Source organism: Pongo abelii, chromosome 15 (genome assembly GCF_028885655.2).
Source record: "Pongo abelii isolate AG06213 chromosome 15, NHGRI_mPonAbe1-v2.0_pri, whole genome shotgun sequence".
Lineage (NCBI taxonomy): Eukaryota > Metazoa > Chordata > Mammalia > Primates > Hominidae > Pongo > Pongo abelii.
The window spans coordinates 96433710-96577888 of NC_072000.2; the positions used below are offsets into that span (position 1 = coordinate 96433710).

At 41.6% G+C, this 144179-nt stretch overlaps 3 protein-coding genes, 1 long non-coding RNA gene and 1 pseudogene across 13 annotated transcripts; 3 read left to right on the top strand and 2 right to left on the bottom strand.

The window, feature by feature from the left end:
• Positions 1–3475: 3475 nt before the first annotated feature.
• On the bottom strand, positions 3476–49036 carry ATXN3 (ataxin 3). Of its 8 annotated transcripts, XR_010137011.1 has the most exons (13): positions 48927–49002; positions 47672–47789; positions 39119–39283; positions 38537–38581; positions 36183–36268; positions 35690–35756; positions 31190–31277; positions 25569–25701; positions 24745–24911; positions 23433–23529; positions 21885–21938; positions 13618–13769; positions 7046–7168 (listed from the first exon to the last, which is right to left on the bottom strand). XR_010137011.1 is itself a non-coding variant. In XM_063715707.1 (12 exons), exons 2-12 carry the CDS (start codon positions 47765–47767, stop codon positions 7065–7067), a joined length of 1200 nt encoding a protein of 399 aa, XP_063571777.1. In that variant the 5' UTR covers positions 47768–47789; positions 48927–49001; the 3' UTR covers positions 3476–7064. The 8 variants fall into 8 exon arrangements, 6 of the variants coding, with proteins under 6 accessions (XP_063571777.1, XP_024087123.3, XP_063571778.1 ...); XM_063715707.1 differs by lacking the exon at positions 21885–21938 and having other exon boundaries at positions 3476–7168; positions 48927–49001; XR_010137012.1 differs by lacking the exon at positions 47672–47789 and having other exon boundaries at positions 48927–49022.
• On the top strand, positions 7071–47649 carry LOC103892405 (uncharacterized). Its single transcript, XR_656618.4, has 4 exons — positions 7071–7230; positions 15095–15231; positions 22689–22817; positions 47544–47649. It is a non-coding gene; the product is annotated as an uncharacterized LOC103892405 (long non-coding RNA).
• A 5799-nt stretch (positions 49037–54835) lies between the features above and the next one.
• Positions 54836–60502, bottom strand: NDUFB1 (NADH:ubiquinone oxidoreductase subunit B1). Its single transcript, NM_001133122.1, is given in 3 exon segments — positions 54836–54942; positions 56211–56355; positions 60413–60502. Coding segments are annotated over 2 exon segments (177 nt in total). The 5' UTR covers positions 56351–56355; positions 60413–60502; the 3' UTR covers positions 54836–54905.
• Positions 60503–60742: 240 nt separating this feature from the next.
• On the top strand, positions 60743–101293 carry CPSF2 (cleavage and polyadenylation specific factor 2). Of its 3 annotated transcripts, XM_024231686.3 has the most exons (17): positions 60782–60905; positions 63078–63153; positions 64904–64962; positions 69704–69886; positions 72763–72922; positions 73002–73107; positions 74435–74564; positions 77293–77408; positions 81215–81402; positions 82060–82350; positions 93474–93574; positions 94239–94439; positions 95596–95748; positions 96901–97126; positions 98226–98525; positions 100341–100475; positions 100882–101293. In XM_024231686.3, the coding sequence occupies exons 4-17, from the start codon at positions 69738–69740 to the stop codon at positions 100972–100974; spliced, it is 2349 nt and encodes a 782-aa protein (XP_024087454.1). In that variant the 5' UTR covers positions 60782–60905; positions 63078–63153; positions 64904–64962; positions 69704–69737; the 3' UTR covers positions 100975–101293. The 3 variants fall into 3 exon arrangements, with proteins under 3 accessions (XP_054386400.1, XP_024087453.1, XP_024087454.1); XM_054530425.2 differs by lacking the exon at positions 63078–63153 and having other exon boundaries at positions 60743–61128; XM_024231685.3 differs by lacking the exon at positions 63078–63153 and having other exon boundaries at positions 60746–60905.
• Positions 77536–78206, top strand: LOC134760096 (protein GVQW1-like; annotated as a pseudogene).
• Positions 101294–144179: the final 42886 nt, after the last annotated feature.

Consider the following 144179-nt stretch of genomic DNA (forward strand, 5'->3'; position numbering starts at 1 on the left):
GTGAAACCGCGTCTCTACTAAAAATACAAAAATTAGCTGGGTGTGGTGGCGTACGCCTGTAGTCCCAGCTACTTAGGAGGCTGAGGCAGGAGAATTGCTTGAACCCGGGAGGTGGAGGTTGCAGTGAGCTGAGATCATGCCACTGCACTCCAGCCTGGTGACACGGCGAGACTGTCTTAAAAAAAAAAAAAAAAAAAGGCAGGGGCGGGGTGGGGGGCGCGGCAACCAGCAGCCCTCAGGGCTGCTCTGCCTATGGGGTAGCCATTCTTTTATTCCTCTACTTTCTTAATGAACTAGCTTTCAATTTATGGACTTGCCCTGAATTCATTCTTGCACAAGATCCAAGAACCCTCTCTTGGGGTCTGGATCAGGCCCCCTGTCCTGTAATGTTACTATGTTTCAAAATTTGTGCCCAATTCTAATTAAAGCTAAAATGAATAGACAACCTTCAAAAAATTTGAGGACAATATATTCCTCATCAGTCTAGGTGGATTTCAATCATTACATTTGGATTCTGGTGTCCAGAGTTGGATAAAATGAGGAAAAGCAGCACTTAGAAATTGCTACCGATGTGCTTTGTTTGGCCCTCAGTATTAAAAATCAATTGAGCAAACATTTATTTGACTTTTTTAAGGTGGCATTCTGTCTCTATTTTTTTTAATAGAGATGGGGTCTCTTTATGTTGCCCAGGCAGGTCTCAAACTCCTGGGGTCAAGTGATCCTTCCACCTCGGCCTCTCAAAGTGCTAGGATTAAAGGCGTGAGCCACTGGCACTGGGCCAGTTGAGTAAACATTTAAAAAATATATATCAAATAAAAATTTGGAATTCTTAGCTTCTCTTGGAAAAGACTGAGGATCCAGTAATAATGGACTTTTGGCAGGCAGTAAGCTGGAATAGAGTATCAATGGACTGTGCTGGCCTGCGTTATTCATATTCATCACTGCAGCTGGTTAAGAACAATCCATCCAACAGTGCTTCTCAAGCTTCACTCCATACTTTAGTGTCCTGGGGATCTTGTAAAAAGTGCAAGTTCTGATTCAGTAGGTCCGAGTGTGGCCTGAAACTCTGCATTTCTGAAAAACTCACAGGTGATACAGATGCTGCTGGTCCTCCATCCATACTTTTTTCCTGCTTTGTCGCCCAGGCTAGAATTCAGTGGCGAGATCATACCTCACTGCAGCCTCGAACTCCTGGGCTCAAGCAATCCTCCTGCTTCTGCCTCCTGGGTAGCTGGAATTGCAGATGCAAGCCACCAAGCCCAGCTCTAATCATACTTTGAATAGCTATGAATTAACAATAAATACAAATTCAAAAGGAAATAGAAAAGCAAACATTATCTTTATTTAATAATCTTTGATATTTAAAATACAACTCATTGAACAACCACACTAACAACAGAATCCTCAGCGTTCAACAGTGCTTTGGAAGCCCGGCTTTTCTAATGACCAGACAGGAAGGCCTGTGTGTGTAATAACAGCAAATGAACTTAACGAGGGAGCACACACAGAAGGGCTGCAGGGCTGGGTCCTGAGCAAGCAGCACTGCCACAGTGCACTTGTATCATGGCCAAACAACAATGCTTTTTGTTTCAGATATTTTCTGTACTTGAATTTCAAATATTTATACAGAACAGTAATTTTTAAAAAGTTATTCCTAATAGCCCAGTGTTGTAAAAATTAGATAATCACATTTAAAATGTATGTTTTCCTCTTTCAAAAAAAAAAAAGCATTAAAAAAAGTCAGAAAACATTCCTTGAACTATGCAAGAGACAACTGAGAGCTTCCTAAATGCATCAGGAATATCCATTTATATTTTACTAATGTTTCTCATTGCTTTGTCTATGAATCCACAGGCTTAAAATGTTTTTTGATATGCTATTAAACATGCCAATTATGACAAATTTATAAGTTACATTATTAGCACTAATTCTTAAAATGCCAGACCACTTGGAAAAAGTAAAAATAGCAAAGATTTTCTTCAAATTAAAAAACAAAATCAAAATTCTAGAATTTACCAACAATGTCAATAATCTTCATTCATGAAAGCAAATTAGAACAAAAATATTTTTATTATGTTTAAGACTAAAAAAATACAAAGCCAGCTCATTTTTTAAAGCAAAAAGATGCTGGTTATAAAGGGTCCAGAAATAAAAGAAAGTTTTTATTTTGAATATGAAAAATAAAAAGTTATTTACATTGCTGATATGATTAGTTGATCCAATCTGGTATTTCTTAATTAGGGTCACATATATCATATATCCATACTTGTTAAGGACTTGATACAACAAACAATTCACTTTGAAAACAGTGGCCCGAGGCCGGGCATGGTGGCCTGCACCTGTAATCCCAGCACTTTGGGAGGCCGAGGCAGGCAGATCACCTGAGGTGAGGAGTTTGAGACCAGCCTGACTAACATGGTAAAAGCCCGTCTCTACTAAAAAAAACAAATATTCGCCGGGTGTAGTGGCAGGTGCCTGTAATACCCAGTACTTGGGAGGCTGAGGCAGGAGAATCGCTTGAACCTGGGAGGTGGAGGTTGCAGTGAGCCAACATTGTGCCATTGCACTCCAGCCTGGGCAGCAGAGCTAGACTCCGTCTCAGAAAAAAAAAAAAAAAAAAGAAAGAAAAAGAAAATAGCAGCCCAAGGCCTCTTCGTTTCCGGATTAAAAAAAAAAAACAGAGTTTCACTCTTGTTGCCCAGGCTAGAGTGCAATGGCACGATCTCAGCTCACTGCAACCTCCACCTCCTGGGTTTAAACAATTCTCCTGCCTCAGCCTCCCAAGTCACTGGGATTACAGCTGCCCACCACCACACCTGGCTAATTTTTGTGTTTTTAGTAGAGATGGGGTTTCACCATGTTGGCCAGGCTGGTCTTGAACTCCTGACCTCAGGTGATCCACCTGCCTCAGCCTCCCAAAGTGTTGGGATTACAGGCATGAGCCACTGCCCCCAGCTGGGATAAAGTTTTTAATAGGAAGTTATATATATATATATTCATATATATATATACTCATATATATATATATATTTTTTTTTTCAGAGACAGAGTCTCACTCTGTTGCGCAGGCTGGAATGCAGTGGTGAGCCCTTGGCACTCTGCAACCTCTGCCTCCTAGGCTCATGAGATTCTTAGCCTCCTGAGTAGCTGGGATTACAAGTGTGCGCCACCACGCCTGGCTAATTTTTTTATTTTTAGTAGAGACGAAGTTTCACCATGTTGCCCAGACTGGTCTTGAACTCCTGGCCTGAAGTGATTCGCCCGCCTCAGCCTCCCGAACTGCTCGGATTACAGGCGTGAGCCACTGCGCCCAGCTGGGAGGTCATCAATATTAATTACTGAATCCTCCTAAGAATTTAAAACATCGATTTATTTTTCTACTTAAGATTTTAAAATTATCATATTTTGATTATGCACTGAATCTATTTTTTATCTGTACAGGTCCAATGGGCCGGTTTTAAGAATTTAGTAGCTCTTGGCACGAGCATGATTTTTTTTTTTTTTGAGACAGAGTCTCACTCTGTTGCCCAGGCTGGAGTGCAGTGGCACCATCTCGGTTCACTGCATCCTCTGCTGCCAGGGTTCACGCGATTCTCCTGCCTCAGACTCCCAGGTAGCTGGGATTACAGGCACCTGCCACCGCGCCCAGCTAATTTTTGTAGTTTTTAGTACAGACGGGGTTTCACCATCTTGGCCAAGCTGGTCTTGAACTCCTGACCTCGTGATCCACCCGCTTCGGCCTCCCAAAATGCTGGGATTACAGGTGTGAGCTACCACGCCCAGCCAGCACTAGCATGATTTCAAAAATAGTATCAAAAATTCAGGCATTCAAAATGTGATTTAGGCTCTGACTGAAATAAAATTTATTTTATTCAACTTAATATTAAACAATATGGACTACTGGTAGTTTTGTCTGCAATGATACTCAACTGGTTTTGAGTTTTTTTCCTTATTTACTTTGGCATCATGAATAAAGCCTTAAGAAAAATCAAGTTTTAAGGACAAAAAAAAAAAAGCACCACCTTAAATAAAATATTCGGTGAATTTTAAATTATTTGGCCAAGATCTTAGTATAGAGTTTACCTGCAGCAGCCTTTTCAAACATTTATATTACTGAAATATTTATATGATTACCATAAAAAACATAGATTGATGGTTTTAGATCAGAGATTAACTATTCTGAATTTTAAAAACATAAATTACTCATTAAATCCGTGACATCTGAAAATATGAAAGTGGTATTTCCAAGGCTTATTTAAACTTCTACTAGCATCACCACTGTACATACTTGATCCCAGTAATACAAATTATACATTAGAAAAATGATACCAATAGTTTAAATATTAAACATTAAGATGTTCCCAATTAGTAAAACAAAATGGAAATCTTTAATACACTTCTTAGCAGGACAGTTCTTGTGAATTTAGTTGTTCCTGACTTTCTTGCAGGTGGTTTACAGTAAATGGCAGTACCTGATGTACTATAGCTTTGCATAACTTTTAACTTTTTTGATACTATGGTTACTTGCACTGGCATCTTTTCATACTGGCCAATCAATTAAGAAATGGAATCTAAACATTCAATTAAATTTAAGCCAACCCCACCAAGATGGCAGTTCACTAGTGATTCTGGATCTGCCTGCTAAATTTAACAATTTCACAACAAACTACACAAACACATTCAAACGCATCCAGTGTGTGCTCAGCTCTGCTTTAAAAACTCTCTAGCTGGCCAGGCGCAGTGGCTCATGCCTGTAATCCCAGCAATTTGGGAGGCCAAGGCAGGCAGATCACCTGAGGTCAGGAGTTCGAGACCAGCCTGGCCAAACATGATGAAACCGTGTCTCTACCAAAAATACAAAAATCTGCTGGGTGTGGTGGTGGGCGCCTGTAATCCCAGCTACTCTGGAGGCTGAGGCAGGAGAATTGCTTGAACCCGGGAGGTGGAAGTTGTAGTGAGCCGAGATCATGCCACTGCCCTCCAGCCTGGGAGACACAGCAAGACTCCGTCTCAAAAAAAACAAAAACAAAAACAACAAAAAAAACTCTCTAGCAACTAAAAGTCAAACATGCCATATTTTCTTAAGTGCTTTAACTAGGGTATATATGAACTTTATAAACTCTAAAGTTAAAACTTTAAAATGCATATTGGTTTTCTCATTTTTATATTAGGTAGCTCATCAATTCAAGTGTATGAAAAGTTTAATGTAACTTTTCAATGGAAAAAGGTAATGAACAAATATCCATGGAAAATATGACTAACACACTGGTAATAATTAACATAAATGTTCAGTCTTAAAATATTTAGCTTTTTAAATCTTGAGGGAGTAGTACTAAACTCCAACATCCCTTGCAGTTTTAAAGTTTTATAATTTTTCTGAAACATTTTTAACTATTAAAAGAAAACTTTAGATTTTAAAATAAAGCTATCCTTTTGTGTAAGGGAAACTTCAGAAAACTGATTGGCACAAAATAATGACTTAAAAAATCTGTTATATCCAAGAAAAAGCTATTTTATAATCATAAATAAAAGATATTTTTTCTTCTCTTTTCAGTTAGTTAGCAATAAATCCTAGATCAAAAACTTTCCCTGATAAAATGTGTGCAGCCACACACCAGGAGGGCAATATACCATATTTTAATTTTCGAAGTTGTCAGCTGAAATTTCTTGGATTTTAGCTTATGAACAATTCAACATTCACAAGAGCTTCAAAAGGAGATGGAGAATGAGGGATAGGGAACACTGAAACTAAAACATCAATTTCAGAGACATGGTTTTCACCAAAATGATACTATCCTATTGACCCAGCAAGAAACTCTCTCTACATCTCAATTAAAGAGAATATTTATCAAAACTATGGACTTTCTTATTTACAGACCCACTAAGTACTGTGACTTCTATTGTTCTTAAGCTATCTAAACATGATGCAAGTGTCAAATCACAGTATAAATTTAAACATATTTTCATTAGTAAATTATTTTCATGTTCCACATCACCATCTTTGACAAGCTATACCTACTAAAAGATGTGAAGCAGACACCTATATTCCATGACTCAACTGTAAAGAGAACAGAAAGCTCCAGTCATAGGAGAAAAAATAAAATAAAACTGCTATTGAAATTGAAGACCAAATTTCACGTATCATACATTCATGGTGGGTACGTATGTTTAGTCTTCTACCAGAAGGAGATTTGCCTGCATACTATGCTTCTCCTAGTTTTCTCAATTGGAGAAGAAAGGAAAAAATAAGGCGCAGGAAGAAGGGGTTGCAACAAAGCTGTAAGGTTTTGATGTAAGTGAAAAGACATTCATAAAGCATCTGGGAAAGCACATGCTCACACATTTAAAAAAATGCTCATTTATTCTCAAGTACTTGTGCAGGGCTGATTTCAGAGTTTAGGAATGCACCAGTCATGAAATAATGATCCCATCGTAGGGCTTAAAACGCTAAACCTCAGAAAAGATTACCATCTTTCAAAAGAATTGTGGGAAAATAATGAAAACCAGGTAGCAGAAAAGTTGTGATCAGAGAAAACAACGCAAGAAAACACTGGAGCACACGGTATACAGTTAAGGGAGAACCGTTCATCCTTCTAGAACCATTACTATTATCAACACAGACTAGAGATACTTTCCTGAAAGGTTAATTTGGTTAATAAGAAATGAAAGCCACTATTACATGATGTGAGCCAGATTACCCACAAGAGAAAAAGAAAACAAACTATATTGAAAAAGCCTGAGGCGAGAGCTAATTAGCTGGTCTGCAAAAAGATCCAAGAAAAATGCCCTAACTTTAGACATGTTACATATTGCACACTCAAAAAAGAAAAAGAAACATTTAGAAAACTATTTTAAATGTCTTTAATTGCTGAATGCCTCTTTGGCTAATATTTGGAAGATCATTATTTAGTCCTACAACTGACGCATTGTTCCACTTTCCCATCATTTTGTTTGCAAACCACTAAAAGTCTTATTTCCTCATCTCTTTGACACATTACCAAAGTGGACCCTATGCTGTAATCACACAGGATAATGTTGGAAAGTATGAATATCTAAATTATTTTTTAAAGGTATTTTTTTTTTCCTTCTGTTTTCAAATCATTTCTGACAGTTTCTAAAGACATGGTCACAGCTGCCTGAAGCATGTCTTCTTCACTCATAGCATCACCTGTTGGGAAACAAAACCACATTTCTTAAAAATTTCCAGAAAATTCTCAAAGTCATCAAAAGGTAAGCTCTCAGAAAATGTATTTCTATTTGAACACGAGTTTCTTTTTTTGATTTAATACATATAAAGCAGAATTTACTTTTATAGTTCTATATATTTTGACAAATACACCGTCAAGATACACAACCATTCCATTGCCCCAGAAAATTCCCCCATGCTGCCCCTTTGTGGTCAATCCCCAATTCCTAATCCCAGATAGCCACCAGTATATTCTCTGTCCTACAGTTTTATCTTTTCCTGCATGTCATATAAAAGACATCAGTAGGTATGTAGCCTTTTGAATATGGCTTTTTTCACTTAGCATAATGCATTTGAGATTTGTTGTGTATATCAACAATTCATGTATTTACAAAAACCCAACTTTCTATTTTGAAAGAACTGTCAATTCAAAGGAAGTTGCAAAGATATTTCACAGAGGTTTCGTGTACTCTTTTGCCCAATTTCACCCAATAGTTACATCTCATGTAACTAAAGATCAAACTAAAACCTAGATATTGACATTGGCACAATGTTATATGTAGTTCTACATGGCATTTTATCACACATGTGTATTCATGTAACCACCACCACTACAATCAAGACATAGAAGTGTTATAATACCACAAAGATCTCCCTCCTATTGATTTATATTCCCACCCACCTCTCTTTTACCCACTTTCTCTAACTAGTGGCAACCACTAATATGTTCTCTATCTCTATACAGCTGTCATTTTTAGAATGTTGGACAAATGGAATCATACAGTGTAAGACCCTTTGAGGTTTTTTTGTACTCAGCATAATGCCCCTGAGATCCAGCCACGGTGCTGCCTGTGCCAACAGTTGGTTTCTTTTTAATCCTGACAGTAGAGTATTACATGCTATGGATATACTACAGTTTGTTTCACTGTAGGACATTTTGGTTGTTTCCAGTTTTTGATTATGACAAGTAAAGCCGCTATAAACATTCATGTACATGTTTTTGTGAGAATATAAATTTCTATTTTTGGCTGGGCACAGTGGCTCAAGCCTGTAATACTAGCACTTAGGGAGGCCGAAGCAGGCAGACTGCTAGACTGCTTGAGCCCAGGAGTTCAAGACCAGCCTGGGTAATTGCGTCAGTGGAACAATGCGTCAGTTGTAGGACTAAATAATGATCTTTCAGGCTTGGCGCAGTGGCTCACGCCTGTAATCCCAGCATTTTGGGAGGCTGAGGCGGGCGGATCACGAGGTCAGGAGATGGAGACCATCCTGACTAACACGGTGAAACCCCATCTCTACTAAAAATACAAAAAATTAGCCGGGCGTGGTGGCACACGCCTATAGTCCCAGCTGCTCGGGAGGCTGAGGCAGGAGAATGGCGTGAACCTGGGAGGCAGAGGTTGCAGTGAGCCGAGATCACGCCACTGTACTCCAGCCTGGGTGACAGAGCGAGACTCTGCCTAAAAAAGAAAAATAATAATAATAATAATGATCTTGCAAATATTAGCCAAAGAGGCATTCAGCAATTAAAGACTTTTAAAATAGTTTTCTAAATGTTTTTTTTCTTTCTTGACTGTGCAGCATTGCCCAGGCTGGTCTTGAACTCCTGGGCTCAAGCAATCTGCCTGCCTCGGCCTCCCTAAGTGCTAGTATTACAGCACTTACGAAGTGTAATACTAAAAAAAATAAAAATAAAAAAATTTCTGTTTTTCTGGGATAAATGCCCAGGAGTATAGATGTTATGTCATATGGTCAGGGTATGTTCAGTTTTTAAACAAATAGTGAAATTATTTTTCAAAGTGCCTGCATCAGTACAAAAGAAATATAGAAAGGTTACCTCCCTTTATATCCTTTGACCCTCCTTCATTTGTAACATAATTGCCTTAAATATTTCCAATATATATACTGAAAACCAAATCAGTGCTATAATTCTTGCTTCAACCATCATACAACTTAGAAAATTCAAAAGAAGGGGAAAGTCTATTGTGTTTACCTATATTTTACTTTTTATTGTTCTTTCTTCCTTCCTTATGTTCCAAAATTACTTCTTTTATCATTTCTTTTCTGTTTAGAGAAATTCCTTTAGCCATTCTTTTAGGGTAGGTCTGCTGAAGACAAATTGTTAATTTTCCCTTCACTCCTGAAAGATATTTCACTGGATATGTAACTCTGGGTTTAGAGTTTTTTCTTTTCTTTTTTTTTTTTTTGAGACAAGGTCTCGCTCTGTCACCCAGGCTGGAGTACAGTGGCATGAGCTTGGCTCACTGCAACCTCCAATTCTCTTGCCTCAGCCTCCTGAGTAGCTGGGACTATAGGCGCCCACCAACAAGCCCGGATACTTTTTTTTTTTTTGAGATGGAGTCTCGCTCAACTGCCCAGGCTGGAGTGCAGTGGCACGACCTTGGCTCACTGCAACCTTCGCCTCCCAGGTTCAAGTGATTCCCCTGCCTCAGCCTCCCAAGTAGCTAGGATTACAGGTGGGTGCCACCACACCCGGCTAATTTTTGTATTTTTAGTAGAGACAGGGTTTCCCCATGTTGGCCAGGCTGGTCTCAAACTCCTGACTTCAGGTGATCCGCCTGCCTCAGCCTCCAAAAGTGCTGGAATTACAGGTGTGTGCCACCATGCCCAGCCTAGAGTTTTTTTCTTTCAGCACTAGAAAAAATGTTGTATGTATCCCTTCCTTCTGGCCTTTATGATCTCTGATGGGAAATCTGCTGTCATTCAAATTGCTGTAGGTAAGGTCATTTCTTGCTAATTTCGAGATCTTCATTTTTTGTCTGCAGTGTTCAGAAATCTGACTGTGATGTGTCTCTGTGTGAACTTCTTTGAGTTTATCATATTTGAGCTTCATTCAGCTTTTTCAATCCGTAGGTTTCTGACTTTTGTCAAATTTGGGAAATCATCAGCCATGACTTCTTCCTCCAATTTTTTTCGGCCCCACCCTTTCTCATCTCCTTCTGGGAATCCTGACACAAATTTAGATGGAGTCTTGCTCTGTTGCCCAGGCTGCAGTATACTAGTGCGATCTTGGATCACTGCAACCTCCATCTCCCAGGTTCCAGTGATTCTCCTGCCTCAGCCTCCCCAGTAGCTGGGATTACAGGCGTGCGCCACCACGCCCGGCTAATTTTTGTATTTTTAGTAGAGACAGGGTTTCACCATGTTGGCCAGGCTGGTCTTGAACTCCTGACCTTAAATGTTTGGCCCACCTCGGCCTCCCAAAGTGCTGGGATTACAGGTGTGAGCCACCATGCCCAGCTTAGTGATTTTCAATTAAATCTTGAAAATTTGGGGTATTATGTTATTAGAATGTGAATCTTATTTACATCTTCCAATTTAGCAAGCTTCCTCTGACACAGCACTGGCAGCAGGGAAAAGGGAGTGCCACCTCGCTACAACCAGAGGGGAGTGAAAGTCCAGGTTTCTTCAAGGCCTGTGATGACAAGGAGTGGTGGTCATGGGGATTACTGCTGAACACACATGGGAGTTCTAGCCCCCTGGTCCTCCACTGACATCTCTCTGACTGGGAGGGAGAGGAGTGCCTTGTTACTGATCTCCATGTGGCCTCCATGGACATTATGGAGGTGTCCTTGTTACTGCTGGGTGTCAGCAACAGTCTGGATTCTCTACTAGGCCTCTTCTCCAACATCACCCATATAGGAGCCAGAGAGATGCCTGCGTATTATTGGGTGGAAGTTCAGCCTCCCTGTGACCACTGACACCATGGGAAAGGAGTGTTATCACCTCCTGGAGGGAATGAAAACCCCAGCTCCCCAGTCAGCCTTCTCTGACACCACCTTGGCTGGGAAAGGGGAGAAGTGTACCTTATGACTTCCAGGTTGGGGTAGATATCTTGGCTCCCACTTGGCCTTTGCTGACAGGGGTGAATGGGACCAGTTTATTCTGTTTTGTCTGACTGGAGTCAAGTGCTTATTATCTAAAAGTTTTTGTCTTGCTAGGCTGCCTCTTTTGGCTAGAGAGAGCAGGCTTTTCATGGGGTTTTCTCTTGGTCTGAGCCCATAGCTTCTCCAGCACCAAGTCCAGGATAAATGAGGCAAAAAGAAAATCCAGGCCACTCCTCACCACGCTGCTCCTCTGGTTCCAAGGTCCCTAGCCAGTCTGTCTTCTCTCTGCCTTTGAGATTCAGCTTAATGTTTTTTTTTTTTCTTTTTGAGACAGAGTTTTGCTCTTGTTGCCCAGGCTGGAGTGCAACGGTGTGATCTCAGCTCACTGCAACCTCTGCTTCCCAGGATCAAGCAATTCTCCTGCCTCAGCCTCCCAAGTAGCTGGGATTACAGGCATGAGCCACCATGCCCAACTAATTTTGTATTTTTAATAGAGACAGGGTTTCTCTACGTTTGTCAGGCTGGTCTTGAACTCCCAACCTCATGTGATCCACCCACCTCAGCCTCCCAAAGTGCTGGGATTACACGTGTGAGCCACCGCGCCCGGCCCAGCTCATGTTTCATACAAATGTTGAGGTGTTTTGGCTGTACTTAAACAGGAGGAATAGAAAAAAGTACCAGTTCATCCCTTTTATTATTCAATTGTTTGGATATACCACAGTTTGTCTATTCATTAACTAAATGAAGGTCTACATTTAGGCAGTTTGTAATTTTGGGCAATGATGAATAAAGATGCTATAATCTTTTTTTTTTTTTTGAGATGGAGTTTCAGTCTTGTCACCCAGGCTGGAGTTCAATGGCACAATCTCGGGTCACTGCAACCTCCGCCGCCCGGATTCAAGTGATTCTCCTGCCTCAGCCTCCTGGGATTACAGGTGCCCACCACCACGCCCAGCAAATTTTTGCATTTTTAGTAGAGATGGGGTTTCACCATGTTGGCCAGGCTGGTCTTGAACTCCTAACCTCAGGTGATCCACTGGCCTCAGCCTCCCAAAGTGCCGGAATAACAGGCATAAGCCACTGTGTCCAGCCCTTTTTTTTTTTTTTTTGAGACAGAGTCTTGCTCTGTCACTCAGGCTGGAGTAGAGTGACACAATCTTGGCTCACTGCAATCTCTGCCTCCCGGGTTCACGTGATTCTCCTGCCTCAGCCTCCTGAATAGCTGGGACTACAGGTGCCCGCCATCACGCCTGGCTAATTTTTGTATTTTAAGTAGAGACGGGGTTTTGCCATGTTGGCCAGGCTGGTCTCGAACTCTTGACCTCAGGTGATCCGCCAACCTCAGCCTCCCAAAGTGCTGGGATTACAGGCATGGGCTACCATGCCTGGCCAGCTATAAGCATTTGATATAAGTTTTTATGTGAACCTAAGTTTTCTTTTCTCTTGGTTATATATACATGATTGGGACTGCTGGATCACATGGCTAAGTATAAATTTATCAAAAAATGCCGAACTGTTTTCCAAAGCTGTACACTTTTACATTCCCATTAACAGTATATGAGTCTCAGCTCTTAGATCCTTGCCAACACTTTGTATTGTTGGTTTTATTTCTTCATTAAGCCATACCTACAGGGGTGCCGTGGTATCTCATTGTGGTTTTATTGTGCATTTCCCTGTGATTAGTGATGCTGAGTCTTTTCATGTGCTTATTTGTCATCCCTATGTCTTATTTGGTGAAATATCTTTTCAAATCCTTCACCTTTTTATTGAGTTGTTTTCTTATTCAGTTTTAAGAGTTCTTTATATATTTTGCTTATAATTTCTTTGTCAGATACAGTTACTTTTTCTCTCAACTTCTACTACTAATTGGCCAAAGTTTAAGACATATTTAAACCGAGACCTGGAAAGTAACTCTGCACTTCCCATTGTTATTGATTATACTCAAGTATTTTTCATTTTCCAGGTGGTAAAATGTATTTATTTTTCACCTACTAATATTCATGATTTCAGGCTGGGTGTGGTGGCTCACACCTGTAATCCCAGCACTTTGGGAGGCCAAGGCGGGCGGATCACGAGGTCAGGAGATCGAGACCATCCTGGCTAACACGGTGAAACCCTGTCTCTACTAAAAATACAAAAAATTAGCCAGGTGAGGTGGCGGGCACCTGTAGTCCCAGCTACTCAGGAGGTTGAGGCAGGAGAATGGCATGAACCCGGGAAGCGGAGCTTGCAGTGAGCCAAGATCGCGCCACTGCACTCCAGTCTGGGCGACAGAGCAAGACTCCATCTCAAAAAAAAAAAAAATTCATGATTTCTAAGGAATTTTTGGAGACTGTACAAATTACTGTGAAGTTTAAATTATTATGTTAAAGTATTCATTAAATGTTCTAGCAATCCTCTCCTGCCTTGGTTTCCCAAAGTGCGGGGATTACAGGTGTGAGCCACCACATTACAAATTTACTTAAGAGTCTTAATATGATTAAAGAGGGGATGAAGAATAATGTAAAGCAAAAATCACATGGAGCCCGTATGTCAGATAAAGTGTGAAGGTAGCGAACATGATGAATGGTGAGCAGTCCTTACCTAGATCACTCCCAAGTGCTCCTGAACTGGTGGTTGGCCTTTCACATGGATGTGAACTCTGTCCTGATAGGTCCCCCTGCTGCTGCTGCTGCTGCTGCTGTTGCGGCTGCTGTTGCTGCTTTTGCGGCTGCTGTTGCTGCTTTTGCTGCTGTCTGAAACATTCAAAAGTGAATGTATATTTAAAAAACAAAACTTAAAAGAATAAATACACCATGAGAAAAACTATTCATGTGGAAAATACATTGTTCCACAAATCAAAGTAGTCACTGGTATTAAAAGAATGCAAGAGCAGTTAGTCTGATATAGATTACTTTAAAATATAGAAGTGCTGATCTTAGGAAACCTAGACATAAAATTTAAATTTATCAGACAAATTAAGAGGTAGGTATTTTCATCACAAAATAACCTATCATGGCTGGGTGTGGTGGCTCACACCTGTAATCCCAGCACTTTGGGAGGCCGAGGCGGGTGGATGGCTTGAGGTCAGGAGTTTGACACCAGTCTGGCCAACACGGTGAAACCCCATCTCTACTAAAAATACAAAAATTAGCCAGGCGTGGTGGCAGGCACCTGTAGTCCCAGCTACTTTGGGAGGTTGAGGCAGGAGAATCACTTGAACCAGGGAGGTAGAGGTTGCAGTGAGCCAAGATCACGCCACTGCACTCCAGCCTGGGCGACAGAGCAAGACTGTCTCAAAAAAACAACAAACAAACAAAAAAACCTATCATACAAAAAGATTCACTGGTAGCTATTCTTATGCAAATGAGTGTTGGTTTATAGACCCTTAATATTGTTGAAAGTCACCAAAATAAGTACCTTTGATCAGATAAAGCATTTCAAACTACCATGTGAGTTAACATAATGTTTCCATGGCTGGCTCATTCTTTTCATTCAGGTCTGAGCTTAAAATTTATCTCCCCAGAGATGCCTTTCCTGACCATCCCACCAAAAGTAGCCACCTGACATTCCCATTATTTCATCACTTCATTTTAATTCTCAGCATAAACTTATCATCATCTGGTGTTCTCTTTATTTCCCTCTTTATGGCGTGTAAGCTAATGAGAGTGCAAATCTTATCTTGTTCATCTATTTCCCCAGTGCTGATAACTGTGCTGTTACATAGTAAGCATTCACTGAACACTTGATAAATGAAATAAATGAAAACTACTATTTAACACACATTATCAGATTTTAAATAATATCGATTGCATTAAGCGCCTCTGTAATTTTTTCAAAAGGAGAAACAATGTAATACAAATCCCCATTTTAAAATGTTTAAACATGATGGTTATGATGTAAATATGTAGGAATATATTCTTGAACTTAGAAAATATACACTGAACTGAGACATAATGGAAAATCATATCTGCATATTATTCCCAAATGGTTCAGAAAGGCCAATAATTGGGGAATCTGGGTGAAGGATATAAGGAGCTCTGTGTACTATTTCTGCTTTTCTGTAAATCTGAAATTACAGGTAGGCATCCTAAATCTGAGAATCGGAAATCCAAATGCTCCAAAATCAGAAACTTTTTGAGCACCAACATGATACTCAAAAGAGGTGCTCAGTGGAACACTTCAGATTTAAGATTTTGGATTTGGAATGCTTAACTGGTAAGTATAGTACAAATATTCACAAATCCTAAAAAACCCCAAATCTAAAACACTTCTAGTCTTAAGCATTTTGGATAAGGGATACTCAATCTATATTTCATATACGCAAATACAAACACAGAAATCCAAAAACCAAAACTTACAAACAGCTGACAATCTCAGTGAGAAGCCATAGGTTAAAAAAAAAAAAAAAAAAATTGCTTCTCAGTCTTTTGGCTCAGATCAAGTGTTTTTTTAAAAAAAAAGGTATATACGAATTTGAAAAGGAACTAGGATTTTTAAACTACCAGCAACAATTATTAATAGAATGGCACGTTTTTTATAGAGTTCCTCTTAATTTTGTGTTTTAAAACCGTGAACAATAAAGAAAGTTCAACTAATGAGAACTGCAATTTCTCCCTGTTGGTCTCTGAGCCAGAATACTGACCTGTGTGTAGGTGTAAGACCTTAGTGTGCATGGCTAATGATGCACATAAGGGCAGTATCCTCCCATTAGCAAATCCTGATGCTGCAACATAGCACAAGAGAGACGGACTGAGTTATGGAGAATTCCTGGCACATCCGCTATCACTCCATGCCCTCTTCCCCTCCACTCAAGAAGGTATGTGAGAATGCAAGGGAGTGACAGGTGAGATAGCAATTTTAGAGGAATAGCCTTTATTCTACTTTTAGTTTATGAAAAATGAGAAGTAAATCAATTGTCCACCTTGAAACAATGTAGACACCTTCCAGCTGTGAAGACACTGAGGTGGAACATGTTCAAGTGGCACTCAGCATCTACTCCCACTGTGCCATCAATATTATAGAGGTTACAAAGCTAAAAGCTACATGTCTTAGATTATTTTACAAGTAGGATTCTGGTTACAAATTAAGTGCTTACATGAGCTTTAAAAGGCAGAAATGGGTCAGGCACAGTGGCTTGTGCCTGTAATCCCAGCACTTTGGGAGGCCAAGGCAGGCGGATCACCTGAGGTCAGGAGTTCAAGACCAGCCTGGCCAACATGGCGAAACTATCTCTACTAAAAATACAAAAATTCTCTGGGCACGGTGGCTCATGCCTGTAATCCCAGCACTTTGGGAGGCCAAGGCAGGTGGATCATGAGGTCAGGAGTTCGAGACCAGCCTGGCCAACATGGTGAAACCCCATCTCTATTAAAAATACAAAAAAATTAGCCGGGTGTGTTGGCGCGCACCTATAATGCCAGCTACTTAGGAGGCTGAGGCAGAATTGCTTGAACCCGGGAGGCGGAGGTTGTAGTGAGCCCAGATCATGCCACTACACTCCAGCCTGGGCGACAGAGTGAGACTCTGTCTCAAAAAACAAAAACAAAAACAAAAACAAAAATTAGCCAGGTGTGGTGCTGCACAACTGTAGTCCCAGCTACTCAGGAGGCTGAAGCAGGAGAATTGCTTGAAACTGGGAGGCAGAGGTTGCAATGAGCCAAGATTGCACCACTGCACTCCAGTCTGGGCAACAGAGTGAGACTCCATTTCAAAAAAGAAAAAGGGCAGAAATGGGCCAGGCATGGTGGCCCACGCCTGTAATCACAACACTTTTGGAGGCTGAGGTGGGCGGATCACCTGAGGTCAGGAGTTCGAGACCAGCCTGGCCAACATGGCAAAACCCCACCTCTACTAAAAATAAGAAAATTGGCTGGGTGCAGTGGCGGGTGCCTGTAATCCCAGCTACTCGGGAGGCTGAGGCAGGAGAATTGTTTGAAGCTGGGAGGCGAAGGCTGCAGTGAGCCAAGATCACACTACTGCACTCCAGCCTGGGCGACAGACAAGACTCCGTCTCAAAAAATAAAATAAAATAAAATAAAATAAAATAGGCAGAAATGAGGCCTAGCCATCTCCCTCCACTTTGGTTGTTCTCTGGTGGCAAGCAAAGGCATTTGGGAGATGCTTCACTGCTGTTGCAATGGGGGCCAGACGTCATGTTCCCATGTCTAGGCAATTGTGGTGGCAGCTTTCTAAGCCCAGGATCATTGCTATAGCAGTATGTTCTTAAATTTAATATCCTCATTACCCATTGTCCCAGTTGGGGCAGTGGTTACAGCTCTTCCTGCAAGTTGGTTTGTGGTGCTCTGGAGGCCTGGCTAAGAGCTGTACCTTCATCCTTTCTTAAGATTATGTAAACCCCTAATTTCTGTATTAAGTAGTTTTCTCTTTAAAACATCCCCAGTAGTTTCTGTTTCTCAACACTGTTTGATATATTATAGCATATCACTGAAGTGGTGGCTCAAGTATTAGGCAATCAAACACTCATAGCAATCCATGTCCATGAAGATATCTGTGTCTCTCCTTGTTACAAAACATTTGTAACTATGTTTTTGTAACAGAAAGAATCCGCATCCATTTCAAAGCCACAACTAGAGAAGACATTAGTAACTGCCAACATGTATGTATGGAATACTTTACAGTTTATAAAATAGTTTCACACACATCGCTCTCGCTCTTATCGCCTAGGCTGTAGTGCAATGGCACAACCTCGGCTCACTGCAACCTCTGCCTCCCAGGTTCAAGTGATTCTCCTGCTTTAGCCTGCTGAATAGCTAGGATTACAGGCGCCCACCACCACACTCGGCTAATTTTTTGTATTTTTAGTAGAGAAGAGGTTTTGCCATGTTGGCCAGGCTACTCTCGAACTCCCGACCTCAGATGATTCGCCTGCCTTGGCCTCCAAAAGTGCTGGGATTACAAGTGTGAGCCACAGTGCCCAGCTGAAACTAGTTTTTTTAATGCATGAAAACTATGATTACTTTATGCATTTATGCAATTACTTTATGATTTTCTTTATGCATAAATACTATGATTACTATATTCAGTATGAAGCTTCAAATACTCAAAAAGGGAAAAGAAAAACTAGAAAATCGTATGAATAACAAATCAGCACCAGGGTCAATTTGGGAAGGGTAAGAGGGAAGAAAGAGTTAGCTTGATAACCTTAGAGCCAAGCTCCCAAAGACAGAACCTAGAGAGACAACAAACTACCTAGGCTAAGTAATCAGGAATTTTAGTGAAAGGCAAATATTAGCTTCTCAGCTCCTACTAATGAGCTCTGTAAGGTTTTGAATGCAAGCCATTGTTAAAAATGGACATCAAGAAGTTAGTTCTTAACTCTTCTCAGCAATATGTGACTATGTAAGATATTCTCAAGCTCTTTCCAAATTCTCACCAGTATTTGCAAAGTCAAGCCAAGAGGCTGAAGCTGGTAACCATCACTGCACATTTTCCTCCTCAATCAATCCTCCTCCAATTAGGAAGGAGGTATATCGATATTCGAACATTTTTAAAAGGGTACAAGGTTGCCTGACCCTGTTTACTAAAAAGCACTAGTTATTGCTGACATTGTGCTTGTTATAACTTACTTAGTCGTTATTGGACATTACTGAATTATCTTTACTACTATAAAAAGTTCAGGCCGGGTGCAGTGGCTCATGCCTGTAACCCCAGCATGCTGGGAGACCCAGGCTGGTGGATTGCCTGAGGTCAGGAGTTCGAGACCAGTCTGGCCAACATGGTGAAACCCCATCTCTACTAAAAATACAAAAAAAATTAGCCCGATGTGGTGGCATGCGCCTGTAATCCCAGCTACTTGGGAGGCTGAGGCAGGGGAATTGCTTGAACCAGGGAGGTGGAGGTTGCAGTGAGCCGAGATCGTGCCACTGCACTCTAGCCTGGGTGACAAAAGTGAGACCCCGTCTCAAAAAAGGAAAAAAAAAAAAAGCTCAATTTGTTGGAAGTCTCATATTTTTAATCCAGTTTTTAAAAAATTTTAAGTAAAAGAGCGGTTTATTTTTATGCTTTAAATACACTTTCCTTTTCTTAGATATACCTGTCAATTTTGTATTATAGTTTCTCTATGATGTACATCTTTAGACCATTTTATTTTGGCAAAAAAAACTCTGATGGCTGGGCGCAGTGGCACATGCCTGTAATCCCAGAACTTTGGGAGGCCGAGGTAGGCAGATTGCCTGAGCTCAGGAGTTCGAAACCAGCCTGGGCAACATGGTGAAATCCCATGTCTACAAAAAAACACAAAAATTAGCCGGGCGTGGTGGCACTTGCCTGTAATCCCAGCTACTTGGGAGACTGACGCAGAAGAATAGCTTCAACTCAGGAGGCGGAGGTTGCAGTGAGCCGAGATCACGCCACTACACTCCAGCCTGGGTGACAGAGTGAGATTTCGTCTCAAAAAAAAAAAAAAAAAAAAAAGTCTGAAATAAACATGGTGAAAGTATCACATGGGAATTATTCTGGAAAGCAATTTAGAAATCTGTACCAAGGCCTTAAAAATGTTCATATCCTTTAATCCAATAATCTGACATCCTCAGAAAAAAATAGAAGAAATGATAAGACATTTGAGGCATGGAGGCAATATAAGAATTGTTCATTGCAATATTAATTATAATAGAATTCAAAAGGCTCACATATAAATTATGCCACATCCATTCATTTTATGAAATATCATGCAGCCTGTTACAAAGACTATTTACTGTCATAGGAAATGAGTACAATACTTACAAGGCAAGTGTGTATATGTCACAGAAAGAGAATGTGCCAAAATACTAACATCAGTTACTGAAGGAGGTGAGAGTATGCTTTCTTTTTTTTTTGAGACAGAACCTCGCTCTGTCGCCCAGACTGGAGTGCAGTGGCGTGATCTCTGCTCACTGCAAGCTCCGCCTCCCGGGTTCACACCATTCTCCTGCCTCAGCCTCCAGAGTAGCTGGGACTACAGGTGCCTGCCACCACACTCAGCTAATTTTTTTTGTATTTTTTAGTAGAGATGGGGTTTCACTGTATTAGCCAAGATGGTCTCCATCTCCTGACTTCGTAATCTGCCTGCCTTAGCCTCCCAAAGTCCTGGGATTGCAGGCATGAGCCACTGCGCCCGGCCTTTTTTTTTTTCTTTTTGAGACAGTCTCACTCTGTCACCCAGGATAGAGTGCAGTGGCACAATCTCGGCTCACTGCAACCTCCACCTCTGGGTTCAAATGATTCTCCTGCCTCAGCCTCCAAAGTAGCTGCGATTACAGGTCTGCACCACCATGCCCAACTAATTTTTTTGTATTTTTAGTAGAGACAGGCTTTCGCCATGTTGGCCAAGCTGGTCTTGAACTCATGGCCTCAAGTGATCTGCCTGCCTCAGCCTCCCAAAGTGCTGGGATTACACACATGAGCCACTATGCCTGCTTTAATTTCGATTTTTTTTTTTTTTTTTTTTGAGGCGGAGTTTCACTCTGTCACCCAGGCTGGAGTGCAGTGGGGTGATCTCAGCTCACTGCAACCTCTACCTCCTGGGTTCAAGAGATTCTCCTGTCTCAGCCTCCTGAGTAGCTGGGATTACAGGTGCCCATCATCATGCCCGGCTAATTTTTGTATTTTTAGTGGAAACAGGGTTTCGCCATGTTGGCCAGGCTGGTCTTGTACTCCTGACCCTCCTGATCTCAGGTGATCCACCCACCTCAGCCTTCCAAAGTGCAGGGATTAGAGGCGTGAGCCACCATGCCTGGCCAATTTTGATATTTCTTAAAATAAAATTTTTAGAATGTTAGTTTTTCTAATTAAGTAGATTTAAGTTATTTTTTATTATTTATTTATTTATTTGAGAAGGAGTTTCACTCTTTTTGCCCAGGCTAGAATGCAATGGCATGATCTCAGCTCACCGCAACCTCTGCCTCCTGGGTTCAAGCGATTCTCCTGCCTCAGCCTCTCAAGTAGCTGGGATTACAGGCATGTGCCACCACGCCTGGCTAATTTTTTGTATTTTTAGTAGAGATGGGGTTTCTCTATGTTGGTCAGGCTGGTCTTGAACTCCTGACCTCAGGTGATCCGCCCACCTCAGCCTCCCAAAGTGCTGGGATTACAGGTGTAAGCCACTGCGCCTGGCCTTAGATTTAAGTTATTTTTTACGTTAACTAGATAATTGATGATATAGAATTACAATTAATTATTATTATGATTATTATTTTATGACGATAGCATTTAACTATGTTAAAAATAAAGCTCATATATTTTAGAGACATATTAAAATGGTTATAGAATAATATGATGATTGAGATTTATTACAAAATAATCCAAACTTGCAGGTGGGACAGTGGAAAGAATGGGAGATGGGAGTATTATAAAACGAGACTGGGCCGGGCGCAGTGGCTCATGCCTGTAATCCCAGCACTTTGGGAGGCCGAGGCAGGTGGATCACTTGAGGTCAGGAGTTTAAGACCAGCCTGGGCAACATGGTGAAACCCTGTGTCTACTAAAAATACAAGAATTAGCCTGGCATGGTGGTGTGCACCTGTAATCCCAGCTACTTGGGAGGCTGAAGTGGGAGAATCGCTTGAACCCAGGAGGCAGAGGTTGCAGTGAGCAGAAATTGTGCCACTGCACTCCAGCCTGGGCAACAGAGCAAGACTCCATCTCAAAAAAAAAAAAAAAAAAAAAAGCAAGATTGGCCGTTTGCTAGTATTTGTTGAATCTGGGTGATAAACAGGAGTATCCTAGTTTTTCTACTTTTGTATAAATTTGGAGATTATAATAAAAAAGTTAATTTTGAAACTTAAAGGAAAAAGCACTAAGAAGCACTACTTTGAAATTTAACATATAATTAGCCATTAATCTATGCTGAATAAAGACTAGAAATATCTCACATTAAGAGGATGTCAGCTGATCAGAATTTTCCTTCATCTACTTCTGAGTTGTGACTTAAAAACAAAACAGAAAAAAAGGTAAATATTTTCTTCATTATACCATCAAATGTAAAATGAGCCAATATTTTTAGGTGCTGCTAATATACTGTCAGTTATGATTGTAAGATGCTTCTCAATTTCAGAGACATTGAAATGTGAAACTATGTGCATCTCAGAATGGATGAAATACAGCAAATAGTAAGTCAGATTCAGCTATGAGTCTGTTTTCTGACCTAGGATCAATGGGTCTGATTATTTATTTTGTAATCTTTAACATGAAGTTTTCTTTTTCTTTTTTTTTGAGATGAAGTCTCGCTCTTGTCCCCCAGGCTGGAGTGCAATGGCGCAATCTCAGCTCACTGCAACTTCTGCCTCCCAGATTCAAGCGATTCTCCTGTCTCAGCCTCCCAAGTAGCTGGGACTACAGGCACCCACCACCATGCCCGGCTAATTTTTGTATTTTTAGTAGAGATGAGGTTTCACCATGTTGGTCAGGCTGGTCTTGAACTCCTGACCTCAGGTGATCCACCCACCTTGGCCTCCCAAAATGGTGGGATTACAGACGTAAGCCACCGTGCCCAGCCTTTTATTTTTCTTTAAAAAAAAAAGTGAGGGACAAAAGTCTGAATGATAGTTACTTGAAAAGAATGTATTTTCATATGGTGGAATTCCTATTTAGCAAGCACTTACAAGGCTGGGAACAAGGTAAGGTTTTAGGAGTTGATCCAGATTTATGGTTTGCATCTATTCCCCTGATGCTAACAGGCCTACAGGACTGCCTGAAGCGGCCATGAGCAGCTACATGAACTACCACGTCTATTTGGGAATGTGCTCCCATACCTCCAAAGCTGTTTTTCTAACTGATTCGTAGAGGAATTTTGCAGGGTTAATCAGGTAAGCAAGAAGCACATCCAAAGGATCAACAGGCATTCTTCTTGCCTTGTCCTAATTTCATTTTTCTTTTAATAAGTGAAATTTTATAAGGTTTCCTTCACTCAGTTTCAAAAATGTATCCAGTATTGGGGCAAGGTTTTTTTGTTTCATGTTATTTGCTGTAAATTTTTATTTTTATTTATATATACATACATATATTTTTGGAGACAGAGTCTCACTCTGTCACCCAGTCTGGAGGGCAGTGGTGCGATCTCGGCTCACTGCAACCTCCACGTCCCGGGTTCAAGCAATTCTCCTGGCTCAGCCTCCCAAGCAGCTGGGACTACAGGCGCACGCTGCCATGCTCAGCTAATTCTTTTGTATTTTTAGTAGAGACAGGGTTTCACTGTGTTGCCCGGGCTGGTCTCGAACTCCTGACCTCAGGCAATCTGCCCGCCTTGGCCTCCCGAAGTGCTAGCATCACAGGTGTAAGCCACGTGCCCATTCTATTTGCTGTAAATTTTTAAAAAATACATTCAAATATTCATAGGATTCAGGCAGTAACCATTTACAAATAGACAAAATAGCCAAAGCAAATATTAAACATGCTACTTTAATTTGTACCAACTACTTTACTTTTCAAAGTAGGCTTCTCGTCTCTTCCGAAGCTCTTCTGAAGTAAGATTTGTACCTGATGTCTGTGGAATATCTTGAGATATATTTCTGGAACTACCTGAAAACAAAACACAACAGAACAAAAACCAATCACTGTATTTACCAATTAAAGCAACAATATGTTTGTTTATACTCATTTGAGTAAGCCTTTAAAGCGTTTTTTCTTTAAGAATATTCTACTCTTCTGGCTGGGCGCGGTGGCTCACACATGTAATCCCAGCACTTTGGGAGGCCAAGGCAGGCGGATCACCTGAGGTCAGGAGTTCAAGACCATCCTGGCCAAAAGGGTAAAACCCATCTCTACTAAAAGTACAAAAAATTAGCTGGGCGTGGTGGCAGGCGCCTGTAGTCCCAGCTACTCAGGAGGCTGAGGCAGGAGAATCACTTGAACCTGGGAGGCAGTGGTTGCAGTGAGCCAAGATCATTCATTGCACTCCAGGCTGGGCGACAGTGAGACTCTGACTCAAAAAAAAAAGAGAAAGAAATCTAAAGCTGATTTCTGTCCCTGCTAATCCAGTGGGACTCTATTAATCAAAAATGGGATTGCACACCATATGGAGCACTCAGAGGCGTGCCTAGGGGCAAGAAAAGTTCAGGATAAAAACAATCTTCCCATTAATGGAGTTTCAATTTTATTTAGATATCTAAGGAAATCAACTGATAAATAATTTCATTAGAAAGCAGAAGCAAATACATATGAGTTAGAGAAAAATAAAACAAAAAACCCACTTCAAACTTTTAATTAAGCTACTTTGAGCTATGTCTTAACATTTTTCTTTGCCTAGATTGTCTAGGGGATATGTTTTTGCTTTTCTCTATTGATAATTTATATCACTAAAAAACTGGGCCCACCAAAGTGGGCTTATGGTTTAAGTTGCATAGCCAATAAATGTTGGGTTTTTGTAAAATCAGTTTATATTCCCTGTCCAGGCCCTTCCATAGTGTCTAATGGCACACATTTATGAAACAGCTGATTTGGATAAGGGTCAACTGATACCCACAAAGATTAACACCACAATTTACTATTGTGTTAGTACAGTGTTGAAACCAAATAAAATAACCAGGAGTAAAAATATAACTACTCCTAATAAAATATAGGTTGTAAAAAGTGATTTCCATTATAAGAAATCTAAAGGGAAAGCCCACTATATAGCTATTGCTTCTGCAGTAATTGTCAAAACACCTCTAAGAGTACATTAACTTCCAGGAAACCTAAGAATAATTGGAATCAATTCTTCAGCAACGAATACAACACATATCAGAATGTCTTTACCTTGCATACTTAGCTGAATAGCCCTGCGGAGATCTGCTTCCTCATCTTCCATGTCAATTTCTTGGCGACTTAGTGCCAGAGCCCTCTGCAAATCCTCCTCGTCTTCGTCTAACATTCCTGAGCCATCATTTGCTTCTAACACTCGTTCCAGGTCTGTTTTATGGACTCTAAAGAACAAAAGCACTGGTAATAACTGCAACCAATCTTCTATTTTAGACATAACATAAAGGCATTTGTAATGTAAAGGCTTTACGTAAGTCAAAACTTAAAACGTTTTCTGGCAAATAAGCTCTAGTAATATAATGATTGTGTTGTAATTTGAATCCAACTAAGTTTTCTTTTTCCGTTTCTTTTTTTTTTTTTTTGAGACAGGGTCTGACTCTCTTGCCCAGGCTGGAGTGCGGTGGTGTGATTATGGCTCACTGTAGTCTCCACCTCCCCAGTTTCAGGTGATCCTTCTTCCTCTGCCTCCCAAGTAGCTGGGACTATAGGCATGCACCACCACATCTGGCTAATTTTTGTACTATTTGTACAGATGAGGTTTTGCCATGTTGCCCAGGCTGGTCTCGAACTCCTGGGTTGAAGCAATCAGCCTGCCTCAGCCTTCCGAAGTGCTAGGAATATACCATACCAGCTAACTAAGTTAATATATTTAAGTTTTTCAAAGAATTGATTCAAGTTTAAACTAATAAACTTCACTAAAATATAAGGTCCAAAATAGAGTCGCCAACAACACAAGGACCACATATTCAATCTAAGCATGAAAATTTAATTCTCGTAATGAAATACTATCATATATTCCATACTGCAGGCCTCATTTTTACCTTTGCTCTTTTAGTTGTGCTAATTCTTCTCCAATAAGTTTTGGTCGGTGCATCTGTTGGACCCTAATCATCTGCAGGAGTTGGTCAGCTTCGCAATCTGGCAGATCACCCTTAACAACAAATATAGAATAACCTAAAAAAAAAGGCAAAAATCAACCTAAACAGCTAGTAAAGAGATTCAAAATTGATGTAAAACGCTAGTAGATAAAAAGGCAGCACAGAACACTGGAAAAAAAATACAAGCTGAAGATTCAGAAAGACTTTAGTCCAAATAATGATTCTTATACTTACTAGTAAAGTCATCTAGGGTAAGTTACTTAAAGTCTCTGGGCCTCACTTTCTCCATTGTAAGACTGGAAGAGCCGTCTCATTGAGTGACTGTGAGAAGTAAATATGTCTGTAAAGGGCCCTACTAATATAGTACTTGACTGAGCAGGCTACTCACTTACTGTGGTCAGAGACAGAGTAAAGGAGTGGGTAAGAGCAACTGATTTAGAATCAGACTGCCTGCATCTGATCCCAGTTCTCCCACTTCCTAGCTGCATTTGTCTTGGTTTCTGCTGTTAAACATATGATACTAGTACCTTCCTGTGATGGTTAATATTATCAACTTGATTGGATTGAAGGCTGCAAATTACTGTTTCTGGGTGTGTCTGTGAGGGTGTTGCCAAAGGAGATTAACATTTAAGCCAGTGAACTGGGAGAGGCAGACCCACCCTCAAACTAGGTGGTCACCATCTAATCAGCTGCCAGCTCGGCTAGAATAAAGCAGGCAGAAATAAGAGTGTGGAAGTACTAGACTTGCTGAGCCTTCATCTTTCTCCCATGCTGGATGCTTCCTGCCCTCAAACATCAGACTCCAAGTTCTTCATCTTTTGGACTCTTGAACTTACACCAGTGGTTTGCCAGGGGCTCTTGGGCCTTTTGCCACAGACTGAAGGCTGCACTGTCAGCTTCCCTACTTTTGAGGTTTTGGGACTTGGACTGGCTTCCTGGTTCCTCAGCCTGCAGACAGCCTATTGTGGGACTCCACCTTGTGATCATACGAGTCAATACTCCTTAATACATTACTCTTCATATATACATCTATCTTATTAGTTCTGTCCCTCTAGAGAACCCTAATACACTTACTCATAGGGCTGCTGTGAGGACACAGATAATGTGTGCAATAACTAGTAACATGGCTAAAACCAATCATCTGTAGAAAGAGCTACCCCCACCCTGACCCACACATGTACACCCCTTGTAACTAAAAATAGGGTCTGGGAAGCCAAATACTTAAAAGCTATTTAAGGTGTCAAACGTGTGGTTTGCATCCCAAAAGAATTACATTAGTCTAGTGTGACTGTGTATAAATGTGATTCCAGAAATCCAGGGTTTTCCCAAGCTAGATGCTACACACAAAAACCAAGGATGGGCTATACCTAAAACAATCTAATTGATTTAAGTTTTTCTATCATTAATTTTTTTTTTTTTTTTTTTTTTAATTTGAGATGGAGTCTCACTCTGTCATCCAGGCTGGAGTGCAGTGGTGCAATCTTAGCTCACTGCAACCTCTGCCTCCCAGGAGGTTCAAGCGATTCTCCTGCCTCAGCCTCCTGAGTAGCTGGGATTACAGGCATCTGCCACCAAGCCTGGTTAATGTTTGTATTTTTAGAAGAGGCAGGGTTTCACCATGTTGGCTGGGCTGGTCTCGAACTCCGGACCTCAGGTGATCTGCCCACCTCCGCCTCCCAAAGTGCTGAGATTACAGGTGTGAGCCACCGCGCCTAGCACATTTTTCTTAAACTTTGGTGTTTGTTATTGGATATCCTTTGTTGGCATTAACACATAATGTGACAAAGATTATAAGAACTATTAATGGAAAACCTCAAAATAGTACACTGAACATTTTTTATGAGGACAACTGTATTCAGAGTTTAGACGGTTTAATGTGTTTTCTGCCAGCAAAATTGTTTCTGTATTGTACAATAAATATGCCAGCTCACCATGGTATTCTATGAAGAGTGTCTGAAGAATGGATACTCTGCTCTGTTCAGGGGCCACAGTAAAGATATTCAAGACTTCAGATATTATTTTTTTTTTTTTTAATTTTTTTTTGAGAGTCTCGTTCTGTCACCTCGGCTGGAGTGCAGTGGTGTGATCTTGGCTCACTGTAACCTCTGCCTCCTGGGTTCAAGTGATTCTGCTATCTCAGCCTCCCAAGTAGCTGGGACTACAGGTGCACAACAGCACGGCCAATTAATTTTTGTATTTTTTGGTAGAGACAGGGTTTCACCATGTTGGCCAGGCTGGTCTCAAACTCCTGACCTCAAGTGATCTGCCCCCTCATCCTCCCAAAGTGCTGGGATTGCAGGCATGAGCCACCACGCCTGGCCTAAGACTTCAGATTTTATTCTAAGTGTGCTGGGAAGCCACTGAAGGACAAAGAGTGAGGGTGGGACATAACAGGCCTTACACTGGTTAAGAAGCACTCTGAGCTGCTCTATCAGTATAATATATAGGAACCAGAGTACAAGAAGAGTCACCCTTATGGAAATGGAAAACCTGATGGATAGCACGGATAGAGAGAAAAAAAACAAGTCTTTCATAGACATGTTCAGTTTGAAATGCTTTTTGGACTTCCAAGTGGAGATGCCAAAGCTAGGAGTTAATCAAAGCTAGGTGTTCAGGGTAGATGTCAAGACTGAAGATAAAAGTTTGGCAATTATTGACACATAGATCTTATTTAGAGATGATATTTAAGATCCATGAAAGGAATCTGAAAAGTGCAGGCAACGAGTTAGGAAAACCACAGCATGGTGGGCTGGAGGCCAAAGGCAGACACGGTTTCTAAGAAGGGATATCATCAGGAACCAAGGTTTTAAATATAAAAGAAAAAAGATACAAGTATCTAAAATCAAAGAATTAAAAACCCTATATTCCTAAATGTGAATTCACAATAACTACATAACAAACCCAACAGCAATAAGCATGCCAGCACTCAAATTGTAATCTCCAAATATCATTACTAAAAGATGGCTAGGCATGGTGACTCACGCCTGTAATCCCAGCACTTTGGGAGGCTGAGGCAGGTAGATCACTTGAGGCCAGGAATTCGAGACCAACCTGGCCAATATGGTGAAACCCTGTCTCTACTAAAAATACAAAAAAAAAAAAAAAATTTAGCCGGGGCCAGGGGCAGTGGCTCATGCCTGTAATCCCAGCACTTTAGGAGGCCAAGGTGGGCGGATCACCTGAGGTCAGGAGTTGGAGACCAGCCTAACCAACGTGGAGAAACCCCTTCCATCTCTACTAAAAATACAAAATTAGCCAGGCGTGGTGGCACATGCCTGTAAATCCAGCTACTCGGGAGGCTGAGGCAAGAAAATTGCTTGAACCCGGGAGGCAGAAGTTACGGTGAGCCGAGATCACGCCATTGCACTCTGGCCTGAGCAACAAGAGGGAAACTCCATCTCAAAAAAAAAAAAAAATTAGCCAGTCGTGGTGGTGCACGCCTGTAATCCCAGCTACTCGGGAGGTTGAGGCAGGAGAATTGCTTGAACCCAGGAGGTGGAGTTCAAGAAAAGGAGAAGGCACACTATAGACAATCCTAAGGAAAAAGTAAAAATGGGGAGGCAGCTGGAGTTTCATGGAATTAAGAGAGGATTTTTATTTTTAATCAATGGCAATAAAAAGCTTATTTTTCTGCTTATAAGAATATTACAAAAAAAAGGGGGGGAAACTGATTATATAAGAGAGTGGAGAGACGAAAGCAGGAACATCTTGAGTAGGTGAGAGGAGCTGGGATCCAGCCCACAAGTGAGGGACTGGTTTTGGTTAGAGGTAGGGGACCATTCATCTATTTTAATAGGCTCAAAGCACAGGTGAAGATATAAGCAAATTGATAAATTTGCTGGTAGAAAGATAAAAACATAATTTTAATTGCTTCTATGTTCTCAGCAGAATGTAATGGAAAGCCATAAGGAAGGTGTGTAAGGGAGAGGAAAGTGGTTAAAGGTTTAAAGACATAAGCTGTGAAATTAGTCACCTTGGAGGGTGGCACATTATTTTTTATAAACATGTTGGAGAGTGGTACATGATTTTTTATAAACATCTTGGAGGGTGTTACATAGATTTACTAAGAAAACATAATAGAAATATCAGACAGCACTAAAGGCTCATCTGAATTTTGTGATTATAATAAATTTAAAGTAAAACCTTAGCTAGGTGTGGTAGCACAAGCCTGTAGTCCCAGCTACTCAACAGGCTGAGGCAAGAGGATCACTTGAGCCCAGGAGTTTGGGGCTGCAATGAGATGTGATTATGCTGCTGCACTCCAGCCTGGGCTTCAGAGACAGGCCTAGTCACTTTGATAGACAGATGGATGGGTGAATGGATGCATAGATCATTTAACAAAAAAGTAAAACCAATCATCATGTTTTATGTTATTTTTTAGCCACGTCCAGCTACTCTGGTACAGGAATGGACAAGGCCAAGATTTAGTTTTAACCAGGGTTGAGATTTTTGTCATTCAAGTATGATGGAGGGAGAGAGGGGAAACAAGTTGAAGAATGCAATGGAGTGATTATAATGATGGATTACAGAAAATAAGCAGTAGAAGAAAGGAAGAATGCATATAAAGGAAATGCTTGGGCCCCACAGTAGGGTTTAAAGAATGGCTGGAATAAAAAAAACAGACAAAACATGGTTTAAAGATAGGAGGTGGTAGTTAAAGAGTAATATGCTTGCAATTGAGATTTGACAGTGGTTATGATTACTGGTAATAGCTAAGCAAGAGTAAGTGATTTTGAAACAAGAAGCAGGTACTGGATTGATTGGATTGATTAATGATACAGAAATAAGAATGATAAAAGTAGTTGAAGTAGAGAAAAAGATGAGTCAGATCCTAAAATCACTGATGAAAAGAGACTTGTGGATGAGTGCAAAAGAGCAAGGGATAGTTTAATCTAGGGGCATGTATTTCTTTTTTTTTTTTTGAGACGGAGTCTCGCTCTGTCGCCCAGGCTGGGGGGCAGTGGCGCGATCTCAGCTCACTGCAAGCTGCGCCTCCTGGGTTCATGCCATTCTCCTGCCTCAGCCTCCCGAGTAGCTGGGATTACAGGTGTCCACCACCACACCTGGCTAATTTTTTGTTATTTTTAGTAGAGACAGGGTTTCACCGTGTTAGCCAAGATGGTCTCGATCTCCTGACATCGTGATCTACCTGCCTCGGCCTCCCAAAGTGCTGGGATTACAGGCGTGAGCCACTGCGCCCAGCCCTTAGGGGCATGTATTTCAAAGAAACTGGAGTTTATAAGGAAGAACAGTGCCCTAGAAGAGGCAAAGAAGAAAAATATCTATCCCTTCTCTCAGCCGTGTGATATGTGATGTATAAAAGAAAAAGCCATTACTTAGAAGGGCTGCAAAGAAAGCAGCATTCTCAGAAGAGGGAGGGCCAGGTGTCAGTGAGAACTCTAACTGAACAGCGTCACCCAAATCACAGCCTATCACCACGTCAAAACTAAAGATTGTTTCACTGCCACTGCCAGAAAAACAGTTTTATCACACTGTCATCTAATGTGCCTGTTTATTTAACTACTTCGAAAGACAATGTTACAAAATTTTCAGCCTTTACTTACCTTCCTGTTGTAATTGAGCCAAGAAAAGTGCAAGATATGTATCTGATATTAATTCTGGACCCGTCAAGAGAGAATTCAAGTTAAACCACTGGAAAAAAATTGTCAATATTTAAGTTAGTGTCTATTATAGGTAATAAGGAAGTTTCACATGTTAAGAACAGATACAACACATCAAAGCTTAGTAAGATTGTTTAAACTCTGGAAATATTTCAAGTTGAGCTCTTTTCTTTGACTGAATAATATGATCTTAAAAACTACAAGAGAATACTGCAGATTTATCACTATTAAATACTTTTTTTTTTTTTTTTTTGAGAAGAGTCTCACTCTGTCACCCAGGGTGGAGTGCAGTGGCATGATCTCGGATCACTGCAACCTCTGCCACCGAGGTTCAAGTGATTCTCCTGCCTTAGCCTCCCAAGTAGCTCGGACTACAGGTCTGTGCTACCACACCCAGCTAATTTTTGTATTTTTAGTTAGAGACAGCACATTTGCCACACTGGCCAGGCTGGTCTCAAACTCCTGACCTCAAATGATCCACCCACCTCGGCCTCCCAAAGTTCTGGGATTACAAACGTGAGCCACTGCACCCGGCCTCTGTTAAATACTCTTTTTTTTTTTTTTTTTTTTTGAGAAAGAGTCTCGCTCCGTCGCCCAGGCTGGAGTGCAGTGGCACAATCTCAGCTCACTGCAAGCTCTGCCTCCCGGGTTCACGCCATCCTCCTGCCTCAGCCTCCCGAGTAGCTGGAACTACAGGCACACACCGCCACACCCAGCTATTTTTTTGTATTTTTAGTAGAGACGCGGTTTTACCATGTTAGCCAGGATGGTCTTGATCTCCTGACCTTGTGATCCACCCGACTCGGCCTCCCAAAGTGCTGGGATTACAGGCATGAGCCACTGCGCCCGGCCCTGTTAAATACTTTTTTAAAAACAACAGTTTGCTTTAAACTATAAACATTAAACCCTCCCAAAAGAATAAAAATGGATAGTCAATAGTTTAAGTGTCTTTATTAATAGCTATAATTAAATCTTTTTTCAAAGTGTCAGTCCAATATAACTCCAATCATATCTATCATACTGATGGGAGGAAAAATGACAACTACACAAAGTTTTCCCATTACCGATAATTTTTGTCAAAAGATTCCAATTGTGAGAAAGTCAGAAGTTCCAAGAAGAGAATTTATAATTACCAACTCAGTTTTTAAAAATCACTAAATTAGCTGGGCATGCAGCTCATGCCTATAATCCGAGCACTTTGGGAGGCTAAGGTGGGAGGATTGCTTGAGCCCAGGAATTTGAGACCAGCCTGGGCAACATAGTGAGACCTTGTCTCTATAATTTAAAAATGTTCTTAAAAAGCACTATCACATATAACACATAAACACATTTTTTTTTAAAGAGATGGTCATCTAGTCTGGAGTGCAGTGGTACAATCATAGCTCACTGCAGCCTCGAACACCTGGGCTTAAGTGATTCTCTTGCTTCATCCTCCCAAGTAGCTGGGACTACAGGTGTGCACCAAGATGCCTGACGAATTTTCTAATTTTTTTTTGTAGAGATGGGATCTCACACTAGTTGCACAGGCTGGTCTCAAACTCCTGGCCTCAAGACATCCTCCCACCTCAGCCTCCCTACGTGCTGGAATTACAGGTGTTAGCCACTGCACTCGGCCCTAATTAACATCATTTATCACTACCACATAGTAATCCTAATTTAACCCACAAGATACAAAAAGTTTCTAAAGTTACAATCAATATCATGACCAACTACTTTTCCTGGATTTTGACAATGTTAATACTTTTTCCAGCCTTCTTTTTCATTACACAGGAACCTCGAGAGAGAAAGAGCCTACAGTGAAAAATATAGTTTTAAACAAAAATATAAATTAGAACCAAAGAAAATAAACCAAAATTTGACATCTGTATTTGTCAAAGATAACGTAATTCAAAAGGTGAAAATTCAATTTCGAAGAACTAAAATTTTTTAAATCTCTCAAAATAATAAGATAGACATTTATTTGCAAATTAATACAACCTTAAAAAATTCAGTGCTTACTTTATACAAAAAAAGTAAAAAATACTGGATCATAATTTTTAAAAACACATAAATAAAACCCAGAGGTTAAATAATCTCAGCAGTATGCTACCCTGGTTTTTACCTAGAGGTGATTCCACTCACATTAGCCTCTACTGCTGTAAGCTGCATTTTTTTTTTTTTTTTTTTTTTTTGGTAGAGACAAAGTGTCACTGTGTTGGGCCAAGCCAGTCTCAAGCTCCTAGCCTCAGTGATCTCCCTGCCTCAGCCTCCCAAAGTGCTGGGATTACAGGCGTGAACCACTGCACCCAGCTAGCCTCCACAGTAAGCATCTAGATTACACCTCCCTAACTTGCTCTTGGCTCCCCAGGAAGAACTTTAAGAAAGAACCAATTTAGGGCTCAGCATGGTGGCTCACGCCTGTAACCCCAGCACTTTGAGAGGCAGAGATGGATGGATCACCTGAGGTCAGGAGTTCAAGACCAGCCTGACCAACATGGCGAAACCCCGTCTCTACTAAAAATACAAAAATTAGCTGGGTGTGGTGGCGCGTGGCTGTAGTCCCAGCTATTTGGGAGGCTGAGACAGGAGAGTTGCTTGAACCCAGGTGGCAGAGGTTGCAGTGAGCCAAGATCCCGCCACTGCAATCCAGCCTGGGCAATACAGCAAGAATCCATCTAAAAAAAAAAAAAAAAAAAAAAAGAAAGAACCAACTTAGGATGAAGCTAAGTAGGTGACTTTTCCCAAATTTGATTTGGGTGACTTAAAAGATAACAATAGGGTTTTTGTTTTTGAATTATCTCTTACAGATTTAATTCAATATATTTTCTTGACTTATATCTTTTTTGGCTTTTATTTACATTTTTTTAAAAAAACAGCTTTATTAGGGTATAAGTGACATGTAATAAACTGCACATATTTAAAGTGTACAATTTGAAACTTTTTTTTTGAGACAGGATCTCCTTCTGTCACCCAAGCTGGAGTGCAGTAGCGTGATCATGATTCACTGCAGACTTGACCTCTAGGCTCCCTCCTCAGCCTCCCTAGCACCTGGGACTACAGCCATGCATCACCATGCCTAGCCAATTTTTTTTTTTTCATTTTTTTTTAGAGATGGGGTCTTGTGCCATTGCCCAGGCTGGTCCTGAACTCCTTGAGCTCAAGCAATCCTCCTGCCTTGGCCTCCAAAAGTGCTGGGATTACAGACATGAGCCACTGCATCTGGCCTCTGAAATGTTTTGACATTTGTATACCGTACTCCCATGAAACCATTACTACAACCAAGATAGTGAACACATTCATCACTGCCACGTTTCCCGTGCCTCTCTGTAACCCTCCCCTCTCACTCCTCCGTAGCCTTCTCGTCCCCAGGCAACCACTGGTCAATCTGCTTTCCATCACTACAGATGAATCTGCACTTTTCTAGACTTTTAATAAATGATACCATACAGCATGTAGTATTTTGTTTCTGGGTTATTCTTTCAGCATAATTATTTTGACATTCATCCATATTGCTGCATGTATCACTAGTTTATTCTTTTTTACTGTCCTAGCTGGTTTTCAATAACCCTCTTTCAAAGATTCAAAATTCGAATAAAAAGGACGTTAAATGATTCTGTTTCTTAAAATAGCTTGCTCAAGACATATTTCATGTTTTATTTTAAAAATAGAAGTGATTTTCTGTAGATGTATGTATTACATGGCTTTTGGAAACATATGAATAATCTTACACTAAAGCAAACATAATTGAATGCTTTATTCATGCTTGACATTATTTCAGGCTTTGTAACAGCACTATGCTAAATACAAATCTATAAATGTAATAATTAACTGACAGAACATAGTCATCACATAAAAACCCACTTAAAAGTAACCACATTTGTATTATCTTTAATATAGAATTTTTCTTATGATATAGTTAAATTGCATATACTTGTCACAAATAAATTTATAAGGAAAACTAATATTATCTTTTAAAATGACAAATTTCTATCTATCAAGATAGATAAACCATGCCACACACACACACACATTACTGGTCAGTTTCCTAATTTTAAAGTCAGCAATCCTTTTTTTTTTTTAATTTTTAAATATTTTTTTTCTTTTTATGTTTTATAAAACAGAGTCTTACTCTGTCACCCAGGCTGGGGTACACTGACACAATCATAGTTCATTGCAGCCTCAAACTCCTGAGCTCAAGTGATCCTCCTGCCTTAGCCTTCCAAGTAAGCTGGAATTACAGATGTGAGCCACCATGCCTGGCTCTTTTTTTTTTTTTTTTTTAAGAGACAGGACCCCCTTTCGTGGCCCAGGCTGGTCTCAAACTCCTGGCTTCAAGTGATTCCCCCACCTCAGCCTCCCAAACTGTTGGGACTGCAGGCATAAGCCACCACACCCGGCCCACATTTTAGTTTTAAATGGGGTACAATATAAGAAAAAAAGACAAGGAAGGGTAAGAAATGTTACCTGTTTTCCTAATTTTCTAACTGTAAACCAGTGTTCCTTATAATTGCATATAAATGATCTTTCATTTCTAAAAAAGAAAACACACAATATTAACTTGAAATATTGAATTCATATTTATGTTGTCTACTGGCAAATATTATATAAAATTTGTGATAATTTAAGATTATATTTACAGTTAAGTGTCACTGATGTTTTTAAAAGATCACACAACCATATGAACATCTCTGCAGCAGCTTAGTGATGCCGTGCCAAAAGATGGCCTCACGCACCACTTATGGGTCAGCTCTGAGCTGCCACAGACACTGGGGTGCCAGGAAGGCTACAGGGCAGATGCTCATGGACATCACAAAGGTGAAATAGGAAAGTCTGAGTGAATGAAACAGGGAACATCAAAACAAAAGTATTCAAAATATATTTCTCTTCTTTAAGAAATTACAACTTTAAAAATCAAATTTGGGAAAAGAAATGTATGAAATGCAAAACAAAATCTTACATAGGATCGATCCTGAGCCTCTGATACTCTGGACTGTTGAACAGGATTAGTTCTAAACCCCAAACTTTCAAGGCATTGCTTATAACCTGTTAAGAAAAATAGCAACTTTTCATAAGCTAAACCACTCCATTCCAAATTTAGGAAGTGTAGCTATGTTCGTTGTGTACTTCATATATAAATTTCTCTAGAAGGCTATAGGTTTTGTTTTTCTTTTTTTTTTTTGAGATGGAATCTTGCTCTGTCACCCAGGCTGGAGTATAGCGGCACGATCTCAGCTCGCTGCAACCTCCGCCTCCCAGGTTCAAGCGATTCTCCTACCTCAGGCTCCCGAGTAGCTGGGATTACAAGCACATGCCACCACACCCAGCTATTTTTGTATTTTTAGTAGAGACAGGGTTTCACCTTGTTGGCCAGGCTGGTCTCAATCTCCTGACCTTGTGATCCGCTCGCCTCTGCCTCCCAAAGTACTGGGATTACAGGCATGAGCCACCACGCCCAGCCGGCTATAGGTTTTAAAAAGTGTGTGTGTATAGACATATCACTAAATCCATAAAAAAAATACATATATACTAGAAGAGTGCTTTTCATACCAGGTCTCTGAGATGTTCCAGAAAACCACACAATTCCTAAATAAAACTGCCTAAAAAATCCAGATGTATATTCTACCCATAAGTGCTAATCTTAAAACTAGTCTACTATATACATCTGATAATTTGGCTGCTGTGGGTGCTACTTTAGAAAAATTATATTCAACTTGCTACCTGCAATGTCAGAAATCATGTCTATCAAAATAAGTTCTCCCTGGGTATTTAAACTGAAGGTTCCATAGATGTCAGACTTCTAGGGTCATGGTCTTGCCACTTGTAGAAAAAAACAAAATGCAAACCTATTTATTTCAATCTGTCTGACAAAAAAAGGGAAATTTCTGAAAATTCACTATCTGCCCTCCAAGGTAGCCAACAAACAAGCAAGTGAGCCAGGTACCAGCAAAGACAGAAAGTGAGTGCAAGGTAGTGGGCACACATGAACAGGCAACAAGAGCAGCAAGGCACAAATAGGAAACGCCAAGTGCTGGGCCTACTCTGACCTCTGATTCCAGCCCTGCAGTAGCCATTACCCATTAACAGTGGCACAGTAAAGCACTAGATGGACATGCTGGTGGATGAGGAGGAGTCCAGGAGGGCAGTACAAGGGAAATACAAACAAAGATATCTGTAGAGATAGGTCACTCAGGAGAGGTTCTGAAAGAACTCTGGATACAACTCACAGTGTTAGAAAAAGAATGACAGACCCACAGATAAAAGAATCTTGCAAGTACATATATATATAACCACCAAAGAATTCAAAGAGAGCTATACATTAAAAAAAAAAAATCAAAAGCCACAAACCATAATAAGGGAATCCAACCTGGTAGGCTGATTTAAAAGGATGGTGGCAAGGTATTGCATTTTCTCAAATTTACCCAACAGATGGTAAGTTTGAGCCATTGTGACTTATTAGAATTAAGAATTCTTTTTTTTGAGATGGAGTCTCGCTCTGTCGCCAGGCTAGAGTGCAGTGGCTTGATCTTGGCTCACTGCAACCTCTGACTCCCTGGTTCAAGCGATTCTCCTGCCTCAGCCTCCTGAGTAGCTGGGATTACAGGCATGCGTCACCACGTCCAGCTAATTTTTGTATTTTTAGTAGAGATGGGGTTTCACCATGTTGGCCAGGATGGTCTCAATCTCCTGACCTCGTGATCCACCCACCTTGGCCTCCCAAAGTGCTGGGATTACAGGTGTGAGCCACCACGCCCGGCCAGAATTAAGGTTATTATTAGCAACCAGATGCAAATTAAATAATCTTTCTCAAGAAGGAATTTTTAAATGTCCCACTCTAATATGAAGATTCTACAATCCTTTCATGTTTATCTATATAAAAATCTAGGACTCTAGTTGGCCAGCTGCAGTGGCTCACACCTGTAATCCCAGCACTTTGGGAGGCTGAGGTCAGGAGTTCGAGACCAGCCTAGCCAACATGGTGAAATCCCCCTATCTCTACTAAAAATACAAATATTAACTGGTGTGGTGGCGGGTGCCTGTAATCCCAGCTACTTGGGAGGCTGAGGCAGGAGGATCACTTGAACCAAGGAGGCAGAGGCTACAGTGAGCCAAGATCACGCCACTGCACTCCAGCCTAGGTGACAGAGTGAGACTCTATCTCAAGAAAAAAAAAATCTAGTACTCTAGAGTATAATCTTATACTCTGTAGGCAGAAGAACTTCTAAAGATCGCCTTGTTACAGTGACTATTGAAAGGCAGTGAAACGGTGCCTGGGATGTCAGCAACACATAATACATGCCTGTGACTACTTACCTGAATAGAGAAAAAACCACTGTCATCCATATTTCCAGAAGGCTGCTGTTAATTTTGACAGGTAGTTGAAGCAAGGGTGGCAGTGGGGAAAGAAGGATACAAACTGTCATTAGTGTGCATATTTAAAACAACATCTTGTGCATTCCCATTTCCAAAGTTAACAGCACAGTTATAATTCACCAGTCAGATCCCTATAGGAAGAATGGCCCATCCTTTTCTAAATAGTATCTACATTTTTAAAAGAAATGCAGACCAGGTGTGGTGGCTCACACCTCTAATCCCAGCACTCTGGGAAGCTGAGACAGGTGGATCATAAGGTCAGGAGTTCGAGACCAACCTGACCAACATGGTGAAACCCCATCTCTAACAAAGATACAAAAAATTAGCCGGGCATAGTGGCATGTGCCTGTAATCCCAGCTACTTGGGAGGCTGAGGCAGGAGAATCTCTTGAACCCGGGAGGAGCGAGGTTGCAGTGAGCCGAGATTGCGCCATTGCACTCCAGCATGGGCGACAGGGCGAGACTCTGTCTCAAAAAAAAAAAAAAAAAAAAAAAGTAACTTAGTGAGTTTAAAATCAGTACCTGTAAAAACGTGCGATAATCTTCACTAGTAACTCCTCCTTCTGCCATTCTCATCCTCTCCTCCTCATCCAGCTGATGTGCAATTGAGGATAATTCCACAGGGCTAAAATATTCTCCTTGCAATAAGTTATTCAGGCAATGTTGAGCACAAAGTGAGCCTTCTTGCTAATATTTCCAAAAGAAAAAATTAAAATGTGATTTGTTAAACAGAATTGTACAGTATTTTCCCCTAAATAATTTTTTTGTTTGTTTTGTTTTGTTTTTGAGACAGAGTCTCGCTCTTTTGCCCAGGCCGGAGTGCAGTGGCGCTATCTTGGCTCACTGCAAGCTCCGCCTCCCAGGTTCATGCCATTCTCCTGCCTCAGCCTCCCGAGTAGCTGGTACTACAGGCGCCCGCCACCACGCCCAGCTAATTTTTGTATTTTTAATAGAGACGGGGTTTCACCGTGTTAGCCAGGATGGTCTCGATCTCGTGACCTCGTGATCTGCCCGCCTCGGCCTCCCAAAGTGCTGGTATTACAGGCGTGAGCCACCGCGCCTAGCTCCCCTAAATAATTTAATCATTAACCTTTTTTTTTTTTTTTTGGAGACAGAGTCTTGCTCTGTTGTCCAGGCTGGAGTACAGTGGAGCAATCTCAGCTCACCACAACCTCCGCCTCCCGGGTTCAAGTGATTCTCCTGCCTCAGCCTCCCAAGTAGCTGGGACTACAGGCATGCACCACCATGCTTGGCTAATTTTTGTATTTTTAGTATATGCAGGGTTTCACTATGTTAGCCAGGCTGGTCTCAAACTCCTGATCTTGTGATCCGCCTGCCTTGGCCTCCCAAAGTGCTGGGATTACAGGTGTGATCCACCGCACCTGGCCAACTTTTTTTTTTTTTTTTTGAGATGGAGTCTCGCTCTGTCACTCAGGCTGGAGTGCAGTGGCATGATCGCGGCTCAATGCAAGCTCTGCCTCCTGAGTTCACACCATTCTCCTGCCTCAGCCTACCAAGTAGCTGGGACTACAGGAGCCCACCGCTACGCCCGGCTAATTTTTTGTATTTTTAGTAGCGATAGGGTTTCACCATGTTTGCCAGGATGGTCTCGATCTCCTGACCTCGTGATCTGCCCGCCTTGGCCTCCCTAAGTGCTGGGATTACAGGCATGAGCCACCCTGCCCGGCCCCAACTATGTTTTAACACAGTTGAACTGAACTTTCAGCTTTAGATAAGTATAATTAACATAAGTACATGCATTTTCATTTGTTAACATTTATTTTACAAATCTACCATTAATGAAACTATAATTACATGATCAAAAATTTAAGAATTATTTTAAACAAACATTATCATCTATCAAATGTATCAAATCTCATATTTTACTAAAAACTACTGTATAAAACATTTAGTCTCCCTCATTTTCAGTACCTAAAATAAGTTCATTCTTGGAGATTCTACAGTAAATTACTAATGGTGAAAGGAAATTTTAGTCCCTAGAACAGTTATTTATTTATTTTAAAAAAGCGATCTCACTATGTTGCCCCAGCTGGACTTGAACTCCAGGGCTCAAGGGATCTTCCTGCCTCAGTCTCCTGAGCAGCTAGGACTACAGAAACATGCCACTGTGCCCAGCTCCCTCGAACATTTATTCTTTTAACACGATAATGTCAGTCAAGCATGGTGGCTCACACCTGTAATCCCAGCAGTTTGGGAGGCCGAGGCGGGTGGACTGCTTGAGGCCAGGAGTTCGAGACCAGCCTGACCAATACGGCGAAACCTCGTCTCTACTAAAAATACAAAAATTAGCCAGCATGGTGGTGTGTACCTGTAGTCCTAGCTAATCAGGACACTGAGGCATGAGAATCGCTTGAACCCGGGAAGTAGAGCCTGCAGTGAGCCAAGACCATGCCACTGCCACTCCAGCCTGGGTGACAGAGCAAAACTCTGTCTCCAAAAATAAAAATAAAAAAACTCCACACAATCTAAATGCTTGTTGATAGAATTTCAAATCTTAAGAATTAATACAGGTGAGAAAAATTCTGTTCCATGTTAAAATTTGCAGTTACAGAGCTGAAGTTCTCTTCATGGAACTCTACAGATAATGTACACACAGTGTAAAGCAATGAGCAGAACTGTCCCAAACAACCCTGGAGCTCACTCCTGGACAAGCCAGCAAGAGGGACTGCACCTAAGCTCAGCTCCCATGGGATGACAGGCTTCCTCCTCATGGGAGGTAGGTACAACTTCCCATGGGTTCAGGGCCTTCAGGTGCTGGGCAGTTTCTCACACAACTGGCAACCTGAATCCAAGTCCAGGGTGCTGCCTGGTACTAAGTAGCCTGTGTGTGACCCTCCTCCCCGCAACAGTGTAGCTTTCCCATGCTACCTGATAAGGGAGAATCACGGATGGATGGATCCCTCCCTGTGAACACAGACACCAGGTTTGCCCCTCCCTGAATTGACGGCAGATGAGAGAACATTTCCTTCTCCTGCTAACCTTGGCCCTCCAAGTTCTCTCTTTCCCCAATAAGGTCTATTCCTTAACCCAACCTATCTGACATCACGCAATTTGTCCTGAGCTATGTCACACAGTAGACCCTAAAGAGAACCACCTTGCAAGATGGGTATTTTTCCTGATCAATCAATTTTCTAGGAACAAAATTCAGCTGGTGAAAAAAATATGGGTTATATGTGTATAATGGAATAGGAAGACAGCATTGAGACAGCCTCAGTCTGAGATAAGTTTATCTTCAACTTTTCGTAAGGAATAAGTAGCTTGGAGCTAGAGAACACTATCCCCCAAGTCTTCTCATGAGAATAGACTTTTTGTTTCCACTTCTTTCTCTTCCTTCTATATTTCTACTACCAGAGTGCAACTCTTACTGAATAATACGCAAATTGAAGGGATATACAGATGTTCTCCTTATATCCTTTTGAAAAATAGCCAAGGCTGGCTGCGGAGGCTCATGCCTGTAATCCCAGCATTTTGGAAGGCCAAGGCAGGAGGATTACTTGAGCCCAGAAGTTTGAGACCAGCCTGGACAACATGGTGAAACCCCATTTCTACAAAAAATAAAAAATTAACTGAGCATGGTGGTGCGTGCTTGTAGTCCAGCTTCTTGGGAGGCTGAGAAAGGAGGATAACTTGAGCCCCAAAAAGGTCGAGGCTACAGTAAGCTGAGATTGCACCACTGCACTCCAGCGTGGGTGACAGGGCAAGACCAAGAAAGACAAGAAAGACAAGAAAGACAGACAGAAAGAAAGACAGACAGAAAGGAAAGAAAGGAAGGAAAGAAAGAAGAAAGGAAGGAAGGAAGGAAGGAAGAAAAGAAAAGAAAAATAGGCAAGACAAACAAGCACTTCACAAGACAGCCAAATGGCTATAAAGAACACAAAAGAGGTACTCAACTTCATTAGTCATCAGGGAAATGTAAATTAAAACCACAATGTGTTATTACACAAACTCTAAAATGACTAAAATGTTGGAGATTAGAGATACAGAAACTGTTGTATACTACTGATGACAGGATAAATTGGTATAACCAATAATAACTAATAATTACGTAATGCATCTACTAAAACTTAATATATACATCTCCTATGATCTAGCAATTCCATTACTAGGTACATAATGTAAACAACAGAAATGCAAACATACATTCATCAAAAGATATGTATAAGAATGTTCACAAAAGCAGTATTTTTGTGCTACAAATAGCATTACTATTTGTAGTAATACAAAATAGCATTACAGATAGCATTGCTATTTGTAATGGACCCCAAACTGGAAACGACCCAAATGGATAGCTGGGATCACAGTAGAATGGAAATCGTGTTTACTCACAAAAGAATACTACGTAACAATGAGGATGAATTAACTACAGCTACCTGGAACAGTATGGATAAATTTCTCAAACAATGGTAAACTAAAGAGGACAGAATCAAAAGGGTATATACACTGTACGATTCCAGTCACAAAAGCTCAAAACCAGGCAAAACTCATTTATGATGTCAGAATTCAACAAAGTGGTTATTTTTGGTGGGAGTGCAGTGGAGAGAGAGTACCTAGAAAAGGGAATAATGGGAGGTTATGGGATGCAGGTAAATCTTCTGTTACTTGCTGTTTACACATGTTCACTTTGTGAAAATTCGCTGAGCTGTACTCTTAATGATTTGTGTGCTCCTCTCTGTATTGTATCTAATTTTTTAAAAATTCAAACAGTAAGAAAAAAGCCTTTGCTAACACAAATTTCCTGTCCTGCTGTCAGTTCGGAGTTTACAAACTATGGTCACCATACTTAATACCATATATAGCAATAGTGACATCCAAATATTTGATTAAAATTCTCTCTATAAAAAATAGCTTTAAATTATGAAAAATAAGTACTTGAAATCAAACTTCACCAAAGAAAAACTGTATTGCTACAGGAAATATCAAGTTCTGTACTTCTAATATGATTTAACGGAAGGAAAGGACAAACTGTTCAGTACAAATTTAAAAATCACTTAAGGCTAGGCACAGTGGTTCATACTGTAATCTCAACTGTTTGAGAGGCTGAGGTGGGAGGATCACCTGAGTCCAGGAGTTCAAGGCTACACGGAGCTAAGATTGTGCCACTGTATTCTCGCCCAGGTGACAGAGCAACATCAAGTCTCTCAAAAAGAAACAAAATAAATGAAAATAAAAACAAAAATAAACATAACTTAAGTCATAGGACGGATCAAATTCTACATGGACCAAAAGAATTGTACAATGACAATGAGCCCACCTAAGATTATGCATTTTCCTGCTTTGCCTCTATCTCAAACTATCCCCAGCTACCTCTCTCATCAAGCTTTAATCAAAGCAGAAGTTCACTTTGCCATAATCAAAGTTCAGCAGTATTGAAATCTCATGATTTGGCTGGGCATTGTGGCTCATGGCTGTAATCCCAGCACTTTGGGAGGCCAAGGCAGGTGGATTACTTGAGATCAGGAGTTCGAGACCAGCCTGGCCTACATGGTGAAACCCCGCCTCTACTAAAAATACAAAAATTAGCCAGGTGTGGTGGCAGGCGCCTGTAGTTCCAGGTACTCGGGAGGCTAAGGCAGAAGAATCACCTGAACCCAGGAGGTGGAGGTTGCAGTGAGCTGAGATTGCACCACTGCACTCCAGCCTGGGTGACAGAGTGAGACTCTGCCTCAAAAAATAAAAAATAGGCCGGGCGTGGTAGCTCACACCTGTAATCCCCGCACTTTGGGAGGCTGAGGCAGGTGGATCACGAGGTCAAGAGATTGAGACCATCCTGGCCAACATGGTGAAACCTCATCTCTACTAAAAATAAGAAAATTAGCTGGGCATGGTGGCACACGCCTATAGTCCCAGCTACTCGGGAGGCTGAGGCAGGAGAATCTCTTGAACTCAGGAGACGGAGGTTGCAGTGAGCTGAGTTCGCGCCACTGCACTCCAGACTGGTGACAAAGTGAGACTCTGAAGAAAGTTCGTGCCACTGCACTCCAGCCTGGTGACAGAGCGAGACTCCGAAGAAAGAAAGAAAGGAGGAAAGGAAGAAAGGAAGAAAGAAGGGAGGGAGGGAGGGAATAAATAAATTAAAAATAAAAAAAAAGAAATCCTACGATTTTAGGCCCAGACTTCATTGTGTTGGGCTCAGAGAATTAGCAAACTGCAGTTCTACAAAGATAATTTATAAAATCACAAAAGAGAACTGCTACCAAATCATTTACCCCCAACCTCCCCAGGTTTTCAAGACCAACCTGAAACTAGTTCAAATTATCAGAGACACTACTAACTACAACACAAATCAGGTATAAACCTAAGGTGCTCTAAGGAATGGGCTATCTGGGGACAAGCTGTCAATCTAGCAGCATTTCTCACCTCCTCTTAGTGCTCTCCGAGCCCTTACTATGAGGTTCAGCAAACACAAGCATCTGAGTAATGGCAATGGCCAGTACTTCTACAGCACTATCTGCCAGGGAGCCTTCTCTACACTCTAACTCTCAGGTTATGTCTATGTTATTATCCCCACACTACAGAGGAGGAAACTAGAGGACAGGGATACTAAGTAACTTGGATACTAAGTAACTTGCTCAGGATCACACAGGTAGTAAAAGGCAGAGCTGAGACTCAAACCCAGGCAGAGGTTTCAAAATCTGTGCTACTAGCACTTCAAGTCATTTATACAGAATTTGGCTTCTCCTAAAGCTCAAATGTCCTAAAGATGGCTAAAATCCAGCAATCACAAAAGGGCATAATGAATGCCACAGAGTCAATGCTCAGCATCTTTTCAATAATTTTATGTACAACCCCAGCAAGTTTAGATATCATTACCAGTTTGCATTACATTAAAAGCACCAATACAAATGGCACAGTGACTGCACCAAGAAACATCAGCAAGAGGATTAAAAAAAAAAAAAAAGACAGAAAGCAGGCACCAGAACTAAAACAAACAACAACAAAAATCCAGTAGTTAGTGGTCATAAAGTTAGTACAAAGGTTTAAGTTAGGGGTTGGCAAACTCTAGCCCATGTACCAAATTCAACCTGCCCCAGTAGCTAAGAATGCACTTTACATTTTTACATGGTTGGGAAAAACATGCACAAATAAGAATGTGTGACAGAGACTACAGCTGACCTGCAAAGCCTTAAAATATTTACAGAAAAGTTGTTTACTTTAGATAAACAGCACCATATATATCTCAGAAACTCAAAGCTGTCTCTTTATCCATTCAAATATATACATTTCTTTCTTTTGAGACAGGATCTTGCTCTGTCCTCTAGGCTGTAGTGCAGTGGTGCGATCGTGGCTCACTACAGCCTCGACCTCCCAGACTCATGCAATCCTCCCACCTCAGCCTCCCAAGCCTACAGGCATGTGCTAACATGCCCGGCTAATTTTGTTCATTCTTTGTAGAGACAGGTCTCACCACATCCGGCCCCATTCAAATATTTTTTGAGTACTTACTCTGTGCCAGGCCCTCTCTCAGGCACTGCAGATATAGCAGTGAGAAACTGTTTTTACATTTCTAACTTAATAAAGGGTACTCAAAGTGACAACTCAGAAAGAGGAAACCAAGGTTCCAAGAGGAAATGGTTACAAGGCCCTTTGTAGGCAGATATTCCTACCTACACAGCTTCTTTAGGGCCAAAGTTGGTTCTCTGGCTCTCCAAACCCAGGACCCAGCAAGGGTTAAAGGTATATTGCAGAGGGGAAGGCAGTGAGCTGAAAAATGGCTCAAACATTCCCAGAATGGACTGTATAGGAGATTAACAATTGGGCCATATGGTTATAGGTGCATACTCTTGAGGACGCCCAAAAAACTAAATTGTTGAATCTTCACGTGCTGTGTAGATACAAGTTGATGATAATGGTAAAGGTATTCCTGAAGTATCTGTAGGCCTATACACATGCTGATAATTAAGAGGGACTCTTTTTTCTTTTCTTTTTTTTGAGACGGAGTCTCGCTCTGTTGCCCAGGCTGGAGTGCAGTGGCACGGTCTCGGCTCACTGCAACCTCTGCCTCTCGGGTTCAAGCAATTCTCCTGCCTCAGCCTTCCGAGTACCTGGGATTACAGGTGCCTGCCATCACACCTGGCTAATTTTTTGTATTTTTAGTAGAGACGGGGTTTCACCATGTTGGCCAGGCTGGTCTCAAACTACTGACCTCCTGATCTGCCCACCTGGGCCTCCCAAAGCACTGGTGTGAGCCACTGCACCCAGACTAAGAGGGATTTCTTTTGGGTAAGTAGATTTTCACTAGGCTAGCACCCAGCTTTTTTTGATCCCATGGGTCAGTAGAAATGTGTCCCAACTAGGTAACAATATTGTTAAAAATCTTGTCTAATTCTCAGGAAGTAGTGTGGAACATGTTTAAGGCCTTCCATGTTGAAATGTGGTCCCACACCAAGGCCTTTGAAAATTAATAACAAAAATATGGTCAGGTGCGGTGGCTCACGCCTGTAATCCCAGCACTTTGGGAGGCCAAGGTGGGTGGACTACCTGAGGTCAGGAGTTGGAGACCAGCCTGGCCAACATGGTGAAACCCTGTCTCTACTAAAAATACAAAAATTAGCTGGGCGTGGTGGCAGGCGCCTGTAATCTCAGCTACTGGGGAGACTGAGGCAGGAGAATTGCTTGAACGGGGAGGCGGAGGTTGCAGTGGGCCATGATCGTGCCATTGCACTCCAGCCTGGGTGACAAGAGCCAAACTCCATCTCAAAAAAAAAAAAAAATTAAAAAAAAGTACGTGTGTATTTTTCACCCACTCTACTCAGCCAAGCAACCAAATCTCTATTGTCTATGATTTACGAGTCATGTCAATCAAGTCAAAAAATTAGTGACAACTATAGGACTGAGTCCTTCCTCCCCCACTGAACATCAGCCTATTTCAAAAGTTTCCGAGATATTTTCTACAATGAAAAGCATTGTACTTAACAATTTGTTCCAGGCACAGTGGCTCACGCCTGTAATCACAGCACTTCGAGAGGCTGAGGTAGGAAAATCAACTGAGTCCAGGAGTTCGAGACCAGCCTGGGCAACACAGCGAGACCCCCCCGTCTCTCCCAAAAACATTACCTGGCCCTGGCGATATGCACCTGTAGTCCCAGCTACTCTGGAGGCGGAGGCGGGAGGATCGCTTGTGCCTAGGAGGTCAAGGCTGCAGTGAGCCATGATCTCTCCATTGCACACCTGCCTGGGTGACAGAATGAGACCCCATTTTTAAAATAAAAATAAAAAAAGATTTATACTACAGATTTACATTTGGTAAATGTATTCTTTTGTCTTTGCTTTATTTGTTGTGTGTGTGTGAATTTTAAATGTCTGGGATAAATGATCATTTATAAGTATTTAATAAAACAAAAACCCTTTGCTCCTCCTATTAAACAATAGCCTTACCAGCAACTCTTTCCAAACACGAAACTATTATGAAACGAGATACCATGTGCCAAAGCTGTCCTGGGGAAGGCTTCACTCACACCCAAATGGCTGGATAATAGTATGTGAGAAACGAGGAGTTTCTTCACATATCACAAACAGTATCTTCAAGTGCATGGTCACTGAAGAGTTAAAGAGACAGGCTAGGCAGACCACAATAAAATCAACCCAGTCCACTCCTAATACCTAAAAACAAAGCTGGCCGCCTGCTCCGGAAAGATGGGAGTACCAAAAGAAACCAAACCCAAACATCCCGTAATAAAAACTCTTGTGACGACTTCCCTGCTTAGGGGCACGCCGGTTTTCCTACTTCACTTCCTAAGTGTCAGGCCCTACAGTGGGCGAGCCAAGGTCTCCTCCCTCGGGAGGCTCGCGGACCTAGTGCAGGGGAAAGACACGAACAAGACCCCAAAGATCTACGTGTAGGGAAGACTCCAATATAGAATTGAGCAATCCGGAGGAGGAAAAGTTAATTCTGCCAGGATTAGGGTAGGAGGGGTTGAGGGAAGTGTCCCAGAGATGACTCTAGCTAGACCCTAGGGAGAGGGAAGGATTGGGGAGGGGTGAAGGAATCCTCCGAAAAGCGATGGAAAGTGACGGAGAAAGGCAGAAGCAAATCCACTGGGCGCCACCCCACTCCCGTGTCCCGAGACACCCCCGGCCCCGCCCATACTCGCTCCCGGCTCCCAGGGCGGGGGCCGCGGGGGAAGTAGGGGCGTAGGTGATGCTCCCCTCACCGAGGCGAGGAGGCGGGAGGCTACGGCGTCGCCCCTCGCCGGGCGAGATCGGCATGGGGGCGACTCCGGCCCCACCCAGCCCTCCGGGAGGCGGTGATGCCGCGCTCCACGCCCGCCACCGCGCGGCAGACGGCTCCCCACCGAACGCGGACACTCACTTTCTCGTGGAAGATGGACTCCATGTTTATTTGTCTGGAGCCAACGGCCCCCACGCTGAACCACCCCCTCCAGCTCCGCCCCCTGCCCCTCTCCTCCGCCCACCCCGCCCCTCCGCGGCCCACCCTGGTACCCCACCCACGTGCCGCACGCAGGCCAATCACCCGCGAGGACACGAGTGACGTAAGCGAAGAGCGAGTGAACACCGGGGACACGTGACCTTGGTAGCGCGTCCTCTTAGCTTCTGTTAGCGGGCCTTCTGGGGGATGCTACATCGCCACCTGCTGTCTGGAGGATCTTCTCCGCTTCCCACCCATTTCTATGGATTCTTAGGTTTCTAGGGGGAGGTCTGGACCGCTCACCTGGGTTCTATGTTCTTTTTGTTTTCCACTTTGTAGTTTCTACTGCGTTCATATAACTATTTACTTTCTTTCTCCTCCTCCTGCACTGAAAGTTTAGTAAGAAAAAACCATCATTACATTCTCCCAAAACCTAGCCTTGTATAAAAATGATAGCTAGCCCGGGCGAGGTGCCTCACGCCTGTAATCCCAGCACTTTGGGAGGCCGAGGCAGGTGGATCACCTGAGGTCAGGAGTTCAAGACCAGCCTGGCCAACATGGTGAAACCCCATCTCTACTAAAAATACAAAAATTAGCCGGGTGTTGTGGTGGGCACCTGTAATCCCAGCTACTCGGGAGGCTGAGGCAGAATTGCTTGAACCTGGGCGGCAGAAGTTGCAGTGAGATGAGATTGCACCAGTGCACTCCAGCCTGGGCAACAGAGTGAGACTCTGCCTCAAAAAAAAAAAAAAAAAAAAATTCCTTCAGTGACTTCCTGTTGCCATCCTATTGCTGGCCTGAAAAGCTCTGTGATCTGGACAAACCACCTGTCCTGTTCTGTTCTCCCCAAATTCTCTCTGCCCCAGTCACTCCAGACTCTAGTCATACTAGCTTCTTCCTTTTACTTCTGGAAAGTTCACTAAGGAAAAGTCTTTTGTGCCACTGCTACACCTTGAGCATGCCTACATTAAAGCACCATTACATCATACTGGAAGTATTACTTTACATACTACTGAACTATCAGCTTTTGAGGGGCAGAGGACTCTTACTCTTTTTTTTTTTTTTTGAGATGGAGTCTCGCTCTGTTGCCCAGGCTGGAGTGCAGTGACACGATCTCAGCTCACTGCAACCTCCGCCTCCCGGGTTCACACCATTCTCCTGCCTCAGCCTCCCGAGTAGCTGGGACTACAGGCGTCCACCACCACGCCCGGCTAATTTTTGTATTTTTAGTGGAGATGGGGTTTCACCGTGTTAGCCAGGATGGTCTCGATCTCCTGACCTCGTGATCCGCCCGCCTCGGCCTCCCAAAGTGCAGGAATCTTACTCTTTAGGTCAAGGGTTGCTACAGAGCAATGAATTAATGCATGAAGTCTTTTTGATTGACTGGCACAAAAAAATACCAATAATTCGGTAGGAGAGATAGAAGTTACTGAGCTAATCAGGAAAGAGTTCATGGAGAGAGAATAGACCAAATAGATGCACTTCCAGTAAACTTCCTATGTCATCTTAGGCTACTCACCTTTTCTGTCATCTTCTTCATTGAAATCTTGTGTTGGCCGGGCATGGTGGCTCAAATTCTAGCACTTTGGGAGGCCGAGGCAGGCAGATCACCTGAGGTCAGGAGTTCGAGACCAGACTAGCCAACATGGCAAAACCCCGTCTCTACTAAAAATACAAAATTAGCTGGGTGTGGTGGCATGTGCCTGTAATCCCAGCTACTCGGGAGGTTGAGGCAGGAGAATCACTTCAACTCGGGAGGCAGAGGTTGCAGCGAGCCGAGATAGCACCATTGCACTTCAGTCTAGGTGACAGAGCAAAATTCTGTCTCAAAAAAATAAATAAATAAATAACAGAAAGGTTGAGCGCAGTGGCTCAGGCCTGTAATGCCAGCACTTTGGGAGGCCAAGGCAGGCCGATCACGAGGTCAGGAGATCGAGACCATCCTGGCTAACACAGTGAAACCCCATCTCTACTAAAAATACAAAAAAATTAGCCAGGCGTGGTGGCGGGCACCTGTAGTCCCAGCTACTCGGGAGGCTAAGGCAGGAGAATGGCGTGAACCCAGGAGGCGGAGGTTGCAGTGAGCTGAGATCGCGCCACTGCACTCCAGCCTGGGCGACAGAGCGAGACTCCGTCTCAAAAAAAAAAAAAAAAAGAGTAAGAGTCCTCTGCCCCTCAAAAGCTGATAGTTCAGTAGCATATAAAGTAATACTTCCAGTATGATGTAATGGTGCTTTAATGTAGGCATGCTGAAGGTGAAACCCCATCTCCACTAAAAATACAAAATTTAGCCGAGTGTGGTGGTGGGCGCCTGTAGTCCCCGCTACTCAGGAGGCTCAGGCAGGAGAAGGGCATGAACCCGGGAGGCAAATGTTGCAGTGAGCCGAGATCGTGCCACTGCACTCCAGCCTGGGCGACAGAGTGAGACTCCGTCTCAAAAAAAAAAAAAAAGAAAAAAAAAGAAATCTTGTGTTAACAAGAGAGATTGCACAGAGCTATTTCCATCTTCTTGAGCACTGTACCTATTAAATCCAAACTGGCATGAATTTTGTTACCCAAAACGAAATAGTTTAACAGAATTTCAAATGTTTGGCATTTTAAAAATTATGATGCATATTAAGTGTTCGGACTTGCAACACAAATCAGTGGTAACTAAAGGGCATCATTTCATTGTAATCTTCTCCTAAATTCAATCCTACCTAAAACAATTAATAAAATTTGGCTTCCAAGAAGAGGTAGTAGAACTTGGCTATTTAAATTTATTTGTTTGTTTATTTAAGATGGGTCTCACTCTATCGCCCAGGCTGGAGTGCAGTGGTGCAATCTTGGCTCACTGCAACCTCTGCTGCCCGGGTTCAAGTGATTCTCCTGCCTCAGCCTCCTAAGTAGCTGGGATTACAGACATGCACCACCATGCCTGGCTAATTTTTGTATCTTTAGTAGAGATGGGGTTTCACCATATTGGCAAGGCTGGTCTTGAACTCCTGACCTCAAACAATCCACCTGCCTCAGCCTCCCAAAGTGTTGGGATTACAGGTGTGAGTCACCGTGCCCGGCCATGTTTTTAAAAATTGATAACTGAATCTTGATGATATTGTGTTATAAAAAATGAATCAAGAGAGAATCCAATTTACTATTACAGATCTTGGCATTAGCAATTTATGTTTCCTAAAAAATACTGCATGTATTTCCAGGAAAGGGAGGCAGAAAAAAATACACACAACAGCATTGTGTTGAAACTCTCCATATATCCTTTAAGGACAAAAGACTTAGGTGTAATATTGCTCGCAATAAAGTATATATGCTTGAAACAAACCAAAGAAAACAAAAGAAATACAACCTAATGTTTCTGATTAGTGCTATTTTTGTCCTTTCTAAAAATATTCTGCTCTTCCTAATTGATTACAGATTTTTCAAGTATTATTCATCAATCTCCTCTTTCATATATTGAAGGCAAAGGAATATTTTTAAAAGAATTTACTTCTCTATTGTTTTTATTTTATATTTTATTTATTTTTTGACACGGGCTCACTGTCTTCCAGACTGGAGTGCAGTGGCACGATCACAGCTCATTGCAGCCTCACCCTCCACAGGCTCAGGTGACCTCCCACCTCAGCCTCCTGAGTAACTGGGACTACAGGCACACCCCACCACACCCAGCTAATTTTTGTTATTTTTAGTACAGACGGGGTCTCACCATGTTTTCCAGGCTGGTCTCGAACTCCTGGGCTCAAGCCATCTGCCCACCTTGGCCTCCCAAAGTGCTAGGATTGCAGGCATTGCCACCACGCCTGGCCCAGCCTCCTTGTAATTCTTTTCAATACCTTCTAGACCTTATCTCTCAGACAACCACTGAACTGCTTTGTTACTACAGATTGTTTATAACATTTTTATAAACAATTTTATAAAAAGATTGTTTATAACATATAAATGTTTATAACATTTTCTATTTATATAAATAGAATCCTATAGCACGTGTTCTTTTTTATCTGGCTTCTTTCATTCAGCACTGTTAGTTTGAAATTCATCCATATGATGTATCAGTAGATCATGCCTTTTCATAGCTGGGTAGTCTATGATATGGATTCAACACACTTTATCCATTCATATGTTGACACACATTTGGGTTATCTCATTTTTGCCTGTTACTAATCAAGCTGCTATGAACATTCATGTAAAAGTCTTTGTGCGGATATATGCTTTCATTTCTCTTGGGTAAATAACTCAGACTGGGATGTCTGGGTCAAGTGGTAGGTGTGTTTTACCTGAAACTGCTAAACTTATTTCCAAGGTGGGACAACCACTGGTGGCTACATTTTATATTCCTGCCAGCAGTGTGCCTTCTAGCTGCTCTACATCCTTGCCAACAATTGGTAGTCAGTCTTTCAAATTTTAACCATTTTATTTTTACTTACTTAAATCTATTTTTTGAGACGGAGTTTCGCTCTTATTGCCCAAGTTGGAGTGCAATGGCACGATCTTGGCTCACTGCAACCTCCGCCCCTGGGGTTCAAGTGATTCTCCTCCCTCAGCCTCACAAGTAGCTGAGATTACGGACATGCACCACCACACCCGGCTAATTTTGTGTTTTTAGTAGAGACGGGGTTTCACCATGTTGGTCAGGCTGGTCTTGAATTCCTGAGCTCAGGTGATCCACTCGCCTCAGCCTCCCAAAGTGTTGAGATTATAGGCGTGAGCCAGCCTAATTTTAACCATTTAATAGGTGTGTAGTGCCATCTCATTTTGCTGTTAATTTCCATTTCTCTAGTGACTACTAATGTTGAGTATCTTTTCATGCGCTTACTTGCCATCCTCATATCTCTTTTGGCAGTGTTTGTTAAAATCTTTTGCCCATTTAAAAAAGTCAGGTTGTTGAAGCTGGGCGCGGTGGCTCACACCTGTAATCCCAGCACTTTGGGAGGCTGAGGTGGATCACGAGGTCAGGAGATCAAGACCATCCTGGCTAACATGGTGAAACCCAGTATCTACTAAAAATACAAAAAATTAGCTAGGTGTGGTGGCAGGCGCCTGTAGTCCCAGTTACTTGGGAGGCTGAGGCAGGAGAATGGTGGGAACCCAGGAGGCGGAGCTTGCAGATCACACCACTGCACTCCAGCCTGCGTGACATAGCAAGACTCCGTCCCAAAAAAAAAAAAAAGTAAGGTTGTTTATTATTAAGCTATAAGGATTGTTTACATATTCTAGATGTGTTTTTCGAAGAGCAAAATTTTAAATTTTGATAAAGTATAACTTATTTTTTAAATTAATTCATGTTTTATGTGTTGTATTTTGAAAATCCTCGCTTCCCATGTGTATCCTACATTTGAAAAAAGGAAGAGCTTTGCCAAAGCTAAGGTCATTTAAAATTTTCAGTATGTGATTTTTAGCAAATAAAATCTTGGCATCATCCTTTTTAAGTCCCATTGAAGCACAAGGTTTGACATTTTTCTGAAAAATATATGATAAAAAATTTGCTCTATGATTTAATAATACTGTGGTTCAAAATGAGAAACAGCAAATTAAATGCTAATTATAAATTTAATACCATAGTATACAATCAGGTACCTTATAGTTATTATTTTTTTATTTATTTTTGAGATGGAGTCTCACTCTGTTGCCTGACAGGACAGGTATGCGCCACCATACCTGGCTAATTTTTTGTATTTTTAGTAGAGACAGGGTTTCACCATGTTGATCAGGCTGGTCTGGAATTCCTGACCTCAGGTGATCTGCCCGCTTTAGCCTCCCAAAGTGTTGGGATTACAGGTGTGAGCCACCGCGCTGGGCCCTAATAATTATTTTTTAAGTATGCTTGTTACTAGAAGGACTACCTTTATACAAAAAGAAAGACATTTCAGATTCTTCATGTTTTTATTTCTCTGACAACTTTGAAATGTGAACATTCGATAATCCAGCCAGTCTTTACTTCCAGGTAACTTCTTCATTGGGTTGCAATTCCCTGTGTGGAAAGCAAAAAGGGAAGAAATGGAAAAACTGTAAATAAAACTGTGATACGAGATAAAAGGGGAAGTCAGAAGAATGATTGCAATATTTCATTTTCTTTTTTTTTTTTTTTTTGAGATGGAGTCTGGCTCTGTAGCCCAGGCTGGAGTGCAGTGGCATGATCTCAGCTCACTGCAAACTCCACCTCCTGGCTTCAAGTGATTATCCTGCCTCACCCTCCTGAGTAGCTGGGATTACAGCTGTGCGCCACCACACTGAGCTAATTTTTTATATTTTTGGTAGAGACAGGGTTTTCACCATGTTGGCCAGGCTGGTCTCGAACTCCTGACCTCAAGGAATCCACCTGCCTTGGCCTCCCAAAGTGCTAAGATTACAGGTGTGAGCCACTGCGCCTGGTCAATATTTTATTTTCTATTACACTGATCCATTTAAAAAACTTACATATGAGATTCATCATACATATTCTTTTCATTCATGATTTTAACTTTCACCATATTGCTAGCTTCATTCTTCTGGGTTAAAGAATTGTAATTACTTAGTTTATCTTTATATGAAAGCTATTATCTCTGCTCAGTGAGTTCACTGGAAATGTTTTCTAAACCCTTTCCAGCTTATTTTCTCTTTCTTGAAATCCCTGATTTGTGAATCACTTCTACCATCTCTCCATACCCACTGTGGATGCTGCTCACTTCTCTTGCCCCTCAAGCTTCCTCTTACCCAGTTGTATGCCCGCTGGCAGGCATCCTGTCTTGCTAACTGGAACTCTCTGCTGCCAGAGGAGCCATCTCTAGAGGCACAATGGGACCAGGCAGCTTCCAGTTGCTATCACTCTACTACCAGGTCTAAAGCTCTCAGGTAGTGTTGCTAAGAACACAGCACCTAGTTGCTGTTATTACTATTTATCTCAGCTACAGCATGTCTTAAGTAAGATAATCTATGACAATATATGTGGAAGCTGTATATAAGCTAGGCTTTGGTCAGCTACTTTTAAACTGTTTCTGTATTAAAATGCACTTTGAATTAAAAAAAGACGATACTTTCAAAGACCTGAAACAGCCTATTCATTAAATGAAGACTTTAAATTCTAGAGGTAATCATATTGTTTTATCCAAGGATTCAATAACAAACAAGACTAAAAGCAGTATCATTTGAATCTAAGTCCTCAAGGGGGAAAAATTACCCCTTCTATTCATTTTTGGCACATATCAAAAAGAATATTCCCCAAATTTGGCCAATTGCTCGTTTAAAAAAATGCAGACTAACCTTTTAAATAACATACTCTTGTTCCGGAAGGCAGTTAACTGTTCATCACTCTTTTTGTCTAAATAACATCCAATGACAAATCCCATAGGGACAAGAACATGAACCCAGTGGTCCCGCACAATCTGAAGTAAGTTCACCATGATAGCTAAAAGAAAAAAAAATTATCAGAAATACAACTGCTTTTTTGGTTTTTTTGAAATAGCTTTTAAATTGCATCTGGGCCGGGCGCGGTGGTTCATGCCTGTAATCCTAGCACTTTGGGATGCTGAGGTGGGCAGATCACTTGAGATCAGGAGTTCAAGACCAGCCTGGCCAACATGGTGAAACCCCCTTTCTATTAAAAGCACAAAAATTAGCCGGGTGTGGTGGTGTGCATCTGTTATCCCAGCTACTGGAGAGGCTGAGGCAGGAGAATTGCTTGAACCTAGGAGGCGGAGGTTGCAGTGAGCCAAGATCGTGCCACTGTACTTCAGCCTGGGTGACAGAGCAAGACTCCATCTCAATAAAATAAACAAATTGCATCTGAAACAAGATGATAGACACAGATGTAATAGATGTTAAAAGCCTAGTAAGCCTCTTTGTTTGCCTGGCATCAGAATGTAGTATAATACTTTAAAATCTAATTGATGAAGATTACATACGGGACAATGATTAACATAAAATTACACTGCACAGGGTCTATTTATTAAATTTTACTACTAGCTTCAATAGTAATGTGATACGATACAGAGCAGAGAAACAGAGAGGGTATGCAAAAAATTCTACCTGCAACAGCTGATTGTTTGCACCCTCCTCATGTTGTTTGGGAACTTTTTTTTGTAAAAGAGACAAGGTCTTGCTATGTTGCCCAGGCTGGAGGGCAGTGGCTATTCACAGGCACTACAGCTCTCAATTCCCGGACTCAAGTATTCCTCCTGCCTCAGCCTCCAAAGTAGCTGGGACTACAGGCATACACCACTGCGCCTGGCTCTCATTTAGAACTTTTACACGTGTAAAACATATTTAGAACCTCTCACAATGCAAAAATAAATTTAATACAATTTTGCCAGAAATGGAATTCTTTAGGTAAAGCTGTAGTTACTGAAAACTAAATTTAGAAAGGAAATTAAAAGATATGAGAGAAAAAAACTATATTCAATAATGTCACTGTAGATATGAATATAAATTACTCTAAAAAAGGTAAAGGGGCCGGGTGTGGTGGCTCACGCCTGTAATCCCAGCACTTTGGGAGGCTGAGGTGGGTGGACAAGGTCACGAGTTTGAGACCAGCCTGGCCAACATGGTGAAACCCTGTCTCTACTAAAAATACAAAAATTAGGTGGGCGTAGTGGCGCATGCCTGTAGTCCCAGCTACTCAGGAGGCTGAGGCAGAATTGCTTGAACTCAGGAGGCAGAGGTTGAAGTGAGCTGAGATGACGCCATTACACTCCAGCCTGGGGGATAGAGCAAGTCTCTGTCTCAGGGAAAAAAAAAAAAGACAAAGGGAGAAGAAAACTTACTTTTATAGAATGACTACTAGGTGGCTCATGCCTGTAACCCCAGCACTTTGGGAGGCTAAGGCGGATGGATAGCTTGAGCCTAGGAGTTTGAGACTAGCCTGGTTAACATGGCAAAACCCTGTCTCTACAAAAAATAAAAAATTAGCTGGGTGTGGTAGTATATGCCTGTAGTCCCAGCTACTTCAGAGGCTGAGGTGGGAGGATTGCTTGAGCCCAAGAGACAGAGATTGCAGTGAGCTGAGATCACACCACTGTACTCTAGCCTGGACGACAGAGCGAGATGCTGTCTCAAAAAAAAAAAAAAAAAAAAAAGACTACTAGGTTACTAGGTACCAGAGCCATCATATATTTCTATGCGTAATGTGAAATATTATTTACATTTTACAGATAAGAAAACAGCTTAATCCAAATAGCTATTAAGTACAGAACAGGAGTTCAAATTCAGCTTCACTCTACAGCTCTGGCTCCTATTATAGCTCATGCCTAAGAAACCCCTTCCTGAATTGATGTTTATGGTACTTAAAAGCTTCTAAATGCTGAGTTTCCAGAAGGTAGATGAGGAGGAATAGAACTATAGGTTTTTCCTTATCCAAAATGCTTGGGACCCAAAGTGTTTTTGATTTTGAAATATTTGCATACACATAATGAGCTATCTTGGGGATAGAACTGAATTAAAATATAAAATTCATTTGTGCTTTATATATACCTTATACACATAGCCTGAAGGTAATCTTATATGAAAGTGGTTTTTTTTTAATAGTCTTGCTCTGTCACCTAGGATGGAGTGCAGTGGAGTTATAATAGTCCACTGCAGTCTTGAACTCCTGAGCTCAAGTGATCTTCCCACCTCAACCTCCTGAGAAGCTGGAGCTACAGGTGCTAATTTAAAAAAATTCTTAAAAAATTTTTTTTCGTAGAGACAAGATCTTGCTACATTGCCCAGGCTGGTCTCAAACGTGTGGCCCCAAGTTTCACATATGGGGGCATTTTGGATTTCCAACATTCTGATCAGGGATGCTGAACCTGTAATAGTCATCATGTGGAAAATAAATTGCACTAATTCAATAAAAACATAGGTGGATTGCCAATTTTCTGTAAAAATTCGTGCATACAGATGAATTCAAAATACACCTGTGTGCATTTGGACTAAACTAATAAATCATGTACAATGACTGAGAAGACATATGACAACATCCTAGAAAGACAATACATTATTGCCAACAAAAGTGCTTAGCACTAAGCTGTGCGAGGACTATGTGGACTGAATTTCTGCCTCTCCTCTGACACTGGCATACTTATACAATTCATACTTTTTTCTTTTTTTCATTTTATTTTGAGACGAAGTTTCGCTCTTGTTGCCCAGGCTGGAGTGCAACGGCACGATCTTGGCTCACCGCAACCTCTGCCTTCCGGATTCAAGGGATTCTCCTGCCTCAGCCTCCTGAGTAGCTGGAATTACAGGTATGCGCCACCATGCCCAGCTAATTTCGTATTTTTGGTAGAGACGGGGTTTCTCCACGTTGGTCAGGCTGGTCTTGAATTCCCAACCTCAGGTGGTCCGCCCGCCTAGGCCTCCCAAAGTGCTGGGATTTACAGGCGTGAGCCACAGCGCCCGGCTTTTTTTTTTCTCTCTCTGTGGCCCAGGCTGGAGTGCAGTGGCGCAATTACAGCTCACTGCAACCTCTGCCTCCCAGGTTCAAATGATTTTCTTGCCTCAGCCTTCCGAGTGGCTGGGACTACAGGCAGGTGCCGCCACGCCCGGCTAATTTTTGTATTTTTAAGTAGAGATGGAGTTTCACTGTTGGCCCGGCTGGTCTCAAACTCCTGACCTCTTGATCCGACGACCTCGGCCTTCCAAAGTGCTGGGATTACAGGCGTAAGCCACTAAGCCTGGCCATACTTTTTTCTTTTAAAAGGCAAGGTGGGCCAGGTGCGGTGGCTCACGCCTGTAATCCCAGCACTTTGGGATGCTGAGGCGGGTGGATCACGAGATCAGGAGTTCGAGGCCAGCCTGGCCAACATAGTGAAACCCTCGTCTCTACTAAATATACAAAAAATTAGCCGGGTGTGGTGGCGGGCGCCTGTAATCTCAGCTACTTGGGAGGCTGAGACGGGAGAATCGCTTGAACCCGGGAGGCGGAGGTTGGAGTGAACCGAGATTGCACCGTTGCACTCCAGCCTGGGTGACAAGAGTGAATCTCTGTCTCAAAAAACAAACAAACGAACAAACAAAAAAGCAAAGCAAAAGGGTAAGCGCATCATTTTGGTGCAACGGTGTCGGCTCAAGAGGATTTGCGGTTTGGAAGAGAGCGAGGTTAGCGAGAAGACAGAAGGCTGGGACTTGGACGAATGTAAGCTGCTCGCGGAGGGGAGGCAGCGTCTTCCCCGCTTCAGGCCAGGCGTGGGATCCCGGCCGGTCTCCTCTCCAGTCCGGTTAGCGGGCGGTCACTGGGTCACATCTCTACGGACGTTTTCCTGTTATGACAGCCTCAGAAAACCCTTTCCAAAAGCTCCGGCCCGGAAATCCCATCCTCCACCCGAAGAAAACCCCATTTTCCTTTCCCGTCACCTTCGTTCGGAAGTCCCGGGGAAGCCCAGATCACCCCTCCACACATGCACAGCACCGAGGGCTCGCCTAGACCCCTCCCCGCCACCCTCGCCGTGATCCTCGTCGCGGCGGCCCCACGGGCTCCCCAGACCCACCTGCAACCTCAGTGCCAACAGCGACCCCGAGACCAAGGGCAACGGGGAACTCAGCCACCCGCGCCAGTGGAAGCTGCGACCTCGGGACCTGCCATTCGCCGCGCCCGCACGGAGCAGAGGGGTGACGCCAGCAAATCATACTACTTCTTCCTCCTCAGGGTTGACTCCTCTCATTTTTTTTTTTAGCTTCCAAACATTACCAATAATTTCTGAATAAAATTTCGCTCCACGCAGACGAGGCGTGCAGGCGTGAGCGCCGTCGCCTTCCCACAGCACCGTGCACACCCCCCGGAGATGGTCTCGCCCTAGGTCCTCCTCCTCCTCCTCTCCGCCGCTAGTCTCCAGCTCCAAAATGGCGGCCGCCACTGTGGGGATTCTGCCGGCCGGTAGTCCCTGACGCTGCTGAGCTAGCATCGGCTTTTCTACCTTTTGAACCTGGATTCGCCTAGGGGTTGGGAAGGGCAGTGGACGGCGTTGGGGGAGGCCTGACGAGGCAAGTGAGGGCGGGAGAAAGGAGCGAGCCTCGGGCTGGGGAAGGCGGCGTCATTGGCCCTCCGGGAGCGCCGGGCCCCGACTCCGACCCGGTCTCCCCCGAGGACTCGCCCCCGCCGCTTCGGCTGCGACTGTCCCGGTCGTTCCCGGCAGAAGTGGTCAGCGAGGGAAAGAGAAGTGATTTCTCCATGGGTTTCAAGCTCCCAGCTGTTTTGCGGCAGCCCGTACGGTTCCCTCCCGGGATCTTCTTCCCTCCTTTCTGCTTCCCTCTGCTTCCCCTTTCATCTCTTGGCGCTGGAGGAGTTAAACCGACGCCAGCTTTAGCTCCTTGGCCTCGTGGCTACGGCGTTCTTAGCCTCCCCTGCTCGGGCTCTGCCCGTCGTTTTGGGTTGAGAGACCACGAGGTTACTAAGCTCTGGACACCGCTTAGGCGTCATTTTAGTTCATCGACTCCAGAGACCTTTCGGATGTTTGTACCACACTGTAGTAAAAGGGTCTCGGCCCTTCGTGCCCTCCCGCCATCGCCCTCCAGCGCTTCTACTATCACTGCGAAGTTCTAATTCTTTTTTGACTTCGTACTATCTTACGTGCTCTTTAGAAAACAAGAGGTCAGATTGTAACCCCGGCAAGTCTGGCCTCCTGTGACTAGGCGAACCTGAGCTATCATTTATACCCATCCCCTAATTTTTAATTTTACAATCCCTTTAACCCCCCCTTTTTTTTTTCTTTCTTTTCTTTTCTTTTTTTAATAGAGACGGGGTTTCACTATGTTGCCCAGGCCGGTGTCGAACTCCTGGGCTCAAGAGATCCTCCCATTTTGGCCTGTGCTGGGATTCCAGGCGTGAGCCACCATGCCCGGCCTTGCAACCCCAGTATGAAACTGGGGCTCTCCCTCAGCTGACCGGGAAGAGACTTCCCCACTCAATCAATGAGCTCCAGGGCTAACCCAAACTCCTCTGTTTTCCCTTGGATTTTGCTTAGTTCACCTTAGTTGTCATCAACATGCACGGTCATGATTTTTTATTTTTGAGAAGGAATCTCGCTCTGTCGCCCAGGCTGGAGTGCAGTGGCACGATTCTCCGCTCACTGCAACCTCTGCCTCCCGGGTTCAAGTGATTCTCCTGCCTCAGACTCCCGAGTAGCTGGGACTACAGGCGCGCACCACCACGCCCAGCTATTTTTTGTAGTTTTAGTAGAGACAGGGTTTCACCTTGTTGGCCAGGATTATCCGCCCGCCTCGGCCTCCCAGAGTGCTGGGATTACAGGCGTGAGTCACCGCGCCCGGCCAATTTATTATTTGAGACGGGGTCTCGCTCTGTCCCCCAGGCTGGAGTGCAGTGGTGCCATCTCAGCTCACTGCAACTTCCGCCTCCTGGGCTCAAGCAATCCTCCCACCTCAGCCTCCCAAGTAGCTGGGGTCACCAGCGCAGCCACCGCGCCTGGCTACTTTTTTGTGTTTTTAGTAGAGAAGGGGTTTTGTCATGTTGCCCAGGCTGGTCTGGAACTCCTGAGCTCAAGCGATCTGCCCTCCTAGGCCTCCCAAAGTGTTGAGATTACAGGCGCAAGCCACTGCGCCCGGCAACATGCACGATTATTATTAAGAGGGCAAGTAACTGTGAGACATTTGCGATGAAGTAGTATCTGTCAAAACCAGTGCCCTGAAGGAATTTATGATATGATGAGGCTTCATTCCTTCTTGCAGTACCCATTTATGCCGCCTTGACCACTGAAGTTGGTATTGGATATACAAAGATGATCACTTTTACTTCTCTATACATTGAACAGCCATTCAACAAATACTTTATGTGCCACCTTTATAACAAAATAACTAACTTTGCCTAGGGCAACAAAAAGGCTTTATAAAGGAGTAAATATGTGAGCTGGGTCATGTAGCATCAAAAGGAATTTGCTGAGCTCAAAAGGAGAAGGTAATTTGGGGATTCAGTACAGGAATACAGAGCTTTGAGAAGCTTTAGCATACTTAGGGAGAGTGGGATAATCAACCTGCTTGAGCATTTAGTGCACGAGTGATTGGTGAAGCAAGAGGTAGGTTAAGATCAGCTTGTGAAGGATCTTGGTTTCCAATAGGGCGTTTAGATTTTATTCAGTAGTTAGCAGGAATCCAGTGGATATTTTGTGCAAGGGGTGAGCAGGAGGATATTTGTTTTTTTAGGATGGTCTCTGACAGCTATGTGGCGGATCAACTGGGAACAGAAAAACTAGACGAAAGGAAATTGGCAATCATTCAGGTAAGGCAATGAGGGCCTCCATGAAGGCAGGACATAAAGGAGGTCAGAGCGACACTAATAAATGTCGAATGGGATTCACCTGCTGACTGCTAAGTTAATGGTAAGAAGGTGACTTGAGTTTTTAGTCTGGGAGAGTAAATGGTTGGCAATACTATTAAAACTTAGTCTGAGACATGTACATAAACATAGGATGGTGCCAACCTGCACTTTAGGGGTGACAACATGATGCTCTATAGTGTAAAGCATTGATTTTTATGGTCTGGAGTCTAGATCTGCACTGTAATGGTAGTCGCTAGCCACGTGTAGCTATTGAGCACTTCAGATGTGGTTAGTCTAGTTGAAATGTGCTGTAAATATAAAATACACAGTGGATTTTGAAGACTTAATATGAAAATGTAAAATATTCAACATGATTACATGTTGAAATAATATTTTGGTTCTATTGGGTTAAATAAAATACATTAAAATTCACCCGTTTCTTTTTTACTTTTCCATGTGGCCATGAAGAAATTAAAAGGTACATTTGTGGCACCATTATATGTCTGTTGACAGAGCTGTTCTAATCTAGACTAGATGTGGGAATTTGTATGGAGGTGGAATATGAGCTGGGCCTGAAGACATTGAGCAGTGATGTCAGGGTGGCTTCCTGGCAACCTCCGTTGCCACTTAAGGCATTTGGTTTGTCTTTTCTCAAGCAGTAAGAAGCCTTCAGAGATTTCTGAGCAAGGGGTAATAGGTGCAGGGTATTTCTGAAGATGAATCTGGTAGCAATGTTTAGGTTGGATGAAGGGAGGAAAGACTGGAGGCAGAGAAACTGAGAAACCCAAACATAAGGTAGTGAGGCCCTTCCTGTATTAGGGTACCGGCAGTGGGATAGAAAGGGAATGATGTGCAAAGCGTTCCTGAGGGAAGAATAATCAGGAGCTGGTAATAATAGACTGTCCCAGAAGTGAAGAATCAGCATGTAGCATTTCAAGCCTTGGTTACTTAGATAACAACTAATATATTCATGTCGCAGAGCTATAAAATACAATTTGAGACTGAAGAAATTTGGTCCCAAGATAGAATCAGCAACGTTAGGAGGGAGTGGTCCACTAAATACTTTCTCTTTTTCTCTCCCTGCTTTCTGTATCATCTGATCAATCACACACCAGCTAATATCCCCAAAATATAGAATTACCTGTATCATGCCATCTTTCTACTTGATAATGAGTCTTAAAATGTTTCTGTTGCCTACAGGACTAGGTTCACAGTTTCCAAGGCCTTTCATTATCTGGCCCCTTTCTGTTCATTAGGCCTTATCTTTTATTTTTTGCTTTTGTGAATGTGTTCCAGGCTAGTTTTTTCACTGGTACTTTAAAACTTACTCAAAAGTGTAGAGATCTGAGATCTGTGGTATTCCTTTACTCCTGTTATTCCTCTGTTTTGAGTACCTTCTCTTTGTTTCTACCCATGTCTTACCAATCCTTAGTGAGTAATCGTAAATCCCACCTCTTCTATGACTCTCAATAACATAAAGTAATGTCAACTTAAAAAAAACTTCCTAAATATTTTTATGTCTTTTATTATCTGTTTATGTAAGCTTAAGATTCCTAAAATTATGACAGATCTCTTTTTTAAAAAAGGACCACATATGATACTACTTGCTGCTGCTCCTGATGCCTTAGGGCAAGATACAAATTAAACACCGTAATTATAAACAGAATGAAATCATAATACCACATTCATAAAGCTTTTATTTATTTTTTAGATTAATAAAGAACTCTTCAGAATCCCTGGTGTTTCATCATATATACGACTGAGATATCAGTAAGTAGTGAATGTTTGATAAAGATATAGCTTTATTATGAATAATTGTAGTGAAAATATCATCTGTTGAAATCTTGGTCTGTCTGCAAAACAGTTTTAATATGAACTTACTCAGTTCTACTCAGTTCTACTTCATAATCTAAATGAAGAAAGTGGGAATTAAGGAAGACTTAAGTAGAAAAGAGTTTCCCTTAGGCCATTAATATAATTGTGATACAGTAAGCTTTTTGACAGGGATAATTTCCAAGGTCCTTTCCAAAATTGTATTTATAAACGTTTTTCATCAAATAGAGAATTAATGTCTTTGTACCCCAAATAAGAACACATGAAGGCCAGGCGTGCTGTCTCACACCTGTAATTCCAGCATTTTGGGAGGCCAAGGTGAGCGGATTGCTTGAGCCCAGGAGTTAAAGACCAGCCTGGGCAACATAGTGAAACCCTGTCTCTACAAAAAATTAGCCAAGTGTGGTGGTGCGTGCCTGTAGTCCCAGCTACCCAGGAGGCTGAGGGAGGATCACTTGAGCCCAGGAGGTTGAAGCTGCAAATGAGCCATGATTGCACCACTGCACTCCAGCCTGGGTACCAGAGCAAGATCCTATTTCAGGAAACAAAAACAAGTCAATATATTTTAAATTTTAACTTACCAACAGTTATTTATTGAACAACCACTATGTGCAGGGATGTGCTAATGTACTAAAGATAAAAAAATGGATCAAGCCAACTCCTGTAATCAGAGAGCTCTCCCAAGCAAGGGCAAATACATGTGGATGGGTTTTGGTTTATGGTGTGGTAAGGACAGTGAGCTTATTTAATACTAGCCATGCCACGTTCCTTCCTTTAAGAAACATTTATCGGCTACCGCTGTATGTTAGGCACTGTGGAGGCACAGGAATATAACAGTGATGAAAACAGAGAAGGTCTTTACCTTCATGGAGTCTACATTCCAGTGTGGGCACAGGAGGGGAGAAGGTGACAGACAAAGCAAGTAAATAAATAAGTAGCAATTAGCGAGCACTGAGTATTTTGGGGGAAATAGAATGATGTTGTAATGGACGTGAAGAAGGACTTTAGGGTGGTCAGAGAATGACTACCTCTGAGAATGACTCAGAATAAATTAGAGACAGGGAAAATATATAAACAAGTTAGAGGTTTTGGTCACAGTGAAGAGAGAAGAAAATTTGAGAAATATAATGAGTTGTTATGAAAGTATATCTCTGGAAGTGTTTTATGAAGGTCATTGATAAACCTCTATATAACTTAAGCCAGTGGACATTTCTCTGGCTTCTCAGACTTAGTGCAAATGGGAGGTGAGGAAGTGGAGATATATCTGTGGATAAATATTCTGAGAAGTTTTGCTGTGAAAGGGAAACCTAAAAATGATGCAGTGGTTGTTGGGGGTTGAAGGGTTAAGAGAGGGTTCTTATAAGTTGGGAAATTCTAGAGTATTTTTGTAAGCTTGTGGGAATGGTACATCAGTGATACATTGATGCAGGGGAAAGAGCGAATGACTGAAGATGTCAAGTCTTTCAGAAGGTAAATAAGAATGGGATCAACAGCACACATAGAGGGACTGGCCTTGGATGGAAGCAGGACTATTCTATACAACAGGAGACCCAACAGTGTACATGCAGATAGGTTAATAGATGTAGTATCTGGAAAATGAGAAATTATTGTCTAATTTTATTTTCTGATTGAAGAATGAAATGAGATTATCAGCTGATACTAGGGTGGAGGGAGGGATGGGTGATCTTCAAACAAAGAGGAGGAGGTGTGGAGTAGTAGTCTCAGAAATTGAAAGTCAAACTACTAAGAAAAGTCAGATTGAAGGGTAATACTTATGGCCTGTTTGAGGCCTTTGGCCATGAATTTAAAGAGCATATAGCATTAGCCAAGTGTGGTGGCAGGTGCCTGTAATCCCAGCTACTCGGGAGGCTGAGGCAGGAGAAATACTTGAACCCTGGAGGTGGAGGTTGCAGTGAGCTGAGATCCTGCCACTGTATACTAGCCTGGGCGACAAGAGTGAAACTCTGTCTCAAAAAAAAGGAAAAAAAATGGGCCGGGTGGATCATGAGGTCAAGAGATCGAGACCATTGTGGCCAACATGGTGAAACCCCGTCTCTACTAAAAAGAATTAGCTGGGCATGGTGGTGCATGCCTGTAGTCCCAGCTACTCGGGTGGCTGAGGCAGGAGAATCACTTGAACCCAGGAGATGGAGGTTGTAGTGAGCCAAGATCGTGACTCTGCACTCCAGCCTGGCAACAGAGTGAGACTCCGTCTCAAAAAAAAGCAAATAGCACAGCTGTAATTCTCCTCCATATCCCATCCCCGACCCCCCGCACGATTGGAGTTAATCAGGACTGGGGTTTTGCCAGCCTAGCAGAGAGAAGGACTAGAGGAGCAAGACATTTGAGTGTTTGCAAATAATCTTAACAGATCATGAATTGAAGGTGAGGACCTGAGTGAAAACAGGAGGGGGTCATGGATAGGGAAAAAGTAGTCAGCAAATTAGAGAGATACCACTGAGCCCAGAGGATTTTTGCAATGGGAATACTAGAGTAAGTAAGGTGTTAGAGAATGAGATGCTTGAAGTGAAATTTTGAAAGTAGTACAGTTACTGGTAGTGATAAGGTCTAGGGTGTAATCATAGTGGTGGGTTGCTGAAGTGAAATGAAGATTATTGGAGTTGAGGAAGTCAAGGAACCAACAGGTCAGTATTGAAGTTACTGAGAGGAACAACAGGTCTTGTAAAAGTCCTCAGTGAATGAGGCCAGGTTAATAGATGCCATAGTGAAGAGGAAATGTGGAAGACTAATAGTGAACTGCTGGGTGGCAACAGCTTTAATGGGACTAGACTATTTGAAAGAGGAAGGAGAAGACATGGTTTAGAAGCTGCAGTGAGGAGCAAGGAACACATACGTCCTGCTTTTCAAGTACAGGGGGTACAAGAAGTTAAAACAACAACAACAAAAGACCTTGAGAAGGCTGTAAGAGGAAGAGTATGATTAGGGAACAACCAGGTACCTGGGAAGACAAGCAGGTGAAAAGAATTTTCAGAGAAGCAGTTGCAGTTACAGGGGAATATAATCATAGTTCCAGAGAGCATCCTGAAAGGATCTGAGAGGGAGAAGAGGTAGGGGATTAGGTCTTACTGGGAGATGTACACATCGTTGATAATTGATAACCTAGCAGTCTTGTGATTTTGGCTGTCACTCAGATAAACAAGGCTGGGAGATGTGGTGGGTTTAGCAGCCCCTGTCAGCCTCTTATGAAAGGTGGATGTTCAGTTTACCTTAGTTCGTTGACGGCCTTGAGTAGTAAGAAATTATTAGGTAACTCGGTGGCCTTCTCCCCTACATGCATAGTTAGCCAGGAAAAGCTCATTTATTTTAGGGAGCTAAAATCTGAAATGTTGCTGTGGAGTTGAACTTTGTTAATGAATATTTTCATAACTTCTGCTTAATAGCACACAGTTCCAGGTTCTAAATCCCATTTTTAAAAAATGTATATATTTTATTTTATTTATTTTTTAGATACAAAGTCTCACTCTGTTGCCGAGTCTAGGGTACACTCTAGGGTGTCACTCTGTGCCCAGTCTAGTGGCGCACTCATAGCTCACAGTAACCTCAAACTCCTGGGCTCAAGCAATTCTCTCATCTTGGCCTTCTGAGTAGCTAGGACTACAGGTACATGCCACCAGCCAGTTTTCTTATTTTTTTTTTTTGTAGAGACAGGGTCTCACTACATTGCCTAGGCTGGTCTCAAACTCCTGAACTCTAGCAGTCTTCCTGCCTCAGCTTCCCAAAGTGCTGGGATCACAAGCATGAGCCACCGTCCCTGGCCTATAGATGTGTTCATGTTATATTTTCCTGAAATATATGCAGTAGGCATCCCAATTTGCATTCCATCAGATATATGTTGAGCGTGCATCAGGTTCTATTTAGGAGTTGCAAACATGCCACCTATGTTTTTCAGTTGCTCACATTCCAGTGCAAGGGTTCTTAATGTTAAACTCCCTGAAAAGTTTGTGAATTTCTACGTGTATATGTACTTTTGTTTTTTGTTTAGGTGTTTTGAGAGTTGGTGGGGGAGTGGGGAGGGTCCATAGGTTTTTATCAGATTCTCAAGGGGGTCTATTTAATGACCACTGGTCTAATTAATGGGAGAGAAAGACATGTAAACTAATCATTGTAACACAGTGAAATCAGTGCCATCACAAAGCAAGATAAAAGAGGAAGAGATTCACCTTGAAGGATGAGTTCATTAATTCCTAAACATTTATTTATTGAGGAACTTGGATGCAGTAGTGTCTGTTATGTAATTTATACATTATTTGAAATACTTCAACATCGTTTTTACATATATATTAATACTAATGTTTTATAGACCGAGATACATAGGTGAGGAAAGTTTAATTAACTTGCTTCAAATCACATAGGAGTAGATTCATATGTGGGTCTATTTGATTGCAACATTCACTACCCCACTAGGGAGCCACTAAAGGGCTCATTGTGTCTAAGATTATCTTTGTGCTTTTAAAATTGGCAGTGACTTAATAAACTTGCTTTCACTTAAAAAAAAAAAAAGTAAACTTGGCAATGATGGAAATGGGCCTTTAAACTGCTTTTCATGTTAATGGAATTTCTATGCACTTAAATATTTGAAATAATTTTAATTAATTTGTCTATTATGTATGCCATACTGTGCTTTTATGTTTAATTATGTTTTCATTTCATTTGAAAGACCCTTCTAGCTTGCTCTTTCTGGACCAAAAAAAATGACGTCTATTATCAAATTAACTACCCTTTCTGGGGTCCAAGAAGAATCTGCCCTTTGCTATCTTCTCCAAGTTGATGAGTTTAGATTTTTACTGGACTGTGGCTGGGATGAGCACTTTTCTATGGATATTATTGATTCCCTGAGGAAGTAAGTTACATTTCATAATTCTAGGTTTTTATTAAATCAACTTCTCTTTTCTGTACTGTAATACCATTTCGATGTGATAAATACTGCCTTTTTACACTAGTTTATAGCAAAAGGCTTAATTTTACTTATGCCAAAAACCTATGGTGACATTTTAACTTGTGAAGTTTTGATTGACTTATAAGCTTTGCTTGTTGAAATTCAGCAAAATCTTAAGCTAATGGATTTCAGTAGAAATTTTTGCATGCTAATTTTTGGAAAGAACAAGAATACATAAGAATTTGAGAAGAGGAAACATTTTCCATGTGAAAGTTCTGTGGTCAGATCACATTAGCTTACCTTCTACATCTTTTAACGCTAAACATTGTCAACTGGTTCTCAGAATGACCTTGAGATACTGATTCATCAAAAAAAAAAAAATCAATTATAGGCTGGGCACAGTGGCTCATGCTGGTAATCCCAGTACTTTAGGAGGCTGAGGTGGGCAGATCACTTGAGTTCAGGAGTTCGAGACCAGCCTGGCCAACATGGTGAAACCCCCACTCTACTAAAAATACAAAAATTAGCTGGGTGTGGTGGTGTGCACCTATAATCCCAGCTACTTGGGAGGCTGAGGCAGGATAATTGCTTGAGCCCAGGAGGCAGAGATTGCACTGAGCCGAGATCATACCACTACACTCCAGCCTGGGCGCAAAGCAAGACTCTGTTTCAAAAAAAAATAAGATAAAATAAAAAATCAATGATGTTTGCAGTATTATACTAATTTTGCAAGAAAAGAGGACTTATTTTAAAAACTTTAGAACTTGAAAAAAAAATCCAAACCATTTTATTAATTTCTTGTGTCAATGAGAACATATGCTTCCCTGATTAATTGAAGTTTTACTATTCAATTAGCAAAACTGTCTGTGGTTACTATGCGAAAAAGCTGGGACAAAAATCCATTATAAGTATGTGGCCATATAAATATCCTCTCCTTAATAATTTCTGAAATTCTTCTCTTTTTTTTTTTTTTTTTTGAGATGGAGTTTCACTTCTGTTGCCCAAGCTGGAGTGCAATGGCATGCTTTTGGCTCACTGCAACTTCCGCCTCCAGGGTTCAAGTTATTCTCCTGCCTCAGTCTCCCAAGTAGCTGAGATTACAGGCATGCACCACCCGCCTGGCTAAGTTTTTGTATTTTTAGTAGAAACAGGGTTTCACCATGTTAGCCAGACTGGTCCCGAACTCCTGACCTCAGGCGATCCACCCACCTCGGCCTCCTAAAGTGCTGGGATTACAGGCCTGAGCCACCATGCCCAGCCAATAATAATTTCTGAAATTCTAAGCTGAGTTCTTGAACTTAAATTAATAGTTTGCGACCAGGCACACTGGCTAATGCCTGTAATCCCAGCACTTTGGGAGGCCGAGGCGGGCGGATCAGTTGAGGTCAGGAGTTTGAGACCAGCCTGACCAAGATGGTGAAACCCCATCTCTACTAAAATTACAAAAATTAGCCAGGCATGGTGGCGCATGCCTGTAATCCCAGCTACTCGGGAGGCTGAGTCAGGAGAATCACTTGAACCTGGGAGGTGGAGGTTGCAGTGAGCCAAGATCGTACCATTGCATTAGAGCCTGGGCAACAAGAGTGAAACTCTGTCTCAAAAAAAAAGAAAAAGAGTTAAGTGAGGCTGGGTGCGGTGGCTCATGCCTGCAATCCCAGCACTTTGGGAGGTAGAGGAGGGCGGATCACCTGAGGTCAGGAGTTTAAGACCAGCCTGGCCAACATGGTGAAAGCGTGTCTCTACTAAAAATAAAAAAATTAGCCAGGTGTGGTGGTGGACACCTGTAATCCCAGCTACTCCGGAGGCTAAGGCAGGAGAGTCGCTTGAACCGGGCGGCAGAGGTCGCAGTGAGCCGAGGTCGCGCCAGTGCACTCCAGCCTGGGCAACAGAGAGAGACTACATCTCCAAAAAAAAAAAAAAAAAATAGTATGCAGGATAGCTATTAAAAATCAACTTACGGCCGGGCGTGGTGGCTCACCCCTGTAATCCCAGCACTTTGGGAGGCCAAGGCGGGTGGATCACCTGACGTTGGGAGTTCGAGACCACCCTGACCAACATAGAGAAACCCCATCTCTACCAAAAATACAAAATAAGCTGGGAGTGGTGGCACATGCCTGTAATCCCAGCTGCTCAGGAGGCTGAGGCAGGAGAATCGCTTGAACCTGGGAGGCAGAGGTTGTGGTGAGCCGGAGATTGCGCCATTGCACTCCAGCCTGGACAACAAGAGCAAAACTCCATCTAAAAAAAAAATCAACTTACTTGTGGTGTCTACTGTTCTTTTTTGTTTTTATTCTTGTTTTTATTTTTAGGCAGGGTCTCACTCTGTCACCCAGACTGGAGTGCAGTGGCATGACCTCATCAAGCTCCACCTCCTGTGCTCAAGTGATCCTCCCACGTCACCCCTCAAGTAGCTGGAACTACAGGCTCATGCCACCACCCCTGGCTTTTTTTTTTTTTTTTTTTTTTGTATTTTTTATAGAGAACGGTGTTTTGCCATGTTGCCCAGGCTAATCTTGAACTCCTGAGCTCAAATGATTTGCCTGCCTTGGCCTCCCTAAGTGCTGGGATTACAGGTGTGCGCCATCACACATGGCCTTCTTTTCTGTTTAAAATGTGTCTACACACCATATATTTAAGTGTACCTTATACCACATTTTTTGTAGCTATGCAGAGCACAGGTAGTAATAATTGAAATTTATAGGTAATCATAATTTTAGCTCTTAGTTTTGCTCTTCTGCCCCAGCATAGTCTTCAATCCAGAATTGGTGAATAATTTTGAATATTCTGTCTTTACCCTTAAAAAGATTCAAGAAGTAGTCCTTTGGATTGTGTTCTTGTAGGCATGTTCACCAGATTGATGCAGTGCTGTTGTCTCACCCTGATCCTCTCCACCTTGGTGCCCTCCCGTATGCTGTTGGAAAGTTGGGTCTGAACTGTGCTATCTATGCAACCATTCCTGTTTATAAAATGGGACAGATGTTCATGTATGATCTTTATCAGGTAATTTAAGCAATTAAAAAAATTTTGTTAGCACTCCTTCAGTGATTGTTTTTCACCTTTATTTGCGTTATTCTTTTAGTCTCGACACAATACAGAAGATTTTACACTCTTTACATTAGATGATGTGGATGCAGCCTTTGATAAAATACAGCAGCTAAAATTCTCTCAGATTGTGAATTTGAAAGGTAAAAAGAATTTCCAGTAGTAAGTATGTAGACGAATGGGGTTTAACTTGCTGGAAAATACTGAGGGGAATTCAGAGAGAAAATTATAGGTATTGCCGGGCGCGGTGGCTCAAGCCTGTAATCCCAGCACTTTGGGAGGCCGAGGCGGGTGGATCACGAGGTCAGGAGATAGAGACCATCCTGGCTAACACGGTGAAACCTCGTCTCTACTGAAAAAAAAAAAAAAAAAATTAGCCGGGCATGGTGGCGGGTGCCTGTAGCCCCAGCTACTCGGGAGGCTGAGGCAGGAGAATGGCTGAACCCGGGAGGCGGAGGTTGCAGTGAGCCGAGATCGCGCTATTGCACTCCAGCCTGGGTGACAGAGCAAGACTCCACCTCAAAAAAAAAAAAAAAAGAAAAAAGAAAATTATAGGCATTATGGTCTGAAGAATAAAAGAATTAGCACATTCTGCCTTGATATAGAACTCTTAACTTCCATTTGAATTTTAAAATATTTCAGAATAAATGCTAGCAGAATGTTAATAGCTCAGGCCTTTTCATATTTAGCTTGGGAAAAACTCATTTAGTGTTTACTGTGTATAATAAACAAAAGATAATGGGGCCATTTCCTCCTCCTCAGAGCTTACAGTTAGATTGAGGCGACAAAGTAGCTGAGATGGCTAAATGTAGTGATTGGGGTAAATGAAGTGCTATGGCAGCAGAGTAGATAATGAATTCTAGCATTGGACGTTAAAAAGTTTATTATTGAATTAGTCAGGAAGTCCTGTACTAAGTCTATATTTATCATCTACAGAGATAAAATTTTCATAGATATGAACCCTGGCGTTGATAAAATGGTGCAATAATGGACTCTGAAGATTTAGCCCAGAAATAACAACAGTCTCAACAATTTTGCTTCTAGTTAATTTTTCTGTAGGATAAATTCTTTAGCACAATGAGATTTAAATTATTCTGTTAGTTTAGAGGTTAGCAAAAATGGAAACATTTGATAATTGTATATACAAAATACACATTAAAATTTGCTAGTTCATACTAAATAATTTAATAGTGTACTAGCTTTTAAATCTAATCTCTAGCCTTGTACTTATACGCACAAATAACTCTACGAGATTACATAATAAAGTAACAAGAATGTTTGCCTCCAGTGAGGGAGTGGAGTAGCTGGGGGACAGGAGAGTGAAGCCTGCTTTCACTGTATGCATTTTTACTTTTGAATTTGTATTATTGCATATACAGTATTACCTATTAAAATATTATAGTTGAGAAATAAATAACCTTTCTTTAGGGTTGTAAAATAAATCTGAATATTATTATCTTGTTGACATAGGTAAAGGACATGGCCTGTCTATCACACCTCTGCCAGCTGGTCATATGATAGGTGGAACAATATGGAAAATAGTCAAAGATGGAGAAGAAGAAATTGTTTATGCGGTTGACTTCAACCACAAGAGGGAGATGTAGGTATATTAAGAGAAAAGCTAAAGGAAATGCAATTGGTATTATTTTATTCTTTGGAGAAAAAATAAGAAACACAGTTTTTGTTTTGGTTACCAGAAATTAGAGCAACTTAAAACCATCAAATAGGGAATGTTTTCAAAATTGATTATTTGCATAGTAAGGGGAAAAGTATGGTATAAGACATAAGAGATTTTAAAAATTTACAGGTTAAGTATACACTCTACAAAACGAGTATCTCCCTGGAGATGTTGCAAAGGAGATGAATTTCTTACATATCAAATTACATGTTCTTGACCTGCTATTTAACACAACTTTGTGGATGGGTTCTTTTGTTTTGTAATGTGATATGGTTTGGCTCTGTGTCCCCACCCAAATCTCATCTTGTAGCTCCCATAATTCCCACGTGTTGTGGGTGGGACCTGGTGGGAGATGATTGAATTATGAGGGCGAGTCTTTCCCGTGCTGTTCTTGTGATAGTGAACGGGTTTCACGAGATCTGATAGTTTTAGAAACAGGAGTTGCCTTGCACATAATGTAATTACCATCTCATATAACTGCCCTGTATGTTTAAAGTTAGTCCCTTTGAAAGGGAACTCAATTCTAGTTATGATTTTATACACTTCATGTGGCACTCAGAGCATTACTATATAATATTTTGGTGTTTAGTCTCTTACAGGCTTGTTTTGTTTCATCTGTACATTAAGTTCATAGCTATTTTGTGTTACATTACAATAGTCTTAGGATTTTTTTATTAAGAAATATTTAAGACAAATAGACTGAATTTTAGACACTTATAACCATAGATTAATGAGGAAAGGATGGCTATGTTGCAGGGCAAAAGAGTGAGGGTCGTGATCAACTCAGTATACCACTGGAGGCTATATGAGTAAACAGCAAACTGTTCTCGTAAATGCAGAATATTGGCAAGCCGACAAACTGTGTCTGCCACCCAGAAGGAATGCTGAGGGCAGTCAGTCCTCAGGTGCAGGTGTTTCTTGTGATTAGGCACATCTGAAGCCTGTTAGCAGTAATGTGAACCTGTGATAAATTAAGCAGCTGACCAATTGTTACCTCATCCTCCCTGCTCTTTCTACCCAATAAATATGAAGGGCTGTAGAAGCTGAAGGCGGCTCCCTTTGCTCACTAGAAGCACGGAGCTCTCTTCTTCTTCTCCGGACCCCTTCCTTTAAAATAGTTACTTTTGTTTTAAGTTTTCATTTCTGCATTCGTCCTCCTTCGTTCAGTCTCGTAGTAACCGTGGTAAACTGCAGCATGGCTATTTGAGTAAATGGTATTGAAGGATTCGACCATTTTGGAAAAAAATCAATTTGTGTCCGTTTAATTATATAACAAAAGAAATTTCAGATGGATTAGAACTAAATAGAAATGAAGCAATATTGGTGAGTCTGATCTCTGATTTTAGAAAAGACTTTGTAAGCATAAAAACAATGAACCAAGTTACAAAGGAAAAGTTTGATAGGTTTGATGACATACAGGTTCAAATGTCTGAAACAACAAATAAAAAAAAAAAATCAAAGTAGGAAAATATTTGCAGCAAGTTTGCCCAAAAACTTACAACATATATATAAGATCAAGTATTAATTTATTAATAAAAATATACCAGTTGCAAGATGGACAAAAGTTATAAAGTCAAAAAAGAGAAAATTTAAATGATCTTTTTCTGTTAGATACCATTAAAATTATTATTCTTATTTATATTTTTATGTATTTTTTTGAAACAGAGTCTCACTTTGTCGCTGAGGCTGGAGGCACAATCACGGCTCACTGTAGTGTCGACCTCCCAGCTTCAAGCAATCTTGCCATTTTAGCCTCCCAAGTAGCTAGGACTACAGGTGTGCTCTAACATGCCTGGCTATTTTTGTAATTTTAGTAGAGATGAGGTTTTGCCATGTTGCCCAGGCTGGTCTTGAACTACTGGGCTCCAGTGATCTGCCCACTTCTGTCTCCCAAAGTGTTGGGATTACAGGCATGAGCCACTGCACTAGTCCAAAATTATTTTTAAATGGTGATTTTCTTCTGGGAAGTATGTAGAATTGGTCAGTCTTTTTGGTTGAACTTTTCTGGATGAGGTTAAATCTTTCTGGAAAGCCTTTTAGCAGTATTATGTATTACAGTAAATATATTTCTAGGAATGTGACCTAAAGAAACAATCAGAAATGCAATTGAAGCTTTTGTAAAAAATGTTCTTTGAAAGATTATAATGGCAAAAATAAGTGACTGAAATATCAGTAAAGGGAAAGGATCAAATACAGTGTAGACACAATAAAATGTTTTTATAACTGTCAAACATTTAGTTTAGAAAAAAATTTTTATGTCCTGGGTAAAAACCAGGATATAGAACGGAGCGTATAGGAATGTATATGGGATATCAGCTTTGTAAAATACATATGTATATCAGTACTTACCATAAGACAGGGCAAAAAGAAAAAAAAAATACATATGTGCATAGAAAAACTTATATGGTTAGAAGGATGTACACCAAAATATTATGTCAGTTATCTCTGAGTAATGGTACTCTGGAAGATTTTTGTTTTCTTCTTGATACTTTTTTGAAGTTACTAGATTTCTTATCAATGAGCATGTCTACTTTTATAGTTAGAGGAGGGAACACCTTATAAATGAAGCTGCTTATTTTTTAAGTAAGAGAAGCTATTATTGTTTACTTGAAATGATATGAAATGTTCCTCTTCTTAAACTTTCTTATAGCCATTTAAATGGATGTTCCCTGGAAATGCTAAGCAGGCCTTCCCTACTTATCACAGATTCATTCAATGCTACATATGTACAGCCTAGAAGAAAACAGAGAGATGAGCAGCTTCTGAGTATGTATTCTTTCACATCCTTATTATTATTATTTTGTAACTTTTTGTATATTTAGGGAATATAAGTACATAAAAGTACAGGTTTCTTTTTTTTTTTGAGACAGACTTTCGCTCTTTCACCCAGGCTGGAGTGAAGTGGCGTGATCTCAGCTCACTGTAACTTCCGCCTCCTGGGTTCAAGTGATTCTCGTGCCTCAGCCTCCCGAGTAGCTGGGATTACAGGTGTGCACCACCATGCCCAGCTAATTTTTGTATTTTTGGTGGAGACAGGGTTTCTCCATGTTGGCCAGGCTGGTCTCAAATTTCTGACCTCAGGTGATCCACCTGCCTTGGCCTCCCAAAGTGCTGGGATTACAGGCGTGAGCCGCCACGCCCGGCCACAAGTATAGGTTTCTTAATGCATATGTTGCACAGTGGTGAAGTCTGGCCTTTTACTGTATCTGTCCCCAGAATCATGAATGTTGTACCCAATGTATAATGTCCTTTTCAAGGAGCTGTGGAAATGCATGGTAGTGGGAATAACTGTATTCTGTTTAGCACTTTTCTTGGTCATAAGAGATTGGTTAACTTTAGTATTTTTGAAAAAAATATGATGTGACCATCAGTTTTTGTATAAGAAGAAACTTAGCTGGTTTGAATTTAACTTTTGTGGAAGAGTGTAAAGATTGGCTTCTTTTTGCCAGTCAGTACATAGCTAGCTATCCCTGGCACTCACTGGCATATGTCTATATATAAAGACCTCGTACAAATCTATTAGAAAAATACACTAAAAGAAAAATGAGGCCAGGCACAGTGGCTCACGCCTGTAATCCCAGCACTTTGGGAGGCCGAGGCGGGCGGATCACGAGGTCAGGAGATTGAGACCATCCTGGCTAACACGGTGAAACCCCGTCTCTACTAAAAATACAAAAAATTAGCCGGGCGTGGTGGCGGGTGCCTGTAATCCCAGCTACTCAGGAGGCTGAGGCAGGAGAGTGGCGTAAACCCGGGAGGCGGAGCTTGCAGTGAGCTGAGATCTGGCCACTGCACGCCAGCCTGGGCTACAGAGTGAGACTCCGTCTCAAAAAAAAAAAAAGAAAAATGAACAAAGAGCTAAGTGGATAAATGAAGGTATAAATATTCCACTAATTTTGGGTGTTTTACACTTTAATATAGTAGGCCATTGCTGCTTGCTTCATCTTACGTTCTTTTTTTTTTTTTTGAGATGGTGTCTTGCTCTGTCGCCCGGGCTGGAGTGCAGTGGCACAGTCTCAGCTCACTGCAACCTTCACCTCCCGGGTTGAAGTGATTCTTCTGCCTCAGCCTCCCAAGTAGCTGGGATTACAGGCATGTGCCACCATGCCCAGCTAATTTTTATATTTTTAGTGGAGATGGGGTTTCGCCATGTTGGCCAGGCTGGTCTTGAACTCCTGACCTCAGGTGATCCTCCCACCTCAGCCTCCCAAAGTGTTGGGATTACAGGCGTAAGCCACTGCACCCGGCCTTATATTCTTTTTAAATAAGCTATAAGGGATTTTAGCAGGGAAAATTGGATTCCATTTTTAAACATGTTTTCAACCATTGTTTTTAGTTCATCTACTTTAAAAGTACAACTTTTTTTTTTTTTTTTTTTTTTGAGATGGAGTCTTGCTCTGTCGCCAGGCTAGAGTGCACTGGCACAATCCCGGCTCACTGCAACCTCTGCCTCCCGGGTTCAAATGATTCTCCTGCCTCAGCCTCCCGAGTAGCTGGGATTACAGGCGTGCGCCACTATGCCCAGCTAATTTTTGTACTTTTAATAGAGATGGGGTTTCACCATGTTGGCCAGGATGGTCTGGATCTCTTGACCTTGTGATCCGCCCACCTCGGCCTCCCAAAGTGCTGGCTGGGATTACAGGCATGAGCCACCGTGCCCGGCCACTAAAAGTGTAACTATTAATAATATACCGTGTTGCACCAATTTTAAGAAGCTCAAGCCAGACACTGTGGTTCACGCCTGACATTGTGGTCAATGGTCAACACTTTGGGAGGCTGAGGCAAGATGATGGCTTGAAGCCAGGAGTTCAAGACCAGCCTGGGTAACATAGTGAGACCCCTATCTCTTTATTTTTTTTTTTGAGACATAGTCTCGCTCTGTTGCCAGGCTGGAGTGCAGTGGCGCAATCTCGGCTCATTGCAACCTCCACCTCCTGGGTTCAAACGGTTCTCCTGCCTCAGTCTCCCGAGTAGCTGAGATTACAGGTGTGTGCAACCACGCCCGGCTAATTTTTTGTATTTTTAGAAGAGACGGGGTTTCACCATGTTGGCCAGGATGGTCTTGATCTCTTGACCTCATGATCTGCCCGCCTTGGCCTCCCAAAGTGCTGGGATTATAGGTGTGAGCCACCATGCCCGGCCGTGACCCCCATCTCTACAAAAAAAAAGAAAATTTTTGCCAGGCGTGGTGGTACAGGCCCGTAGTTCCAGCTGCTTGGGAGGCTGGGGTGGGAGGATTGCTTGAGGCCAGGAGGTTGAGGCTGCAGTGAGCTATGATCACACCACTGCACTCCAGCCTGGGTGACAGAGCGAGACCCTGTCTCAACAAACAAACAAACTGAAAAACAAAAAAAGTAGCAGCTCTTTAATTCTTATTTTTGCTAGAGTTCAGTTTTACCACATATTTCCAAGGGGACTTTCATCTAGAGCAAGGAAATCCATAAAGATATACTTGTTGGAAGGGAATATGATCTATATTTTATTCTATAGGCATACATACATACAAACTATGTATCATACATAGTTGGCCTTTGTAGCTGCTGTTCCACATCTGAGGATTCAACTAACTGTGGATTGAAAATATTTGAAAAAACAATAAAAGAAGATAATGCAATAATTTAAAAAATATAAATAAAAAAATACAGTGTAACAACCATTTACATAGCATTTACACTGTATTAGGTATTATAAGCAATCTAGAGATGATTTAAAGTATATAGGAGGATGTACGTAGGTTATGTGCAGATATATTGTTTTTTCGAGGCAAAGTCTTTCTCTGTTGTACATGCTGGAGTGTAGTGGCACAATCACGACTCTCTGCAGCCTCAAACTCCTGGGCTCAAGCAGTCTCCCTCTAGCTTCCCACATAGCTAAGACCACAGGCATGTGCCACCATGCCCAGCTAATTTGTTTATTTTTATAGAGACGGGATCTCCCTATGTTGTCCAGGCTGGTCTTGAACTCCTGGACTCAAGCCATCCTCCTGCCTTGACTTCCCAAAGTGCTGGGATTACAGGTGTGAGCTATTGCGCCTGGCCACCATTTTATTTGAGGGACCTGGGCATCTGATGGTTTTGGTATTCGTGGGAATCCTAGGGCCAGTACCCATGGATACTGAGGGATGGCTGTATATATAATTATGTGAGTGTATATATGTATATATATAAATTTGGGAATTCATCATAGCGGAGTTCACTGGGGTGGATAGGCGAGACCAGGGTAGCCCGGAAACACCAGGCTGGTTACATTTGGCCTGGTCATACAATTTTCTCAGTGATACACACACCATTTTCTATGTGTATTATGATGTATAAAGTGTTGAGGACTACTGATATAATTTTTTAATGAAGAAAGATTGAGAGTTAATGACACTGAATATATGAAGAGATATTCAACAGAATCAAAAGCAGTTGTAATGACCTGAACAAAATTCCTTCATTTTGTACTTGGCCTAGTAGTTGCTTATTTGTAAATTATAGTCTTTCTAATAAAAACAGGGAGATAAAATTATCTTTAATTTTATAGCATAGTATTGTTACGTTCTATGGGGATTTTACATTCTTGTTTTCTAGCAAATGTCCTGGAAACACTTCGAGGTGATGGAAATGTGTTAATAGCAGTGGACACAGCAGGCAGAGTTTTGGAACTTGCTCAACTTCTTGATCAGATTTGGAGGACTAAAGATGCAGGATTGGGTGTTTACTCATTGGCACTCCTAAATAATGTCAGTTACAATGTGGTGGAGTTTTCTAAGTCCCAGGTTTGTTCTCATGTTGTCACTTGTAATAAAGAAGTTTGCTACAGTGATTGGGTCTGTGGAAGTGAGTGTCTTAAATGTTTTTTGGATTTTATTTTTCTCTTGAAGAGATTGTTAATAATGATGATAACTTGCCATTAACCATTTACTGTCCTGTGTGCTTTAAATGTATTATTTCATTTAATCCCTATTTATTCTATTAAGTAGTTTCCATTGTGTCCCCGTTTTAAAGATGAGGCAAATTGCTTCCCTTCTAACTCTTAGTATCCCAGTCTGTAAAATGGGGACAAAAATAGAACCTACCTCATAGCATTAGCATGTTGGAATTCATTGTTCTTTCTTTTAAATAAGCTTTTTGCCTTGAAATAGCAATCTTTGGGAGTAAGATTTTCATTTAGAACATATACCTTGACTTTTCAAAAAGATTTAAGGTGATTTATATGTGAAATATAATGCAAAATTGGTTTTTTTTGTGATGAAAATGAGGGTGGGATAATCTAATGGGAAATGGAAGCAGAAAATAAGCTGCTTGTCAAAACAGTACAAATTTAAGCAACCAGTGGGGGTAAAAGATAGAACTTGAATTCCTTGACTATTAGAGAATATATTGAAGTTATAATACAGTATTTCTAATTCTTGTCATCTTTCCCCCCATATTAGGTAGAATGGATGAGTGATAAATTGATGAGATGTTTTGAAGACAAAAGAAATAATCCGTTTCAGTTTCGCCATCTCTCTTTATGTCATGGTCTTTCTGACTTGGCCCGAGTACCTAGCCCTAAAGTTGTACTTGCCAGCCAACCTGACCTGGAATGTGGATTTTCAAGGGATCTCTTTATTCAGTGGTGTCAGGACCCTAAAAACTCAATCATTCTAACATACAGAACTACTCCTGGGACTTTAGCACGTTTCCTAATTGATAATCCTTCTGAAAAAATTACAGAAATAGAGGTAAGCACTTGTATGTGAACTTTATCTTAAAACTGTTTGGGGGATACATTGTGCATGATGTATAAAAAATAGTGACCAAAAATAAAACTTGAAATTGTTTTAGGATTTTTATCAGAATTACTCTTGAGAGCCAGGAGTGGTGGTGTGTGCTGTAGCGCCAGCTACTCGGGAGGCTAGGTGGAAGGATCACTCGAGCCCAGGAATTTGAGGGTCAGCCTGGGCAACATGCCAAGACCCACCCCCCATCTCTTAAAAAAAAAATTACTGTAGAAGAGAGCCCTTAATAGCACAAATTTCAGAGTTCCTTAACTGGAGGTTCTCATTCTTCTTTGAGATGGGGTCTTGCTTTGTTATCTAGTCTAGAGTGCAGTGGTGCTATCATAGTTCCATGCAGCCTCAAACTCCTGGGCTTAAAGGATCCTCCTCCCTCAGCCTCCTAAGTAGCTGGAACCATAGACATATGCCACCATGCCTGGCTATTTTTTTATTTTTATTTTTTGGAGAGACGTTGTCTCATTATGTTGCCATGGGTGGTCTCAAAAGAAATTCTCATTCTTAAACTTTTCCGTGGTACCCTCTAGTTTACCCAGAGGGTAAGCATATACAATGTTTTCTCAATCTGTGAAAGGTTCCTTTCCTGTCTCTTGCTTAATTTAAATCATACTCTTTCCTAAAGACATTCTTTATCCTGTAGTCTCCTGAAGTAATTACTCTTTCTTTCAGTGTTTCATGTACTTTGAATGGAGTACATGTCTTCCTTGTTCTGTATTGCAGCTTCCTAGCTACTTATCTTCCATTTGCAGTTTTTGCCTTCAGACCTGCTGATATGCTGACCCCTCCTTGTTTCTGACATTTAATGATCTCTTGGTCATTCTGTTACTCATTCATCATTTGACCCTGATTCACAGTCTTCCTGTCCACTTGTGTTCAGGACTTTATTCTCATTGACTTTAGCATCCATGTGTATGATCTGTCCGGTTCTTCTCAGTTACTTGACACCTTATTTCTTAATCTTTTCCTTCGTCTTACCTCAGACATCCATTCCTGCTATCATGCTATCTGCTCCTGTGGTCATGCCCGTAACCTTTTTATGGCTAACAGTCTCCAGATCTCCACCTCAAGCATATCATTCTGATATGCTTATAGCTGACTTTCCCTGTTATTCCCATGACAACAACTCTTCGGTTCCATTGGGACTTTCAGTTCATGAACTTCATCTTTTACAGTCCGTCATCCTTCCAGCTTTAAACTCAGTGGTCCACAATTGATCAAAATTTTGCAAATACATTTAACTCTCCTACACTTCTGTTTTAGTTGCCTGGAAAGGCTTTGACCTTAGTTAAACCATTTGCTTGGTTTGTGCCTGTACTTAAGCAGCTTTATGTTTCTGAAGTTAAACACTATGGTGTAGAGATTTGTTTTCACATTCATAACTTCACATCTCAAAAGGGGACCCTACACCAGTACTCAGCATTCGGTAGGATGTTCCCTTTCTCACGGTAAGGTAATTTCATATCTTCTTTCTCCTCAAACATCCTACAGCTCACTCTCAGCCTTCATTCATAGCACATGATCTTGTCTCAAACTTAACGTAGAAGTTGAAGCAGTGAGTCAGGAATTCCTTTATCTTTCCACCACTAAATGTACTAACTTGATTCTGCATCTGCATTTGCTGCCTTATTTCCTGTTATAGGAACAAGACGATTAGCTCAATAACCAGTATACCCAAAGATCATTTGCTTAATAACCAGCCCATCAAATCTATCAATTTTTCAAAATTAGTATATCATTAAAGTTTGTAGCAGTTGATATAGTGGGATGGTTAATAACTGCCAGAGTTGTACAAAGGTTTAGGTGACTAAACCTTAACATAAAGCTGTAACAAACCTTAACATAAAGCAGTATCATAAAGCTGCTTCTCATTTTGTCTTTGTAGCACTCATATAATTATTTAATTAGAGACAGACTCTCACTCTGTCACCCAGCCTGGAGTGCAGTGGCACCATCATAGCTCACTGTACCCTCAAACTCTTGGGCTCAAGCTGTCCCTACCCCACCCCCTAACCCACTCCACCTTCCAAAGTGCTGGGATTATACATGAACCACTGCACCTGGCCCTTAGCAGTCATTTTAAGGAAAGTTTAGTTTGTTAAAAGCTATGTGGTAGAGATATCTGTCTGCCAACTCTACTTAAGAAAATCATAACATCAGTAACTAAAATCTGAGATATATGTACTATAATTATAGAATTGTTGAGCAAGGATTCTGAGCAAGTATAGCAAAGTAAAATGGTGTCTTGGGGGTTATTTAGTAGCTCAGAAATACAAGGTTAAAAGAACTCAGAAATACTTGAAACAATTTTTCATCAGATAGGAAATACTGAATTTGAAAATTTTAATTACTAGAAATTCAATTAGGTCTAATAAACCATTTGAGGAATTAGTAAAAGAAAAATGGTTTAAGTTTGGAAAAAAATAGACAATGATGTTTAGAAGCATGCTAAAGAAATGAGAAACAGCCAAAACATCAAATGTTAAGTTTTTGATCTTTTTAATAACTAATGCTGATGCTCAGGGACCTTTTCTTGCTCACCTTCTTAGCAATAGTTCTTTTGCAGTTATCCCTCCTATCTTCATTATCTAGCGGTTTTCCCTCTACTTGATCACAGCCAAAACAATTTTTATTCTTCCCCTACTCCCGATACTGTTCTGTCTTATCTCAGAGAATGCAGCACTTCCCACATATTCAAGCCAAAAATTTGGAAGTTTAAAAAATGTTCACTGAAGTGTAATATGTACCGAAACCTACGTTAAGTGTATAGCATGATGAACTTTTACAAAAATTGAACGCATCTGTCTAGCCTGTACCCTGATCGAGAAATAGAATATTTCTGTGGCATGTTGGGCAGATCTAACTAAGGTAAAAAATAGAAATGGTAAAAAAAAGAAATAGAGGGCTGGGCGTGGTGGCTCACGCCTGTAATCCCAGCACTTTGGGAGGCAGAGGCAGGCGGATCACGAGGTCAGGAGTTCAAGACCAGCCTGGCCAACAAAGTGAAACCCCGTCTCTACTAAAAAATACAAAAAATTAGCCTGGCGTGGTGGCGGGCGCCTGTAATCCCAGCTACTCGGGAGGCTGAGGCAGGAGAATCGCTTGAACCTGAGAGGTGGAGATTGCAGTGAGCTAGGATCGCGCCACTGCACTCCAACCTGGGTGACAGAGCGAGACTCCATCTCAAAAAACAAACAAAAACACATACAGTTCACTATCTTAACCATTTTTATGTGTACAGTACAGTAGTGTTAACTATATGTACATTGTTGTATGACAGATCTCTAAAACTTTTTCATGTAGCAAAACTGAAACTCTGTACCTATTGGATAACAGCTCCCAGAGCGATCTTTTAAACATTCATCATTTCATGTCATTCACTTGCTTAAATGGCTCCAAAGTCTTCCTTCTTCTCTTTCAATAAAATCCATGCTACTTACGCAGGCTTCTTAGATCCCACATGATCTAATGCCCACCTACCTTCTGACCTTAGCTTATTCCACTTTCTCTATGCCCTACAGTGCATCAGGATCTTTGTACTAGCTGTTCTTCTGCCTATAGTGTTCTTTCCTGGCTTTGAGTGTGGCTGGCTCCTCGTCATTCAGGTCTCAGGTTAAACCTGAGTCCTACCCCCTCAGGTAGCCCTTGACTACAGATTTAAAATACCTGCCTGGTTTAGCTGCCCATCACCTTACTTGAATTATTTTTCCTAGCATTCATCACCATCTGATGTATTTCTTTTTTGTTGTCTTCCTCTTCCCACCATCAACTAGAATATGAATTCCATGAGAAAAAGGCCCTTGTTTTTTGGTATCCCTAGCACCCAGAACTGTGCCTGACATATTGGACCTGACATATTGGAACCAATGCCTTCAGTGAATTGAATTCATGAATTCATGAATAATCAAAAAAGTGAATGTGGCATAAACTAGATTTCTGATTATGTTAGATAAGAAAAGTTTACCAAGTATGGTATTTTTTCATCTATATCTAATGCCCTTCTAAGTCAAGTCTTACTCGTTTAGAAAGAGCAAAAATGAACAACGAAGGATTAATAAGTTGGAGTAGATTTGGATTAGAAAAACGAGTAAGTTGGAGGTAATACGGTGAAGGAGTAGGAAGAAAAATATTTTCGAGTTGGTTATTCTAGAAATCTGTTTCTGAATAAGCCATTAATCTTACATATTTTAAATGAAAAATAAGATGGAGAGAAAAATTTATTATAGCAACAGGCATAAACTAAATCACAGAGGTAAATACTTTGTTAAAGATTATTGGTGGGTAAAAGGCATTTATGTAGGTTGCTAACTGTTTTTTTAAAAAAAAACACTATTTTCTGAATGAAACTTACTTTCAAATAAGTTATTAGGCAAATGTGAGATGCCAGATATAAACATGTATTTATTTTTTTATTTTAACTTTTTATTTTTTTGAGACAGGGTCATGTCATTCCCTGTCACCCAGGCTGGAGTGCAGTTGCATGATCATAGCTCACTGCAGTCTTGAACTCTTGGGCTCAAGCACGCCTCCTGCTTAAGCCTCCGAAGCAGTTCGCACTGTAGGCATGTGCCGCCGTGCCCAGCTAATTTAAAAAAAAATTTTATAGAGATGGGAACTTGCTGTGTTGCCCAAGCTGGTCTTGAACTACTGGCCTCAAGCAATTCTCCCACCTTGGCATCCCAAAGTGCGGGTATTATACGTGTGAGCCACTGCTCCTGGCCTTAAACATGTAAATCACCCATTTATTTTATACATGAAAATAATCTGATTTTGGTTTAATTTTTTTGTTTTTACTTGTCTCCCCTCCCCTTACCCCACTGGGCAGCCCCTGAACTACAGTAGTTTCAGAGAGATTCCCCTTTTTCCATTACTTTTAATTTTGAAAAAATTTCAAACAGGAAAGTTACAAAAATATTATACCCAGATTCCCCAATTGTCAACATTTTACTGGATATGCTTTATCACTTATATACATATAAACACAATATTACTTTTTCTGAACCATTTGAAGAAAAATTGCAAATATTTCATCATTATCTCTAAATATTGCCAGTGTGTGTTACCTAAAAACAAGGGCAATCTCCAGCAAAACCATGTTACATCCATTGAAATCAGGAAATCAACATTGATACCATCCTACCATTTCACCCATTGACCCCATTCAGCATTCACCTTTTACCGATGACCACAATATCCTTTATAATTACTCTTTCCTTTTTTGTCCAGGTTCCCATCCATGACTACATACTGCATTTAGTTGTCATAACTGTTGACATTTTTGAAGCATATATATTCTGGGTTTTTTTTTTTTTCTTATTGATATACTAATACCTGGTTTTTATTTATTTTTTTAAAGAGATGGGAGCAAGGTGTGGTGGCATGTGGCTGTAGTCCCAGCTGTTGAGGCAAGAGGATTGCTTGAGCCTAGGAGTTTAAGGCAAGCCTGGGCAATATAGCAAGGCCTCTTTAAAAAAAAAAAAAAAAAAAATATATATATATATGTATGCATGGAGAGAGAGAGAGAGAGAGAGAGATGGGACCAAATTATCACATATTCCACATATCCTGAGACTTGTATTTTCACTTGAGTCCTTGAACAATGTAAGAAGATATAGGTCTACCTTACATAGTACCTGGTATATTATAAACATTTAAATGTTTTTGGATAAATAAATGAAAGCTTTTTAGTAATTTTATAATAGTACATTGTATATGTGTACTGTGATTATTTAATCTAGTGGTTCTCAAAAGTGTGGTTTGAGGACCCCTGGGAGTCCCTGAGACCCTTTCAGGGAGTCCACAAAGCCAAAACTATTTTTCATAATACTGGTAAGATGATATTTGCCTTTTCACTGTGCCTACATTTATACTGATGAGTAAGATCAGTGGTGCATAAAGTGCTTACACCTTGGCCTAAAACTCCACTAGTAGTCACTGCATTTTTCACCACCGTACACTTATCATTAAAAAAAAAAAAAAATGCTAGTTTCACTTAAGAATGTCCTTGAGAGGCTGGGCGTCATGGCTCATGCCTATTCTTAACACTTTGCGAGGCTAAGGTGGGAGGTTCACCTGAGTCCAGGAGTTTCAGACCAGCCTGGGCGACATAGCAAGAATCTGCCTCTACAAAGTATAAAGGTATATTAAACAAAAGAAATTTGAAAGAGAATGTCTTTGAGGGGCCAGACATACTGGCTCATGCTTATAATCCCAGCACTTTGGGAGGCTGAGGTGAGAGGATTGCTTGAGGCCAGGAGTTTGAGACCAGTCTGGGCAGCATAGCGAGACCCTGTCTCTACAAAAAAGAAAAAAAAGTCCTTGAGGGAATATTAAAAGTTACTAATATTACTAAGTTCTTTAAGTAAAAGTTTTTTTGTTTTTTTTGAGATGAGTCTTGCTCTGTCGTCCAGGCTGGAGTGCAGTGGTACGATCTCGGCTCACTGCAACCTCCGCCTCCCAGGTTCAAGCGATTCTCCTGCTTCAGCCTCCTGAGTAGCTGGGACTACAGGTGTGTGCCACCACGCCTGGCTAATTTTTTGTATTTTTAGTAGAGACATTGTTTCACCATGTTAACCAGGATGGTCTTGATCTCCTGACCTTGTGATCCATCTGCCTCAGCATCCCAAAGTGCTGGGATCACAGGCATGAGTCATTGCACCTGGCCTAGTAAAAGATTTTTTAAAATAATTTGGGTGACAAGATGGGAAGTATTAATAAATAACGTGTGTTGTGTACTAAAGTACAATGGCCGTCTCCAAGAAAAACACTTGTATGTTTATTTGAGTCGTGAGTTAAACTAGCCACTTTTTTCTGGGAACACCTTTTTTTGGTTGGTTTTTTTTTTTGTTTCTTGTTTTTGAGATGGAGCCTTGCTCTGTTGCCAGGCTGGAGTGCTCGGCTCACTGCAACCTCCACTTCCCGGGTTCAAGTGATTCTCCTGCCTCAGCCTCCCAAGTAGCTGGGTCTACAGGTGTGTGCCACCATGCCCAGCTAATTTTTTTTTTTCATATTTTTAGTAGAGATGGGGTTTCATTATGTTGGCCAGGCTGGTCTCGAACTCCTGACTTCAGGAGATCCACCTGCCTCGGCCTCCCAAAGTGTTGGGATTACAGGCGTGAGTCACCACACCAGGCCCTGTTTTATGTGTGTTGTTTTTTTTTTTTTGAGTTTGGGTCTCTGTTGCCCAGGTTGGAGTGCAGAGGCACAATCATGGCTCACCACATCCTTGAACTTCTGGGTTCATGTGACCTTCCTGCCTCGGCCTTCCTACCAGCTAGGACTACGGGTATGTTTCACCACACCCGTAATTTTTAATTCTTTTTTGTAGAGACTGGGTCTTGCTATGCTGCCCATAGTGTTCTTGAACTGGCCTCAAGCAATCTTCTCACCTCCGACTCCCAAAGTGCTAGAATTATAGGCATGAATCACTGTGCCCAGTCTGGAACACCATTTTTATGTGAAATAATGACAGGGTTATACAGATTTGGGTATTTGGCAGACATTTTCTTGAAAATTAATACATTGAGCCTGTCACTCTAAAGAAAACAATTGACAGCATTTGTTGGCTTAAATCTGATAAAATTCTAATTTTCAGATGAAAAGTTAGAATTTTGGAAAACTTATACCCAGCACTGTGAGACTGACAACTTAAACTGAAAAGACTTCTGATAAGATTGGTGGTGATATTTACAAATGTGATTTAAAAAATATTGTCAACATTTGTAAGATCTGGATAACTTGGTGAACTAGTGTTTTCCAAATAACCAATTAATTATGTTACAAAATAATGCACAAATTAAAAGATCCATTCAAAATTTAAAATACAGGCTGGGCACAGTGGCTCACGCCTGTAATCCCAGCACTTTGGGAGGCAGAGGCAGGAGGATGGCTTCAGTTCAGGAGTTCAGGACTAGTCTGGATAACATGGCGAGACCTTGTCTCTACAAAAAGTAAAAAATTAGCTGGGCATGGTGGTGCACATCTGTGGTCCCAGCTATTCAGGAGGCTGGAAGGTAGAAGGGTTGCTTGAACCCTGGAGTTCGAGGCTGCAGTGAGCGGTGATCATGCCACTGCACTCATCGTAGGCAACAGAGTGAGACCCTGTCTCAAAAAAAAACAAACAAAACAAAAGAAACAGAGTGTAAGATACATTAAAAAAAAAAAAAATTAACGCAACAGAGTACAAAAAATCTATTGGTATGATTTTAGGTTCTGCATTAGAACTAACCTTTAAGAAACTACCACTTTCTGAGTTTTAATGTAGTATCAAAGAATAATATCCATGAAAGGACTATTTACGTATTTTTCCCTTTCCAACTATACATGTGTATAAGCCTGGATTTTCTTCATATACTTTAACCAAAACAACATATTGCAAGAGAGTGAATGGAGAAGCAAATGTGAGAATCCAGCTGTCTTCTGTTGAGCTAGACATTAAAGAGATTTGCAAAAATATAGAATAATGCTATAGGCTAGGTGCGGTAGCTCATGCCTGTAATCCCAGCACATTGAGAGGCTGAGGAGGGCAGATTGCTTGACTCCAGGAGTTTGAGACCAGCTTGGGCAACACGTCAAGACCCGGTCTCTACAAAAAAAATACAAAAATTAGCTGGGAGTGGTGGGTGGCTGAAGTGGGAGGATCGCTTGAGGCTGGAAGATTGAGCTGCCGTGAGCTATAATTGCACCACTGCACTCCAGCCTGGGCAATGGAGCAAGACCCTGTCTCAAAAAAAATAAAATAATGCCGTTCTTCCCACTATCTTTTTTTGCTTTGGAAAATGTAATTATTTTTGTAAAAATTTGTTAATGTTGCCATGTGGTTTTATTTATTATTTATTTATTATTATTTTTGAGATGTATTTTCGCTCTTGTTGCCCAGGCTGGAGTGCAATGGTGCCATCTTGGCTCACTGCAACCTCCGCCTCCCAGGTTCAAGTGATTCTCCTGCCTCAGCCTCCCTAGTAGCTGAGATTACAGGCATGTGCCATCACGCCCAGCTAATTTTGTATTTTTAGTAGAGGTGGGCTTTCTCCATATTGATCAGGCTTGTCTCAAATTCCTGACCTTAGGTGATCACTCGCCTCGGCCTCCCAAAGTGCTGGGATTACAGGTGTGAGCCATCGCGCCTGGCCTCTTATTATTATTAATTTATTTATTTTTGAGCTGGAGTCTCACTCTGTTGTCCAAGCTGGAGTGCAATGGTGCGATCATGGCTCACTGCAGTTTCCGCCTCCCAGGTTCCAGCAATTCTCCTGCCTCAGCTTCCTGGGTAGCTGGGATTACAGGCACGTGCCACCATGCCTGGCTACTTTTTGTATTTATAGTAGAGACGGGGTTTCACCATGTTGGCCAGGCTGGTCTTGGACTCCTGACCTTAGGTGATCTGCCTGCCTCGACCTCCCAAAGTACTAGGATTACAGGTATAAGCCACCATGCCTGGCTGGTTTTATTATTTTTTAAATGAACAGATAAATATTTTAAAAATTGCTCAGTTTTAATTTCTGATAAGGTAGACATTGATAAATATAACCCACAAAAACAAAAAGCTCTTTGGGGTTCTCTAATTTTTAGGAGTCTAAGGTAGTCCTGAGATAAATATATGAGAACTACTGATTTAATCACTCCATTTTGATGCATTTTAAAATTTTGTCCAGTTTTTTACTGTTATAAACATTGCTGCAATGTACTAATGTACTTTTTTTTTTTTTACACATTTGTGATTGTTTCAGTAGGATAAATTCCTAGAAGTAGAAATACTGTGTCAAATGACAAATTTTTATTTTTAGATGTTGGTAAATTGCCTTTTAACATAGTTGCACTAATTTTCCAACAAACAATGGAAGAAGGTACTCTTTCCCCATGTATGGCATTGCTTATCTCATAGATGAAAACAATTATGTTTTTTATATTTTGTGCTTTTCAAAAATTAGTAAAATTAAGGATCTTTTCATGGCCAGTAGTTATTTGTCTTTCTTATTTTGTAAATTGCCTTTTTAAGTATCTTGTGCTTTTTCATGTGTTGATCATCCTTTTCTTAACTAATTTGGAAGAGCTCTTAGGAAAAAATCGTTTTTATTGGTCATAGTGCTGAAAATATTTTTGTTTCTTTTTTATTTTTCTTTTCAGTTTCTTATTTTATGAGATTTAAAATGCCAAAGGGAGATTTTCTTTATTCATGTTGCTGCATTTATTTATGTTTCCTATTATGGCTTTTAGGCCTCACCTACTGCAAATTATAAAAATGCTTATCTGTATTTTCTTTTCCTGACTGGTGATTTTTAACCAGTTTGATTGATTGGTTGATTGAGACAGGGTCTTGCTCTGTCAGACTGAAGTGATCCTCAGTCTCAGACTCAAGTGATACTCAGTCTCTGAGTAGCTGGGACTACAGGTACGTGCTACCACTCCTGGCTTTTTTTTTTTTTTTTTCTGAGACAGTATCGCTTTGTCACCCAAGCTGGAGTGCAGTGGTGTGAGCACAGCTCACTGCAGCCTTGACCTCCCAGGCTCAAGTGATCTTCCACTTTAACCACCTGAGTAGTGGGGACTACAGGCACATGCCACCACTCCTGGCTTTTTTTTTTTTTTTTTTTTTTTTTGTGGAGACAAAGTCTCATTATGTTACCCAGGCTAGTCTCAAACTCAAGTGATTTTCCTGCCTTGCAAAGTGCTAGGATTATAGGTGTGAGCCACCGTGCCCAGCCTCCCAGCTAATTTTTAAATTATTCCTAGAGACAGAGTCAACCTATGTTGCCCAGGCTGGTCTTGAACTTCTGGCCTCAAGCAGTCCTCCCACCTTGGCCTCCCAAAGTGCTGGGATTATAGGTGTGAGCTACTGTGCCTGGCCAACCAGTTTGATTTAAATTAAACCCATTCTAGATGATGTGTGACAGCTCAATTTTAATACTAATCTAAATAGGACCTATAATTGCGTGTAATGGAAATTTGATTAATTTCAGAGGAAAAAATCAGTTTAAAGATGATGGAGCAATTTAGAGATGTGATGTATCTCCTATCCCACTGCTTTAACCCCCTAATATTAACATTTCCTTTTGTCTTTTATTTTTTTTTAGTTGAGGAAACGTGTGAAGCTTGAAGGGAAAGAACTTGAAGAATACTTGGAAAAAGAGAAACTAAAGAAAGAAGCTGCCAAAAAGCTTGAGCAGTCAAAAGAGTGAGTCATTTTCAGACAGATTATAAATTTATGGATGCAATTTGAGAAGAATATGTCATTGACTTAAATGTTTCATTGAAAATATTTTTAAATTTTCGTAAGACTTAATTTTGTTACAGACATCTTTCAAATGTCTAGAATACCAGATCCTGTCAGTGCTATTATTATTATGCATTTATTTGTTATGTTTTATAAAATGTCAGTCCAATAATGTTGAATGTTATTCCAGTCATGCATCACTTAATGATGGGGACAGTTCTGAGAAAAGTTTCGTTAGGGGATTTAGTCATTGTGCAAACGTTAGGATATATGTTTACACAAACCTTGATGGTATAGCCTACTGTGTATCCAGAGTATATGATATGGCCCATTGTTCCTAGGCTACAAACCTGTACAGCATGTTACTGTACTGAATACTGTGGGCCATTGTAACACAATGTTAAGTATTTGTGTATCTAAATGTATCTAAACATAGAAAAGGTGCAGTAATCTTATGGGACCTCTGTTGTATATGTGGTCCATTGTTGTTGACTGACATAACTGTATATTATCATTTAATATTGAATTAATAATATTGAGTATTGATTCAGTAATAAATTGATCAATATTAATTTAAAATATCTTTGAAACTTTATGACCTTGATCTATTCTAAAATCCTCCTAGGGCAGATATAGATTCCAGTGATGAGAGTGACATTGAGGAAGATATTGACCAGCCATCAGCTCATAAGACAAAGCATGACTTGATGATGAAAGGTGAAGGCAGTCGTAAAGGAAGTTTTTTCAAACAGGCAAAAAAGTCCTATCCTATGTTTCCTGCCCCAGAAGAAAGAATTAAATGGGATGAATACGGAGAGATTATCAAGTATGTGAGCAAAACAAACTTTTCTCTCTTACAAATTGGAGGTATTAAGTGTGTTATCATTTCAGTTCAGTGAATTTGATCTTTCACTTGATCTTTCTAGTCACATGTATGGGGTTAGCTTCTGAGCGCCTCAGCCTGAAGACACAGAAGACTTGTAACTTGAAACATAAAAATAGAGATGCTGAGAAACATCTAGAGAATATTAAGAGAAAACTGGCAGTTTGTGACTTAGTTGTGTAAAGGTTTAAAAACATGATCACGTGATCAAGACTTTTTTTCCCCACTTAAAAAGAGAGGAAGGTGTAGGATAGGAAGAACTTTGGGGCTGTGCATGGTGGCTCACGCCTGTAATCCCAACACTTTGGGAGGCCGAGATGGGAGGATCACTTGAGCTCAGGTGTATGAGACCAGCCCAGGCAATACAGTGAGACCCCCATCTCTATCTTTAAAAAAAAAAAAGAACTTTGGATGGCTGGTGATTGCATTACCAATGGATTATGTCTTAAGTATTATACAAGTTTTATCAGATTAAGAGGAATGTGAGATAGCATGAATGAAATCATGGAAAAATCTACAAAATCTATACTGACTATTAGAAAAACAACTGCAATCACATGTTGTAATTGCAAATTTGAAAACACTGCTATCCTGTGTGAAAAATAAAAAAAGAAAAACATAATACAGACCAGGTGTGGTGGCTCACGCCTGTAATCCCAGCAATTTGGGAGGCCGAGGCAGGTGGATCACGAGGTCAGGAGTTCAGGACCAGCCTGGCCAAGATGGTGAAACCCCGTCTCCACTAAAAATACAAAAAAATTAGCTGGGCGTGATGGCAGGCACCTGTAATCCTAGCTACTCTGGAGGCTGAGGCAGAGAATTGCTTGAACAGGGAGGCGGAGGTTGCAGTGAGCCGAGATGGCGCCACCACACTCCAGCCTGGGTGACAGAGGGAGACTCCACCTCAAAAAAAAAAAACAAAAATGCAATACATACAGCCATCTGGTAATTGATATGAAATTGCGTCAGCTTTGCATGAAATGTATATTTAAATCTTGAGATACGTGAGGACTCCAAAAATTATGCCACCTACTAGTTATATATGTTATGTAGTATTAGCTTGCTTTTTACTGCTTCTAATTAGAGACTTATTATTTAGACCAGAGGATTTCTTAGTGCCAGAGCTTCAAGCTACTGAAGAAGAAAAAAGCAAATTAGAATCTGGTTTGACAAATGGAGATGAACCTATGGATCAGGATTTATCTGATGTTCCTACTAAATGTATTTCTACAACAGAGTCTATTGAAATAAAGTAAGTGCTTTTGTGACATTTTGAAAATAGATTATAAGATAAAATTTCAAGCATTTGAATTATATAATTTACATTATTTCAAGCAAAATTTCTGAATATTCTTTAGTAAGTTTGTGCTTTTAAAATTTAATTTATTTTTGTATGAAGAGACTTGTGAAGTATGGTGGCATGATATTTTCTCTTCATTAATGGTATTTGAATGCCAAAGTAATTGAATTGGTGGTGGTGGGGGGTGCTTAAATTGTAACATTAAATTTTACATTTATATGAAGAAAAATTATTTTTGGCCTTTTTATTCTGTAAGCAGGTGAAAGGGAATAGTGTGACTCACAGTTTAATTTTTCTGAGTAACTGCTTGTTTCATAAAATATACTCCTTGACTTAAACATCTCTAAGACCCTAATGTCTGGAAAATACTGTTGTGATCTGAAGTAGTTAGAAACCTTTTTTCTCCCCCTTTCTACTTAGTTAAATAAGTAAGTAGAATTCAGTAAAATAAATAAGTAGAATTCAGTAAATAAGTAAGTAGAATTCAGATCACTGTTGTGATCTGAAGTAGTTAGAAACCTTTTTTCTCCCCCTTTCTACTTAGTTAAATAAGTAAGTAAAATTCATTTTGGAATTTCTTTTAAGTCATCAGAGAACAAAGTTTTTTATTTGTCCAGTAATATCATTTAGTATATATTTTTGGGTGTAGATAAGATCTAAATAATACAGATAGGGCCAGGCATGGTGGCTGATGCCTGTAATCCCAGCACTTTGGTAGGCCGAGGTAGGCTGATCACTCGAGATCAGGAGTTTGAGACCAGCCTGGCCAACATGGTGAAATCTCATCTCTACTAAAAATGCAAAATTATCCCTGCGTGGTGGTGCATGCCTGTAATCCCAGTTACTTGGGAGGCTGAGTCAGGAGAATCGCTTGAACCCGGGAGGTAGAGGTTGCAATGAGCGAAGATCATGCTACTGCACGCTAGCCTGGGCAAAAGAGCGAGACCCAATTTCAGAAAAAAAATAAATAAAAATAAATCATACAGATACTATAACACGTGTTATTTCTCAAATCCTAGTGTTATATATTGTATACATGATAAAGGCCATTTTTTTTTTAGAATTATGATAAAAGTTATCTTGAATAATCATATCTAATTATAGAGCCCGGGTTACCTACATAGACTATGAAGGACGCTCTGATGGGGATTCCATTAAAAAAATCATTAATCAGATGAAACCACGACAGTTGATCATCGTCCATGGCCCACCAGAGGCCAGTCAAGATCTGGCAGAGTGCTGTCGTGCCTTTGGTGGGAAAGATATTAAAGTGTACATGCCAAAGCTACATGAAACAGTTGATGCCACTAGTGAAACTCACATCTACCAGGTAAACATGCCAGGAGGTGCCATTGAGTAGAAATAAGTACTTTTTGTTGCAGGTTAGGACAGATAACATTAGAAATACAGAGGTGTGTGAGACAGACAGACATGGATGGTCTCCTGCCCCAGCAGACCTGATAGGGTGTGGGGCTTAGAACAAGGAAATACCATTTATCATGTTGTTGTGCCACTGAGAGAAGAAGTATAGGATGCTATGAGAGTATCAAGAGGGGAAACCACCCACATTTAGAGGTTTAGAAAAGGTTTCCTACAGGAAGTGATAACTAATCCTAACTGATGTTTAGATGGGTTGTCAGGACAGACAGTAGGAAAGAGGGGGAAGAGCGTTCTAGGCAGAGGGAACCATATTTGCAAAAGTACAGAGGTGAGGAAAATGATTAAGAATTCAGAAGTTTTAGAAGAATTCCCGGATATCAAGGTTCTACTCCTAATTGGAACAAATGGAGATGGATACCAAATATAGGACTAGCACAGTAGAGAGATAAATTTTGTCTGGTAATGGGAGATGGTGTCAGTTTAAGGCCAGAGTGATGTCTATATCTGGACGAAATGGATGTGCACATACCAAGCAGGAAATTTATTCTGGGTAGAGTAAGAAGAAGCAACCTTCCAAGAATATGGAGATGTGAAATTGTGTGGTATATTCAGGAAAGGACAAGCAGTTCAGTACCTACTGAAGTATGCCAAGTACTAGAGGATGGGACCGATCAGTGCTTCTCAACCTTGACTGCACATAGGAATCATCTGGGGAGCTTTGTGAGGGTCAGAGGGACTCAGTGTTCTGGTCTTAATCTTACCAGTTATGTTAGAAACACTGGATATGAGGCCCTGATATTCTTTTTGTTTTAATTTCCATGTGATTCCATTTTGTAGTCAGGGTTAAGAATCTGTATTTTGGAAAGTAGGCAGGGGCCCAATGATCTGCAGGTAATGAGGTCATTGCAGGTCATTGTGGGACTCAGATGAGTGAAAGATTTTCCAATTTTAACATATTACCAGAGGTAGAAAATGATAATAGGTTATATTTAATTTGTTAATCTGTATTCTATGGGTTTTATTTCTCTCCCCCTCCTTTGCATATCTAGGTGAGGTTAAAAGACTCACTTGTCAGCTCTCTTCAGTTTTGTAAGGCAAAAGATGCTGAATTAGCTTGGATAGATGGTGTCTTAGATATGAGAGTTTCCAAAGTGGACACAGGGGTTATTTTAGAAGAAGGAGAACTAAAGGATGATGGAGAAGACTCGGAGATGCAAGTGGAAGCTCCCTCAGATTCTAGCGTTATAGCACAACAAAAGGCCATGAAAAGTCTGTTCGGAGATGATGAAAAGGAAACAGGTGAAGAAAGTGAGATCATTCCTACTTTGGAACCCTTGCCACCTCATGAGGTAAAAAAAGCATGTGCTTTTTTGATTTCTTCCTGAATTTGTCATCCTTCTAGTTTTCGTGTCTTTTGGTTTTTTTCCCCCCCTTCTAAAACTAAGTGGGTCTGTGGAACCTTTTATATTTTTAACCATTTAAAATATGTGTCAGCTGGGGGCAGTGACTCATGCCTGTAATCCCAGCACTTTGGGAGGCTGAGGTGGGAGAATTGCTTGAGGCCAGGAGCTCTAGATCAGCCTGATTATAGGGACACCCTGTCAAAAACCTAGTCAGCATGATGGCGTGCACCTGTAGTCTCAGCTAAGAAGGCTGAGGCAGGAGGATTGCTTGAGCTCAGGAGTTCGAGACTACAGTGAGCCACAATTGTGCCACTGCATCTAGCCTATATGGTAGAGTGAGACCCTGTCTTGAACATAAAATGTGTCTCACATTTGGGCTGATTTTGGAGTTTTTAAAAAAGAGAACTTGTGACATGCTGCTATGTGTATGTCTCTGTGTATTAATTCTATATAGCTAAGGAATGACATATCTTTAGCAAATCTTTTAAGGTACATAATTGTTTCATGATTTTTTTTTTGGTATGGATTTTTAAATTTTAAGTTTGATGATTGTGAGGATCGCCTGCCTGCTTCCAGTCAGGAGATGTATAGTTTTCTAAGAAAGTCGTACTGGTTCTTTTTTTTTTTTTTTTTTTTGAGATGGAGTCTCGCTCTGTTGCCCAGGATTGAGTGCAGTGGTGTGATCTTGGCTCACTGCAACCTCTGCCTCCCGGGTTCAAGCGATTCTCCTGCCTCAGCCTCCCAAGTAGCTGGGATTACAGGCATGAGCCACCGGGCCCGGCTAGTTTTTGTGTTTTTAGTAGAAATGGGGTTTTGCCATGTTGGCCAGACTGGTCTTGAACTGACCTCAGGTGATCCACCCACCTCAGCCTCCCAAAGTGCTGGGATTACAGGCGTGAGCCAACGCACCCGGCCAATAGTCACACACTCCATTTCTTTGTTATTCAGTTCAAATAACTTTTGGTTTTGATATAGTTAGAAATCTTTAAGTATAGATATAATTTAGTCTAGCATTTACATATTCTTGAGAGGTATCTAGTTACCTAGCAAGATTGTAGGTAATTAAACTTGGAAAAATATTAAAACTGTGAATCCTACATGCATGTCAAGTGATGTCTTCAGCCCTACTATGAAATTAAGAATAGAGAGACAGCCTCTATTGTTGGATTCCCTTCTAGTACAACCCTCAAAATTGGGAGGAGGAATAAGAATATTTTTTTCTTCTGTGCTAAAGCTAATGCTCTTCAAAGTAATGTCAAAGCAGAAAGCAGCAGCATTAGGCAAGAACCGCTTTTGTTACTGATTGTAGAACCTATGGCATCCATTGCATTTGCTCTGAGGAAGGAGGGACAGGGAACATGGGATTGGGGAGGAAATGTCTTTTGAAGTAAGCAAATGACTGGGATCTAGAAAATTAATTTTTGGTTCAGTCTTGCCCATGACACTCTAGTTGACCCCCTTACACAAGTGGGTGAGTGAAGAGCATAACATTACCAAACATCTCTGTTATGATGAGGCATGACTAACAAAACTGATTGTGAAACAAAATGTGAAGGGCTTTGTTAAATAATGTTAAATAATGGGGTAAAATTTAGAATAACAACTTGGAATGTGATTTACAGTCTTGAAATGATCTGTCAAAGGACTTCAGGGAATAATAGAAAATCTCTTAGAGATCATATAGTATTTTACTTTATTCAGTACAGTTGTATGTCTGGTGTTTTACTTGAAGTTATTCTTTCCCCTTTGACCTTATCTAAGGTTCCTGGACATCAGTCAGTTTTTATGAATGAACCAAGACTGTCAGACTTCAAGCAAGTTCTCTTACGGGAGGGGATTCAAGCTGAATTTGTAGGAGGTGTACTTGTTTGCAACAATCAAGTAGCAGTCCGCAGAGTAAGTGTGTTTTCAATAAGGGCTGAATTGAACACATACTTCTGATGTTTTGTCGTTTTGAAATTCTGTAATTCTTGATTGGTATTTTCACAAAACTGAAGATCAGTAATTTATATTCATGATCATGACCTCAAAGGCTTACAGAAGTCTTATTGACTCGAAGGCTTATGAAAGACTCTTGAAGAAATGATATATAATTTTATTGTAAATTTTAATTATTTGAATCTTCTGACATTTATGTCTATGTACAATTCATGACGTCAATATTATATCCATATGCTGTGAATCGGAGCAACCCATGTCCTGACCAATCATAAAGTAATCTATTTCATATATTTCGGTTATTATGTCTGCATATTAATGAATAGAAAATGTACTAAAGAATTTTTTTTTATTTGGTTTCTAGACGGAAACTGGACGCATTGGATTAGAAGGCTGCCTTTGTCAAGATTTTTATAGGATAAGAGACCTTTTATATGAACAATATGCCATTGTATAAAGGACATGATGTCAAGAAGTATCTGCTTGACCTTTCTAAGAAAAAGGGATTCTTATCTTACTCTGAGCTTTTGATGTTTTGTTTTGTAACATACAAAAAGAATCTGCCAGGAAAACTTACATGTATTAGATTTTTAAAAATATAAATAGAGAACATTTTGCAAATGCTCAAATGAGCATTCTATCTTTTGGCTTTCAGAGTGATAGAGCTCCTAACAGGTGTACAGGCCCAAGAGTTGAAGGTGATTGGTTTCCTTTACAGACTCCTTGTTCTAGAAGGGCTTTTTACTTGAATAAAACAATGCAACTTAGCAAACCAATTCATGGCCTTAGAGAAACATTTTTGCATGAGTTCTTACAAACTGTTTGTTATATTTTCTGGAATGATAAGTGAGAATTATTTAGAAAAGACATGCTCCAAAAAAAAAACAGAACTGATAAAACAGTTTTTCGAAGCTTATTTTTAAAAGCATACGTGCTATGACTCTCTCCAGTTTGAATATGCAATTGTTTTCACAGGCAGGATGTCTGTTTTCTGCCTATATTTCCCAGTGATTTACTCTAGGGTAAGGTGGTACACATTTGGTTCAGAAATCAATTTTTATTTCTCCTATATCTTGTTTTATCAAGATTTTGTTGTGGCATTTCAATGTAAATTATAACACCATCATTTGAGTATACATAATTCAAAAGAACTACTTGATGCAGTATAGTCTTAAGGGTTCTGCATACATTTTAGAAACATCTTAGCCATAAGTTACGTCATGTATTAAGCTGTTTAGTGCTCTGTTTTTAAGAAAACAAATGTTGAACCTCACACTTTTATGTGGTGACAGTGTAATTTAATTAAAAGGTGTAAATGTTTTCATCTCTTAGGCTTGCTGTCTCCTAAGGTCACCCAAGCAGTGGTTGGATTTTATACACATTACTACTAAAATAATACTGAAGTTGGATAAGGTTATCCTTTCTGTGTTTGCATCTTTCTTGTGACTAACCACCCTGATATAGTATTAACCACTGTGTTCAAGAGTAAAAACAATATATGCAATTTTCATTGAACTTAAAGAGTAAAAACCATGTAAACTATTGAAACTATTGTAATCCATTAATGCTTTTTTAGAATGGCAGACCTTGATGTTTATTTCTCAAATGGTTAAGCCCTCTTCTTTACTCTTAATTTTTTTTTTGAGACAGAGTCACCCAGGCTGGAGTGCAGTGGTGAGATTTTGGCTCACTGTAACCTCTTCCTCCAGGGTTCAAGTGATTCTCCCACCTCAGCCTCCCAAGTAGCTGGGACTACGGGCACATGCCACTGCACCTGGCTAATTTTTATATTTTTAGTAGAGACAGGGTTTCACCATGTTGGCCAGGCTGATCTCAAACTCCTGACCTCAAGCGATCCACCCACCTAGGCCTCCCAAAGTGCTGGGATTACAGGCATGAATCACCACAACTAGCCTACCCTTAGATTTTTGGAAGGATCGATCTTCTTATTTAACTATGTGTGGAACAACCCAGTAATATCAGACTCGGATTACTACTTCATTCTATTTCAAATGCTTACAAAGCTTCTATTGTAGATTATAGTGTTAATGCAAAGTTTACAGACTTTTGATATGGAAAACCAGATAAACAAAACAGTGTTGCAAAAGGCAAATATAAAGAGTATGTTTTCTTTTTAGTGCTTTGGAAAAATTTCACTTAAACTCTTATTACTGTATAGATTAAGCCCTATAATGCTATTTATATTCCAGGGGAAAGAAAATCTGAATTTGTTTTATGGTTTAAAGCATCTGGTTTACATATTATATTGTAATACTGATATGGTTTGGCTGTGTCCCCACCAAATTGAATTGTGTTAATAGTTCCCATAATCCCTACGTGTTGTGGGAGGGACCCAGTGGGCAGCAATTTAATCTTGGTGGCGGTTACCCTCATGCTGTTCTTGTGATGGTGAGTTCTCATAAGACCTGATGGGTGTTTTCTTTTGTTTTTTGAGGCGGAGTTTTGCTCTTGTTGCCCAGACTGGAGTGCAATGGCATGATCTCGGCTCACCGCAACCTCTGCCTCCCAGGTTCAAGCGATTCTCCTGCCTCAGTATCTCGAGTAGCTGGGATTACAGGCATGCACTACCACGCCCAGCTAATTTTGTATTTTTAGTAGAGACAGGGTTTCTCCATGTTGGTTAGGCTGGCCTCAAACTCCCGACCTCAGGTGATCCGCCTGCCTGGGCCTCCCAAAGTGCTGGGATTACAGGCGTGAGCCACTGCGCCTGGCCGAAGATCTGATGGTTTTGTAAGGGGATTTTCCCCCTTTGCTCGGCACTTCTTCCTGCTGCCATGTGAAGAAGGACATGTTTGCTTCCCCTTCCACCATGATTGTAAGTTTCATGAGGCCTCCCCAGCCTGTGGGACTGTGAGTCAATTAAACCTCTTTACTTTATAAATTACCCAGTCTCAGGCAATTCTTTATAGCAGTGTGAGAACAGACTAATATGAATACCAATATTGAAAAATTGTTTCTTGCCTCACCTTTTCTTGTCCTATGAACGGGAATTAAATTTTAAAGTATTGCCTTAAGATGGCTGTGCTAAATAATAATCATTGCAAGAGCAATACTTTTACCTGTTTCTAGATGACAATATTACTAAAATTTCTCAAATGAATACTTTGTTTTAGCTTCAATTACTTCAGAAAATATAAATTTAAAAAATGACTATGAGATAAATCATGAACTCAGCAGAATTTTCAGATGAGGTGGCGCACGTTCAGGGTGGTATGACTGTAGACAGAATTTTCAGATCTTTGTTATTTAGAAGCAAAGTATAGGTATAACGTGGACTATCAACTGATATCTGCAAATAATTTGGTTAAAAAGAAATTTGATTGTAGTATTTGTTGCAGTAGGATTATAAATGTCAAATATCATTGTAAACATTTCTATATTTTTAGAAATATCTTGGGTGGCCTGAAACAGAAGTGAGGAAATCAATTTTTTAAGGTGAGCCATTTGGCTTTTTAAAAAAATTGAGATACAATTTACATACCATAAAGTTCACTCTTCTAAAGTGTACAATTCATTGGTGTTAGTATATTTACAGAGTTGTACAACTATTACCACTATATAATCCCAGAACACTTTCATCACTCCAAAAAGAAACACCATACCCACTATCAGTCACTCCTCATGCCCCCTTCCTGTGACCCCTGGCAACCATTAATCTACTTTCTGTCTCCTTGAATTTGCATTTTCTGGACATTTCATAAAAATTGAATAATACAATATATGAACTTTTATGTTTGACTTCTTTCACTTAGCATAATGTTTTCAGAGTGCATCACTGTTGTAACATGTATCAGTACCCTTTTTGTGACTGAATATTCCACTGAATGGATATACCACATATTACTTATCCATTCAACCGTTGATGTACATTTGAGTTGATTCCAAATTTTGGCTATTAAGAATGCTGCTCTGAACATTCATGTGCAAGTTTTTTTTTTTGTATGTGTATATGTTTTCAATTTTCTTGGGTATATATCTAAGAATTAGAATTGCTGGATTGTACAGTAATTCTGCTTAACCTTTTGAGGAGCTGCCAGGCCAAAGTGGCTACAACATTGTGCATTTCCACCAGCGTGTGTTTGAGGGTTCCATTTTCTCCTCGTTCTTGACAACATTTATTACTCCCTTTTTAAATTTTAGTCATCGTAGTGTGGGTGAAGAAGTGTCTCACTGAGGTTTTGCTTTGCATTTCCTTAATGACTGATGATGTGGAGCCTCTTTCCATGTGCTTATTGACTTTTTATATATTTTGGAGTAATATCTGTTCATATTCTTTGTCCATTTTCAATTTGTTTACTGTTGAGGTGTAAGAGTTTTTTAATATATTTTCTGGATACTAAACCATTATATCTTGATTTGCAAATATTCTATTCCATTCTGTGGCTTGTCTTTTCACTTTCTTGATAGTGTAGTTTGAAGCACAAAAGTTTTTAATTTTGATAAAGTCCAATTTGTTTTTTTCCCTTCAGTTCTTTGTGCTTGGTTTTATATCTTTTTTTTTTTTTTTTTGAGATGGAGTCTCGCTTTGTCACCCAGGCTGGAGTGCAGTGGCGTGATCTCAGCTCACTGCAACCTCTGCCTCCCAGATTAAAGTGATTCTCCTGCCTCAGCCTCCTGAGTACTGGGATTACAGGCATCCACCACCATGCCTGGCTAAATTTTTGTATTTTTAGTAAAGACATGGTTTTGCCATGTTGGCCAGGCTGGTCCTGAACTCCTAACCTCAAGTGATCCGCCAACCTTGGCCCCCGAAAGTGCTGGGATTACAGGTGTGAGCCACCTTGCCTGGCCTTGGTTTTATATCTTAAAAGCTATTCCTTCATTCAAAGTCACGAAGGTTTACACTTAATTTTTTTCTATCTAAAAAACCATTGCTTCATCTAAAGTCATGAAGATTTACTCTTTTTTTTTCTAACAGTTTTATAGTTTAGGCTCTTATAGTTAGGTCTTTCATTTATTTTGAATTATTATCATTATTATTATTATTTTCTTTTTGAGGCAGGGTCTCGCTCTGTCATGCAGGCTTGTGTGCATTGGTGCAATCACAGCTCACTGCAGCTTCAGCCTTCTGGCCTCAAGCAGTCCTCCCACCTCAGCCTCCCAAGTAGCTGAGATTACAAGTGTGTGCCACCATGCCTGACTAATTTTTAAAATTTTTTTGTGAAGACAGGTTCTCACTCTGTTGCCCAAGCTGGTCGTCTCAAACTTCCAGACTCAAACAATCCTCCCACTTTGGCTGCCCGAAGTGCTGGGATTACAGGCATGAGTCACCATTCCTGGCATTAATTTTTGTATATGGTATGAGGTAGGGGTCCAGTTTCATTTTTTTGCATGTGGATATCCAGTTGTCCCAGCATCATTTGTTGAAAAGACTATTTCTCTATTGATTTTTTTCTGCCACTCCCATTTAAAATCAGTTGCCCATGAGTGTATGGGTTTGTTCCTGGACTTGAAATTATGTTTCACTGATCTGTATATCTATGCTAGTACCACATGTCTTCATTACTGTAGCTTTGTAGTAACTTTTGAAATTGGGGAAGTGTGAGTTCCCCAACTTCAGTTCCCCTTCAGGATTGTTTTGGCTATTCTGGGTCTCTTGCATTTTCATGTGAGTTTAAATTCTGCTTATCGATTTCTTTTTTTTCTTTTTTTTTTTTTTGAGACAGCATCTTGCTCTGTCACCCAGGCTGGAGTGCTGTGGCTCAATCTCAGCTCACTGCAACCTCCACCTCCTGGGTTCGAGAGATTCTCCTGCCTCAGTCTCCAGAGTAGTTAGGACTACAGGCGCGTGCCACCACGCCAGGCTAATTTTTATATTTTTAATATAGATGGGGTTTCATCATGCTGGCCAGGCTGGTCTCGAACTCCTGACATCAAGTGATCCGGCTGCCTCGGCCTCCCAAAGTGCTGGGATTACAGGCGTGAGCCACCATACTCAGCCTAAGATTCAGCTTACCAATTTCTGCAAAAAAGCCCACTCATTTTTAATAGGAGGTAAAAAGCAGTTGACATTTATAACTTAGAGTCTTTTAATGTTAGTGCTGAAAGGGACTAGAGAACTCATCTAATTCAACCCACTTATTTTAGTATTGAATGAATGGCCCTGTACAAGGAAAGAGATTTGCTTGAGATCCACACAGCTGTTTAAAGGCAGATTTGGGATTAGAACCAAGTCTTAGAGAATCCATTGTTGCTTCTACACTGCATTATTGCTTTGGTTCCCTAGTTTACATTCACTTTGCTTAGGAGTAATATGTTCAGTTTATCTTCTCTAAGAATGGCAGCTGTTATTTAGGACAGTGGCATGCTGAGAAATAGATTGATTTCTGTTCTATACTGTGTCCAGTAAAGGTCGGGGGAGAAAGAGTAAATCTTACCTTCTTCTGTACTTTTCTTTGATTAATGTAAGAGTCTAGAGTTTTATCAGAAGATTATTATCCTTTAAAATATTGATGAACTGATTATCACTTAAAGGATATAAACAGTGGGTAGTAATTCAGTGATTGAGAGGTTGATTGCAGGTTTTTTTTTTGTTTTTTTGTTTTTTTGTTTTTTTTTTTCCTGATAACCACAGAATGAATGTAGAATGAATTTGGATTCAATAATGGGAACTAAGGTCGGGGTGGTGGCTCATGCCTGTAATCCCAGCACTTTGGGAGGCCGAGGCAGGTGGATCACCTGAGGTCAGGAGTTCCAGACCAGCCTGGCCAACATGGTGAAACCTCATCTCTACTAAAAATACAAAAAATGAGGTGTGGTGGCGGGTACCTGTAATCCCAGCTACTTGGGAGGCTGAGGCAGTAGAATCACTTGAACCTGGGAGGCAGAAGTTGCAGTGAGCCAAGATCATGCCACTGTACTCCATCCTGGGTGACAGAGCGCAACTCTGTCTCAAAAAAAAAAAAAAAAAAAAAAAAAAAAAGGGAGCGGCTAGAGAAGAAACATTCAAATCTTCCTACTTGGGCAGGTTCCAAGCAAATGTTTATTTTTTTACCTCCTCTTTGGTTTTTGTCTCACTTGAATCACTTTGTGTTTATGGGAAAATACCAAAAATTACCAAAATGTAAAAACCCAGGGCTTTGCTGGAAGTGAGGGTATCTTCTTGGCTTTTCCCTTTTTCTCCCCACCGCTATACACACATGCACACACAGCTCTATTTTTTGGTACTTTTTGTTCATTACTCACTCCCATTTCATTTTAGCTCTTGAAGTCAAAATGGGATTCCAAAGAGCAAAATAGAAGTTTGGAGAGTTTGAAATCTCTCCTTGTGGCTGGATGCCGTGGCTCACACCTGTGATCCCAGCATTTTGGGAGGCCAAGGCAGGCATACTGCTTGAACTCAGGAGTTCAAGACCAGCCTGGGCAACATGGTAAAACCCTGTCTCTACAAAAAATAGAAAAATTAGCTGGGCGTGGTGGCTGTAGTCCCAGCTACTTGGGAGGCTAAGGTGGGAGGATCACTTGAGCCTGGGGAGGTTGAGACTGCACTGAGTCCTGAATGAATGAATCCATCTGTCTCTCTCTCTCCATATAGTCAAAGAGAAACAAAAGTGTATGTGCTTTTTTTGTGAAATTGTTAAGGATTCCATGGATCCTACTAAAATTTTTGATAGTGATAATTTCAAGTGGGGAATATATAAAGGATTCGTGAGGCCTTCCTACCTCATTTTCTGAGGTTATGTTGACTTTAATATCCAATGTATCATAGGTGTTTTCTTTTTTCTCTGACAATTGTTATGTTAGAAACAAAAAAAGGAACCACATATTGTACATTCAAAACTATCAAACATAACTCTGTGGGAAACTTTATTCCAAGGGTGCTGCCACTGCCCTTGTTTTAAATATTTTTGGAACTTCATTTCTCTTCAGGTCTATTTAACAAGCTTGTTAGGAATATTGTAAATTATTTTAGAAACACATTGTGGTCTTGGCCTCATGTGGCATTGCCACTTGTTACTACATGACCCCCACACACCCCCTAAAAAAGAAAAAGGACTTTAAAGGACAAACATTTGCTACCGTGGTTGATTTTTTAATTTTACATTAACTATTTAATATCGAACTATAACTAAAATACAAGTAGTGGAATTATGCTTTTATAAAGTATCAAATTATGTAGATAATGACGAAGTTATAAGGTTACTATAATTTCCAACTTCACCCATAGGTCATGGTATAGTTGAAATTTCATATTTAAATATCGAAACATAAATGTCTAAAGAGATTGTGTAAATTCTTTATCAGTTATAAGGAAAAACCAAATTCAAATTCTCAAGGTTTTTCTTATATGTGATTTTTTTTTTTTTTTTTTTTTAGACAAACTTGCAGGGAGAAAGAATTATGTGGCATGAGGAGGACTGAGAATGTTGTTCATTTTATCTAATTACTGCCTGTTAAGAAAAGCTTCACATTTATTTCAACTATTCTATTGAATACTTTTACCTAAGATAATGAAACCGTTAAGATTTTTCTGATAGTATAAAAATCAGTGTAGGCCCAGCACAGTGGTTCACACCTGTAATCCCAGCACCTTGGGAGGCTAAAGGCAGGAGGATTGCTTGAGCTGAGGAGTTCGAGACCAACCTGGGCAACATAGTGAGAACTCATCTCTATTAAAAATCGGAAAAATTAGCCAGGTGTGGTGGCTCATGCCTGTAGTCCCAGTTACTCAGGAGACTGAGGCAGGAGGATCCCTTGAGATTGAGGCTTCAGTGAGCTAATGATCGCGCCACTGCACTCCAGCCTGGGTGACAGAGTGAGACCCTGTCTCAAAAACAATAAAAATCTCAGTGTGACAAATTGCTAACAGCTCAAATACTACTTGTCTTATTTATTAACTATTTTGAAATAATTTTAAACTTACAGAAAAGCTAGAATAGTTCAAAAGATCCTGTATATCCTTCCCCTAGATTCTTCTATTGTTAACATCTTGCCATATTTTCCATACCACTCTCTAGCTATGTATTCACATTATTTTTTGAACCATTTGTTACTAAGTTGCAATTGTGTGTCCCATTAGTCCTAAATACTTAAGTGTATACTTTTTAAAAACAAGGACACAGTACTTAAGATCAGGAAACCAGCATTGGTAAAATTCTACCGTTTGATCCACGAACCCCATTCAAATGTTGCCATTTACTCCAAAAATATCCTTATAATAACCCTTTCCTTTTTTGGTCCACAGTCCAATTCAGGATGAAGCATGCATTTAGTTATGTTTTCCCTTTAGTCTTCCTCAATCTGGAGCGGTTCCTTGGTTTTTCCTTTTTTGTGACCTTGACGTTTTTGAAGAATGCAGGCCAGGTGCTTTGTAGAATGATGTGCACTTTGGGTTTGTCTGATATTTCCTCAAGATTAGATTCAGGTTGTGAATTTTTGGCAGGAATACCAGAGAGGTGATGCTGTCGTCTTCTCTACATTGTATCAGGAGGCACATCATGTCAATTTTTTCCATTACTGGTGATGTTAATTTTTAACAGTTGGTTACGATGTTTTCAAGATTTCTCCACTGTTAAGTTAGTATTTTCTCCACTTGCATTTGTTTTTTGGTATAAACTTAAAAAGTACAACATGATGTTTTGATATATGTACCCATAGTTAAATGATTATTACAGGTACTTATTAATTAATGAGGAATTAGGTATTTTGTGGGTAGATATTTTGAGACTGTCAATATCCTATTTCTCAAAATTTTACCCTTTTAACATCCATTGATGATCCTTGTCTGGATCAGTTATTGCCAAATGGTGGTTTTCTTTTCTTTTCTTTTCTTTTGACACAGTGTCTTGCTCTGTTGCCCAGGCTACAGTGGAGTGATGAGATCATAGCCCACTGCAGCCTCAAACTCCTGGGCTCAAGCCATTCTCCCCTCAGCTTTTGGAGTTAGCTGGGACTACAGGCATGCATCACCACACCCAGATTATTTTTAAAGTTTTTGTAGAAATGGGGTCTCTTCTTCCCCATTTATTCAATATTTATATCAGTATAGAACATGGGATCCTGTTTTATCATCTGTAAGTTATGATTTATTTTGATGCCCCCATTGTCCAAGATTTGACTAGCGGGAGCACTTTCCAGCTAGCTCCTGTGTCCTTTGGACATACCCCATGGTTCATTGAGCATTTCCTTGCTTTCTGGCACCACAAGATGTTCCAGGCTCATCTTTTATTTTCCCTACCCCGCTCCTGACATCAGCCATTTCTCCAAAGAGTCTTGGTTCATATTAGTGGAGAATGGTATTTAAAACCAAGATCCGGATGCTAAAGGCTGTGCTCATTGCCCCTGTGCTAGCATTGCCACTGTGCGTTCTCCCAGTGGACAAATTTGGAAATATATGCATCTATGCTTGTTACCTCATCCATCCATATATATATATGAAAAACAAGTACACACTGATACCTATTTCACATCTACTCCACAGAGTTTATTCTAGTCTTCTCCCTTTCCACAATTGTATCTTCTCCACCCTACATTTAAAAACTGGACTTCCAAAGTCTTCAATACATTGGCTTATTTGTTCATTCTCCCTGTGATTAACCAACCTCCTGACCATGTGGCTGGCTCCTTTGCTCTATCTCTGCCCCTCACCCCCTACCGTGCATCACTGCTGTGAGGACTGAGTTTCCTCCCTTTCCTCAATCCATGACAGCACCTGCCAGTTGAACCCCACAGTGGGGATTTTAAAGAAGGCACTTTTGGCTCAGATGGCAGTGCCAAAACAGGCATTCGAATTCACATGGTGCTCTAGCAATTGTGAAATAAACAGATTCTGAAGGTCTGTCCTGGACTGTATAGTCTTTGGGTTTTTGTCTTGCTTATTTTGTTAAAATGTTTTCCTGATGACTTTCTACTCTATAGTTAAGCCTTATAACTTAATGTTCAAGCAGGCATCAGACAAAAAAATGATCATTGTGGAGAGGAGTTAGGAAGGAAAAGATGAAAAGGAAGAAGGCGTAAACCCAGTATTGAGAGGAGAAATGGGTACGGCAGGAGTAGCCATCTCAATCCAAAATGCTGTCTGAGCCAGGACACATTCACAGTTAGAGATCTTAAGTAATGTGTTAATATTATTTTATAACTGTCCTTGCAAAAACAAAACAAAACAAAACAAAAAACTGCCTGTCAGTTCATTTGGATCATCCACCCACTTAACTCTTAAGTTTTACGAGTGTCAGGACCAAGTTAGCTGTATTGAGTGCTGAGGTGTTCTTTTATTAAACAGTCAGCTATTCAATCTTAATAATTTGCAGTGGGAGGAATAATATGCCCCTGGACAAATAATTCCTTGGAAAGCTCAGATTGGAGTCCAATTACATAACAACTGTGGGCAACCTGCATAATAATCATTCGAACTTATCTCTACCTGTGGGAAAATGGAGTCTTTGGCCATAATTATTTCCATTTCAGAGATTTGGTTCACCTAATGGGAATAATTGCTCAAGTGCTCTTTTTCTAAAAAATAACTGAGCACTTAGCGGTAGTGGGTGTCACAGAGTATTTTCTACCTACCAAATGCTGTGGTAAGCACTTCACATGCATTGTCTTATTTAATCATGACAGTTGTGGGCAGTTTGGGTACTGTTATTATCTCCACTTACAGATGAGGAAACCGAGGCTTATAGTTGTTGGTAGTCCTCTACTTCTCACACATGATACACATTACAGTGTGTAGTGGTTTTGACATATCAGTTCTTCAGTTTTGAGCAAAAGAAACTATCTCTAGCTAACTTAGGAAAAAAGAGGGTTTATTGGGACAGTAACCACAGGTAGTTCTTTGGATCCACGCAGCAGGCCCAATAGTCTTTTCTTTGAGACACAGTCTCACTCTCCTGTCCAGGCAGGAATGCAGTGGCACAAACATGGCTCACTGCAGCCTCAACCTCCTGGGCTCAAGTGATCCTCTCACCTTAGCCTGTCGAGTAGCTGGGATTACAAGCATGTACCACCATGCTCAGCTTATATATATATATGTGTGTGTGTGTATATATATGTGTGTGTGTGTATATATATGTATATATGTATGTATATATGTGTATATATATATGTGTGTGGATATATGTATATGTGTGTGTGTGTGTGTGTATATATATATATGTATATATATGTGTGTGTGTATGTATATATATATTTTGAGATAGAGTCTCACTCTCTTGCCCAGGCTGGAGTGCAGTGCTACCAATCTTGGCTCTCTTGGCTCACTGCAACTTCTGCCTCCCAGGTTCAAGCGATTCTTCTGCCTCAGCCTCCCGAGTAGCTGGGACTACAAGTGTGCACCACCACGCTCTGCTAATTTTTGTATTTTTAGTAGAGATGGGGTTTTGCTATGTTGGCCAGGCTGGTCTTGAACTCCTGACCTCAGGTGATCCACTGTGCCCGGCCTAATTATTGTATTTTTTGCAGAGACTGAGTCACCATGTGGCCCAGTTGGTCTCAAACTCCTGGGCTCCAGTGATCCTGCTGCCTCGGCCTCTCGGTGTGCTGGGTTACTGGTGTGAGCCACTGTGGCCTCCTCCAGTAGGCTTTCAAGGCATTCCTAAGGGAATGAATCAGGTCCCTCCATGTATAACGTCATGAGGGAAATCCAGCCTGGCTTTCATCATGGCTAGAGAGATGAACATCCTGACTGTTAGTCTCACCAGGATTAGACACAGATAGGGAGACTCTAAGAATTTAAGGGTCAATTACCAAAAGGTGGAAGAATGGATGCTGGGAGGCAAAAAAATAAATATTCACTCTGTAGATGTAGTCCTAAGAGTGCAGGCTCTGGAGTCAGGGGCTTCAAATGCCAGGGCCACCACTTTCTGTGTGGATCAGGCCAGTTACTTTGTATCTTAGCATGTCGAGTATATGGGGATGGTCATCATACTACTTCCTAGGGTCATGTGAGGACTAAATGATGTGAACCGTGCAAAGTGCTGGAGTGTGGCACACAGCACCTTAATATATGTGAACAATTATTAATCACCTCATTCTGTCTTTAGTACATCCCCTAAGGCTAGGTATCATCTCCATTTTTATGATTTAAAGAAGCTTGCTCTTGGGGCGGGGGGTTCAGGTGGCTTTTTCAAAGTCGCGCAGCTGATCACTGGCAAATCAATACCTTTACCATGCTATGTGACCTACCAAAAAGTGCTCTAGTATTTATCCTTTTAGCTTGTAGTTAGGAATCCTTTAAGGTAACTTCCGATGTATTATAATTTCCTCTAGATAACAGTGGAATTTATACCATATGACCTAATAGAGGTCTAACACATTTTTATCTTTAGACATTTTCTAAGACAATTTTTTTTTTGAGCTAGAGTAATGCTATGTTGCCCAGGCTGGAGTGCAGTGGCACAATTTTGGCTCACTGCAACCTCCACCTCCTGGGTTCAAGTGATTCTCGTGCCTCAGCCTCCCGAGTAGCTGGGATTACAGGCACCTGCCACCACACCCAGCTAATTTTTTGTAGTTTTAGTAGAGACAAGGTTTCACTGTGCTGGCCAGACTGGTCTCGAACTCCTGACCTCAGGTGATCCGCCTGCCTCGGCCTCCCAAAGTGAGGGGATTACAGGTGTGAGCCACCATGCCTGGCCCTAAGACAATTTAAGTACAGCAAACTTTCTGGTTTGGTCAATGTGATAATGCATGAATCTAGAGATACTGAATCTTTTCTTATCTTTACTGCTGATTTTATGCTATTTCCCATTAGAATAGCAGAAAACAAGTATCCCTTAGTCAAAAATAAGAAAATCCACAGGCTGTATGAGAATCTTATGACATGTTTATCCAGGAATGCTTATATGTTGGTTCCAAAGAGTCATTGAACAATTTCTCATAAAATCTTTGGATAAGAGGGAGAGATGATGGTTGGGTAGGGATTTAATGAAGTGGGTGTCTAACCCTTCCAAAGCTGTTTTCAAAGGTTGCTCATTGATGGATCTGTGCTGGTGTGAAATCACAGTTTCTGTCCTCATTTTACCTTATGTGACATTTTAATAAATTTCTGGTTTGAGGATATTGGTGGCAGGTTAAGAAAATTTGCAAATGACCTGCCACTGGAAGAAGTAGCTCTTGTATGAGAAGACAAAGTTAGTACCAAAAGGGATCCTGACAAATTTGGACAATGGGCTAAACCTAAGAAAATGAAATGTCACCTGTCTTTCTAAACCAATGATACAAAATAATGGAGAGATAAAGTCTAGAATTCTAGGTTTTACAAAAAAGGTTTTGTTGGACTATAAGCTGAGTATAAAGATGGTAGCCAAAAAAGGTAATGGACTTAGGGCCACATTACTAAGAAACAAACAGACTCTGTAATTGCTAATACACTGTTTAAAATAAAGGTCATGGTGGTGCTGCTTCATTCTACTGGTAAGAAAGACCCTGAATAGAGCCCTTCCTTCAGGAAACACTCTCCCTTCCTTTATTTTACTTTCCACTCTAACAAGTAGTAAATGCACATTATAGAAAATTTAGAAGGCATAGAAAAACAAACAGGAAAGTGCCACTAAATGTAATACATTTATCATTTTGTTGTATCTCCATCTTTTTTTCTGCGAAATGTTTATATAATATGTATATAATTTTGTATCATGTCTTTAAAAAAATCTTTCCATGTTTATAAACATTTTTTGTCTTTAAACATCTTTTAGTGGCTGCAAATACTCCATCATGTGGCTATATCATTATTTATTCAGTTCTCTTCAATTTTTGGATGGTTTCCAATTTTTTCTCTGTAATCTGAAATGCAGACATTTGTGAATAAAATTATGCTTCATGGTGGATACTAGCAAATCATAGCAAATGGGGTAAATCCCACTTCTTTTTCTTTTTCTTTTTTTTTTTTGAGATAGGGTCTCATTCTGTCATCCAGACTGGAGTGCAGTGGCTCAGTCTGGGCTCTACCTCTACCTCCTATGCTCAAGTGCAACCTCTACCTCCCATGCTCAAGTGATCCTCCCACTTCAGCCTCCTGGGTAGCTGGGACTATAGGTGTGCATCACCAAGACTGGCTGATTTTTGTATTTATTTATTTATTTATTTTTAGAGATGGGGTTTTGCCATGTTGCCCAAGCTGGTCTCAAACTCCTGGGCTCAAGCGATCTGCCCACCTCAGCCTCCCAAAGTGCTGGGATTATAAGTGTGAGCCACTGTGCCCAGCCCCTGAGTCCTATTTTTTAGGAACATTAATAATGGACTTAGGCCTAGAGGGGAGAAACTAGCTTGTTGAAGGACCTGGAAACAATAACAAATAGGAAGTAAGGGTATTTGATTTAGGTTGGAGTAGGCAGTAGGGTTCATTTTTGGAAGAGAGAGAACCTTATGAAGGAATGAGCTCAGGGTCACTAAAAGCCTCCACGAAGCTGATCAGGTAAATTGCAGCATTCCTTCATGCCCAGTCATGCCCTGGCTTTGTGTGTTCTACATGTAGTAAACTCTCTTTCTTTGGGAAAGAGGAGGTAAGTCTTCAACATTTACCAACTAAATAAGAGCATCAGTAGTCTACCACTGTCATCCCCAAATACATCACTGCTTGAAGAATTTGCTTCCTGTGCCAGCATCTTATATGTTAATTATCTCCATTTGCCTTTCCTCCTCCTATTTTTTAAAGAAGGTTTCTTTCTCTCTCTCATAAAACTTATAGACCATATTAGACCCTGATCAGCCGGGGAAAGACAGAACAAGGTTTAAAAAGATTTGTTAGAACTGTCACTTTCCTCATTACCTTATTGCTAATTATTATTACTATATTTTGAGACAGCGTTTCGCTCTTATCACCCAGGCTGGAAGGCAACGGCACGATCTTGGCTCACTGCAACCTCCGCCTCCCAAGTACAAGCGATTCTCCTACCTCAGCCTCCTGACTAGTTGGGATTATAGGTGCCTGCCACGATGCCCAGCTAATTTTTGTATTTTTAGTAGAGACGGGGTTTTGCCATGTTGGCCAGGCTGGTCTTGAACTCCTGACCTCAGGTGATCTGACTGCCTCAAGGCTCCCAAAGTGCTGGGATTACAGGTGTGAGCCACTGCGCCCGGCCGTAATTATTATTTCATAAGTTTCACAATGGGAACAAGCAGGGCTGTTGTAGAACTGTCCAAAACTCACCCATAGGCTTTAGCCTCAAGCAGACATCCCAAGAAATGCCAGTGCTCAAGTTTTGGGTGAATTCTTCCTTCTATAACTTAGGTTTCCTTGGATGTGAGGCCAATGTCAGCTTAGTTAGCTCTGGAGTGCTCTCAAAGGATTAACTTCTACTGGCAATTCCATGGAAATCAAAGGACAGCAGATACATTGAAAGTCATGTGATAGAGCACGTTATACACTCTTTAATACACTGGGCCCAGTGTTTCCATTTAGTTGCTGGCCTAGACTGAAGAGCACTATTATTGAGCACTTACTATGCATCACATACTTGCCATCCATTACTTTGGTTTAATCCTTTGATAGTAGCCTATGCCAGATCTAACCAGTTATCCCCACTATACAGATGAGAAAGTGAAGACCCAGAGAGGCTGAGCATTTCTCTGGGTATCAATCACTAGTAAATAAGAGCCATAGCCAGGATATGGATTCGAATTTTTGTGTCTTCCAAAGTTCACACTCTTGGGCTATGATAGTTAAGGATTTCAAGGGAGTAGCTATAATTGTAGACCTAATGTGGCAACAAATAGGCATTCAAAAAAGAGGAATCATTTGTATAGATTGAAAGGAGACTCAAAAAACAAGACGAGTGTATTTCCTATACTTTAGAAAAGGAAACCTCCATGCTTCTCTGGTCGTTGGATTGAGAATTCGGGATCTTTTTATCTCTAGGGCTTTGACTTGCTTTTCCTCACCACCCTTTCAAAATAGAAACAATGATTACCTTAGTTAAAGCTGGAGTTTAATCCAGAATTGCATGGTGTTTTCCTTGCTCTAAATGCTTTCACAGCGTGATGCTGCTCCACCTGTCCCGCTTTTGGAGCATTTTTCTACTGCTGTTAGATGTAACATTTTGAGACAGATGTAACATTTTGAGATCTCTGCCTTTGAAATAAAGTAGGGAAAGGACTAGTGTCAAATGCGAATTCAGAAACCAAGGAAAACTTCCAGACTCAGTAAGGAGAGATGTACAAAACAATTAGTAGTGGGGTATTTGGAATTGCTAACCTCAGCATCCATTCTAATTCCCTTTCTGACTGTGAAGGCATCAAAATAGCTAAGGAAGATAGGAAACCTAACATTTGGGCTTACTAATATGGCAGATGCAGCGCTAGGCATGTTATTACTGCATTGTTTGCAATAGCAAGCCCAACTACATTCATAAATAGGGGAGTAGTTGAGCTGATAATGTATATCTATATGCAGGATATCTAACACATTAAAAATAATTTATATTGAGAGATGGATATTGCATACTGATCTGGAAAGATGTTTATGCTAAAATGATAGTAAGTTGCAGAGTAATATATTTTCTTTTTTCTTTTTCTTTCTTCTTTTTTTTTTTTTTTGAGACAGGGTCTCACTCTGTCACCCAGACTGGAGTGCAGTGGCGTGATCTTGGCTCACTGCAACCTCCACCTCCCAGGCTCAAGCGATTCTCTGGCCTCAGCCTCCCAAGTAGCTGGGATTACAGGTACATGCCACTACCGCCTGGCTAATTTTTTTATTTTTAGTAGAGACAGGGTTTCCCCATGTTGACCAGGCTGGTCTTGACAGAGTAATATATTTTCTAAAGATGTGTGTGAAGCTGGGTGCAGTGGCTCATGTTTGTAATCCCAAAACTTTGAGAGGCCCAGGTAGGAGGGTTACTTGAGGACAGGAGTTCAATACCAGCCTGAGCAACAAAGCGAAATGCCCATCTCAGAAAGAAAGAGAGAAAGGGAGAAAGGAAGAAAGGGAGAAAGGAAGGAAAGAAGGAAGGAAGGAAGGAGAGGAGGAAAGGAAGGAAGGAAGGAAGAAGGAAGGAAGGGGAAGCAAGGAAGGAAGGAAGGGGAGGCAAGGAAGGAAGGAAGAAAAAAAGGGAAGAAACCTATATATTTAAATGGCTGAGGGAAGATTCTAACCCAGGACTGCATTAAAGATGAAAATTTTCCACATGTTCAATGAATTTTACTAATTCTTTTTCCTCAATGAGTACCTAAGCTGAAGGAAAATTATATGGATGTCACATGAAAATCCTTACCTCCTCTGTCCTCAGTGCTGGTATACAATGGAGATGAAGAGAGGCAGTAGAGGAGGTGATGGGGAAAGAGGGGAGGAAGAAGAATGAGCAGGAGGCAGAGGAGAATGCCTGGAGGCATTTCCCCTGGGGCATCACTGCCCTTGGGCCCCCAGGGTCCCCCACTGCCTAGCCTTGCATTAAGTGGACCCCTGTCTCTGAGGACATTGCAATATAGTCCAATCTATGCCCCTCTCATTTCCAATACATGATTCATTGCATTTTTAAAAGTCTGGGGAAGTTCTGATATTAAATACGGTTTTATGTGAGATGCTTTAAGAACAGGTACACTTTGTTTGGCACCAGTAATTAGGGTCTTGTCGGCCTTGGCTGTCCAAAATGAATGGCAGTCATGGCGAGTGAAAACAAATGAGTGCTTGGTGTAGAAAGAACACTGACTGGAGATTTGGAAGGCTTGATGCTGCCACTTTCTATGGGACCAAATCTCTGGCCATCTCTGACTCACGGTTTATTTATCTGTAAAATGGACCTTGGGTGGTGATATGGTTTGGCTGTGTCCCCACCCAAATCTCATCTTAAATTGTAGTTCCCATAACCCCCATGTGTCCTGGGAGGTAATTGAATTGTGGGGGTTGTTACCTCCATGCTGTTCTCATGATAGGAAGTGAGTTCTCACAGGATCTGATGGTTTTATAAGCATCTGGCATTTCAGCTGCTGGCGCTTCTCTTTCCTGCCACCTTGTGAAGAAGGACGTGCTTGCTTCCCCTTCTGCCATGATTGTAAGTTTCCTGAGGCCTCCCCAGCCCTGTGGAACTGTGAGTCAATTAAACTTCTTTTCTTTATAAATTACCCAGTCTCAGGTATTCCTTCATGGCAGGTGAAAATGGGCTAATACAGGTGGGGTTAAACTGGATAATTTATGAGATCTTTTTCTACTTTATGATTCTATCATCTAAGACAAATACACTGTGCTGCTTAGGGCATGCCAAAAATAGATAGGGCACATATTTTTTAGATCCAAGACACAGGGGAATAGGTAATAACAGTGAAACCTGGTAAATGAATGCCTTTCTGGGTCTCCACAGCTGTCATCCTCCACACGGCCCTCCCCTTCCTCATTACCATCATAATTTACTGAGTAGAAAACAAATACTACATTAATTCAGCCCACTGTTCTCAGCAAAGAAGAAAGCTGTGCACATAATTTTAACACTTACAAAGAACATTCCTTTGTTTGATGGATTTACTATAGATCTCCTCAAACTTGAACAGGGGAAAATCTTTCTTATACAAATGGCTGTCCCCTGGAGGTATTTTCATATTTAAACCATATTCTGTCCATAATAAATTGGTTTTATTGGTAGTTTTCAGTGTTGCTAAACCTAAAGGTTTCAGCCCAATCTTAAGAAGGGTAATTAGTTGGCGTTATTAAAAATGCACCATCCTACAGATTTTTGAAAACTCATGCAGGCCTTCAGAAAATATTAATTCCCCCTTTAAACTCTTTCTTTCTTTCTTTTCTTTTCTTCTTCTTTTTTTTTTTGACAGAGTCTCATTCTGTCACCCAGGCCAGAGTGCAGTAGTGTGATCTCGGCTCAGTGCAACGTCTGCCTCTCGGGTTCAAGCAATTCTCCTGCCTCAGCCTCCTGAGTAGCTGGGACTACAGGCATGTGCCGCCACGCCTGGCTAATTTTTGTATTTTTTAGTAGAGACAGGGTTTCACCATATTGGCCAGGCTGGTCTCAAACTCCTGACCTCGTGATCCATCTGCCTCGGCCTCCCAAAGTGCTGGGATTACAGGCATGAGCCACCGTACCTGGCTCTTTAAACATTAGAGAGAAATGAAATATATCAGTTCATCAATATCCACTTCTGGAAAGAATGTAGATATACAAAAGAAGAGCTTTTTATTGGGAAGAGCTAGGCTAAAGAAGGACACCATCCAGAGAAATTACTGTTTAAAAAATACCATAAAGCAACCAAAGGATGCTTTGATTAACAAAACAGCCCGAAGACAGATTTGCTTCCTATGGAACTGCTCCCCTCCACTCTGGAACAACCTGTTATCAGAAAGTCTAGAAATAGAAATGACTAATGTCTATCTTACATTGTGCCTATTAACCCTCAAGTCACCCCAAAAGTGGGGCTGGTGCAAGTTAGAACCATTTACTGAAGTGGCCTATATGCAGAGTGCTGGACTCTGGGGGAGGAAAAAGAAACCAGGCACAGTCTTGGCACTGAATAGTTGTATGTGTAAGAACATGGACAGAGCAGTCTCTTCAATCAATCAGAACTGGACAGATAGATAGATGCTCAAGAGTGGGGCAATGGAAACAAAGAGGGAAGCAGGGAGAACTATTAAAGTACCTCGGTTGGGGTAACCTCAGAAGTAGAAATCAAGGCTGGGCACTGGATGGCTTTCCCTTTGCCTCCCAGCAAATCTAAAGGAAGAACTTAGGGGGGCTCGACCATTGTACCTGGGAATATGTTCTTTCTACATGAAAGGTGTTGCTTTACAGGGGCGGTCGTAGGTGATTTGCCAGAAATGCAAGGCATGGTAGGCTGGGGGCAAGCTGGGATTTCTGACAATGAGTGTGAGTTTAAAGCCAGAGAGCTGATGGACTGAGTTTTGCTATCAGTTCAGGCATTTTAAGGCATGTCAATGAATTTCTCTCCACCCATATGGAAATGGGCCACGAGATCTGGAGTCTGCGATCTGGTTATGGGACCCAGGGCAATGCTGCTTTGCTTCAGCTGAATGGTGAGCATGGTGACTGTAATGGACATCTGCAGTTTCTGCCTATCCAGCATCCATTCCTCCTCCTGCTAGTAACAACACCTGGTTTTCCTCTGAGAAACCAATCCTTTCCCTGCACTGAGGGGAAGGACCACACCCCCAGCACCAGCGGTGAGCCTGTGACACAAGGCAGAGCTGCCTGGTTGGTTCAGGGCCGAGAACATGACTTGGGCCAGGCCAAAGAGTCCCAGCACCAGACCTTTAAAAAACAGTGGTGGGTGGGCCGGGCACGGTGGCTCATGCCTGTAATCCCAGCACTTTAGGAAGCCGAGGCAGGCAGATCACCTGAGGTCAGGAGTTCGAGACCAACCTGGCCAACATGGTGAAACCCCCTCTCTACCAAAAATACAAAAATTAGCTGGGCGTGGTGGTGCACGCCTGTAGTCCCAGCTACTTGGGAGGCCGAGGCAGGAGAATCGCTTGAACCTGGGAGGCGGAGGTTGCAGTGAGCCAAGATTACGCCACTGTATTCCAGCCTGCGTGACAGAACCAGACTCCATCTCAAAAACAAACAAAGAAACCAAAACAGCGGTGGAAGAGGACCTTGCCTTCTACCAGGCTGCAAAGCTGGCAGGATCCAATCCTGGGGGTGGTGATCATCTTTGCCTGTTTGTCACATCTTGGGGGCAGCCTACCTGAGAATGTCACCCACACAGGAGACAGGGAGAGAGTATGATATTGTTTGAGGTCCCCTCAATCCACCTCTTGAACTTATTATATGAACCAGTGAATTCCCCCGGCCTTTGTTTGTTTGTTTGTTCGTATGAGCTAGTTTGAGCTGGTTTTTCCAAAATTTGCAATAGAAGAGTTCTCACTAAAAAGTGCCCACCCCATAGAACCAAACAACTGTGAGAGCCACACAAATGTTCGTTAGTTTTTATTTTTTTCTAAACCTAAGCTTCCTCTGACCTGTAAACTGGAGATAAGTGTCCTATTTGCAGGGTTGTTGGGGATGGGGATCAAATATGACAGACTGACAAGCACTTTGAAAAATCAAAACATCACACAACCATAGCGGTAGATAATTTACAGTCTACTGTTCTCTCTAACCAAAACGTCTTCAGAGAATTCTAAGTAGAGCAGAAATGTTGCCAAATCAGATATTTTCCATATATATATACATATATATATTTATAGTTCAAAAGATGAAACCAAATGTCTTTTTTTTTTTTTTTTCAAGACAAGTCTCGCTCTTGTCCCCCAGGCTGGAGTGCAATGGCACGACCTCGGCTCACTGCAACCTCCGCCTCCCGGGTTCAAGGAATTCTCCTGCCTCAGCCTCCCGAGTAGCTGGGATTACAGGCGTCTTCCACCACGCCTGGCTAATTTTTGTATTTTTAGTAGAGACAGGTTTCACCATGTCAGCCAGGCTGGTCTCGAACTCCTGACCTCAGGTGATCCGCCCGCCTTGGCCTCCCAAAGTGTTGGGATTATAGGCGTGAGCCACCACAGCCGGAAAAACCAAATGTCTTAAAAATATTTTTTTCTTTTCTTTTTTTTGAGATGGAGTCTCACTCTGTTGCCCAGGCTGGAGTACAGTGGCGTGATCTTGGCTCACTGCAACCTCTGCCTCCTGGGTTCAAACTATTCTCCGGCCTCAGCCTCCCAAGTAACTGGGATTACCGGCACATGCCACCACGCCCAGCTAATTTTTTTTTTATTTTTTAGTAGAGACGGGGTTTCACCATGTTGGCCAGGCTGATCTCAAACTCCTGACCTCAGGTGATCTGCCCGCCTCGGCCTCCCAAAGTGCTGGGATTCCAGGCACAGGCCATGGTGCTTGGCTGACATCAGCATCTTCATCCTCATTCCCTGGAGTCCTCTAACAGTTTCATACTTCAGTACACATTGGTTGAGAGGCCACATCTTTTGAAACTATACATGATGCTGTCATCAGAAATACAGGGAAAATTCTTCCTGTGGAAACATATTTATGACTTCTATATCATAAGCACTATAGTCTTTTAAAGTGTGTGTGTATTTTTTTGTTGTTGTTGTTGTTGTTTTGAGATGGAGTTTTGCTCTTGTCCCCCAGGCTGAAGTGCAATGGTGCGATCTCAGCTCACCGCAACCTCCGCCTCCCAGGTTCAAGTGATTCTCCTGCCTCAGCCTCCCGAGTAGCTGGGATTACAGGTATGCACCAGCATGCCTGGCTAATTTTGTATTTTTAGATGGAGTTTCTCCATGTTGGTCAGGCTGGCCTCGAACTCCTGACCTCAGGTGATCCACCCTCCTCGGCCTCCCAAAGTGCTGGGATTACAGGCATGAGCTACTGCGCCTGACTGTGTGTTTTTTGTTTTTTGTTTTTTTTTTCAACAACTTCTCACACGATTGTAAGGCCCTTCCCTGTAAGGACTAAATCAGCATTAAGTATTTCTGTCTCCTTTTTCATTGTTTCTGTCATGCGATTATCAGGATCTTTACAAGCATTTCAAATTGGCATTGACTGATTTTCTTCAGACTAATGTATCTTCTCAAAATAGTATTTTAATGTTCATGTTAACAAGAGAGCTTTTTCTGTAACATGCTAGATTTTGTAAGAACTTGAATATAAGGCAGCTCCCTTTTTCTAAGGGATAGTTTGGGTAGAAATCTTAAGTTTGTGTGTCTATAGAAATAGCTTAAAAACAGTCACTGGGAGAACTTAGACCTTGCATTATTCTTACCTCCCTATCAGGAATCTGACAGCTGCTATGTGACAGGTCAAGAGATCCTTGATGCTTATGTTTATATGCCATGAACGAGAAGTATTAACACGCTCCCCACATCCTCGCCTAGTGAGCAGCTTCTGGTCCTAGGTGGTTGGTGTGCTAACTATGATGATGGATGAAATCAAATAAATTTTAAGGGTCAAAAAAATGTAGCTTGAGACTGGGTGCAGTGTCTTATGCCTGTAATTCCAGCGCTTTGGGAAGCCAAGATGAGTGGATCATTTGAGGTCAGGAGTTTGAGACCAGCCTGGCCAACATGGTGAAACCCCATCTCTACTAAAAATACAAAAATTAGCTGGGCATGGTGATGGTGGGCATCTGTAGTCCCAGCTACCCAGGAGGCTGAGGCAGGACAATCACTTGAACCCGGGAGGCGGAGGTTGCAGTGAGCCGAGATCACACCACTGCACTCCAGCCTGGGTGACAGAGCGAGACTCTGTCTCAAAAAAAAAAAAAAGTTGAGTCGTTTCCAAACGGGCAAAATCTGCCTGCAAGAGAAAAAGGGTAGATTCTGAAATGCGAGGAATTGTGAGAAAGGCCTTCATTAGGTTAGGTTAGGTTGGGTTTTCTTTTAAGTTTTGGGAATTCAAGGTGAGAGAAAGGAAGGGAGGGAGGGAGACACAGATTGAGCCTGAATGGAGTTTCAGCACAGCTTCTGGTTGATGTTGCAAGAGATACAACTTGTGTCACACAAGACAAGCAAGAGAACATAATTTCTTTTTGGCAATTTTCAAAAGATGAGAGTAAATAAAGACTTAGCTTGCCCGGGCGTGGTGGCTCATGCCTGTAATCCCCTCACTTTGAGCACTTTGGGAGGCTGAGGCAGGCAGATCACGAGGTCAGGAGATCGAGACCATCCTGGCCAAGATGGTGAAACCCCGTCTCTACTAAAAATACGAAAAATTAGCCAGGTGTGGCGGTGCATGCCTGTAGTTCCAGCTACTCAGGAGGCTGAGGCAGGAGAATCGCTTGAACCGGGAGGTGGAGGTTGCAGTGAGCTGAGATCATGCCACTGCACTGCAGCCTGGGCGACAGAGTGAGACTCTGTCTCAAAAAAAAAAGAAGACTTAACTTGCGTTCCGGTTCATTTTGGGGTTTCTTTTAAGTGTGATAGCGTGCTGTCCCATGTGAGATGGGTCCCACATGCTGTTTGGGTTTGTGTATTTTTACTTATTATTTTAGGAAACTTAAATTTGCTGACTGCTTTATAATTTTTACGTTTATTTATTTATTTTGAGATCGAGTTTCACTCTGTCGCCCAGGCTGGAGTGCAGTGGCATGATCTCGCCTCACTGCAGCCTCTGCCTGGGTTCAAGCAATTCTCCTGCCTCAGCCTCCCGAGTAGCTGGGATTACAGGTGCCAGCCACTGCACCCAGCTACTGTTTGTATTTTTAGTAGAGACAGGGTTTTGCCATGTTGGCCAGGCTGGTCTCAAACTCCTGACCTCAGGTGATCTGCCCACCTTGGCCTCCCAAAGTGCTGGGATTACAGGAGTGAGCCACCACACCCGGCCAGAATGCTTTATCATTTTTATAGTGCACTGTTATTCAGCATCTCATTGAAGATCCTCCTCAAATAGATTTCCCCGGGCTTTTTCTGGTTTTTGTTTGTTTGTTTTGTTTTGTTTTGAGACAGGGTCTTGCCCTGTCGCCCAGGCTGGAGTGCAGTGGTGCTGTCATAGCCCACTGCAGCCTTGAACTCCTGGGCTCAAGTGATCTTCCCACCTCAGTCTGTGGAGTAGCTGGGACCACAGATGTGCATTTTTAAGTGTATCTTTAGAGATGAGGATTTCGCTATGTTGCCTAGGCAGGTCTCAAACTCTTGGCCTCAACTGATCCTCCTGACTCAGCCTCCCAAGTTGTTGGGATTACAGGCATGAGCCACTATGCCTGGCTCCTCTTCTGTTAATGGGGCTCAGGGCAGGGATCACCCAGTTGATGAATGGGAGAGCCAAGGGCGGGGTCCAGGGCTCCACCATCCCTCTTCCCTTTCCTCCCAGGGCTCTTCCTGCCTTTCCTCCCTGCTCTTCAATCATCCCTTCCTGGTATTGCCTGCTGCATGCCAATCCCATTCTATCTGCTCTCTGAGTTCACTGCAATTATGGTGTCCCAAGGCAGTCTGAGGCAAAGTCTGATTCCCCATAAATAGCCCATCACTGACGTGTGTGTCTCTGCAAAGATGGCCTGCCCATTTCTTCTGTCTTACACACCCCTAAGGAAGGCGGGTCAGGTGGTGGAAGACATGGAATTTGGTGACAGAGCAAAAACCTCAAAAACCGCTTGCCCTTATTTTCCCCATGAACTTGACTCAATAACCTATACCAAGGTTGTAGTTTCCTAATCCATAAAATAGGGATTACACCACATTTCATCCATTCCGGGAAGTGCACATGCCCATATTACAGCACCTCTGAAATTGGGAGAGTGTTACAATTGTTTGCACATCAAAGTTTCATTAGAGGTTCTCCCTCCCTTTTCTTAGTGGTATATAAAATAATGGTGCATCGTACAGTTGATGAAAAATGGTAATATATTTACCTCTTAGGGTTATTGTGTGGGCTGGAAATCACAAGAGTGTGACAAAAGAAGAATTCATCTGATATTTCAGTCCTCTCCAGTCTCACCAGGAGAGTGTGTCCTGGTAGTCAGAGAAAGGCCTGTGACCTACTTGAAGTCAGAGTTTTTTGTTTTGTTTTGTTTTTAATAGAGATGGGGTCTCGTTGTGTTGCCCAGGCTTGTTTTGAACTCCTGGCCTCAAGTGATTATTTCACCTTGGCCTCCGTAAGTGCTGAGATTACAGCCTGAAGTCGGTTTTAAGTAGTGGAACTAACACGAAGACCCTAACTCAACAGGAACTCTTATCTACCCTTCTAGGCCCCTAAGCTGTTATGCAAGACTTGGGGGTCTCTGAGTCGGTGGGATCATCCTGCAGGAAGCCTGGCACCCTGATCTTGAGGGAATGCACTTCTGGTGGTGGGGTATGGATCCTGGCTGGGGACTGGGCCTCTGTGTGCTGCAGGGAAGCGAAGGCTTCTGCCTTGCCTCTGCTGGTGCCTGGGGAAGAAGCTCTGGGTCCCAGACTGCCCATGTGGCCATCAGAGTTATGAAGGTGGCACCAGGCACAGTTGGTGCAGGACAGTGGGGAACCCCGGGGTTTCTAACTGGAGAAGCCAAGGGGCCCGAAGCTCAGACCTTCTCCGGCCCCATTTGGTGTAGAGGACTCTGACTCTTGAGAGAATGATGGAGGTGGGGGCACAGGTAAACAGTGCCCTCCTCAGTAACATCACAGCCAGGGGATACTCTGGGCTCAGTGCCATTCTGACTACCATGAAGCAGTACTGGGAGTGTTAGCCCATGAGCTCCGAAGCAAGACTACAAGACTAGCCTTAGACGTTTCTGTGCCTCAGTTTATCATCTGTAAATTGGGGTTATAATATTACCTACTTTATATTATTGCAAGGATTAAATGAGCTTATAGTTGTAAAACACAAAGAACAATGTCTTCTGGAAAATAAGTGCTCAATAAATGCGAATTATTTATATTATTAAAAGTATCTTTGAGTAATTCTGATTGTGTTGATTTCATATGGATTCTGTCATTTACCTTTGGAGGTAAATTGAGTTACATCCTTTCCACGTCCTTGGGAGGAAATTCTGTTGCTTGTTAGCAGTCAGTCCTGTACATCATCCTCATCTCCTCTTTTATGCACTCATTAATTCATTCATCATTTATTCATTATGTTAGTCCACTCTCACATTGCTATAAAGAACTACCTGAGACTGGGTAATTTATAAAGAAAAGAGGTTTAATTGGCTCATGGTTCCGCAAGCTGTACAGGAAGCAAAGTGGCTTCTGCTTCTGGGGAGGCCTCAGGAAACTTACAATCATGGCAGAAGGCTAAGGGGAACAAGGCACATCTTACATGGCTGGAGCAGGAGCGAGAGAGAGAGAGGAGGGAGGTGTCACACACTTTAAAACAACCAGATCTCATGAGAACTCACTATCATGACAACAGCACCCGAGGGGGAATGTGTTAAAACTGTGAGAAACTGCCCCCATGAGCCAATCACCTCCCACCAGGCCCCACGTCCAGCATTGGGGATTACATTTCAACATGAGATTTGGGTGGGGACCCAGATCCAAACCATATCATTGTTCAACTGTGAATTCTGTTTCTCAGTAGGTGACAATTTGGTCTCTTTTTTTGTTGTTATTGCCTTGAAACCTGGTAGGAATTCCAAATGGATCCTTTCTCCTCAATCCTTTCCCTTCCCGTTTGAATCATGCTGTCTCAGAGCATGCGATCTAGGCAGCTGAACAGGTCACTGGCCCAGCACTCTCATTATACAAGTGAGGAATGAGACCCAGAAAGGGAAGGTGGCTTGCCCAGGTCTCCTGGTGAGTGGCAGGGCAGGGACCCAGCCAGGTCTCCTCATTTCTGGATGACAGTCTGCAGAACTGGTGCATGCTGGCTGTAACCCTGCTGGTGAGAGGTCCTGGAGGAGGGCCGGGTGGGGAACAGGGCAGTGCTGGCCTTAAAGGTATTGCGTCCTTAGGTGAGGGTATCCCCTCAGCTGGCTTCTCTACCTCATGACTGACTCTTCCTCCTGTCAACCGTTTGTAAACATTTAGAGCAGCAAGTGCCTATTCTCAGCTAAAGGGAGCACCAGTCCTTTGCAGATGGGAGCTGCTGGGCCCCTGGTTGGAAGGTTGCCCTAATCCTGCTCTCTCCCACTCTAATTCCCTGCAAATAATCTTCCCAGGCTGGCCTTAGCCTACTTCCCCGGGCCTGTAAGGCGTATGAGGTAAGCCATTCAGCTTAACGCTGGTGTGGAGACACTCAGAACTCACGACATGTTGCTAGCACAAACCACCCAGAAGGGCGGGTGCTGGCACTCCCATTTCACAGACCAGTAACTGAGGCTGTGCTCGGCTAAGTCGCTGCCCCAGGCCATACAGTTCTGGGATTTAGATTCTGACACTGCACTACAAAGCTCTGACTATGGCAAAAAATCTCTCACTGTGAGGTGTTAATTATCAGTGAGGCCTGCTTCTGCTCCTGAAGCCTGCCCGCCTTCCTGGGGATGTGCTGGCCGTGGAGCTGGCCTCACTGCAGCCCCTGAGGGGAATGTCTGCTTATTTTTCCTGATATGACAGGTGCAGCATGCCTGCTCATCACCATTGTAAAGGCTCACTTGGGAACATGCGCCATGGAGCCCACTTTAGCCTGGCTCCTGTGCACGCTTGCGCTGGCCAGCCTGTGGGTGGGTGGCTTCTACATGCTGGCTGGACCACCTGCAGCAGAAGAGCTGACTCAGGTTTGTCAGAGGCTTCAAGAGCTGTACACTCATTCAACAAACACTGATCTAGCACCCACTATGTGCTGGGCGCTGTTGTGAGAGGCTCAGGAATGTTAGTTCTCATAGCAACTCTAGGAAATGGGTTCCGTGATTATCCCCATTTCCTCTGTTTATGGGTGGGGAAACTGAGGCACAGAGAAATGAAGTTACTTCTCAAGGCCACACAGTTGGCAGATTGGCAGAGCTGGGATTTCACCCACACTATCTGACTGCAGAGCCCTCAGGCTTGGAACCGCCACACTGTGCAGTCACTGTTGAAAGTCTGCTCCCAAGCAGCCCTTAGAGATGGCTGGGATAGAAATGGCCAATCCCTCAAAATATACTAACCAGAAAATCAATACTCGAAGTACAAGGGAGAAAGGCAACAGTGCCCAAAGCAAAGTACAGCTAAAGCTTCTGGGACTTTGGAGCAAGGGAGACACATTGAATTAGCTAATTCAATATATATATATGTTTAAGTATATATATATTACTTGTTTTTTTGTTGTTGTTGTTTTTGAGACAGAGTCTCACTCTGTCACCCAGGCTGGAGTGCAATGGTGCAATCTTAGCTCACTGCAACCTCCGCCTCCTGGGTTCAAGCAATTCTCCCGCCTCAGCCTCCCACGTAGCTGGGATTACAGGTGCCCCCCACCACATATGGCTAATTTTTTGTATTTTTAGTAGATATGGGGTTTCACCATGTTGGCCAGGCTAGTCTTAAACTCCTGACCTCAAGTGATCTGCCCACCTCGGCCTTCCAAAGTGCTGGGATTACAGGTGTGAGCCACCGTGCCTGGCCATATATTGCTTGTTTAGCTTTATTTGTTCACTTCTCTATTGTCTGTGGCCCCACACTGAAATGTAAGCTCCATAAGAGCAGGAACTTTGTCTTGTCACTTCTGTATCCCCAGCACTTATAATAGTGCCTGGCAGGTAGTAGGTGCTGAATACATATATATTGTTTGATAAATGTGGCAAGTTAAAGATAGCCATAAATTCTTTGCTAATTCTCTCATTTGAAACATGGGTCTAATTCTCCTCCCTTTGAATTCAGGCTTGCCTTAATGACTTGCGTCACCAATAGAACATGGCAGAAATGATGTTCTGGGACTTCTGAAGCCAGGTCGCAAGAAGCATTGCAGGTTCCATTGGGGTTTCTTAAAATTCTTTTTCCAGGAATGCTCCCTCTTAGAACCTGGCCTTCTTGCTTTGAACAGTCTGAGGCACATGAAGAGGCCACATGTAGGCACATCAGTCAACAGCTACAGTAGAGGTCCCAGGTGACAGCATCAACTGCTGGTCACAATAGTGAGCCAATTTGGACATCCAGCCCAGAAGAGAACTCAGATGACCACAGCTTCAGCCAACATTTGATTACAACTACATGAGAAACTCCACATGGGAACCACCCAGCTGAGCCCAGTCAATCCAAAGAACCATGAGACAGGCAAGTGGGGTTCTGATATGGGATGAGAGGGGAGACGGCAACACACCTAGGATAAAACAGCATGTATATCCTTGGCTCATTTAAGTAAGATCATATATGTATGTGTGAGCATGTATGAAGAGGGGCTTGGAAGATGGTCACCAAATTGTTAATGGTGGTTATCTCAGGATGGTGACATCCAGGTGACCTTCGCTCTCTTTATATCTTAATGAACTGTTCAGGTTCTTTACAATGGGTATATATTATTTACATAATTACATATAATCAGTAAAGTTACTGAGGGTAGAGTGGGAGAAAAATAATAAATTGAAGTCAAGGTATTTATACAACACAATGGATACCTTTGAAGATTGTTATGGTGACTACGTTTGGGTGGTAAAATTAAAAGGACTTAAATTTTTCATCATTAGGCTTCTATTCAGATCCTGGTTCAGGTGAGGTTAAGGAACTTATACAACATTGCAAGGCTGGTATATCAGTCAGGGTTTCTACTTGAAACAGACACCATCTCTGGCTGATTTAAGCATAAAAGAAATGTACTAAAAGGTTGGACATCTGTTCATGATAAAAACTCTCAGTGAACTAGAGTTCACTAAAATGAAATTTCCTCACTCTAATAAACAGCATCTAAAAAATCCTATAGCTAACATCACATTTAGTGGTGAGACACTAGACACTTTCCTTCAAAGATCGGGGAACATGCAAAGATGTCTGCTTTTACCACTCCTAGTTAATATCTTAGTCAGTACAATGAGATCAGAAAAAGAAATAAAAGGCATAAGAATAAGAAAGAAATAAAACTATAAACAATATGGTTTTCTACATGGAAAAGTCCAGAGAATTTCCAGACAGTATTAGATGTAACAAGTCAGTGTAGCAAGAATGCAGGATACAAGATAAATATACTAAAATCTATGTATTTATTTAGTTGGATTTTTTTATGCTAGCAATGAACAATTAGAAATGAAAGTTTTAAAAAAGGTACCATTTACAATAGTACCAAAAAAGCTGAAGTACTTAAAGAAAAATAACGTGCAATATTTGTAAACTGAAAACTACAAAACACTGATGAGAGAAATTTTTAAAAGACTTAAGTGGGCTGGGCGAGGTGGCTCATGCTTATAATCCCAGCACTTTGGGAGGCTGTGGTGGGCAGATCACCTGAGGTCAGGAGTTCAAAACCAGCCTGACCAACGTGGAGAAACCCCCTGTCTACTAAAAATACAAAATTAACCGCGCGTGGTGGCTCATGCCTAGCTACTCGGGAGGCTGAGGCAGGAGAATTGTTTGAACCCAGGAGGCGAAGGTTGCAGTAAGCTGAGATCGCACCATTGCACTCCAGCCTGGGCAACAAGAGTGAGGCTCTGTCTCAAAAAAAAAAAAAAGACTTAAGTGATATATACCATGTTAATGGATCTGAAAACTCAACACTGTCAAGATGCCAGCTCTCCCCAAATTGATCTCCAGGTTCAATGCAATCTCAATCAAAATCTCAGCAGGCTTCTTGGAGAAACTGACAAGCTGATTCTAATATTTATATAGAAAAGCAAAGGACCTAAATTGGCCCAAACAATGTTGATAAAGAAGAACAAAATTGTAGGATTCATACTATCTGATTTCAATACTTATCATATAACTATAGTAATCAGTACAGTTTGATATTGGTGAAACGGTAGATGCATAGATCAATACAACCAAAAATAGAACCCAGAAATGGACCCATAGATATATCAATTGATTTTTGTCATAAGTGCCACAGCAATTCAACAAAGAAAGCATAGTCTTTTAAACAATGGTGCTGGGACTATTGGACATCTATAAGCAAAAAAAAACAAAAACCCTCCATCCATACCATACACAAAAATTAATTTGAAATAGGTCATAGATGTCAATGTAAAAGCTAAAACTATAAAACTTCTAGAAAACAGGAGAAAATCTTTGATACTTTGGGTCAGGTAAATATTTCTTAGGAAACAAAAAGCATGAATCATAAAAAAATAATAAGATGAACTTCATCAAAATTTAAAACTTCTGCTCTTTGAAAGACTTCTGGAAATAAAAAGGCAAGCCACAGACTGGGAGGAAATATATGTAAAAAAATCTGATAAAGGGCTGGTAACAATTGTATAAAGAACTCTTAAAACTCAAAAATAAAACAATAAACAACCAAATAAACAATTACCAAAAGATTTGAACAGATATTTCACCAAAGAAGATATGAGAACAGCAAATAATTACATGAAAAGATGCTCAACAGCATTTGTAATTAGACAAATGCAAATTGAAATCATTATGAAATATCATCACACACCTATAAAATGGCTCAAAAATGTTTTTAATCTTTAATTTTTTTAAATTTCCATAGATTTTTGGGGAACAGGTGGTATTTGGTTACATGAGTAAGTTCTTTAGTGTTAATTTGTGAAATTGTAGTGCATCCATCACCCAAGCAGTATACACTGTACCCAATTTGTAGTCTTTTATCCCTCACCCCCCGTCCCACGCTTTCCTCCAAGTCCCCAAAGTCCACTGTATCATTCTTATGCCTTTGCATCCACATAGGTTAGCTACCACTTATGAGTGAGAACATACAATGTTTGGTTTCCATTCCTGGGTTACTTCACTTAGAATGATGGCCCCCAATTCCATCCAGGTTACTGCGAATGCCATTATTTTGTTTCCTTTTATGGCTGAATAGTATTCCATGGTATATATATATACCACAATTTATTTATCCACTCATTGACTCATTGATTCAGGCTGGTTCCATATTTTTGCAATTGCAAATTGTGCTGCTATAAACGTGTGTGCAAGTATCTTTTTTGTATAATGACTTCTTTTCCTCTGGGTAGATACCCAGTGGTGGGATTGCTGGATCACATGGTAGCTCTACTTTTAGTTCTTTAAGGAATCTCCACACTGTTTTCCATAGTGGTTGTACTAGTTTACATTCCCACCAGCAGTGTGGAAGTGTTCCCTTTTCACTGCATCCCTGCCAACATCGACTATTTATTTATTTATTTATTATTATTTTTGAGACACAGTTTCGCTCTTGTTGCCTAGGCTAGAGTGCAATGGTGCGATCTCGGCTTACTGCAACCTCCCCCTTCTGGGTTCAAGCGATTCTCCTGCCTCAGCTTCCCGAGTAGCTGGGATCACAGGCGCCCACTAGCATGCCTGGCTAATTTTTTGTATTTTTAGTAGAGACGGGGTTTCACCATGTTGGCAATGCTGGTCTCAAACTCCTGGCCTCAAGTGATCAGCCCACCTCGGCCTCCCAAAGTGCTGGGATTACAAGCGTAAGCCACCGCACCCTGACTATTTTTTTTTTTTATTATGGCCATTCTTGCAGGAGTAAAGTGATATTGCATTGTGGTTTTGATTTGTATTTTCCTGATCATTAGTGATGTTGAGCATTTTTTCTATGTTTCTTGGCCATAAAATGGCTCAAAATTTTAAAACCTGATGATATCAAATACTGGCAGGGATATGGATCAACTAGAAATCTCATATATTGCTGGTGGAAATGAAGAATGGTACAGCCATCTTGGCAAACAAATTGGCAGTTCCTTATAAAGTTATGTATATGTATATATTTACTATGCGATGCAGTAATTCAACTCCTTGGTATGTATCCAAAGGAAATGAAGATGTGTGCACACCAAAACCTATATGTGAAAGTTTACAGCAGCTTCATTCTTAATCACCCCAAGCTGGAAACAACCTAAATGTTCATAACGTCCATCGACTGGTGAAAAGACGAACAAATTCTGATAAATTCATAAAATAAATGGAATTACTACTGAGCAGTTAAAAGGTACAAGCTACTTATATATGCAACAACGTGAATGGCTTAAAAACATGATGCCAGGTAAAAGAAGCCAGACTCAAAAGGCAGCTCACAGCATGATTCCATTTACATAACATTCTGGAAAAGGAAAAACTGCAGGAAGGAAATCAGGTCAATTGTTGCAAGGATCTGGAGGCTGGGAGAGGGGAGTAACTGCAAAGGGGCAAAGGGGAAGTTTTTGGTGTGAAGGAAATAGTCTATACCTCAATTGTGGGGGTGGTTATGCAACTGTATAATTTTGCCAAAATGTATAGGACTGTACACTTAAAAAGAGTGAATATCACTTCATATGAAATATACTCTAATGAACCTGAAAAAAAAGAAAGGTTGTTGAGTGGGCCAGAGAAGCCACGAAGGCCATGAAAATGCCCGAATCACAGTGCACACTGGGCTTAGCCAGCATCAGCGAGTGTTCAGCCAGGAAAGCAGAAAACACCCCAGGTTTTCAAGCAGAGACAGTCAACACACAGGCTGAATTCAAGGAATACATGGGGCCTGGGTCATGTTCCTGTGCCTTAGAAGCAAGGGAGGCGGGGACTGGAAGAATCTGGAATTTTCTTCTTTTTTTTTTTTTTTAAGATGGAGTCTTGCTCTGTTGCCAGGATGGAGTGCAGTGGTGTGATCTCAGCTCAATGCAACCTCTGCCTCCCGGGTTCAAGTACTTCTCCTGCTTCAGCCTCCCAGGTAGCTGGTACTACAGGTGCACACCACCACACCCAGCTAATTTTTTGTATTTTTAGTAGAGACGGTGTTTCACTATGTTGGCCAGGATGGTCTCGATCTCTTGACCTCGTGATCTGCTTGCCTTGCCCTCCCAAAGTGCTGGGATTACAGGCGTGAGCCACCACACCCTGCCAGAATGTGGCATTTTCAACTGCTAGAGTGGGAGGCAGGCTCTACCTTTTCAGATGGGAGATTCACCATAAAATAAAGGGGTTCAGATGCTGGGAAACAGAATAATAAATGTCCACCATGGCCAGTAAGTATGAAAGTTGGGTTTCCAACTGTGTCTTTCCAACAAGGACCAAGCAGTTAACTGCATACTATGTAGCAGATCTTAAGGCAATGCCTAAATGATGCTCCCAGGATCCAGAGCCACTTAGTTCCAGGTTAAAAGCTGTGGACAGACAACCACATACCACAAACAAAAATTAATTTGAGGCCGGGTACAGTGGCTCACACCTGCAATCCCAGCTCTCTGGGAGGCCAAAGCAAGCAGATCACTTGAGGTCAGGAGTTCGAGACCAGCCTGACCAACATGGTGAAACCCTATCTCTGCTAATAATATAAAAATAAGCCGGGTGCGGTGGTGTACACCTGTAATCCCAGCTACGTGGAAGGCTGAGGCAGGAGAAACGCTTGAACCCGGGAGGCGGGTGTTACAGTGAGGCAAGATCACACCACTGCACTCCAGCCTGGGTGACTGAGCGAGACTTCATCTAAAAAAAAAAAAAATTAACTTGAAATAGGTCATAAATGTAAATGTAAAAGCTAAAATTATAAAACTTCTAAATAACAGGAGAAAATCTTTGATACTTTGGATTAGGTAAAAAAGCATGAATCATAAAAAAAAAAATAAGATGCACTTCATCAATATTTAAAACTTCTGCTCTTTGAAAGACTTATGAAAATAAAAAGACAGAATTTCCTCCCAGAAAAGAAATACTTCCTCCCAGTCTGTGGCTTGTCTTTTTATTTTCATATATTTCTTTGTGAAATATACACATGCACTCTGTCCACCATGAGAGTGGAGAGCTCGGGGCTTCCCGATGGCTTCAGCTGGTCCTGTCAGCCCTGCCCACACTGAGGTCTCATCAGGGCCCTTCATTACCATGTAAGGAATGTCCTTTTTTAGGCCAGGCTCAGTGGCTCACACTTGTAACCCCAGCACTTTGGGAGGCAGAAGTGGGCAGATCACTTGTGGTCAGGAGTGTAAGATCAGCCTGGCTAGCATGGCGAAACCCTGTCTCAACAAAAAATACAAAAATTAGCCAGGCGTGGTGGCGTGCGCCTGTAATCCCAGCTATTTGGGAGGCTGAGGCAGGAGAATCACTTGAGCTCGGGAAGCAGAGGTTGCAGTGAGCCGAGATTGTGCCACTGCACTCTAGCCTGGGTGACAGAGTCAGACCCTATCTCAAAAAAAAAAAAAAAAAAAAAAAGAAAAAGAAAAAGAAAAAAAAAAAAAAGAGGTATGCCCTTTTTTGGCTTAGGAGCAGACAAGTCCCCTAGTAACAGAAGGAGGAGCAGGAGAGGCACCTCCTCCCTGGACCCTCATGCCTGAGGCTGGAGCTTTGAGCAGAATCAGTATCCAGAAGGAACAGGAAGGAGGAGACAAAGGGCAGGGTGGTAGGAGGAGGAAGAGAAGAGGCTAAATTGAGGTTTTGAAAAAAAAGCGCTTTCCTCGCCTCTGTCCTCCTTAGCCTGTTCCCAGAGAAGCTCTGGCTTAAGGCCGGCCAGACTTCTCCCCCTTCCTCCGGTCTCAGCCTCTGTTGGCCCCCAACGCTGCTTAGCGATCTGTCTGCTTCCTTCCTCCAGCGATACCTGGATTGCTTTCTGCCTACTTCTTTCTATCCCTCAGCGCATCCTCTCAATACTCAAACAGTCCTGGGCCTCATTCTCCAAACGCCCACACACCTACAAAACAACACCTGCAGCCTCTCTTTTCAAACAGAATAACGCAGCTGTGAGAAAGGTGTGGACTCCCTAATTCAAAATCAACAGAGCCTGAGCATGCCTCGGGAAAAGGGAACCCAAGAAGAGCAGAGAGGAGAGGGAAGAAAGATGCAGGCAAGTGCTTGGATGTACCACCACTCTGGCCCTTCTTCCTCTCCCCCAGCAGAGGGCTGACATGGCCAAATACATGACATTCCCATCCTCCTTTGCAACAAAAGTGGACGCATATGCTCTTAATCTTGGCCAATGGGACCCATAGGAGGAGGGGTTTCTTGGTGTCCTCTGGGTAAGGTTTTCTTCCCTAATTCAAGGAGATGCGTGGGTGGAAATGCTCTTCCTCTCCAGCCAGATACTGTCATATCCATATGTGATGTTGGAACCATCGTCTTGGGACCACAAGGACAAGTTTAGGACCAAGCCATTATGCTGAGGAAGGCTGAGCAGACACAAGGAAAAAGAGTCTGGGTCTCTGATGACATCCTTGAGAACCAACCCTCAAGCTTCCCTAAGGTAGGTTTTCTGATTATGTGAGACAGCAAAGCCCCTTATTGTCTAATCCCCTAGCAGTTGGGTATTTTGTCCCAGGCTGGAGTGCAATGGTACCATCATAGCTCACTGTAGCCTCAATCTCCAGGGCTCAAGTGATCCCCCTACCTCAGGCTCCTGAGCAGCTGGGACCACAGGCATGTGCCACCACACCTGGCTAATTTTATTTTTGGTAGAAGCAAGGTCTTTTTATGTTGCCAAGGCTGGTCTCAAGCTCCTGGGCTCAAGTGATCCGCCTGCCTCAGCCTCTCAAGATGTTGGGATTACATCCCCAGAACTTGCAGGGTGCCCAACATCGTACAGGAAATGCTTAACACCTGTTTTTTAGAGCAGACGTTTCATTATATCTCTTTTTTTTTTTAGTTTTTTGCTTAAAAAACTACAAAGATGTGTGAGACACCATGCTCAGCCAGTTGAAAATATTCTGACAGACACAGAGAAAACAGCATTTGCTAAATTTCCCTGTTTGTAAAACTGCGCCAAGGCTTTATATAAGGTAATTGGTACATTACCCCTGTTTTACATGGGAGGAAAGAGAGTCTTAGGTTAAATAGCCTGCACAAGGTTACAAATTAGGCACCAGAGGCAGGACTCTAAGCTATTGTGACTTAAAAAACAGAACAAAACAAAACGTATTGTCCATCAACAAATGAATGGATAAACAAAGTGTGGTTTATCCATACATGGAATACTATTCAGCCTTAAAGAGGAAGAAAATTCTGGTACATCTTACAACATGGATGAAGCTTGAAAGCTGAGTGAAATAAGCCAGATACCAAAGAAAAAACATTGTATGATTCCATTTATATGAACTACGTAGAGTAGTTGAATTCATAGACGTGGCAAGTAGAATAGTGGGTACCAGGGACTAGGGGAGTGGGAATGGGATGTGATATGGTTTGGCTGTGTCCCCACCCAAATCTCATCTTGAACTGTAGCTCCCATAATCCCCATGTGTTGTGGGAGGGACCCAGTGGGAGATAATTGAATCATGGGGGCAGGTTCCCCCATACTGTTCTCATGATAGTGAATAAGTCTCATGAGATCTGATGATTTTATAAGAGGTTTCCCCTTTTGCTTGGCTCTCATTCTCTCTCTTGTCTGCCACCATGTAAGATGTGCCTTTTACCTTCTGCCATGATTGTGAGGCCTCCCCAGCCATGTGGAACTGTGCGTCCATTAAACCTCTTTTCTTTATAAATTACCCAGTCTCAGGTATGTCTTTAGCAGCAGCATGAAAACATACTAATACAGGGAGTTACTTTTTACAGGGACAGAGTTTCAGTCTGGGAAAATAAAAAAGTTCTGGAGCTGGATGGTGGTGATGGATGGGCAACACTGTGAATGCACTTAATGCCACTGAACTGTCTGCTTAAAAATGGTTACAATGGTAAATCGTATATTGTTTATATTTTATCCCCAAAGAACTAAAAAAAGAGATGAAATGAAACTTCTGCTCTAAGGAAAAGCAAATGTATTAAGCATTTCCTGTATGATGTTGGGTACCCTCCAAGGGCTGGGGAGGTAATGCAAAGAAGATGGATGAATCTGGGCTTTTGTGGAGCTTCCATTCAAGTTGGAGAGGCTGGCAATAAACAAGTAAACCAATAGGACCATTGCAGATTAGTGTTCATTGCTAGAATGGTAATAAATAGGTGCTATGATGGAAAATAATTGGGGTTTCTGGTGTGCGTTAGGCAACATTTCAGATAGGGTAATTAACTTCATTGAGGAGTCACATTTGAACAAAGGCTTGACAGATGAGAAGGAATCACCATCATTATGTGAAGGCACAGGGAAAGGCTTTCCAGGCAGAGAGAGTAAGAAGGGCAAAGTCCCTGTGGCAGGAAAGAACTGGGGACACTTGAGGCCATTGTGATTGGAGCTCAGAGGCTTGGGTTGGAGAAAGTCAGAAGCCAGATCCTGTGGGGCCTGGTGGGCCATAGTGAAGGGTCTGGATATTATTCTGATTGAGATGAGAAGTCACTGAAAGACATGATCTGATTTACATTTTTGGCAGGTCTTTCTGGACACTGCAGAAATTGGATTATAAGGAGCAAAATGGAGGCAGCAAGACCCGTTGGGAGGCCATTGCTGTGGCCCCAGAGATAGCTGATGGTGGCTGGGAATTGGGAGTGGTTTAGAGAGAGGAGAACAGATTCCACCCAGGTTCTCAAGACAAAAACAACAGGGCCTGCCAATGGGTCGGATGTGCAGGCTGCAGAAAAGGGAAGAATCAAGGCTGACTCCTCTGGGTGGGGCTTGGGCAACGGGACAGGGAATAGGGGTATGGTGAGGCCTCATGGAGAGGAAGAGGTTTGGGCCAAAATCAAGAGTTCTGTTCTGGAGTCTCGAGACAGGGCAGTCTTTTCCTCTTTCCACTCCACTCCATCATCTTCCTAAAGTTAATAAAATCAGAACCTTAAACCTGGAGTTATTACAGCCCTGTGGGCAAATCTAAGTGGTGGGCAATACGACATGGTACTAGGAAACATGCAAGAGTCTCACGGACAGCACAAGCTCCAAGGGAGCATTTTCTCATTACCTCAACAGTGTTTAGAAAAGAGAAGTGCTACCATTTGACCACTGGGGTTGGCACATTAGCACAGTGTCTTGGAGAGGGCTTTCCCAGGAACAGATCCTGAGACAAGGGTTTGCGTGCAAGGAGTGTGACTGGGAGGTGACCTCAGAAGGCCCTGGCAGGAGAATGGGTGCGTGAGGGAGGGGAGGGATGAACCTAGTCAGGGTTTGCTAACAAGCAGGTTATACTGTGGACAACTGGGTGTGGTCCTGCTGGGACATCTGGGAGAAAGCATAGATTGTGCACTGAATTATCCCCCCTGGGGCAAACACTGGGCTATTTATCTTCCAGGTCCTGCTTATCATTGACTGAAGTGTGGACCTGGGGGCATCAACTCTCCAGCATCTGTTGACCCCTCATGCCGGGCCTTGGAGAAAGGCAGCAGGTGGAGCATCGCAGGTTTTTCAGGAGGAACCTACCGGTGAGTGCCAAGGGGACGTGGAGGGGGCCTTGATAGTTTCTGTTATTGCTATACCAGTATCATGCTTTTACTTCCGCTGATTCTTTACAGCAAGTTTCAAAGCTATTAGACGGTACTGTTCAAACTGTAGTCAATAGATCTGCGTCAACAACTGTTTGTTACCATTTGAAATAACGAATTTGTAAATCACTCCCTTGCCTGCTATAAAAAATTAGCTGATCTAGATAGTGTGCTTAGTGATGAAAATGAATTTACATTCTGGTGAAAGCTCCTTATCACATTGCATACTGGGAACAAACAGCTCACAGACTGGCACATCCTGCAGCACTGTGCTCAACTGTGAGATCCCTGAGGACAGGTCCCATGCACATTCATCTCTGCTTCCTCAGGGCCTGGCACAGTGTCTAGTACGGAGGAGGCACTTGGTGGGTCTGTGTTGTCCCATCGTACAGATGAGCAAACGGGAACACGGAGGCGGTTCTATAGTCGGGATGTTTGTCCCCTCCAAGTCTCATGTTGAAATTTGATCCCCCATGTTGGAGGTGGGTCCTAAGGTGGGGTGTTGTTTGGGTTGTGGGGTGGATCCCTTATGAATAGAGTGATGCCCTCCCTGTTGGGGGGAGGTTGGGGGAGTAGTTCTCAGTCCGTCAGTTCCCTTGAGAGCTGATTGTTAAGAAGAGCCTGGCACCTCCCCCCACCTCTCTTGCTCCCTCTGTTGCCATGTGATCTCTGCACACACAGGTCCCCTTCCACCATGAGTGGAAGCAGCCTGAGGCTTTCACCAGATGTCCCATCTTCCAGTCAGCAGAACCATGAACCATATAATCCTCTTTCTTTATACATAACCCAGCTCAGTTTATGTATAGCAACACAAAATGGACTAAGACAGGCGGCCTCTCATCTCTGGGGCTTGGTGCCTCCAAACCTCAGTGCTGCTTCCCGCCGTGACAGATCCATTTGGTATGAACTCTCTCCTAGGAGGGTGACACCAATCGGATTCAAGTTCAGTGTCATTCCCTCTCCCACTCTAAGAGTTGTGTATTAGGCAGTGTCTATTTCTAGGGACAACTCATGCAGCGAAAGATCTTCCCCATCTCTGCTTCTGCCTGGACCAGGTTTCAAACTGTTCCTAGGTGGACACCACTGAACACTCTCTTGATGAGACTGATGCTGATTCTATGATTCCACCATGAAATGAGAAATCCCAGGTACTGAGGCATTGCCTTTTGATGGTTATTCTTTTCAACCACACAAGGCTGGCAAAGGACTCAGAAACTCCTGAGAGTTCCCAAAGAAGCAAAACTTTAATAATTGTCACAGAAACTCATGGACAGATGAACGGGAGAAAAGTCACAGAAGTGGTGATGGGAAGAAGAAGGAGAGGATAAGGGCAGAAAGAAGAGAAGCAGAAAGATGGAAACACTGTTCATTGGTAAGTCATCTGTTGGGGCCTTTATGGTTCAGTATCTAGGACTGTTATTTTCCTAAAGTTGGGACAACTGACTGAGATTCAGCATTTTCACAATTTCTAGCTAGGGGTGATAATCTGGCTCTGCCATGGGCCAAATTTCACCACTACAGACTTTTGTTTGGCCAGCAAGGCATTTAAAAAATATTTGCATTTCCAATGGCTAGGTTAGGTTAGGTTATACTTCAGTAACAAGTAACTCCCATGCCTTAGGAGCAACACAACTAGAATTTATTTCTTGTTCATGTCACATGTCCGAGGATGTATTCTTCTCACAACATCCACTCAGGGACTCAGGCTCTTGGCAGCTTTCTCTTCACATGGGCTTGCAGGGCCACTGCCACAGTGAAGGGAAGGAGGCAGAGTGAATGGATCACTGGTTCTTGAATCTTTGTCCTGGAAGGCCACGTGCCCCTTCTGTTTAGATTTCATTGTCATGGCAAGTTGCATGACTCTCCTGACTTCGAAGGAAGAGGGGAAGGGAAACTCTGGCAGATGCCTGGAAAGCTGATCAGCTCTAATGGAGCACAGCACTGATGACAATCACAGCTGTGCCCTCTGCAGCTGGCATGATCCCTCCCTATTGTCTTACATTTTATGTTACCTGTCAGTTCCAAAAGGCACTCTAGTTTGCTAACCCCTGAGCAGAACTTGAAGCATTCCATGCCCAGCTCTCTGGCACTCACCATTTAATAACTCAATCTCACTCCTCAGGCATAATCACTAGCCTTTTGTTCCTTTTAACTGCCCACTCTACCACCTGTTCATGTTGGGGTGTTAGCTATTTACTGCACCTGGGTCCTTCCATCAACATCACCTGAACTTCCTTATTCCCTCTTTTTTTTTTTTTTTTTTTTTTTTTTTTACGGAGTCTTGCTCTGTCACCAGGCTAGAGTGCAGTGGCTCGATCTTGGCTCACTGCAACCTCTGCCTCTCAGGTTCAAATGATTCTCCTGCCTCAGCCTCCTGAGTAGCTGGGACTACAGGTGCATGCCACCACGCCCAGATAATTTTTGTATTTTTAGTAGAGACAGGGTTTCACCATGTTGGCCAGGACGGTCTCGATCTCTCAACCTCATGATCCACCTGCCTTAGCCTCCCAAAGTGCTGGGATTACAGGCTTGAGCCACCGCACCCAGCCCCTTATTCCTTCTTTATCTGGACTACTGTCTGTTGCCAATCAGTGTCCTCTTCAGTCACCATGGTCTCTCCTTAGTATATGAGGGCTTTTGCGGGGCACCTTCCACTGCTTCCCTCCCCTGGCCTAACCCCGGCCTCCATTCCTCACAACTCCACCATGGGCAGCTCAGAACCAGCCCCTCTCTCCTCCCAGTCCATCTGTCCAATTAGACAGGACCATGAACATCCCTCCTGAGATGTTCGCATTCCAGACTACACTAAAGCTATAGCCACATAAACGATACAGCCATCCACTGTTTCCATACGCTTAGACCCCCAGGAGGTATATCTAAGGTTGACATAAGACCTGCATCCGGGCCAGGTGCGGTGGCTTATGCCTGTAATCCCAGCACTTTGGGAGGTGAGGCAGGCGGATCATGAGGTTAAGAGATCGAGACCATCCTGGCCAACATGGTGAAACCTCGTCTCTACTAAAAATACAAAAATTAGCTGGGCGTGGTGGCATGCGCCTATAGTCCCA

Coding starts and splice junctions, on each gene's coding strand:
- ATXN3 (XM_063715707.1), bottom strand. CDS start 47,767: ATGGCTCACTGCAGCCTTGACCTCCTAGGCACAAGCGATCCTCCCGCC. Junction 36,269..38,536: donor GTGGTTTTTTCTCTATTCAG/GTAAGTAGTCAC, acceptor TTTTCTTAACAG/GTTATAAGCAATGCCTTGAA. Junction 25,702..31,189: donor GGCTCAATTACAACAGGAAG/GTAAGTAAAGGC, acceptor CTTTTTTTTTAG/GTTATTCTATATTTGTTGTT.
- CPSF2 (XM_054530425.2), top strand. CDS start 69,738: ATGACGTCTATTATCAAATTAACTACCCTTTCTGGGGTCCAAGAAGAA. Junction 94,440..95,595: donor GAATACGGAGAGATTATCAA/GTATGTGAGCAA, acceptor CTTATTATTTAG/ACCAGAGGATTTCTTAGTGC. Junction 100,476..100,881: donor ATCAAGTAGCAGTCCGCAGA/GTAAGTGTGTTT, acceptor TTTGGTTTCTAG/ACGGAAACTGGACGCATTGG.